Source organism: Rhinatrema bivittatum, chromosome 2, assembly GCF_901001135.1.
Source record: "Rhinatrema bivittatum chromosome 2, aRhiBiv1.1, whole genome shotgun sequence".
Lineage (NCBI taxonomy): Eukaryota > Metazoa > Chordata > Amphibia > Gymnophiona > Rhinatrematidae > Rhinatrema > Rhinatrema bivittatum.
This window is the reverse complement of record NC_042616.1, coordinates 43935371-44079549: the sequence shown is the minus strand read 5'-3', so window position 1 is coordinate 44079549 and position 144179 is coordinate 43935371. Positions and strand designations below refer to the sequence as shown.

Genomic DNA, 144179 nt, shown 5'->3' with positions numbered 1-144179 from the left:
TACATTTTTATTGGGAGCCCTGGGCCATCATATATACAATTCTAGATGTGAGGTTTTCCTACTGTGATTTGGTGAGAAAGTGAACAAGTGCTGTACTGATCATTTTGCACAGCAACACATATTACAGTGAAGGAAGACCAGTTCCATCCAGTCTGCCCAGTTATTCCTGTCTGCTGCTAAGGATATATCCCAAGTGCTAATCATAGAAGCTTGTCTGCTTGTAGCATAATGTCTCTTATTATAGTTAATACTTGTGGTCTGATTCATAGGTTCTCTTTCATCCAGGGTTGATAAGCATAGATTCCATGTTTAATTCAATACTCGGCAGCCCCTCCTTCCCTACCACCATATCTCACAGACATTGAGGCAGATTTGTATATCGTTGCAGTCACTGAGACTTGGTATAGTGGAGACCATGATTAAGATGTGACTTTCTCAGGCTATCATCAGGGAGATGAAAGAGAAGCAGATTCCTGCGATGACAAGCAGGGCTGAATTTAGCCATGACATGTGGAGCTGTCATCAGCACCGAATGGACCCTTCTCTTAACTCAGAGAGCTTTTGCTCTGCTGAGCATGTGCAGGAGCTCCCACGTGGTGCTGCCTTTCGAGCCCCTCAGTCTTTTTTTTTTTTATCCGCGTTACAACATGGACATGTACCTTCTCTGGTTTTTTTTAGGAATTTTCTTAATTTTAGAATTCACTTTGTCTTTCTTTACTGCCTCGGCAGCTGTCAAACTGCACTTTTCAGTGCTAGTTAGAAAACAAACAAAAAAAAAGAGGATAATGTCTGACTTCAGGAAGGCTGCCCTTAGCAGCTTTAAGGATTGCATATGTGGCAAAACAGTATCTATCACCGATGGCCATGACATCTGTTCTTGGTGTCTTGGGCCCACCCCAACCATTGTCCATCTATTATCACTATGGGCCTGAAAGGTGGAAGAATTGTGCAGGGAAGTAAAGAGCCATAGCCACTCCTCCTGGAATAGATCCTCTTTCAGCTCTCTGGGTGCTGAGTTGAGCAGGAACTCCTTCAGCAGGCCTTAGGCCCCTCCACCTCATTGGGGTCAAATAAACAGTGGAAATACCCCTCTCATGTGTCTGCAAGCCCCTCTTGGGCACCACAGGGCTCTATGCTGGCCAAAAAGAAGGCATGCCATTCATCGGAGCCAGCAGTGCAATCGGTGCCAACAAAGCAGCTCCATCGATGCACTACTCATGCATTGAGCCCTGGAGCTGCCTGCACATTGATCCCCAGAGCTATCAATGCATTGAGCCTCAGACATTCATTGGGCCCCCGACACCATGCATGGAGCCCCAGTGCCTTTGGTTCATCAAATCTTGGCACCAGTGATGCTGCCTCCCCTTGGCACCATTGACACATCCGGGCAGGGAGCTAGTCCTTGGTGATCCTGACGCAGCTATCTCTTTAAATCGGCAACTCTCGCCAATTCCATTGCATTCTGGCAGGGTGGGAGGAGCAGAAGGAACATGCTGCATTTATCACCACCGATCGACGCCTAGTCAGAGGGCCCAACAGCCTTTATACTAAGTTGTGGAATTGGTGAAGACTTTCTTTGCCACCCTGATGGCCAAGGACAAAGAGGGCATTCTTCAACATCTCCTCTCCAAAGTCTCAGGTTTGCTGTTGCAAGAGGTAGTCCATTTGTGCCCAGAGACCTCTCATCAGATCCCTCCACGAGCAGTTTGTAGCCCTCGTCACTCTCTCACTGCAGAGTCCAGCAAGTCGGAGGAAGTTCTCCAGAAATATTCCCCTCTGGGGATGACCGAGGACCCCACCTCAGTCACCTTCATCATCATTGGGAATCCTGGGTTAGTGTCCTTTCACACTCTGGTTGGAGGAAGGATCAAAAGGAATTCCTTTGGACCCCCTACCTGAACATCCGGCTCACTCGTCACTAGATGAGGATCTCCCATATTCCAGATTTCTGTTTTTGTAATTTAAACTTTATTTGAGAAAGAGTTACGGTAGCTGAATATACAATACAACAAATAACAGAATGTGACCATAATTGTACAAATGTTCGCAATCAATAAAATGAATAAACTTATATAGTAACTCGATCTCCTTTTACCTCATTAAATCCCTTTCCGCCCCCCCCCCCCCTTTTCCCCTTGGGATCCCACAAAAGTTAAGTTCAAGCCAGGGTCTGTGGAATGTTATCTGTTACAGAATATGAAAGAAAAAAGAACAATTCAGGAAACCCGACTGATTCTGTCTCCAGATTAAATAAGGGTTCCAGACATGGTGGAATATCCCCCATTTTTTCCCGTCTATGGGCCGTTATTTTACTAAGAGTATAAAGCTTAGAGACACTGGATTGGATCTTAACCAGCGTAGGCGCAAGGTCTTGTCTTTCCAGTGAAAAGCAATTTCACATCGAGCCGCAGTAGCCACAAGTTTAATAAATTGTTGGAAAAATCTATCCCCCCGAGGGTATGCATAGTTCAATAAGGCTACTGAGGGTGTGAGAACAATGATATTCCAGATTTCTGGCTAAGTTGGGTAAGGCCCTTGGAGTCCTTGCTTGTAAAGGACTCCCAGCATAGAAGTCTCTGGACTTCTCCATATGCTAAACAATCCAGTGGAACCATTAGCAATTCCAATACACTCTCTATCCTGCAGGAATTAGACAAGAATGTGGGAAAATCCAATTTCCTGTACCCCAGTACCCAGAAAATGAGATCTAAAATATAGAGTCCAAAAGACTCCCCAGGGTTTGGGGTGATGCAGCTGCTTCATCAATTAGTCGTTGTGGTTAGCGTTAAAGTGGGCTATGAAGACAAGAATATTCTCCAATACCCTGACAGACAAAGATCCTAGGTTAATAGACAACTTTGGGGGGAAAAAGGTTTTCCAGAGCTCAGTGCTTAATGCTCGCTTCACTGCGCATCAGTTCTATATGATGCATTCAGGAACTGAAACCGCTGTTAGGCCCAAGTGACACGGGCCATGCTGCATATCCACAGGTGCTCCTGGATACAGTAGATTGCGTACGCCACCTCATTTGGTCCATATACGAGAGTCATTTAATGCTACGGCCCGCTTATCATCGGTGTCCATTGGAGCTCATCAAATGGCTTGGCTGAGGGCCAGCAGTTTGTGTGATGTCCATGAAAAATTGGTAGATTTTCCCTGCACTGGATATTACCTCTTTGGAGACAAGCTCAGGGAAATGTATGCCCAGATCAAGGAACTTGATGGGCTCTGAATGACAGGCATCATCAAGGTGCCCTTTTGCTTTTAAGCAATCCTGTTTCCAGAGATGCCCTTTCCGGCAATTTCAGTGGTATCGTGCTCCACCTGTGCTGTCACGGGAACAGGTTCTGGCTCAGGGATGACAGTGTGAGAAACGTCAGCCAAAAATGATGCTACTATCCCAAACCAAAATTGTGGCCAGTTTTTGACCAGCCTTGAAGTCCAGAATTCAGCTCCTGCATTAAAGGGTTGTATTAGTGTATAATTTTCTGTCTTTTCTGAGAGAAAAATACTGTCATATGCTTTACAACCTCTTTTGGCCCCTAACTTTGCTCACAGAAAGTACAGCTTAGAAGGGAGTAAGATTACACAGACTCACAGGACTGCTTATAAGCTTGTGGGCTGCCTACAGCCCACTCTTCTCCCCCTTCACAGATTCCCCTACAGCCCCCCTTCACACAGTTTCTTCCTTCTTCTAACAATTCTGCAACGTTTCAAGGCCATGAACAATGCTAAGTGGTGAAACATCTGGTAACTGTCCAGGGCAGAATGTATTAGGTTAAAAGACAATATGGTAATCATTAGCAGTGAACAAGAAATGTCCAATTTCAGAGTTAATACGCAGAAAGTTTTTCTTATCAGTGGCTTGGCAAAACTTCAGAATTGTTCTGGGCATGCACAAGTGAAGGATACAGTGTACAGATGCAAGGTGGAAGAGGGGAGATTGCTGCAGATCAGAACTGAACAGAGACAGAGAGAGAGATTCAGCATCTCTGATATTGTATATCTGTTTGTTTGTTTTATTATTTGTCACAGGTGTTCTCATAGCTTGTCATTGTTTCACAAAAGACATAGCCAGTGTTGTTATTCTCTTACTCTGTCTGCCGTAAGTCACACCTCATTCCAAAAGAATGTACAACGGAGTAAAATTCACCTTTACCTGGAGGAGACGTGCAAAATCACCAAGAGCTGCTAGGTACTCAGTAATGTGGAATCTGGTTACTGCTTGCATTTCTTCCAGCTTCTGGTGCTTCCCCATTGTTCAGCCTTCAATCCAGATCAGGCTCCTACTTCTCAGCTCCTCCTGGAGTTGCTGCTTCAACAGTGGACGACAGAACCTGTCCTGCCCAACCAGCATGGCCAGCAGTTCTACTCCTCATTCCCAAGAAATCTGGGGGATTGAGACCCATCCTGGATTTATAAGTCTGGACAAGAACCTATATAGGGAGAAATTCAAATTGAACTCCCTCCGCACCATCCTACCTTTCATTCAGGTTGGAGAGTGGATGTGTACCCTGGATCCTAAGGGATATGTATGCTCACATACCCATTCATCCCTCCCATTGGCACTACCTATAGTGGAATCATCTCACTAGCAATCTAAGGTGCTTCCCTTCAGGCTGTCAGCTGCACCAAGGATCTTCGAGGAATCTTTGTTTTCCCTTACCTAGATTACAGATTAGTAATGAGAGCTTTCCAGCTGGGGTGTTAAACTTCCTGCAGAAGACAGGCCAACTCCTTCAGTCACTGGGTTTCACTGTAAATTTCAAGATTCCATCCTAAAAAAATTAAATTCATCAGGGCATGGATAGACTGCAGAGAAGAGAGGGAGAGTTTCTCCAATTAGATCGTGCACTGTGCCTCAGATTTCTGGCTCAACGATTGATACAGGCAAATCACACAACAACCAAGGAAGTATTTGTTTTTCTGAGCCAATGGCAGCAGCGATTCATTTGTTTTTTTTTTCCTAACCTGCTTCTTCTTGCGCATCCTCCAGTGGGGCCTCCATGCCCAATGGGACCAGTTAACGCAACCTTTGTTGACCCTGGTAAATGTCTCGCAGGAAATGAAGAGGGAACGACACTGGTGGCTGGAGCTGAACGTTTTAGAGAAGGGAGTTCTCCTTCATTTGCTTCTCCAACAAATCCTGTTAGCAACAGATGCATCCACCAAAGGATGAGGAGCACGTATTTGTCCTCATCCTTAACTAGGAGAACCTGATCATCAGTGGAATGGCTGTTTCTGCTCGTTCTGCTAGAGCAAGAAATCAGACATGCCTGAGAGCTTTCCTGCATCTTCTCCAGAGAAGCAGAATACTCATCCAAGTAGCCATATTTTACATCAACAAACAGAGGCGCACAGGCTAATGGAACTTCTGTCAGGAGGCCATAAGGGATTTGGGATTGGGCTTGAGACTACGAAGCCTTCTTTCAACCAGACCACTTTCTGGGGATTTCCAACACATTGGCAAACTACCTCAGCAGGGTATTGCCTTGACAAGTGGTCCCTGCATCAATCAGTAGCAGACAAACTCTTCAGTCTTTGGGGCAATCCATTGATTGATCTATTCACAGCAGAGGGAAGCAGAAACGAGGAAATGTTTTGCTGTATTCTTCCAAGCAAGCTCAGGTCCACTCTAGACCCTTTTCTGCTCAGCTGGAATGCAGGTCTCGGGTACACTTTCCCATTGCTTCCCCTAATAGCCAGGATAGTGCAAAAAGTGCTCAAAGACTGGACTTGCTTGATAATTATTGTTACTAGCATGGCCCAGACCAATGAGGTTCTCATACCTTGTGCAGTTGTCCAGCAGCTCCCCAATCCTTCTAAAGGCCGATCCAACCTTATTGATTCAAGAATAGAACCATCAATATCATTTGAACCTCTTCTCTCCCAAACTGATGACATGGATGTTGAGTTCTCTCTGATCACTTCTCTTATAACTACCCAGAAATGTTGGTTTAAATGTACCGTATTTGATGTTTTAAATTGTGTGTTTACTGTAAACCGCCTAGATGGCCAGACCCTGGCAAATTCACGGTATATAAAAACTTTTTAAATAAATAAATAAATAAATGTGTTGGTATCTGCCAGAAAGTCCTCAACCAGAAAGCCTTGCAACTTTAAATGGAAATGGATTTTTTTTTCTTGTTATCAGAGCTTCCTGGACCCATTCACTTGCGAACCAGGGAAGCTGCTTCAGTTCTTATCTCTCTCTCATCTTTGGGTCTCAGTAATTGTTCAGTCAAGGTGCATTTCAGTGCCATAGTGGCTTACCATATTCAGATTGAGAGAAAATCGATATCCACTCAACGTTTAGTGTCAAAGTTCATGAAAAGCTTATAGCCAAACCACCAGTGCCATAGGATCTTAATATGTTGCTGGCACAACTTGTAAAATCATTCTTTAAACTGTTGGAGTCAGCTTCTTTGAGGTTTCTCACATGGAGAGTGTTGTTCCTTGTTCCAGTCATGTCCGTTAACTTCCGGCTTTGGTGCATTAGTCTCCTTATATGCAAGTCTTCCACTGTAGGATGCTGCTTTGCACCCACCCTAAGTTTGTACCAAAATTGGTGTCAGCTTTTCATATAAATCAAGCTATTGTGTTGCATTCTTTCCAAGGCCAAACAAAAATGAAGGAGATTGTAAGAGACCCTTGGTTTACTCCCAAAAGAGAACTCGGCCTCATCGTCAGTCCTCATGACTATTCATCTCTTATGATCCTAATCATTTGGGCATAGCAATTGCCAAACATGCTCTGACAACCTGGCTACAGACTGTATTGCACATTATGCTCTCTCTGGCATCCAGAACATAGACTTCCTTAAGGCTCATCAAGTGAGGGCCATGGCCACATCAGTGGCTCATCTATGAGCTGTAACTAGCCAGTACATCAGTAAAACTGCAGCTTGGTCATCAGTTCACATCTTCACATCCCAATCTATCATGAAGTGACAGTAAATTTGGACAAGCAGTTTTGTGCAGCCTGTTCATCCAGTAGTCCACTCTTCATGGTGGGGTCTTGGTTGCTTTTTCAGTACGTGTCACGTGTGTCATGACTAATTCAACCCCTGCTTGTCAACAGAGAAGCAAGTTCGTTTACCATAAACAGTGTTCTCCATAGACAGCAGGATGAATTAGCCATGCTTAATACTTGCCTGCCTCACTGGCAAGTCGGCTACATGGCTAAAGCTTAGCTCTGAATTCAACTGAGGGGCTCATGAGGCAGCGTCCACTTGGGAACTCCCACATATGTTCAGTAGAGTAAACGCTCTGTGAGCTAAGAGAGAATGGTCTGATCAGTGCTGTCTCTTCAGCGAGAACCTCGGGGACATCCCTGGTTGATGATTTCCTCGGACCTGTGTATTTAAGCTCCACCTTTGTCCTCAGCTAGCCGACTTGGCAATAAGTTCCGTACATCTCTACAACTCCTGCCTTTGTGTTCCTGTGACTATGCTATCGGTCTCTTGGACTTGGACCCTGTCTGGTACCCGCTCCTTGGGGGCCAGCGTGCGCTCCTGCGGGGACTTGTTCTCCTGGCCTACCCCGCTCCTCGGGCTGGCTGTGTGCCTCCTGGGTCCTATCCTGCAAGGCTTCCCGCTCCTCAGGACTATCCCTGGAACACCTCTGCAACCTTAGGGCTTCCTTGCTTCTCGAGGTTGTGCCTGTGTTCTGTACTAGACTGTCTGCGCCTCCCCGCTCCTCGGGGCCGCGTCTACGTGCTACACTGAGACTGCCGGCACTCCACTGTTCTCCGGGACTGTGCATACATCATCAGTAGAGACCTGGCTCGGCCTTCCCTGCTCCTCGGGTTGGCCTGTGTCATTATATCAACACCCTCTACGCTGCACGGCTCCGCCCCTTGGGGCTGCCTCTCTGGAATACCTCCTGCATGGCCAGTCTCGCGCCTCCTGCTCTGCGGTCTGTCTGGTGCCTTCCTCTTCGGGGTCGCAGCCAAGGCATCGCCTCCAGCCTGCCTCCCTACTGTGGGGTACTCTCCTGGCTCATTGGGACCTCTCCATAGCTTCGCCCAGAGCTCCCCCCGCTGTGCCTAACCTCACCTCCCAATGGTGCGGACCTGTGGGGCTCCTCCCCATAGGTGGCAGCAACTCGCATTCGGGTCAAGGGTTCACGTACCCACAAACCTTAACACAAACTAAGGCTAAGGGTTTGACCTTCAAAAGATTAACTTCACAATAATGAATTATAGTGCTGAGAAGGCCCTATTGGAAATTCAAGATCTGGAAAATACAGAATAACTTTGATCAGCGGTAAAAGGGGAGTATTGAGACAGAGGCAAATTTCTGTATAAAGCTGGTTACCAAAGGGAAAATGAGAAAGTGGCTGATATAATTCTGTAAGAGAATAGCAGAAATGGTAAGAGCAAAGAGGTTAGCATTCAAAACACAGGAAAAAACACATACAGCCCAAATTTAAATGGCTGGGGCTTTGCTAGGGGGCGTGTTGGGGGAGGGGGGGCGGCACGACATTCGGGGCATTCCAGGGGGCGTGGCTGAGGCCTTCGGATCAGGTCAGGTGATTGCGGGCCAGCGGGCCACCGGCGCAACTTTTGCGATAAAGGTAGGGGGGGGGGTTAAAAGCCATAAATACTAATTTGCAGCTACAGTTTGGCAACATAAAAGCTAGTTAGCAGCGTATTTATTTATTGATTTTGCATTGCTGGAGACTTGTTTTGAAGCAATCATTTCTAAAAGATGCCTTGTGAGTTATCCAGCTAAATGCCTTTGAATATTGGTTTCCTTATCATTAAATTGCTATGTAGATTTGACTTGCTGGTGCACAAACTGGGCATAAAATATTACCTGTGTGCAGGGCCTCTGATCCAAGCTTCTTCTGGTCTGAACATTTTTATTTATTGAAGACAGCAAATATCTTTATGCTGGAAACTTTTAAATGCCCTAAACTTGGGCGAATCACAGCAGAGTGATTATGGGAAACCTAATGCTCTGTGTTCTTCCCCCAGGAGCAGGTTCTCCGGCCGTCACCCCTGATATTATCTCCCACATTGAACGAGGGGAGGAGCCGTACATCAGGGATGAGCCGGGATCAGAGGAAAGAGAAACTGGGAGAAGCAGCTGCTCAGGTGAGTGCAGGAATGAGAGGGACCGGGGTAAAACTGCTGAGATGAGGAGTGGAAGGAGCAGCTGGGAACTGCAGAGACCCCTCACCAGCTCCTCTGGAGAGCTCTTGAATCACTCACAGGGTTTCTGTCACAGGCACCAATCACACTGGATGTCCCTATCCTCATCCTGTTGCTTTAAGGCCATCTCAGGGCATTTGCGAGCGTGTTTGGGTGGGGGCTGGGGGTGATTTAATTGTTGTTTTTAGCTTTTGTGATTGGATTGAAGATGTTGCAGATCTCCAAAGGCAGGCTTGGAGTGGTCTAGCGGTTTATAACTAATAAATGAAAGGAAGCCAAGTTCAGTGAATTAAAGACTTTTTACCTTATAAATTGACTATTTGGAACTTGCCTGCACTCGTTGTGGGGAAAAGTCCAGGTGTGCATTGACAGGAGGTGTTCCTGAGGGGCTTGCACAGCTCAGGGGAGAAAAATAATGCATGGAAATTGCATTTACCTCTCCGCACACAATATTTTCCTTTAGACAGTTACCAGGTCTGGTGCCACCGGGTGTGCATACTGTGCATTTGCCTGGGGCGGCACACTCGGGCGGGCCAGCGGCAACCGGAGATGCTGCGGGGCCACCGGCAGAGCTTAACCCGCCAGTGGCTGAAGGAGAGAGGCCACAGCCGCCGGTGGAACTCAATCCGCCGGCGGCTGAAGAAAGTGAGGCCCGTGTTTTTATTTGCGTGTGCTCGCATTCCCACACACAGCTTTCCGCTCCCCCATCCCAAGCAGGAAGGTTGGTGGGCTGTGGTGGAGCTCATCCTACACGTATGTGTGTGTGAGTAAGAGCCTGTGTGTGTCTGTGAAAGCCTGTGTGTGTTCTTGTATGTTTGTGTGCCTGTGAGAGCCTATGTGTCTCTCACACTCTCACTCACACTCACACTCTCCACACACACTCTCACACACACACACACAATATGTATGTATCTGTAAGGAAGAAGAAGCCCAGACAGTGTGAGTGAATGAATGTGTTACTGTGCATGTGTGAGAGGGAAAATAACATTTGCAAGGCCCTACCTCCTCCAAACCACTATGATCTCAGGGTGACTGGAAATCAAAGGATCCCAGGTATGGAGAGCAGGAGATTTTTAAATCCTTATTAGTTTTAATTATTGGGTGTAATTTGATGTTTCTGCTCTTTTGAAATATTTAATTTTTTTTGGGGGGGAGGGGGGGAATAGAACATTTTTAAATTATTGGATTTTTTTTATTTTCTCATGTTTTGAAATATTTTATTGGTGTTTGGGAAATTGTGGATATTCTATTCATTAACTGGTTTAAAATATTTATTCTTTGTACAAATATGATTTTATTATTATGATTGATGTTTTATATTTTTTTATTTTATTATTTAATGTTTTATGAAGAATGGTAATGTTCCTGCTTTTCCATTGTTGCTGTGCATGTAGAGGTTTGTTGTGGGTTCCAGTTCAGTTCTTCTCAGCACGTTTATGTTGTTACTTTCTGATCTCTTCATTCTGTATTTGGTGAGGGTCTGTCTGTGTTCTGCATATGTGACAGCGGTGAGGGGGTGGGGGGCCTGTCAGTTTTAAAATATAGATTGGGGGAGGGAACTTGACTTTATTTGATGGGCTGGGACAGAGACTGAATGAATCATGAGGGGGGAGGGGCAGCACAGTATTTGTTTGTACAGGGTGGTGGGGAAAGTGCCTGGAAAGGAGAAAGAGCAAAGAAAAGAGAAAAAGAAATTTCTAATGTAAAATAAATAGCAAACTAAAACAATGTAAAGTAAGCAAAATGTTTCCTTTCTATCTAGAAAATGATGATCCCAGATACCATAATACAGAGGCACATCACTGGGCCCTCAGTGAGAATCTGGAAGGGAACAAGATGTTATCAGAAGGAGACACAGAGGAAACTTCTTCATGTTCTGATTGGGGGGGAACTTGCAGGAATCAAAGCCACTCAGAAAAGAAGCAAAGAAATATATCCGGCGACTCACCTAAGAACTCTACTGTGTGTGAGAAAAGTGCCAATAATTTTGTACACACAGGGGAAGAGCAGAGAAACCAGACAACGGAACAAAGATGTTCATATGATGTATGTAGGATATTCCTTATGGACCCTGTAACTCTGGAGTCACAGCAGAGTTTTCACACTGAAGAGAGGCCGTCTACTTGTACAGACTATGAGGAAACCTTAGGTCAGAAGGAAGAACTGGTGGAAGAACAAATATTACACACAGAAGATATATCTTATTCATGTTCTGAAAGTGGAAAAGGTTTAATTAAGAAAGGAGATCTAACACAATACCAGAAAATCAACAAAAGAGAGAGATTATTTACAGGTACTGCACATGTACATACTAATAAAGAAAGTCATCAGTATCAGAGATTTCAAACAGAGGAGAGATTATTTTCAAGTTCTGAATTTATTAAAAGTTCCAGACTGATGATGAACGTTACAAAAAAGAAAATCCATTTTAATGCAAGACCGTTTTCATGTACTGAATGTGGTAAGAGTTTTAATTTAAAAGCAAACCTCACAAGACACAAGAAAATACACACTGGTGAGAAACCATTTTCATGTACTGAGTGTGATAAAAGCTTTAATCAGAAATCAAACCTCACACAGCACCAGAGAATCCACACTGGTGAGAAACCATTTTCATGTTCTGTCTGTGACAAAAGATTTAGTCAGAAAGGAAAACTTATATTACACAGCAGTACTCACATTTTTGAGCGATCATTTTCATATACTGAGTGCCAACAAAGCTTCATTAGGAAAGCAAAATTTAAGAAACACCAGGAAATCCACACTGGGAAGACTCAACCCCAGGGACGATTATTTCAGTGTACTGAGTGTAGTAAAATATTCAGTCGAAAAACAACCCTGAAACGCCACCTACTTATCCACACTGGTGAGAGACCATTTTCATGTACTGTGTGCGGAAAAAGGTTTAATCAGAAAGCAAGCCTTACAAAACACCAGAAAATTCACTTGAGTGAGAAATATTCATGTCCTGAATATGTCAAAAGCTTTAATCAACAAACAGCTCTTACAAACCACCAAAAAATTCACACTAGTGAGAAACATTTTTCATGTACTTATTGTGATGAAAAAGTTTTCAAAAGATACCTGGGAATCCACAGTAGAGAGAGACTATTTTCATGTACTGAGTGTGATAAGTGCTTTACTCAAAAAGGACACCTCGCAAGACATCAGATAATCCACACTGGTGCAAGACCATTTTCATGCAATGAGTGTGGTAAAAGTTTCAAAACAAAATATCATGTGAAACAGCACAAGAAATTCCACACTGAGGAGAGACCTTTTAAATGCACTGAATGTGAGAAAAGTTTTAAGCATAAGAGAAACCTCACTATCCACCAGAAAGACCACAGTGGTGAAAGACCATTTTCTTGTACTGAATGTGATAAAAGCTTCAAAGTAAAATATTACCTCCAGGAGCACCAGAAAATTCACATTGGTCAGAAACCATTTTCATGTTCTGATTGTGGTAAATGTTTTACAGTTAAAAATAGTCTCACAGAACACCAGAGCATTCATACAGGTGAGAGACCATTTACAGATAAACAATGTGAAAAAAGTGTCAGGCTGAAGAGTAGCCTCATGGAGCACCAGATGTTCCTCATGGAAGAGAAACCCTTTTCATGTAAGTTGTGTGATAAACGTTTCCGGTCGAAAAATCTCCTACAAAAACACCAAAAATCCCATTCTGACGAGAGACCATTCTCATGTTCTCAATGTAATAAAAGCTTCAGGTACAAGGTTAGCCTATCACTTCACTGTCAAACTTACACTGGTGAAAGGCCATTTTCATGTATGCTGTGTCATAAAACTTTCCAGCTGAAAAGTCTCCTCCAAAAACATAAAAAAACCCATTCTGATGAGAGACCATTTTCATGTTCTGAGTGTAATAAAAGCTTTAAAGTGAAGAGAAACCTCAAAAACCACCAGAAATTGCACACTGATGAGAGACCATTTTCTTGTTCCAAGTGTGGTAAATGTTTTATTCATAAAATAATCCTTACGAACCACCTGAAAACTCACACCGATGAAAGACCATTTTCTTGTTCCGAGTGTGGTAAAGGTTTTAAGCATAAAATAAACCTCACAAGCCACCTGACAACCCACACTGATGAGAGACCATTTTCATGTACTGAATGTGATAAAAGATTCAAAATGAAGAAACACCTCACAGAACATCAGAAAATTCACACTAATGAGAGACCATTTTCATGTTCTGAGTGTCATAAAAGTTTTAGGCAAAAAATAATCCTCACTAACCACCAGAAAAGCCACACTGATGAGAGACCCTTTTCATGTTCTGAGTGTGATAAAAGTTTTAGGCAAAAAATAAGCCTCACCAATCACCAGAAAAGCCATACTGGTGAGAGATCTTTTTTATGTACTGAATGCAATAAAAGTTTCAAACTGAAGAAATCCCTCAGAGAACACCAGAAAATCCACACTGGTTGGAGATAATTTTCATGTTCTAAGTGGTAAAAGTTATAGATCTAAAATAACTTTCAGAAGACACCAGAGCAGGGAAGAGGGGTCTGCTGAGTATCTTTGTGATGATCTTGCTGTGTTACAACTATACTAAATATCAGCATGGTAATCCCCTATTATTAATGTATGAAAAGAAGTAACAAGCAAAATTCAAATTGTCCAGGATAAAAAAAAAGGTGCCACCTTATCCTCAGTACTATGGTTAATGATAGTGGTAGTTTTATGCAGAATCTGTAGGTGAAGACAACGCCTTTGGTAAAATTACAAGCCATGATACCCCTATAAATCAGGAGATAGACCACAGAACTAATGAAAAATTGAGAGGACTAAATACAGCTATATGTACCTCTGAAGATGAAATATAGATAATGTACTGTTATTTTTGTTATAAACTCTGTATTTAAATTACACAAAGTGAGCCCACCAATTATTAGAAGACAGAGCAATGCTATCAAAAGAAAAGCTATGGAAGCTAATTGGAAAAATTAAAAACATAGAAACATGGTGGCAGAGAAAATCATACAGCCTGTCTAAACTGACCATCCACACCTACTGCTCAGCTTTGCAATTCTTGCCACTCTTTCAGAGATTCCCTGTGCTTGTCCCATAATTTTTTGAATTCAGATTCTGTCCTTGTCTCTGACTTCTCCCTGGGAAGCTGCTCCAGGCTTTCACTAACCTTTCTGTAAAGAAATACTCCCAATTCTTCCCCCTGTCACCCTCATTCCAGAGCCTCCTTTCCATTGAAAGAGACCTGCCTCCTGTGCATTAATATATTGGAAGTATTTAAATGTCTCTATCATATCTTCCCTGTCCCACCTTTCCTCTGGGGTATATATATTTAGGTCTTAAATTTGTCCCCATATGCTTTTCCGTGAAGACCACCTGTCCTTTTAGTAGCAGTCCTCTGGACCAGGGACAACATCACCTCCTTTTTTCTGCTAACCATTCTTCTCCTTATGTGTCTAAGGAGAAATTACTACTTATCTGATAGTTTAATTTCCTCTAAAGAAGACAAGCCGATCCACATGAGTGGGTTATGTACCTCTACCAGCAGATGGAGTAAAGCTGACATCAGGCTGACATCAGCCTGCCAGTATTCTCTGGAAAAGCCAAACTGTGGACAAACTGATTATACCTGAACATGACTATTAACCATCAACCACTCATGCTTCCAATCAAATAGGAACACTGAGCTTAGACAAATGAATGAACATTCACTAAACTGAGGGATTGGTTATGATACTTACCAGTCCTCCAATGAATAACAGGAACAACACTGCGTTATCTACACCGAAAGGATGAACTAAAGGCAAGTTGGCAGCTGAGGACAGATTGTGGATTGCCCTGCCTTTCTTAGAGGAAAGGAAATTTCTCCGGGAAAGAGTAATTTCTCATTCCTCTGCACTCAGGCAGGCTAAGCCACACAAGTGGGATGTACCAAAACTACTCCCGAACAGGGCGGAAGGCTGCCCATGGTCCTGTCAACATCGCACATGTGAATGCAGTGTCCTCCTGAGCCTGAACATCTAAGTGGTAATGCTTGGAAAAGGTGTGTAAGGAGGACCACTTCATTGCTCGGCAAATCTCAGCGAGGCAATAATTGAAGCTTCGCCCACAATACTGCCTATGCGCTAGTGGAATGTGCTGTAACTTGTTTAGGCAAAGGAATCTCAGCATCCACACTGGCAGTTGTGATGGCTTCCTTAACCCAATGGGCTGTAGTTGCCTGCTTTGCTGGCTCACCCTGTGTACCTCCACTATGGAGTACAAACAGTTGATCAGACCTCCTGACAGATTTAGTAATCTTCAAGTACAACATCAGATGCCGCTTGACATCCAAGGCACACAAGACACGAAACTCACATATCTATCCCTGTCCAGCATGGGCAGGGAAATAGACTGATTGAAAACCATTCTCAGCAAAAAGGAAATTATAGTCTGAAGCTGTACTGGCCCTGGAGTCACATGCAGAAATGGCTCATGGCACAAAAGAGCCTGCAGTTTGGAAACCCAACATGCTGAACAGATTACCTATGAGAAAAACTGTCTTCAAGGTAAACAGCCACAAGGAGAGGCCGTGCAGCAGTCAAAAGATAGTGCCAAGAAATTCAAGACCAGATTAAGGTCCCACAGAGGCACCAGAAGCCATAAGGGAGGATGAAGACCTTGACCTGACTTCCGCTAAAGAAGTGGAATCTATTCTCAGAAAACTTAAACCAGCTTCCCACCCTTCAGACACCATTCCCACAAAATCCCTCCTCTCCATCCCGAACACTATATCCAAACCCATCGCAGACATCATAAACTCCTCCCTCTCTTCAGGCTCTGTCCCAGATGCTCTTAAACAAGCTATTGTCAAGCCCCTCCTAAAAAAACCAACACTAGACCCTAAAGACCCCGCTAACTTCCGCCCTATCTCTAACCTGCCCTTCCTATCCAAAATTATGGAAAAGATTGTAAACATCCAACTTACAGAATATCTAGAAAGCAACAACATTCTGCATCCAGCCCAATACGGCTTCCGTAAATACCTCAATACAGAAACCCTCCTGCTCTCCCTCACGGACCACTTACTCATAGGCATGGACCGAGGCAACTGTTACCTCCTCGCCCTACTCGACATCTCAGCTGCCTTTGATACCATCAACCATAACCTCCTCATCAACCGGCTATCCGAAATAGGCATCTCAGGCCTAGCCCTACTATGGTTTAAATCCTACTTATCTAACAGAAAGTTCTCCGTCAAGATAGGAAACGCCAACTCCACACTCTATCCCTTGTCTCAAGGTGTCCCACAAGGCTCCTCCCTCTCCTCCACCCTTTTCAACATTTATCTCACACCTCTATGTCAGCTCCTCACAGACCTCGGCCTCAAATTCTACCTCTATGCAGATGACGTTCAAATCGTCATTCCCATTCACAACTCTCTCTCAGATGCCCTTGCCTTCTGGAACACATGTCTTGCCAACATCAATGACTTCCTCACCAACATCCACCTCGCTCTAAACTCCTCCAAAACAGAGCTGCTCCTTATCTCTCCTCACCTCCCTCCCAAACCACCGATCTCCAACGATCCAGCTTTCAACGTCATAACACCCCAACCCACAGTAAGAGACCTTGGGGTTATCATAGATCAACAACTCAATCTCAAAAAACAGATCAACTCCATCCTCAAAGAAGGTTTCTTCAAGCTTCACATCCTGAAGAAACTCAGACCCCTCCTCCACTATCATGACTTCCGCACCGTCGTCCAAGCCACCCTTTCCTCAAAGCTGGACTACTGTAATGCCCTCTTCCTTGGCCTACCCTCCTCCCCCACCAAGCCCTTACAAATGCTCCAGAATGCCATCGCCAGGGTCATCACCAACTCAAGGAAAGCTGATCACATTACCCCAATACTCAAAGAACTCCACTGGCTCCCCATCGCATCCCGAATTCTCTTCAAAATTCTAACCATAGTGCACAAGTCCATCCACTCGCACAATTCCAATTGGCTGGATGAACCCTTTCGTCCTATACGCACTGAACGACCCACTCGCACTGTCAACAAAGGCACCCTCTCCATTCCCCCTTTGAAAAAAGCCCACCTCTCCTCTACTAGGGACCGTGCACTATCCATTGCAGGCCCTAAACAATGGAACACCCTCCCTACCACTCTCAGGCTAGAGCCATGTTACGCCAAGTTCAGAAAAAAACTTAAAACATGGCTCTTCCGACAAGCCTACCCTGATTAAGTACACCGACTTCCGCAAGTATCTTGCCTACGCCTTGTATATTCCTGTAAATAGTCCGTTGCAGTTTTTATTTATTGCTTTAATTCCTCCACCTCCTGCTCTTTGTATACTCCTCCTTGTTCGCCCTCCCTGTTCATTGTAATTTCTACCTTTAAAGTTACATTGTAAACCGGTATGATGTATGCATACTAATACCGGTATATAAAAGTTTTTAAATAAATAAATAAATAAATGAAGATGCTTAACTCCCTTCAAGAACCAAGACACATCTGAATGGGAAGACAAAGGCCAACCATTAATTCGCCCCCTATGATAAGCGAGAGCTGCCACTTGCACCTTCAAGGTGTTAAGAGCCAAATCTTTAAGCAACCCTTCCTGTAAAAATTCCAAAATTAATGGAATGTCCACTTTGAGAGGCTTAGAACTTTGGTCCTCACATCAGGCCTCGAAAACTCTCCAAACTCTAACATAAGCCAAAGACGAAGAAAATTTTCTGGCCTGGAGCAAAGTGGAAATCACTGGAGCAGAATAACCATGCTTCAATAACCGAGCCCTCTGAAGGGCCAAACCATAAGACAAAATCGACCTGGATTGTTGTGTACAATAGGTCCCTGATCCTACAGATCTTTCCTGAGCAGTAATCGGAGAGGGCTGTCCACCAGTAGCCTCTGCAGATCGGCATATCACGGCATCCAGGGCCAATCTGGAGCCACCAGAAGTACAGATTTGGTCTGGCCTGCAATCCTTTGAATGATCCTGCCTATAAGTGGCCATGGAGGGAAGGCATATAACCCCTCGTCCTGTGGCCTCACCTGAACGAGAACATCAATACCCAGTGCTTTTGGATCCCTTCTGCAACTGAAGAACCGCTGAACCTTTGCATTGCCAGAGGTCGTCAGCAAATCTATATATGGGTGAACCCAGCATGCCACTATGAATTGAAAGGCTCTGTCCATTGTCTCCCACTTTCCTGGGTCCAAGCTCTGCCTGCTGAAAAAGTTGACCCAGACATTGTCTTTTCTAGCAGTGTGGGAAGTGGATATGTCTTGAAGATGCTTCCCCCGGAACTAAGACTTGAAGATTGCTTCCCCCGGAACTAAGACTGATACATTGCCACAACACTTTCAAAAAAAAGACTCAAGACTTGGATGTTCGGTCAAGCGTTCCCATAACTCACTGAGTCTACCACAGCCACCACAGACTGTTATCAACATATCAACGACCATAGCCTAGGCTCAAGCCTTTTCCTTTAATTATCAAGAATAAATTTCCCCTCCCCAGCAGCTAAGCTCCCTACCCATAGGCTTGTTCGCTTTAGTTCTGTCCTGGTTCATAGTCATGTTATCCAAGTTATTTCACATCCCTTGTTCCTTGTAAGACATAAGTCTGTCATTGTTTATTATATGTTGCAATGTAAACCGGAGTGATAGGCAACACTGTTACCTGAACTTCGGTATAGAAAAGTTAATAAATAAATAAATAAAGATGTTGCTCTGCCCATACCATGAGAGCATCTATCTCCTCTGACACCTGTTGGCTTTTGGTTCCACCCTGATGATTGATATAAGCCACCGTCGTCACATTGTCGACATTATCCTGATTGCCCGAGTCTCTAGAAGCTTGGCGAACCTCAAGCAAGCCAGCCAAACTGCAAGTGCTTCCAATCAATTGATGCTCCATTGACATTTCTCGACACTCCAGCAACTTTGCACCAGCAACTTCTGACAGTGAGCCCCCCAGCCCAGAAGGCTCACTTCTGTTGTGAGCACAAACCAATCCGGTGACTCCAAGGATACTTCCTTCCTGAGATGAGCCACTTGAAACCACCATTGCAAGTGGATGCTCACCTCCAATAGCTAGTGAAACCTCACTTTGTAGTCCTATGACTGTGGATTCCACCGGGAAAGCAAGATGCTCTGAAGAGGCTGCATGTGTGCCCTCGCCCAGGGGATAATCTCTAAGATGGCTGCCATCAAACCCAGGATGTGTAGCTATGACCACATTATCAGGCGAATAGTCCTATTCAGGGTTTGAACTTGAGCGATCAACTTCTGAATGCGACTCTCCGGCAGAAACACTCTGCCCTGCTTTGTATTGAAACAAATGCTGAGATACCCCAGTGTCTAAGATGGCTGTAAGCTGCTCTTGGCCAAGTTCACCACCCAGCCTAATTCTTGCAGTAAGAACCCAGGTGACTCTCCTCCACACTCTTTGCCCGAATCAACCAGTCACCCAGATATGGATGAACCAGGATACTGTCCTTGCTCAAGAACGCTGCAACCACCACCTTGACCTTGGAGAAGGGCCTGGGCGCAGTGGCCAGCCTGAAGGGTAGCTGAAACTGATAATGACGTCCCAGAATGGCAAACCGCAGGAACCGTTGATGTTCCCAGCAAATGAGATGTGAGAAATTCTCCTGATTGCACTGCCATTATTACAGAGTGCAGAGTTTCCATTCAGAAATGACTTACCTGCAAATACCGATTGACTCCATTGAGATACAGGATGGACCGAAAGGGCCCCTCCATTTTGAGTATGACAGAATAATTAGAATAGCGGCCTCTATTTTCTTGTGATTCGGCAATAGTAATAACAGCCTTCAAGTCCAACAGCCTCTTTAAGGTTGTATCCCCTGCCACCCTCTTCTACAGGGAATTGCAAGAAGAAACCATAAAGGTGTCCGGAGGAATGTGAAGAAACTCTAGAGCATAGCTGCCCTGATCACTTCCAGGACCCCTCAGACCAACGTGATCTGGATCCACCTCTGATAAAAGTGAGATAGACGCCAGCCTATCTCCTGCACCCGCAGATGAGTCCGCACACCTTCATTGTGAAGATCAAGGTGCTCTGTCCCCGGAGCCCACATCCTTCCAAGGCTTTTTAGGCCAAAAGGACTGAGATCTACTGAAGAGATAAGGCCTCCGAGTAGCCGCTCTCCTATAAGGATGAAACACCTATAATTTCTAGCGCGGCCTCTTGCCCTATAAGGATGCGATGCTGGCTTCTTATCCTCTAGCAAACGAACCTGGGATACCACCCATCTATTTTCCATTTTCTCCAACTCACTATCAAACAAAAGAAAACCCTTAAAGTGTAACCTGGTGAGATTGGACATGTAAATTGTGTCCACCGACCAATTTCACAGCAACAGCTGATGCCTAGCTTCTATCATGGAAGCCACTCCGCTGGCAGCAATGCGAACAAGATCATAACCCGCAGCAGCTAAGTAAGTGGCTTCCAGTTCTATTACCGCACTGCTATCTGACCTCGCTCCCTCAGTCTCCTGAAAGAGAGACGCAGACTAGCCTGAGCCACCAGGGATCAACATGAAGCAATTTGTAAATTCATCGCCATGGCCTCAAAGGCCTACTTAAGGATAGCTTCAGTTCTCCTATCCTGAGCATCCTTTAGAGCTGCCCCTCCTTCCACCTGAATTGTGGTAGACTTGGTAACAAAACACATCGGCGCATCCACCTTCGGGGAAACGTAGCTGTTCCCTTGCCTTCAGATCCAAGGGGTACAGACCCACTGAAAGCATCTCCCTGTTTAAACTCACCTCTGGAGCACTCCATTCAAGGTCAATCAACTCTTGAATCGCAGCAAGGAGGGGAAAGAAGCATGATGCTTTGCGTAGGATGACCAATAATGGGTCCTTCCTTTGCATACCAAGACAGTCACCCCCAGCCACACCAAGCATCTTCAGAGTCTGAGATAACGGACTCGCCAACTCATCTCTATGAAAGAAACGGAGCAGAGTCTTATATGGCTTTAAATCCAAGGGAATTTCCCCCTCTTCCACAGGGGAGAAACTCAAATCCCCATCAGAGTCATCTGATGTATCCTTATCCACAGCCTCCGAACATCATCAGGGACTGCATTACCGTGGTGCTTACACACATTGGCAGACAAGCGGGAACCCTGAGCATGCAAACCTGATTTAGAAGGTATCACTGATTCCAACGGGTGACCCTGCAGAAAGATCTTTAGTCCCTGGAAAAATTCCATCCAGGAAAAGGACGTTTGGGCCCATAGGCCCCAATCATATACTCTTTGACAGAACATCCCCTGAAGATGTCTCTGTCATTGGGTAAACAGAAGAAGGGGACACCCCCGTTGTGTCGCCTTCAGATCCAATCCCCTCTGTCCAAGGGGATGGACCAGCATCGGCAAAATCAGTAGAGGAAAAATCACCTCAAGCATTCAGGCAGCGCTGACACAGACTCGCAGAAAGCCCTGGCTGTATTGCCCGTATATGGCAAGCAGCACAGATCGCTAAGCGCTTATACCTCTTCATCACTGGTGCCATACTGCCCTCCGCTGAGCTGTGTGTGGTTTCTTGTGTTCACAAAATAAAGTACATGCTCAAGTGTGTGCTCAAAGCCGCTCTCAGTATGCGCTCACTGGAAGGCCACTGAAGTACATGCACAGGAAAATGCAGCGTGTAACTACCTGCACAAATATAGGGCGCGACCTTGTGCGCAGAAGTAGGCACGCACATGCCCGCTGGCGTCAGTATATCACCGCGTGGTGAGAATGCGCACATGCAAATGCGCAAAAAACGGCACTGCGGTTTACCACATGGCTGAAGAGACCAAGCCTGGGAGCAGGGCTTAGTGAGAGGCTGCTCAACCTGCTGAGCCTGTGTCACCTCCATACCTCGCTAAAACTCCCCAGAGAAGTGAGAGGGAAGAAAGGAAAAGAGGCCGACCACCAACGCCAAGGGAAGAAGACCTGGTAAGGAAGGAGTAGAGGAAATAAAACTTCCCTAATCTCTCTCTTCTTTCTTTCTTTATTTTTTCACCTGAGCTCAGGCTTTCCTGGCTGAGAGCATGAACGGGTCTCCAGCTACAGGGGCAGAGAGCGAAAGCGTTCACCACCGAGCCTCCCTCATCCTCCAAACCACCTTTTTTTTTTTTTTTTTTAAGTCCATGCCTGGCAAGGCTTCCGGACTTAAGAAGCTCAAGTGAGGGAGGGATCCATCGGTGCCACCTCAGGAGCTTAAACAGTGCTTGCAACTTCTCCTTTTCTTCTTATTTTTCCTCTTTTTTTTTTTTTTTTTTTTACTTTAAACAATCCTCAGTAGGGAGATGCACATCCACCATCTGCTGGAGACGGAGAATACTGGCGGGCTGATGTTGGGGCGGGGCTGTATGCCAGTGATGTCAGCTTTTCTTCGTCTCCATCGGCTAGTAGAGGTGCATATACCCACACGTGTGGACTGGCCTGCCTGAGTGCAGAGGAAGCATCTTCATGGCTTTTGCTGTTACCTTATCACCTTGAGATTATCAAACGTGATCATCCCCAGATCCTGCTCTTGTTTGTGTATGGAAGAATTTCACCTAGACTGTACCTCTCCCTTCAGGTTTTGCAGCCTATATTCATGACTCCAGTTTTTAGCATTAAATCTTAGCTGCCAGACTCTAGGCCATTCCTCAGGCGTCTTTAGAACCCTTCTCTTGTTTTCCACACCACCCTGTTTGCCTGCCCAGTACACCTTTTGGTATCATTTGCAAAAAAAACAAACAAACAATCCTTTCTCGATAGTCACTTGCAAAAATAATGAAAAGAACCAGTCCAAGCACCGATCCCTTTGGCTAATCACTTATAACCCATTCTCCTTACAGAGGCTTTGTTGCCTCCCACTCAACCAGTTTCTATTCTGGTCAGTCACTTTAGTGCCTATTCCAAGGGCATTCGGTTTATAAGTCATCGATGTGGAACCATGTCAAAGGCCTTACTGAAATCCCAGTACACTCCAGCTAGCGCTCTCCCCTAATCCAGCTGTCTGGTCACCCAGTCAAAGAAGCCCATATGATATCGCCTTAAAACAGGTGGTTTTCCTTTGAACACTGACTGCAGTATACGCAGGCTAAAAGGGCCCACATGCATTGCAAACAAACGGGCCCATGCATTAATCTGTGCATTAAAAAAAACTGTGCACTAGATTTCAGCACCCAGTTTTGGGTTTTTTTTTTAATTTTTATTTTCAAAGTTTTCACATTTATTACATGAAATATTGCAAAAGAAATTCGGTACGAATACATCAAAAAACCCCACATTAACATCTCTAGGATGAAAAACAAGTCTAGTAAGTATGTACCTTGATATAGGTATTGTTGGAGGCAAGAGGAAAAATAAGAGCGAATAACACTTTCCATGTACTCAAATTAGATAGGAGAGTTACTCCACTTCTTAATTAAGTCCATCACCCTTCAGGAGTTACATTAGGGTGACCCAACAAGAAATCCTTCAATTGCTTAGGATCAAAAACCACATAATTATTTCCCTGATATCTAACACATCCTTTGCAGGGAAGCTTTAAGACAAATCGTGCTCCCATACTGATAACCCTTTCTTTCATATCAAGAAATTCCTTCCTGCGTAACTGTGTCATTTTAGCAACATCGGGATATATCCAAAGCACCCAGTTTTAACGCACAAATTAAACATTTGTTTAAACTCCCAATGCAGTAAGGCAATGATATGCTAATGCAGCGAGATTTAAAACGTGCATACGATGAGTTAAAATGTGCGCGTAGCACAGGCTGAATGCACGTTTTAACTAAAGGGAAGGAGTGGGGTGTAGAGGCAACCTTGCTGCCCCATGCGGGTTCAGTGTGCAAAGACTTGGCGGGGGGATGGGGAAAATAAAAACCCCAAGCAGAAAGGATGGATTGGGGGAGGGGATGCAAGGACTGCTTGACCGGGTTGAGCTGCACCAAATCCTCACTTCTGGCACTGGCAGCCTGGAGAGAGGTGCACGGGAGCCAGATCCACTCCCCCCAGCCTTCGAAGTAGGGAAAGAAAAATCTGACGACATTGTGGCAGTGGAAAGTTTACTCCATCTCTGACCAGGAGTTATTCCAGTGCACCTCTCTGCAGTGGGTAGTAATACTTAATGCCTTCATTTGTATGGGATTTCCATGCAGGGGGGGCGAAGCATTTACTCAAGAGTTTTAAAGGAACATTTTGTGAACATAAAACTCCTGCAGTGCCAGTAGGTGCTCAAAATGTACGTTCAAGTGATGGTCAAAGTGTGGGTTCGACTGAACGCACCTTTCTGTATCAGCCTGGATGCATTATTGATAGGAATTCAGTCATGTGCAATTAGTTAGCCAAACCCTTTTATTGGAAGGGTAGATGGATTATGTACTATTGAGATTGGTGTATAAAAAGATGAGAACTGTTTGCATAGTCTGTCTGTATCCTGTATTCACAAAGTACAAATATTTCCTGCTCAGATTACGTCTTGTAAACAGCATCGTAGTGTATATATTTACCTTTCTTCTGCCATGCTGTATTTCCTGTGTGATATATGGTATGAAAAGCCATGCCTGTTAAATCATCTCATTTAAAATGTGGTTTCTACTACTTAACTGCTATAGCGCTACTCAATGTAGGTTAAGTCAAGATGCAGAAAATTTACATTGTTATTGTCATCTACTTCCACAGTGGAGAGAATCCTGTAACAACAAAGTCTCTTTTTTTTTTTTTTTTCTTTCGTGCATATTCCAGCTTGTCCTTTATGAATTTAATAAAAGGTAACATTTGCTGTGTTAATCCATATCAGAACACTATAGAGTCATTAAGAACATCATGATCAATGGACGAGTGGACTCAGAGAAGGGAATTTTAAAACCAGGGTAACCGGACCCTGTAAAACCCGGTCAGGCAAGGCCAGGGGCAATCAGCGGTGGCAGCCTGGCAGCCCCCCCAATCACCTGCCTGTTTTCGGGGTTCGGTCTGACTCTCCTCCTCCTCTGCCTCTCCCACAGTTGTACCGGCACTTGTTGCTGCTTCGCGCCATCCTCCTGAGAGTTGCACAGGAAGAGGAGAGTCAAACCTGAACCCCAAAGACAGACGGACAGAATCAACGCTCGATTTGAAAGGGAAAAAGGGGGAGTGGGGTGGTGGCTGCAGCTGGCCAGCCCCTGCCCCCCCCCCTCCCAAGTGTCCGGTCCTGCTCCATGGAAAAGTTGGCAACCCTGTACTCGAGCCTTCAAGGCATCAAACTCCACAGTGGAAACAAATGACAAGTCCTTTTTGTAAGTCTTTGTCTTCAATAATGGTAAGTCCCTGTGAGAAAAGATTGGTGCCTTGAGATAAACCTAAGGGCTAGAAAATCGAGGTGGCTGGCAACATGCTGGACTTGGGCAGTCAAGGGCCAGCAGGGCAGATGATGGTTCTGGAAACATGGCCCAGTTGTAATCCTAGGCTAAGACTGCAGCGATTGCGTGTGGGTCCTTTGATTGTGATGATATCGAGCCAACAGTCACCAGAGATCTGAATCCTGCCGGGGTTGCTGCTGTCGTTGAGAGTGTGATCTGGATATTTTCTGCGGAGTGGTGCTTTGGAATTGCATATCCGACCCCGAGAACGCTGGTCTCACAAAGGACGAGAAGGGTGATGAGAATCTACAAATGACGACGAGGTACAAGAAGCACCAAAAGAAGGATGTACGTTCTCATCCTCCGATGAGGTGTCGAAAATGACTCTTCTCAAGAGTTGACAAACTGTGTTCATCCATGGGTAGATGAACCCGTGGGTAGATTGAGGATTGGGGGTACTAGGGGAGGTGTAAGTTTGGGGAGGGCTTTTATGGGTTCTTTAAAGTTTATTTTGATACAGCAACCAATGCAGTGTGTGCATGAGGATCAGATCGGACATGGTTTATTTCTGCCAATGACCGACCGACCTGATGACCTCGTGGAGCTGAGTAGCACTAATGCCATTGGCTGTGGTTGCACCTCTATCCCCATGCGATGGCACTCTTGGAGTAACTCTGGTGCCACTGCTTTTTGCAAGTGAGGTGCAGCTACTTAAACTGTGCCAGGAAGCAGCGCTCGCCAATGACTTCACCAGCAAGGACAGGCAGAGGGCCGAATGTGGAACTCTGACAGTGTGCATTGCTCACAGTCACATTACATCATCTAGGAATAAGATCTGCAGCCAGGGCTCTGCACGCGCTCCGGGAGATATGTTTTTTTTGGACTGGAGACTCAGTTTGGGGGGGGGGGGGGGCTGATGAGGGTATTGCTTCTGTGGGGAAATTGGTATTTTGGAGTAGTTTCTAGACTGCAGTGCCTCTCCCTTGAGGTTTCTCCTGCAGGGGTGATTCAGATGGCTTTCTTGGGAGGGGGCTGGAATGGTTGTGGGGAGGCAAAGCAGGGATTGAAGAATACTGAGATCCCCTGTATGATTCCTTCCAAACCATTTGTTTGGGGGAGGAAGAGGATGGTGGACTGGAGGGAGTGAGAGTGGGATTGAGGGAGTTAGGTTACTGTAGTTACAAGTTTCATATATAAAAAAAAGTCAGCAGATGTACTAGCTTCACTCAAGGCCAGATTTTAATACGCCTGTGCATGTATTTTAAAATGGGCCCGGCCACACGCATAAACCCCGTTATGTGCACGAGTGCCAGGGCTCTCCGAAGGGGCAGGCCGGGACAGCACCATTTTACGCTGTCCCGGGGAAACGCGGGCCGGCAGCCGACTGGCACGCAGATTATTTCTGCTCCACAGAAGTAGTAAGTAATAAAACAAAAAAAAATGTAGTAGATAGGAAAGGTTTAGGGGGAGGAGAGGAGAGGGGAAGAGGGCGGAAGTTTAGGTAGGGGGGTAGGGAACTGGGGGAGCCCTGGTTGCGTTGCTGTGCGTATAAATGGAAAATTCACCACCCTGCACGCGCCCATCTGATTTTATAACATGCGTGCACGTGCACCTTTTAAAATCTCTCTCTTAATGTAGCAATGTGCAGTCTAAAACTTCCATTGTCAAAAACTTGCTCGATGCAGTGAGCTCCCCAGCCCCGGAGGCTCGCATCTGTCGTGAGGACCAGCCAGTTCGGCAGGGACAGGGTTACACCTTTGCCCAGGTGAGTTTCCTGCAGCCACCACTGGAGCCAAGAACATACTTCCATCAGTAGGTGGAGGCAAATTGAACAGTCTTGAGACAGCGGCTTCCAACGTGACAGCAGGGAGCGTTGAAGTGGTCGCATGTGTGCCCTTCCCCCACGATACTACCTCCAGGGTTGACGCCATCAAACTGAGGACTTGAAGATAGCTCCACACCACCGAGTGTATTGTGTTCGTCAACTGATGTTCTTGGTACATCAACTTCCTTATCCGCATGGACGGGAGGAAGACCTTGCCCTGCTTGGTGTCAAACCGGACTCCCAGATATTCCAAGGACTGGAAGGGTTTGAGACTGGTTTTTGTCCATGTTTACAACCCAACTGAGTTCCTGAAGCAGGGAGGTCACCTTGCTGGTCACCTGGAGACTCTCTTCCATGGACTTTGCCTGGATCAACCAGTTGTCCAAGTATGGGTGCACCAGGATTCCCTCTTTTCTCAGTGCAGCTGCTATGACCACCATAATCAGCACCCGGAACTGATAATGGCAGCCCAGTACCGCAAAGCATAGGAAATGATGTTCTTGCCAGATTGGAACATTAAGGTAGGCCTAAGAAAGGTCCAGGGAGGTGAAGAACTCTCCCAGTTGTATGGCCATTATCACGAAGCGCAGAGATTCCATGCGGAAATGGATTACTTGTAGATGTCTGTTGACACTCTTGAGGTCCAGGATGGGGAAAAAGTAACCCTCTCTTTCTTGGGTACGATGAAATAGATGGAATAATGCCCTGTATTTTCCTGGAGCACAGGTACTGGAATTATAGCCCTCAACCTGAGGAGCCTTCCCAAGGTGGATTCCACTGCCTGCTTCTTGTGCTGGGAGTGGCAAGGAGACATCATGACCATGTCCTGAGGAGTGCTGCAAAATTCCAGCGCATATCTTTCTTGTATAACATCCAGTATCCATTTGTCTGAAGTGATCTCGACCTACTGATTGTAGAAGAGGGACAATTGACCCCCTATCTCCTCGTTCCAAGGGTGGGTTGGCAAAACTTCATTGGGGGGTTCGGAATGAACCTGAACCCGAATCTGCCCCTCTCTTGGGCTGTCGACTATAAAAGGACCGAGACCTCTGAAACATTGAATTTCTGTAGGAACGAAAGTGTTGGGAGCCCCTGGATCAAACCCTCATGGGCGAGGGGCGCGTTAACTGCTTTCTCTTATCTTCTGGTAACTGTGGCACTGGAGATTCACCAAATTTACTGGCCAGCTTTTCCAATTTGCTTCTGAAGAGGAGTGATCCCTTAAAGGGCATCTCTGTGAAGTTTGCCTTAGAGGTTGCGCCTGCTGACCAATTTCGCAGCCATAGCTGTCTTCTGGCCGCTACCACTGAGGCCACTCCTCTGGCCGAGGTACAGACTAGGTCAGAGCCTGTGTCAGCTAAAAAGGTAGCGGCGGGATCCATAACCTCTCTGGAATTCGCCCCCGAGTCATCCACCTCCCGAGAGAGGAGCAGGCACGAACGAGTTCCCAGGACACAAGAAGCAATCTGTAAGATCTTTGCTATTGTGTCAAAGGCTTGTTTAAGGATGGACTCCATCCGCCTATCATGCGCATTCTTCAGGGCCGCTCCTCCCTCCACTGGGATAGTTGTTCGCTTCGAGATAGCGCAGACCAATGCATCCACTTTAAGGAAACGTAGACGTTCTCTTGCCGCCGTAGTGAAACCAGAATGAGATTCTTCTTTGGTTCCATCATAGAGACCGTCCCAGGAACTCCCAGCATCTTCAGGGTCTCGGCAGCCAGGGCCAGCAAATCATTTCTATGGAAAAATCATAACATTGTCTGATATGGTTCTAAACCCAGAGGGATTTCCCCATCTTCCAAGGAATCTGGATCCCCTTCTTCGTCCATGCTGTTTGGATCTGGCCAGGGATACCCTTGATGAGGCGAGGCATGTCTCGAAGTCTGCCGATAGGGCTGGGAGAGGGAGGCATTACCGACTGGGGTTCTATCCGGACAGGGGCAAGTGAAGCAGACTGCGCCTGTATGAAGGCTTGAAGGCCTTGAAAAAAATCTACCCAAGAGAAAGCCGCCTAGCCCAGGAGGTACTGGGGTAGGAGCAGCTGGATTTCCCTCTCCCATGGAAGACCCAGTCCCAGGATTACTCAGATCCAGGATACTTCCAGTTAAGGTTGTGGCTGACCCATTCTCTGACTGGGAGGAGGCGGGCTTAGTAAAGTCTGGGGAGGCCAACTCTCCCTGGGCCTCCTCACAGTGCTGACATAAGAATCCAGGTCAGAATGTGTAGCCCTAATATGATAAGCAGCGCAGAAAGAATAGCGCTTATGTTTCTTTGCTGCCAGAGCCATTAGGAATGGTAACTGCGTGTTCAGCTGGCACACGCTTAAAAATTTTGTGTGCAGATTTTGTGCACCTACGTGGACTACGGTGAAGCGCACGCACAGCCTGTGCACCTGGCTTTACCTAAATTCTGCGCCTAGAGTTGTGCATGTACGCATGTGCGTGGTGTTATGCGCACAGCACGTGCGCAGAGCCAGCATGCACCATGCGTACCGACACTCTATGGTGAGCAATACAAGACCTACAAAAATGCGCACAAGATGGCACCACTGCGGCCTACCACATGGTGTGCCTACCGAACCTGAAGCTGGGCCTAGCCCACCAGGGAGTGCCACTCAGCCCACTCGGAAGCCCAATTCCTCTTACCCCAATGGGATCGGTAATGACGTCAGTATGGCATGCCAAGCAAGGAGACCGGAGGAAGTCTTACCGAAAACCCTCCAATGTTTCTGAATTGGGAGGAATCCTCTTCTCTTTCTCTTTTTTTTTTTTTTTAACTTACCCAGGCTCAGCGCTTACAGGCTGGATAAGACACGGTCTACGGCTGCAGGGAGAGGGCTTTGGCCGTCACTGCCATGCTCGGCTTCCTGCACCTGCTGCTTTTCAGCTGCTTAAGCAGCAAAGTCCATGCCGGAACCCAGCTACTGGACCAAGGCACACCTCTGAGGGATCTCGGAAATCACCTCAGGAATTTCTTCTTCCAAAAGGTACATCGATCCCCATAGGGAAAGCACATTCACATCTGCTATGAGACGGAGAAATACTGAAGGGCTGAGGTCACTGCACAGGTGTATCTAGGGTGACATCAGTTTTGAAACCTGACTCCGTCTCCATCCTGCTTTCAGGATTAGAAATGAATCAGGGGCACTTTCTCTGGCTAGGGAAGAGCTGATCATTTGCCTCTTGCAGTGCAGCCCCGGGACTGTTACAGGGTCAGGAAAGGCAGAGAGAGAGAAAAGGGCACACGCTTAGTTCTGAGGCATTATTGGTTGTAGCTCTTAATCTGCAAATGAACGGATGAAAAACTTTTTACGTCTTGCTGTCTCAGACGGGACAGCTTTTCTTCCTGCTGGGCGCAGACTGATTACATCACACGGGGGCGGAGCCTTACACTGAGCTCTGAAAATGCAAGGGGATTCTCTCTCTCTCTCAAGCCGTTGCAATACCGTGCGCTGGCTGCAGCGCACGCCTCAACCTGCAATTGTTTGCGCATCCATAACCCCCCCGATGCAAATCAGGGGTTAGCGCGTCCAATTGCGTGCGTAAGTAATATCGCTCATACTATGCAAAAAAAAAAAAAAATGTGCGCCCTAGATGCTCATTTTTACTTGCCAAAATTAACACCTGGCATTAATTTTGGAGGAGTCCAAAAAGTGTACAGAAAAACAGATTTTAAGTTAGAGGAACTACAAAATTAGAATGTCCCCCCAAAAATAAAAAGCGTGCAGGCGGTCAGGTTAGGAAAAGGGACAAGCAATTAACGGGCATCTATTTTCCTAACCTGTGACTGTGCACAGGTTAGGAAAATGGATGCTCTAAAATTGAGCATCCATTTTCCTAAGTGGCTGACAGCCACCTCTCCCATTTACATTTTGCATTGGGCGCCCCGGAGAGGTAGATCGGTTGGCATTAAGGGGGCAGGAGGAGCTCAGTCATGACCGCCTCCCTTTAACAGGTGCCAATCTTGCATCGGGCCTGTCTGTGCAGCTCCTATGCGGCGACAGGGTAGGGGCTCTTTTCTCTTTATTCTGTATTTTTTTCCCGTCATTTTCTCCTCAGTCTGTTTTATAGATCCATAAATTTCTGCCTTTGGGCACGTTATTCTGCAAACACGTGGTGAGGCTGCAGGCGGCATCAGATTTCTTCACCCCGTTTAACGTTAAGGTCTCTCTGCAGCTCCCGGTATGTCTTTCTCTATGTTAGGGAGGCATCCCTAGAATACAGGACAACCCCTTGGTTAAAAGCTGTAGCAAAGATTGCCACGCTGACCCTCCTCTTATCTCTGCCCTGGTAGTCACAGCAGGCCAGTGGGGTGGGGCCACCGTAAGCAAGTAGGGGGCCGATGCAATAAATATGTGCGGAAAATGGACGCTCAGTGTTGTGTCCACTTTCCTAACACGTGCCCAGCCAGTGATCATGAAGGGTCACGCTAAAAAGGAGGCACTAGGGACAAATGTGTGCCCCTAGCATCTCCTTGGCCGCGGGTGCCCAGGAAAGGTGGCTGTCAGTGGGTTAGGAAAATGGATGCTTGTTAATTGAGCATTCATTTTCCAAACCTGACCACCATACACTTTAAAAATAATTTTTTTTTAAACATTCTGGTCCTTTTGGTTCCTCCAACTTAATATCACCAGGATATTAAGTCGGAGAAAGTACAGAAAAGCAGTATTTTCTGCTTTTCTGTACACTTTTTGGGCTGCTCAGAAATTAACACCTGCTCTGGGCAGGCGTTCATTTCTGAGGGTAAAAATGCGCAGGTCGGGCGCACTTTTTTTTCAGTCAGGGGAGAATAGCTAATAGCCTCATCAGCATGCATTTGCATGTGATAAGCAGTATTAGCATCGCGGGGGGAGGGGGGGGTTTGGACGCGCAGTTTGGACGCACTAATCCCCTTATATAATAAGGGCTTGTGGACGCACATCCAAAACCAGCATCCAACCACGAGTTAAACAGGGCGCTGGGATGAGCAAACTGTATTGCATCGACCCCCAATATATCAGTCCCTGCAGCTGCTGCTCTTCACCCCACACCCCCACCAGTGTAGCCTGATCACAACGGAAATGCACAGCACAGGGGAAGAGAAGCCACAGGGACAGGGCCCACATGCTTAGCCTGTCCCTACTCCGCCAAAAGAATTGTGCCCCTACAAACCGAGAGGAACCTGAAGCATAGGAATGGGAAGAGGAAAAGGACCTGGGAGTGGTTTCTAATCCAATCCACCACCTTGGTAACCCCTTTGAGGTCACTCAGTTTATTAATTAGCCTCCTCTATCAAAAGATTTGCTGAAATCCAAGTAAACAATATCGAGTACATCTACTTGATCTAATTCTCCAGTCCCCCACTCAAAGATATCAGATTTGTTGGAGTGGGAGACTCTGCCACTGGTAAAAACCATGTTCCCTCAGCTCCTGCAGTCCACTGGATTGTAGTGAGCTACCCCCTCCTTTAGTTGAGATTCCATTAATTTTCGCATCCCGGTAAGGCTAACGGGCTGGAAATGTCCATCCTCCTCTTTCTCTCTGAAGAGGGACCACATCTGCCCTTCTCCTTTCTGTAGAACTACCCCCCGTCTCCAACAATTTACTAAAGAGCTCCCTTCAGTGAACCCAACAGAACTTCTTTGAGCTCCCTAGGATGCATCCCACCCAGCCCCATGCTCTGTCCACTTTCAGTTTTGCTAATTGCACAAAAAAATATAAATGAAGATACCAGTCACTAGTGTTTCACTTTGACCACAACCTCAGTTATCTCCTTTAGTTGCTCGAGCAGCACACTTCTGCGGCTTCTCTCCGAATCTCCTCTTTCCTTCTGCAGCATCAATCATTTTAAGAAGGTATCACCAACAAGCTTGTTTTCATTTGCCCAGATAAAGATCTTAAATTATCATTTTATCTTTTCCAGATTCCCTCATATAATATTGTCACATTCCAAATGGTGAGGTTTTTTTTGTGTATTTCCTAGATTTAAATATAGGATTTATTGCATTGTAATGGCAGTACCTCATCTCCTTTCACATGAGTGTTGCCAGCCCTTTTCACGTTTTCATTAGTGGCTGTGATACGTTCACTCTTGCCATGGGTCCATGGTCTAGAACTGTAGCAGAGATGTTATCTTCACCCTAGGATTTTGCAGCATTGCCATCACCCTCACTAGCACTAGTGCTGAGGCTAAGGGTGGGCACATTTTTATCTTCAATGATGTTGGTTTGTCATTTCGCTTCTTTTTATGCTTAAATAGTAGTAGTTGCCTTGAGCAGATTTGGTTGAGGTGTTGTTGAAGGAGATCACCATGAGAATGTACTCAACAAAAGACTTGCCTAGAGCATCGTATTTTGCAATTATTCTCCCCCCAAAGGCCTCTTTTATGGATTAGTGCCTCCAACTGGGTTTGTTTTGTAGATATCAAGACAAGAAAGAATCTCACTCATAAATCAGAGGCATGCAGGATACAATCTCAATCTCTCAAATGTAGTGTTAGTGCTTTTCTTAATCTGCGAATTGTGTCAAAAAGAGCTTCCAGCTGGCGGTCACAGGGCAGGGGTGGCCAACTCCAGTCCTCAAGAGCCACAAATGAGCCCGGTTCTCAGGATATCCACAATGAATATGCATACGATGACTTTGAATATGATGATGAAAGTGTATGCAAATTAATCTCATGCATATTCATGGGGAGGAGGAATAGCCTAGTGGTTAGAGCAGTGGACTATGAACCAGGAGACCAGGGTTTGAATCCGGCTGTCACTCCTTGTGACCTTGGGCAAGTCACTTTACCCTCCATTGCCTCAGGTACAAACTTAGATTGTAAGCCCTCTGGGGATAGAGAAATACCTACAGTACCTGAATGTAAACCGGTGTGATATCTTATTTGAGATTGAATGTCGGTATATAATAATAAATAAATGTTGGATATCATGAGAACCTGGTCTGTTTGTGGCTGTCAAGGACCAGAGTTGGCCACCCCTGACATAGGGTGTAGTATATAGGCAACATACTGTGGGGCGTTTGGAAGTTCTTTTTAATCAAACCTTTGAAACCCGAGACAACAGGACCTATTTTTATATCTTTCTGCCATATTTTCCTATTCAGTTCCTTTCTAAGGTTTATATATCACTTTATTCCGCCAAAGTGGTTTATCTCATATGTGATAAATGCATCAATAAAGCATAGTATAACAGTATAATTAAATGTCTTGATATTTAATGATGATCCATTTCTCCAGACATATTACTGAAGCATCTCTTCATGCAGACACTTCCATTAGCATCACAGTTTTTGTGCATTTCTCATTTACTGCTAAATCTGGTTTTCTTGCGAAGAGCCATTTATTGGTTGGAATGAGGTATATCCCAGGTAATCGTAATGTCTTCCTGATCAGCAATTCTGTAATTGCCGGGTCATGATCTTAGAGCTTTTCAGGTACAGCAAAGTTACAGTATCTACACAGATCCCAGAGGATGAGCCGGGCCACCTTACTGTGCCCTTCTGTAGATAGGCCTTCGAACATCAGCACATCACACCCAGCAGTGAGATGTGAACCATTTCCAGATCTGTGCTACAGAGCCTGCGTTTGTCTGTTTTGCTGATTTTTTTTAAATGCTTGCTGTAAACCACCTAAGTCCATTGTCTCCTGTGCTTGCAATTATCCATCGCTCATCTTCAGGCCCAGGTTTAAGCACAGACAACCTAGGCAACTGCCTCTGGAGCCCAATTTTCACTGGCTCCGCTGCCTTATTGCCGATTCGGGCTGGAGGCCGGCACTGTTACAGAGGACAGTGGCGGTGACAACTGCATAGTGAGGGAGGGATTTGGACAAGAGTGATCGGAGGATGTGATGATCCCCCCCCAACACCACCAAATTGTCTATGGACACCTACATAGTAAAGCTGACCCTGCTCACCCTTAAGTTTAAGTTCTCTTCTCTTATCCATTCCTGGTTAGTGCAGTAGCTCTCTTCTTCTATACCCTTTTAGTATTAAAACAGAGTGAAGCTCTTATCACGCAAAGTATATACATATAATTTATTTCATGGTAAAGCACCTCCAAATAGCATTGTTTTGTGCAAACCTTCATGAGAATGAATCTCACTCATCAGCCAGGGTATGTTGGGTACGATCTTATTCTCTCAAATTTACTGCTAGTGCTCTTCTGAATATTTGAATTGTGTGAAAGAGAGCTTCCTTCTTGAGCTCACAGGATGTAATATGTACAGGCAACATATCAAGATAAGCTTGGAAGATTTTTTTTTTTTAATCAGGATACTGGTACCTAATATAATTCGGGATAATTTCTGTATCTTTCTGCCATATTTTCTTGGTCTTTGATTGCAATTTTAATTATTTAAGGATCTTCTCTTTCTCCACAAGTTGCACAGAATAGTTGCTGGATACTGACACTTCTATCAGCAATTTCATTCTTGCTTTTTATTTCCCTTTAATACAATGTTAAATTTTCTTGCATCATGCTTTTCATCAGTTGGAATGGAAATGTCCCAAGTGATTATACCACCTTAATTGTTTGCAACTCCATCACAGTTGTGATCCCAATGTTTTCCTGGCACAGTAAGGTTCACCATTGAAAAGCTGGCATGAATTAGATATGCTACGTGGGTGATTGCATCTGACGGCGACAAGGACCCAGCTCTCAGAGCTCATTGAGGACTTTACTGAGCATGCACAGGTATTGCCGCACGAGCATGCTGCCTTATAGGCTTTTCAGTCTTTCCTTGTCTGAACTACTATACAGACATATCATCTCCCTCAATATTTTCTACTTTTTTGGTATCAAGTGTCCCTATCTGCCTCATTGCTTTAAAAAGTTTTCTGCTACTTCATTAGCAGCCCTGAAACAGAACTTTCTAAAATTATACCAAGACACATAATCAAAGAAGATGTCAAAGAGCACACAGAAGTCTAAGACCAAGAAGCCTGTGGTAAGCAGCCTGCATCTGTGGTTACCAGAGGTCCATCACAGATACAAACGCCATCTGCTAACAAGACTTGGGCCCGGACCACAACTCCTCCAGCTGCTATAGCTGAAATTGTATAAGAACCTAAGAAATTGCCATACTGGGTCAGACCAAAGGACCATCAAGCCCAGCATCCTGTTTCCAACAGTGGCCAATCCAGGCTACAAGTACCTGGCAAGTACCCAAACCCGTAAATAAATCCCATGCTATTAATGCCAATAATAAGCAGTAGCTATTCCCCAATTCAACTTGATTAATAGCAATTTATGGACTTCTCCTCTAGGAACTTGTCCACACCTTTTTTTAAACCCAGCTACACTAGCTGCCTTAACCAAATCCTCTGACAATGAATTCCAGAGCTTAAATATGCTTTGAGTGAAAAATAATTTTCTCCAATTTGTTTTAAATGAGCTATTTGCCAACTTCATGGAGTGCCCTCTAGCCCTTTCCTTATCTCAAAGAGCAAATAACCGATTCAAATTTACTTGTTCTAGTTCTCTCATGAGTTTATAGACATCAATCATATCACCCCTCCTAGCCATCTTTTCTCCAAGCTGAACAACCCTAACCTCTTCAGCCTTTCCTCATAGGGGAGCTGTTCCATCCCTTTTATCATTTTGGTTGCCCTTCTCTCAACCTTTTCCAGTGCAACTATATTTTTTTTTAGATGCGGTGACCAGAATTGTAGTATCACACCTGGAAGATGGAAGCCTTAGGAAGGCACTGGCAGATAAGAGTCCCAGGCTTTAGCATGAGGCTGAGTGATAGACACTCTTCCTCAAGGAGTGAAGCATTCTTGAGGTCCTGGCACAAGAAGTCGAAGGAGGAAGCTTCTTCTTCTCAATCTCTCAGGCTCAGAAAGGCTCCCATTCCATGGTGCTGACCTCCAATCTGCCTCATCAGGGATTAAGTGTGGCACAGAAGCCTGTGACACCAGAGAAGGCACCAAGAACAGCAACTAAGCAGCATGGGAACCCCTTTTGGGGATCATCCCCTTTGGAGCTGAATAGAAGATCGGTGTCATTGGCACACAGATCTGCAAGAGTTGGGCCCCCTCCTCGATGTTGACACAGGATATAGTCTTATCAGTGCAGGTGCTGTCTTCATGGCGCCAAGCCATCTGTTTTATCTGAACCTGAGGCTAACCAGGACGTTGTCTGTCATCAGCACAGAGTTCGCATTCCAAGGTACAATCAACACCCTCAGCATGGTAGATCACAGTGCCATCAATGATGTTGGCGTGGAATACTTTGATGCATATCTCCAAGATTCCCGTGGTGGATGTCATGGTGGGGAAGGAGCTACCGGTGCCACCTTTGGAGCAGGGTACTAATTGATGGGCATTCCTGATGCAGCTAGTATGGAGCACCTCAAAGCCAGCCACTGATCTAGCAGGAGTGGCTGTAGCACTGAATTGCATTCAGCTTTAACATCTATCCTGAATGAGGATGAGCCAATCTGGAGAGGATGTCTTTCCTTCACCTCCGGCTCAGAGGGACCTCCAACCAGTGGAAGACCAGTTATGAGAGCTAGTGAAGAATTTATTTGCATTCTTAAGCCCAGAAGACTAAAGAGGGAGATTAGAACTTCTCCTGCCCAAGATGGAGAAAAACTTCCTGCATAGCAGGGCAGATCCAAGTTCCCCACAGGTCCTTATTCCACTGCAAGACTTCCAGCATTAGGAGTAAGTACTTGCCATGAGATGGTGGATTCTTCTCCTATAGGAGAGTCCCTTTATGAATTGAAGGTGAAGACGTAGTGCAGTATTTGCACAAATGTGTCCAGAAGCTAAAACCCTTGATGGAGTTGTCAGATCCAGGGCAAGTGGACTTCTGTCCGACAGTGGAAGAAGTGGAGGAATGTGAAAAGCACCTTATCTGTTGCATAGACAAAGTTTTTGATACTGCAGCCATGACTTTGGCCCACATGGTTGTGGACATACACGATCATCTCATGGATGTGCCCTATGCAGGATTCAACCTGTTCGGTGACAGAGTTCAAGAGATGACAGATGTAATTAAAGAGTATCAAGCAAGCTTACATTATCATTATCAGCTGCAGCAGGGAACCAACTGGCCCCTATCCAGCACTCTCTTTAAAAATGTCCAATCTTTCAAAGACATTCCTTCTGCTCTTTTCAGCATCAAGTGCTTCCCACCCTTCAACAGCAGCAGCAGCTGCCTGTTCGAGGTCAGCAGAAGGTAAAGCGTCAAACCAAGGTTCAGCAGCAAACACAGGCACCAGGTTTTGATGACACTGCGATCCGCCTCCTCATCTCCTCCACTGGGGGAATGGTTCAGACCTTCCTCTTAGAATGGCTCCAGATCACTAAGGAGCGGCGAGTCTCAAAGATTGTGGAATATGGGGATCATGTGATACACTAGCTGAGACAGCAGCACGGTGTAAATTAAAGTACTTCTTTTAAATATTTGCTGGTGCTTGTGAACAAAAAGATATCGAAAGATACATTAAAACGCTGTAGCCCTAAGATGTGGGCTGATTGAGCTGCTGAAGTAAAACATGTTGAAAATGTGCCTGCTTCTGGAAATGAAGATGTTTGTCCAACAGACAAGCCATCCTCGGATGGGGAAGAATGGAACGAGCCTGAGATGCTGCCAGGAGCCACTGAAACAACCAGGCAGGTTTTCAGCTATTTTGCTGAAAACATCTCTAATAATATTGACACAAAACTAAGAATTGTAGTGGAGAAAGCTGATCAGTAGGTATCTTTTCTTTTTGAGAGCAGGAGGAGCAGTTTTTGTATTTCTGCTGTTTTTTTCAATTTGCTATTGGAGTAGATCTTCTTCTCTAAGTGCAGCAAGCTTCAGCTTGAGCTTTTGAATTATTTTATTTTTAATTTTTATATACCGGAATTCCTGTATGCAATACAAATCAATCCGGTTTACAAGTAACGAAAAGGTTGCCCTGGTCTTGGGGTTAGACCGGGGTTTTTTTACATGGAACACAGAACAATAACTAATCAGATGTTATTCTCATTACTGTTGGTGTCCTGGATTATTTTCTCGATGGTTCTGTATGCAATGATTTTATTTTTTAAACTCTATACATTGGTTCCATGGAGGAGTTACTATTCCTCTTTTCTTTTAGCCTTGAGTCCTTGCTGGTAAGACTCTCAGTCATGATTTTTGCTGCACAATGTTGCATCCACCTGATTTCTGTGTTAGCCTGTGTGGATTATTTGGTGCAGTTTTGGCTGTGAAAGGAACCATCGAAAAGGATGGGTAAAAAAGGCAGGTATGTGCATATACATGCTGCCTGATTATTCCTTCCTCCCTCCACCCCATAGAATCCTGCATGACATCGGGCTCACCTTTCAACATGTACGTATTTGTCATAGCAAGTGAAAGTACGCAATTTGTTGCACAGTGCACGTACTTTAAACTACAGTGAAGCTGGACTATGTTGTGAAGCTCAGTGTGCCCATGGACTGATATTTGCACCCCAGAACACACATAAAAGGCCAAACTCATTTTAATTGTATTTTCCCTTTAATTATGATTCCTAAGGAGCAATTTAGCAAGGGGCAGGAGGAGGGGAGTCTAAGGAAGTGCAATCAAACATCAAATGGCCCAAAAAGGCATTGGGGCTATTCATCAAATCTTGTAAGATCTTAGAATTCTCATCTTGCTGGCATTTTAAGCTCTCTGTTAGGACGATAGTTTATGAAGATCCCATCTGAGGCCATTAAATTCAACAAATTACCAAAACTGGCAAACCTTATTCGTTTTAACCACTGCTGACTGCTTGTACTGCTACATCAACTGTATTCTTCTCCACAATTTTTTCACACTCCTTCCTTTCCTGCTCTCTCATTCTGTCGTCTTGCATTCATGTTTCTGGTTTTCTGTAATCCTTTATTTTCTGCCCATTCTCTACCCTTCTGCAGCCGCATTTCTCTCTTTTTTCCATATCTCTCTCTCTGTTTCTGTAGTCGTTCTCCTCTCTGCTTTGAAGTTTCTTGTAATCTCTTCTTTGCATTTCTCGCTTTCTGTTTCTCTAGTCGTATTGCTCTCTGCTCAGTGGTTTCCTGTGATCTTTTCTGTGCAATTCTCTCTTTGTTTTTCTGTAGTCGCATGTCTCTTTGCTGTACAGTTTCCTGTGATCTTTTCTTTCTCGCTTGTTCTCTAACCTTCTGCAGCCGTGTCTCCTTTTGCTCTATAGTTTCATGTAATCTTTTCTCTGCTACTTTTTCTCTCTGCATCTTCATCCGTGTTTTTCTTTGCTCTATAGTTTCTTCTGATTTTCTCTTTGTCTCTTCTTCTGTCACTCTCTGTACACATTCACTGTTCATATTACTCGCATCTGTGGAAACCATTGGCAACAGAGCATCATAATTGCTATTGTCTAGTTCAACATTGAACAACAGAGATACATCTGTTTCACTCATTACTTGCCCACCTATAAAATTGGGTGGTCTGGTACCATGGAATTCACTGTTAAAATAAGTACTAATAGAGTCTGTCTGGTGTTTTGTTAAACTTTGTTTCTGAGAGACATTCTTATCACAATCAGCACATGTAAATGGTTTCTCTCCAGTGTGATTCATTTTGTGCTTTTTCAGGTAAAAGAGAGAAATTAAATTCTTATCACTTTGACTATATTTAAATCCTTTCTTTCCTTTGTTTATTTTTTGGTGCGATACTGGATCTTTCTTTTGAAGAAAGCTTTTCCCATACTCAGAACATGATAATGTTCTCTTTTCTATGTGCGTTATTAAGGTTTTCTCACCAAAGAAATGTTTGTTACATTCGATAGGTTTCACTTGAATTTGCCTGAAGCTTTTATCACAATCAGAACATGAAAATGCTGTCCTACTAGTGTGGCATGTCTGGTATCTTATGAGGCTTTTTTTCTGAAAGATTTTGTGACATATAGTGCAAGAAAACAGTCTCTCTCGGGTGTGAATTCTCTCATGCTGTACTAAAGCTCCCTTCCTAGTGAAAACATCCCCACATTCAGAACATTTAAAAGGCATCTCACTTTGGCTTTTTTCTTGTTCCTGTGATTCTCTCTTCTGCCTGAAAGCTTTTCCATTCTCTGTCCATGTAGATGGTTTCTGCTCAGTGTGAAATCTCTGATGAGATCTTAGAGTTGCAGAATCCCTGAGGAATACCCCACATACATCACAGAAACATCTTTGTTTTATCTGGTTTCTTTGCTCTTCCCCTCTTTGTGAGATATTACTGGCACTTTGCTCACACATAGTTAAGTTCTCAGCTGCATCTCCTGATGAATTTCTTTGCGTTTTTTCTATTATGCTTTGAGTCCTGTAATTTCCCCCCCAGTCACAACATGAAGAGGTTTCATCGCTGTCTCCTTCTGATAACATCTTGTTCCATGCTGGATTCTCACTGAGCTCCCAGATATATGATTTGCTATTTTTGGTTTGGGGCACATCAGCTGCTGGATCAGATAAAAAAAAAAATATGGACATATATTAGACACACAGAGATCCATAGTGAAAGGGTTTGTCTGGGTAACTTTTGATTTACCTGGGCAAACCCCAAGGTTTAAAATTTCTGGCCCCTCTTAACTGGATACATGTTATCTAGGTAAGTCGTTACGCAGATAAAGTTTATCCGGATAAATCAGAGGGCCTTCTAGGATGGAGTTAAGTTAGCCAGATAACTTACTCAGCTAATTCCAATATTCAGAGTTAACCATAGAAACATAGAAATGACGGCAGAAGACGACCAAACGGCCCATCCAGTCTGCCCAGCAAGCTTTCACAGTTATTTTTCTCATATTTATCTGTTATTCTGACCACTGAAGTCAGGGCCCTTATTGGTAACTTTTTGGTTCTAATTTTCCTTCCACCCCTGCCACTGATGTAGAGAGCAGTGCTGGAGCTGCATCAAAATGAAGTATCAAGCCTAATTGGTTAGGGGTAGTAACCGCCGCCATATAACCAGATAAGTTATTCAGCTAAGTTCGGACAGGCCTGAGAGCAGATCCAAAATGTACCCAGATAACTTTAACCAACTATGTTCGAAAGATAGCCAGTTAAACAGCAAAAAAAGAACACAAATTTTAGATAAGCCTCCTGGGTCTTCAGGCCTGACTGCTTGCCCTCCATCCACCCAAAATACTTTAAGGAATGTATGGGCTAGCACCCAATTCCCCTCCCAAACTCCTAACCCCAAAAATATATTAAAAAAAAAAGAAAAAAAAAAGAAAAATGATGTGGGCCTTAGCAGCTCAATACCACCCCCCACCTCTTCACGATATTTAACACAAAGTCATCAAAGCCCCCTCTGAGCCCCAACCTTCCCAACCTACCTGCAACCTCTTCCCACCCTCCTGGACCTCCTCTAAATTCCAGCTGGACGCATAGTACAGTCTTACCCACTCCCGGCCACTTGCAGTGCTCTCTGATAGCAGGGTTTAGCGTACGCATCCAGCGCTGCTGTCAGTTGGAGGGCAGGAGGCGGCTCTGTGACTTTGCATTAAATATTGGGGAGGGGGAAAGGCTGGCCTGCAGTCACTATGGCCCACATCTTTTATTTAATTTGTGGGGGTGGGGATTAGGGGTAGCGATCAATTTTATCCTTTGCCTCACCCATAGGCACAGTGAGTGCAAAATGCTGTGCTGCCACCCTCCTGGACCTCCAGGTTTCTGACGTGCTCCCACTCCACTCCAGGCCGATCTGGTTCTTTTCTCCCAGTTTTCTCTCTCCTGCTGTACCCGTACACACACACACTGACCATAGAACGGATGCTGGCACTGGTGCTGCTGTTCTGGCAAAGCAGCGCGCGTGAGGGGACAGAGTCAGCCCAGGGTCCTACCCACTCTCTGGGCTTCCTTGGGGGAAGCAAGCAGGGGCTGCAGGCTGAAAGTGCCTGTGCGTGCACGCTGCTTCGGCCGAACATCAGCGTCTGAACGTTCCAGGGGGGGGGGGGGGGGGGGGGGGGGGGAGAGAAACACTGACAGCAGCAGGAAATAATCAGAGACCTCACCAGGGAGAGCGATCAATGGACAAAAAAATAAAAAAAAGAGGTGGAGATTTGTTTGGGATGAATGGGGACGTGGATGTATGTAGTGGTGGGTAGAGCTGTGTGGGGAGGGATGAGTGGGTGTGAAAGTGCAGAAGTGTAAATGGTAACATTTAATCATGTATATATTATGTAAACCACCTAGATATTAAGTAGAAATATAAACAGTTTAAATATTGCTTAAAAAACAATATAAAGGTTTTCAAAAAACTGATTTTTTTGCATAGTAAATGATATGAAACTTTATGCAAACTTATGCAAATTTGCCACATAATTGCTCAGAATTTTTAAAAAACATGCCACAGAATTTGCTAATTCTTGACATCGAATTTTGAAAAATCTGCCCCAGGAAACTGGGGGGCTAGCATTATGATCCTCAGATGGTCTTAGGGCTTTATGTGAGCGATTAAAGAGATCTGCAGAGGAGCTTGTGCAGGGGTCTCTGCAGTTCCAGCTGCTCCTTCCACTCCTCAGCTCAGCAGTTTTACCCCGGTCCCTCTTACTCCTGCACTCACCTGAGCAGCTGATTTTCTCAGTTTCTCTTTCCTCTGATCCCGGCTCCTCCCTGATGCACGGCTCCTCCCCTCGTTCAATGTGGGAGATAATATCAGGGGTGATGGTCCGAGACCCTGTCCCCAGGGTAAGAACACTGCATTAGGTTTCCCATAATCACTCTGGCTTTGAGTCATCCAAATTCAGGGTATTAAAAATGCTCTAAGATAAAGATATTCACCGACTTCACTGAACAAAATCATTCAAATCCTAGTTAAAGAATCACAGGTCAGTGGGCATCACTAAAGTCATGTGAGCTCTCTCTATGCCTCATGTTTAGTCCATCCCCTTCTCTGAAAACTGCAATAAATTACCAGCCTCATTTCCATATGGGCAAACCTCATTATCCCTCACACAGACTACACGAGTCTCCATCATTATCTATTCAGAAATCTCAGTGGGTTCAGACAGTGGGTCATGTGATAGTTTTGTGCTGAGTTGAGGTCACGTGACTCTGGTGCTGCATGGTTAACAGCTTCCCAAGTTGTCAGTATGCAATTTTTTTTTCCCGGCAGTTTCTTCCTTCTCCTTGGGGCTTCCAGTTCAATTGGAATAGGCCTCTATTGGGTGGTCATGGAATGAACTTACATTCATGACATCCCAGGGGTGTGTTTTTATCATATTTGCTATCCGCCTCCTAATTAACTTAGTTCAATTACTGTAACAACAGTCCTTAGCCGGAGACCAATCAAGGGGTCCTAATAACATATCCCTTTCTTTGTAATATCCGCCTGTCAACACTGTTGTAAAAAATTGTTCTTGTAATAACTTATCCTCTTAGGTTCTGCCCATTGCGCTCTTATCAATTTTTGAAAATATTTAATGATATGGTCTGCACACTGCATTTATTTTAGTTATTGAAATTCTCTTATGCCTTAATTCCTAGTTACAAATGCCCTTGTTCAATGTAAATTACTTTTCTCGTTTCCCTTGTTCCATGTAAACCAGCATGATGTATCTACGAATGTCGGTAGATAAAAAAAACTTTAAATAAATAAGTAAATAAGTTCAACCACTAGGTGTTGCCATTGCTTGATAAATAAGACTCCCTCCCTCCCCCCTGGGGGCTGTCATTTTGACTTCCGCAGCATCTCTAGCACTAGTCCGGCCCAGGGAAACTGGTCTGGGAATCGAGCCTAGGTCCTTCAGATTTCCGTGCACAGCACTAACACTGAGCAGGCCTGTTTGGGATCTTGATACTTTTAAATTAGTCAAGAAGCAACAAGGCAGCCACACTACCAGCAGCCACTCAAATGCTCCTCCGCCCCCATGCCATTTAAAGCACAAATATTAAAGACTTCATAGCAGGCATGTCATTTAGGTTCATATTTCAGTGCAGGATCAGAGATGTGTCATCATGACTGGCCTTCAGAGGCCATCTCATAGGGGCAGTGACATTCACATCCTTTCATCCTTGGTGTAAAGAAAGATAATGGACCTGTCAGAAATCACATTCCCATAGGACCCCATCCCTGCTAGTTCCTTAAAACTAATTCATAGCTCAATCACGCCAACAATCACATCCTTAATCAATCAATCTCTCTCTCATGGAAGATCTAGTCCCAGACAGGGAGAAACAAGCAGCAATAAAACCTATCCTAAAAAATAAAACCAGCTGCATTGACAACTGGGAAAATTATCGACCGATATCTAACCTGCCTTTTCTATCCAAAATTCTTGAAAAAGCCATATTATCACAACTAGAAGACCATCTAGAAGTCTATCTATCACATTTTACATACAAACCAATTTGGATTCAGAAAAAAATTGCTCTATCGAGACTCTACTCGTATCCCTAATGGACCCATATTACAGTGTTTTAACAATGACGAAACTTAAATCCTGGTGCTAATTGACCTCTCGGCTGCCTTCGACAGTCAACCATACCCTTCTATGCCATTAGCTGAGAAATATTGGTATTGACGGCGATAAATACCAATAATACCAATATTGGTATTGATGGCAATCAATACCAAGAAGTGGATCACCCCCTTCTTATCAAAAAGGACATTCCAAGTCAAACTGGGCAAGCATATTTCAGACACCTTCCCGATCGACACTGGTGTCCCCCAGGGTTCAGCACTATCCACAACTCTATTCAACATCTACATGCTACTACTATGTAAATTACTATCTGATCTAGGAATCACTTTCTACCTATATGCCAATGACATCTGTTGTCCTTCTCTGTACCTTTTCTAATTCTGCTATATCTTTCTTGAGATGTGGTGACTAGAACTGCACACAATATTCAAGATGAAGTCACACCACAGAGCTATATAGAGGCATTATGATATTCTCTGTTTTATTCTCCAGCCTTTTTCTAATAATTCCTAGCAATCTATTTACTTTCTTGGCTGCTGCTGCACACTGAGCAGAAGATTTCAACGTATTTTCAACGATGACGCCTAGATCTTTTTCCTGAGTGGTGACTCCTAATATGGAACCTCGCATTCTATAGCCATCACTTTGTACATGTCCACATTAAATTTAATTTGCCATTTGCATGCCCAGTCTCCCAGTTGTGCAATGTCCTCTTGCAATTTCTCACAATCCTCTTGTAATTTAACAACTTTGAATAATTTTGCACCATTTGAGAATTTGTTTACCTCACTCATTCCTATTTCTAGGTCATCTATAAATATACAGTATAAAAAGCAATGGTCCCAGAACAGATTCCCTAGGGCACTCCACTAATTTACCTTTCTCTATTGAGAAAATTTACCATTTAGACCTACTCTCTCTTTTCTGTCTTTTAATCACTTTGCAATTCACAATAGGACACTGCCCCATTCCATGACTTTTTAATTTCCTAAGAAGTCTCTCATGAGGGACTTTGTCAAATGCTTTCTGGAAATCCAGATACACTATATCAACTGGCTCATATTTATCCACATGTTTATTTACACCTTCAAAAAAATGTAGCAAATTTGTGAGGCAAGACTTCCCTTGGCTTAATCCTTGTTGGCTTTGTCCCATTAAACTATGCTTATCTATATATTCAGCAATTTTGTTCCTTATGATACAAACTATCATTTTGCCTGGCACAGACATCAGACTTACTGGTCCGTAGTTTCCTGGATTACCCCTTGAAACCTTGATCCCTTTTTAAGAATTGGTATCGCATTGGTCTTCAGATACCACTGACAATTTTAATGATAGTTTACAAATTTTAAATAGCAGGTCTGCAATTTCATTTTTCAGTTCTTTCAGCAATCTGGGATGTATACCATCTGGACCAGGTGATTTGCTACTCTTTAGTTTGACAGTTTTGCCCTAGGATATCTTCCAGGTACAATGAGATTTGTTTCAGTTCCTCTGTCTGAATCATCATCTTTGATTATCAGTTCTGACATGAGTACCCCTCTTACATCTTCCTCATATTTCGATTGAATGTCGGTATATAAAAGCAAGCAAATAAATGAAGACTGAAGCAAAGAATTCACTTAGTCTCTTTTCTATGGCTTTGAAATTACTAAGTGCCCTTTTATCCCTTGATCACCTATGGCTTTTAATTTATGGAGGCCTTGGTGAGAAATAATATATCCCAGGAAGGGAAATTCCTCTTGTTCAAAAGTACACTTCTCTAATTTGGCATAGAAGTGGTGCTCATGGAGCCTCTGGAGGACCTGTTTCACATGACGTCGATGCTCTGACAAAGACTTTGAGAAGATCAGGATATCATCCAGGTAAAATACCACATGAGAGTACAGAACATAAGAACATAAGAAATGCCATACTGGGTCAGACCAAGGGTCCATCAAGCCCAGTATCCTGTTTCCAACAGTGGCCAATCCAAGTCACATGTACCTGGCAAGTTCCCAAACATTAGACAGATTGCTTATTAATTACCGTAATAGCAGTTTATGGATTTAACGTCTAAGTACTTATCCAAACCTTTTTTAAACTCAGTAACACTAACTGCTGTAACCACATCCCCTGGCAATGAATTCCAGAGTTTAACTATACACTGAGTGAAAAAGAATTTTCTTTGATTAGTTTTAAATGAGCTATTTGCTAACTTCATGGAGTGTCCCCTGGTCCTTCTATTGTCAGCGAGTAAATAACCGAAAGTCCCTGAAGATCTTGTTTACCATGAATTGGAAGACTGTGAAGAGTGCACAACCCAAAGGACATCACCAGGCATTCTTAGTGTCCGTCATGGGTGTTAAAGGCAGTCTTGCATTCATTGCCCTCTCAAACTCTGATCAGGTTGTATATCTCCCAAAGATCCAGCTTGACAAATATGTGTGCCCAAAGGTGATTAAATAGCTTGTTAACTGCCTTAGGAAGCCATATAAGCTAATGTACTCTTAGTGCATGAGGCCAATCTGTGTGGTGAGCAGAACTGTAGCCATCATGACTCGCCCTGGTAATGATTCTCCATGAACAGAGGAGTTGGTGAACGTGGTGTCCAATGGAATGGTTGAAATATCATATTGTTATACCAATGATTTGTGGATGAAGCTGCCTCCAAGCACTGGTATCTAGGAAGGCTTGCATCATATTGACATAGGTTTCCGCAAATAATAGTCGTACTGATACTAAAATTTGTGGAGAGGTACAAGGTCAACTTAGGGTGGCTTCTCCCACCAGACCTAGGTCCTGGAATTTCCTGGCTTAACCAGGCAACGATTTGCAAAGTGCTGCAATGCTGCACAATATAAGCACAGATTGAGGTGCTGGTGCCTCAGCTTCTCTTCTGGAGTTCGTTTGAAGCGATCCACTTGCATGGGCTCCTCAGGGAGAGTACTGGATTCAGGAACAGACATGGTAACTACAGGACAATGGAAGCTGAGATTAACTGGATTGAACATTGAGTTGAGCCTCTCTCATGCACTCGCTCATGGAAATGGAGATAAAAGTGTATGGCCAAGCTGATCAAGCCCTCCAGGGTGTTGGGTAGATTAAGTTCTGCTGACTTGTCTTTGATCCTCTCTGACAGCTTTTGATGAAAGATGGTGATTAGGCTGTCATTGCCCTATTGGTGTTTAGCTGCGAGCATCTGAAAGTGAACTGCATATTCACCTAAAGTACTAGAACATTGTCAGATGTCAAGTAGTTCAGCAGCCATAGAGGGTGTCCATCTAGGTGTATGAAATATCAACCAGAACTCCTTTAGAAAATTGCCTAAGTTTCCCAATAGTGTGTCGTCATGCTCCCAGAGGGGGGAAGCCCAGGCTAGGGCAGACCCTTCCATTAGGGAGAGAATGTAAGTGAGAGAAAGAGCAGCACCTGTAGTTCAAATTGCATCCTGCACTGATTCAGGAAACCTATGTGCTGCGGCATAATTGTCACAGCCTCGTAGGTGAGCCTATGAGGCCTACGCTAACAGCTGGAAAATGCATCCAGTAGTGGGACAAACTTGAGCTTCACCTCCCCCGCAGGATGAGCCTTTGGATTGTGGCAGCAGCAAACACAAATGGAGGCAGGCTAAGGTCAGGACCAGGCAGCAGGCAAAATGTGTTCAGGTCCAGGCAGCAGGCAAAATGTGTTCAGGTCCAGGCGAGGTCAGAATCTGGAAGTCAGGCCAAGAGTGGACGGAGATAAATTGAAGACACTGGACAAGACAGACAAAGAAGGTTGGACATGGCTGGAGAAGACAAACAAAAGCAAGGCAGGAGAAATGAAGCTGAAGAGAAAGGAACTCGGGAACACTGGCGACATGCACTGCAAGGCAGGAGACCATTTGCTGAGGTGATGCTGAGTTGTCTGCAGAGCCCTTAAGTAAGGAAGGCTGGTCAACGTCATCAGAGGGTGTTGTGGAATTTCCCCCCCGCAGGCCCTTTAAGAGCAGGCACTGCACATGCCCTAGGAGAAGCATGGCTTGGCAGTGTTCCTGCCATGCAGTGGTTGGGGTCTTCTGGTGGTGTCAGGATGAATACGGTAGCACACGGGGCATTCCCGTGAGTCGGGAATGCTAACACTTTGCATCTAACTTGCCAGTGCTTATACTGTTTCCTGTTTTCTTCGTTCGGATCCCTTTTCCATTTCTTTAAAGATGTTCTTTTAGCTATTATAGCCTCTCTCTCTTTTTTTTTTTTTTATATACCGACATTCGATCTCAATCGAGATATCACACCGGTTTACATTCAGGTATTGTAGGTATTTTTCTATCCCCAGAGGGCTTACAATCTAAGTTTGTACCTGAGGCAATGGAGGGTAAAGTGACTTGCCCAAGGTCACAAGGAGCAACAGCAGGACTCGAACCCTGGTCTCCTGGTTCATAGTCTACTGTGAACTCTCTTACCTCATCTTTTAACCATGCCGGTAGTCTTTTTTTTTGTAATAAACTGTTTATTCACAGGGTATCCATCAGTAAGAAAGAGACACAGCCAGTACATAGTAAGAAAAATTATGCAAAGAAAAAGAACAGCAATAATACAGGCAGTACATCCAGCCCACCAGAACAACCCCGTCTTTTTAAACATTAACAAAACCACTCCCAACCCCCCTCCCCCCCCCAATGAAGAGAAGCAAGTAGCTAAAAAAAAAAACGTTGTACAGAAATAAAGAAAATATAAAACGAAATCAGAGAACATGGGCAGCAAAAATAACCATTATCCCTATGTCCAAATACAAGGCCTCACCCAAAACTACCTTATCATAAGAACAAAAAGGGACAGTCCCAACCACTTAACGCCAGTGGAAAGGTATGTTCAAAGAGGAACCTGACAATGTGTCAATTGCCACTGCCGATACCATTTCCAAGGCTCAGCAAAATGTGCTAAATGGTCATATTTAATTGCAGTTAATTTCTCCATATAGTACACCCAGTGAAGGCGCCTCAAAACACTATCAAACGGGGGGAACATGGGCACTCCGCCAATCACGAGCTAGGACCCCCCGCAAGGCCATTAGAACAGCCTTCACAAAAGAACATTGAGATTTAGACAAAGTATCCACAGGGAAATTCAAAAGCGCAATTTGAGGAGATAATGTTACTGGGGTGAGCAACACCTCACTGAGCCAGCTCTCCAGCTGACGCCACAGGGGCCTGAGAGCGGGGCAAAACCACCACATATGAAAGTAGTCGCCAATCTGTCCACAATTTCTCCAGCATTGAGTACTTCTGCCAGAAAACATTTTAGCCAGTTGAACCGGCGTATAGTATCATCGTACTAAAACTTTATAACTATTTTCCACTATGGAGGCCAAAATAGTACTCCAGCTAGTCCGCATAAAGCACTGGTCCCAATCATCTGCCGGGGCCTTAATTTCCAAATCTTTTTCCCAAGCCAGGAGAAATTTTGCGGAGTAGTCGCTCACCGTTATTAATACACCATAAAGCTTAGAAATAACTCCCCGCACTTTATGCGCCTTATCACACATACCTTCAAATAGGGATTTCCCTTTAAGCATATCCGGTAACACCTCTTTAGAGTACAAGAAGTGTCGTAATTGGCCATAGGCAAAATAATCCGTAGATTTCAGGAGGAACTGTGCTTTAAGATCATCAAAAGACATGATGTTATCCCCCCTCCAAACCTGTCCTAGGGTAGTAAGGCCTTTCGTCGCCCAGTGTAAAAATACCCTCCCATCCCTCCCCGCAGGGAAGGCCGCACAACGACGGATAGCAGTAGAAAAAACATAACACCTTGGGCCCACTATCCGAGAACACCAGGCCCTCCAGATTGCCATTGTTTGTGCAGTGCAGGGGGAAATTACAGCTATAGAAGGCAAGCGAATATCAAAAGACCAAAAGCATTCGCGTAACAGAGGGTCATTCATCATGCCTTCTTCTATCGCAACCCATTGTTTACCAGTTGTTGTATTGTGAAATTCAACAATCGCCTTAAGATGGGCTGCTACATAATATTTAAGAAAGTTAGGAACCCCCAGTCCCCCATGAACTTTAGGTTGATAGAGAACTGTCCGGGACACCCGTGGGGGCTTCCTTTTCCAAATAAAATGAAATACTTTCCTTTGTATAGTACGAATATAACTCGAGGGCACTGGACATGGCAATGTCTGGAAAAGATAACCAATTTTGGGCAACAGGGACATTTTATGGCTGCAATACGCCCCAGCCAGGACATAGTGAGCCTGTCCCAACGACCGAGGTCATTGACCAATTGTTTGAGCATGGGGGGATAGTTTAAGGAGAAGAGCGTCTCAAAAGTAGGGCCCAAAAAAACTCCTAAATATTTAATTGCTTTAGAGGCCCACTGGAATGGAAAAAGGCCCTTAAGGCGCTGCTCAGCCTCCAAGCTAAGATAAACAGGCAACAGTTCCGATTTAGTAGTATTAATTTTAAAACCCGATACTTTCCCATATTCCTCCAATTCCTGGATCACAGTGGGAAGAGACTGATCAGGATTCGTGAGGGTGAATAATATATCGTCAGCATATAAAGTAAGCTTATGCTGTTCTCCCCCAATAAATATACCTCGAATCAGTCTATTCTGCCGGATTCGTTCAGCCAATGGTTCAATGCAAAGGGCAAATAAAAGGGGCGACAGAGGGCATCCTTGGCGTGTGCCTCTCCAAACCTCAAAATCAGCTGAGTAGCCTCCATTAATTTTTAGGCAGGCGGCGGGCAAGGCATACAGAGCCCGAATCCAGCAAAGAAAATACGTATCCACCCCCATCTTAGACAAAACCTTATGCCAGTAGTCTTTTAGCCTTCCTTCCACCTTTTCTAATGCGTGGAATACATTTGCTCTGGGCTTCCGAGATGGTATTTTTAAATAAAGTCCAAGCCTGATCTAAACTCTTAAACCTTTGCATTTGCTCCTTTCAGTTTTTTCCTAACCATTTTCCTCATTTTATCATAGTCACCTTTTGGAAAGTTATATGTGGTCACAGTAGATTTTAGTGTCCCCCTCCAGTTATTAAATCAAATTTGATCATGTTGCGATCACTATTGCAGACCTATGATTTACTGCTGACATCAACTGGGAGATCCATCCTATCCTCACTATGACCCCACTGACAAGCCACAGATAACATATATTCTACTCTCACTATTACCCCCTGCTCAGCCATGTGTGACATCCATTCAATTCTTTACTCCCTTGTCATGTTACTTCTGCTGAATGTTTACAAGTGACAGGACATAAAATGATCACTGCAGCACTCGCTCACTTTTTTTTTTTTTTTTTTTACCAGATAACATTGGGAAGCCCTCACACTCAGAACTATTTTTCTCCTGATGGCCAAGGTCTTTTAATAAAAATGTAAAATTTCCACTTACCCAGCGAGATCAGTATCTCATAATTCTCATTCATCACATCCTTATAAAGCTCCTTCTGCCATTCTTCTAAATCCTCCCACTCCTCCTGGGAGAAATAGACAGCGATGTCCTCAAAGGTTACTGGGACCTGAAACACAAAACCCTTCCACACTCAGCACCTTCTGCATCCCCTCCATCAGGAGACCTCTCAGTTGCTGGGGCTCAGTAGGGCAGGGGGAGAGTTTTGCATGTGTTTGCCAGTCAGAGAGAGAGAACAGAGTCACTATACTGCTCTCACACTCTCCACAGCAGCGGCACTAGTAAACACCGAGCAGCAACCTAAGACCTATCTTCCAGCGAGAATTTTTTTTAGAAGGGGGGACATACTCAAAAGAGGTACACAAGTATTTCATCAAATGGGAGTTTTTAATACATAATGGGGTAAATAATCCAATTATCAGAATTATTACAAACCCCAAATGTAGTTTTTATCAATAATCAAAGCAAAAATATATGGTGTGTTTTTTCGGCTTTATCGTCCCTGGCAAAATTACCCACAGAAATCTGCACCTGCTTTCTCTGTGGGTGATTCTGTCACTGAAAATAACACGCATAGTTTTCATTCAACAAAGCGATGCAAGTTGTTTCTCCTGCCAAACAGATTCTGCTCTCAGGAATGTCTCAGTACGATGCAAGCAGATGATCAGGGATGGATAACGTTTAGGTCTTTAAAATCTGACTTCGAGGACAGATTTGGAGGATTTGTAAATGAATAGTAGAGGGACCTTATCTTAGACTGAATGGGATTAGGTGGAATAGGAGGGTGCCCACTAGAGTCAAAGCAGTATGATGATTGCTGATGAGGGAGGCAAAACTATTTCTTCAGTATTATAAGGCAATTATTCAAACTTTGGAAGACAGGGCTCCCATGACAACTCTGTCTGACCAGTGGGAATGTAGATCTAGGCCTGAATTTAAAGGAGAGCCACTAGAAACAGATCTGGAAGGTGGGCCCATGCTGTATCATCATGTCAGCCGGGGGTCTAAGCTAACGTACAGATTGTTGCAGAGTCTGTAGAGGTAGTCGATCTTTCATGTCAAATGTTCTCCCTCCTCAAGACCCCGTGGGAGAGGTTGTTGTGAGGAAGGGACCTATATTCATACATGGTGGTCCGGTCATTCTGGATGCAGGTAGAGACCAAGACTGGGATAATCCTAGGGTCCCCAGTACACTTGTTTTATGTCTGTTGGGGTCGGGGTGGGGAGATCTTGGGACTTTGGATAAGTTCTCATGTTATGTGGGCAGATGTTGGTTGCCCGGTTTAGGAGAGCCACATTCTGGACCTTCAATTTGTACACTGGAAGAAGCAGGTGCACGAGGTGGCCCTAACTGAGAAGCCGACGTATGAGTTGCAGGATAACAGTGCTATGAACGGCAAAATATGGGGAAGGCACTGGGAATATGTTTCAAGAAGACAATGCTCCATTTTGATGTCTGCTCGATAACTATTGGGCTAATTTTGTAAGACTGTGGGCTCCTCTGTAATAATCTTTCACCTAAGTGATGCTACTGCGCGCCATGGTGGTAGTTTCCCATTGTTGTTTTATATTTTATCTGCTGATTTCAATAAAGAGTTAAAAAAAAAAAAAGACTGCAGATCAAATGACACACGATACCGATGAATTCCTGTACTTTTCCCTGCATTGAGGACGGGCAATACTCAAAGAGCCCAGTACTGCCAGTAAAACACTGCTGAACCTGTGGAAACGCCTTTCCTGATTGCTCTCTATAGATATTGTGACAACAGAGAAAGGAAACCTGGGAGGAAGACTAAGAAATGAGCAGAGCATAAAACTAGACAAGGCTAAACTGATCTTTCGACAACTCGAGTTAAAACCCGTTGTAAACATCTGTGTAATGAATACATCAGGGCAAATTTATTACAGGATTTTGCCTTCGCTGCAGATAAGTCAGAACAAACCACAGACACTCTCTCTCTCTCGCTCTCTCTGTGAATGCCTCTTGCTTCTTTCTTGGATCTCCAGTTTTTCATGACTTAATTGAGGGCCAGCTGGGCAGCACCATAGGGAAATTTTTAGTTTTCCCTTTTCTGTCTCAAGATATTCTTCACTGTAAGAAGAACCAGAGAAGTTTTCAAGAGAGCAGTTTTCTGTTTAAAGCATCTCTCAGCTCAGAACAGACCCTCCCCATAAGTCACCACCATCGCTTACCATCTCTTTGCAAACCAGTAAAGGAAAGCAGGAAGTGCACAGCAGACATTTTAAAAGGATTTTATTTTTTTTTACATTTTTGGCCCGGCAGCTTCCTTTGCTCTTTTTCTTGGCTTCCGCCTCAATCAGACCTGGCTTCTACTTGACCTACAAGGGCCATGAACCTTCCCCTTTCCCAATGCACCTAAGCCCAGTCATTGCAGTACCAGTCCTCGGCTGGGGACTACCCCGTGGGCTCCTGCCAAACCACTGTAACCGGGGACCCTAAATCCAGCCACTAAGGTGACTGCAACAGACAGAGTGGGCAACCCCTGAGGGAGTAGACAGAATGAGAAGTGATCTAAGAAAGCTTGAAGAGTGGTCGAAGGCTTGGCAGTCAAGAATCAACGCAGAGAGTCTTGCATTTGAGGTGCAAAAAAGGGAAGGGAGCAGGGGCCTGAAAAGCTGATGTGCACGGACCAGGAAAGAGATCTCAGGGTGATAAAGTCTGATGATCTTAGTTAGATGAAACAGTGATAGTAAGAGCCAGAGGGATAGTAAAGTGCTTAAGAAGAAGTATGACCAGCAAAAAAAAAAAAAAAAGGTGACAATGCCTCTGTACAGGCAACTGGTGACTGAAGACCTCAACTACAATATTGGGTCCAGTTCTAGAGGCCCTAACTCTGAAAGGTTAGAAGGCCTGGAGGCAAGCCAGAGAAAGGTAACCAAAATGGAGTGGGGTCAGCACCAAAAGCCTTACGAGATGAGAATGAAAGACATAAATACGTATACCCTAGAGGCGAGGAGAGCCAAAGCGATATGATAGAGCCATTAAAAATACCAAAAAGGTGCTAATAATGCTCAAACAGCAAACTTTTTCAATGGAAAGGAAACTGTGGAACTAGGGTTCATGATATGAAGCTCGAAGCAGGTGAACTCAAACCACAATTTGAAGTATTTTTTTTCACCAAAACGGTGGTGAATGCCTGGACTGCCCACATGAAGAAGGTGATAAAGTAAAAAACATTATAGGAATTCAGGAAAGTACAGGATAAACTCAAAGCATCCCTCGAGACATGAGGATGTTAATAACTTGCACAGAGCAGCGGTTTGGCAGAGAACATCAGCGATAAGATTGCATTGTGCTTCCAAGAAAGCAGTGATGCAGCCTGTACGGAGCAGTGGTTACAAGCCTAAACAGCAATAGTATGATTGCATCGGGCCTCCATGAAAGCACTGGGGTAATCTACATGGAACAGCAATTGCAACCTAAAAAGATTAACCTGCACGGCAAGACCATGGTCAAAACTCCAATGGAGCATCTGGATTTTTCACAACAGCCTCACAAAGTGGGGATTAATACAAAACTTGGCAATAAGACATAGGAGGAGGCCTGGGTATTGGTTTAAGCACTGGCCTGATCAGAATCAAAGCTGAAGATGGGAAAGCCTGAAAAAGCCTATTAGTAGAGGTTTGAAAGGCCATCACTTTTAACAGATTTTGGGAATGCTTGGGACAGCTGTGGAGGGCAGTGGTAGGAAAAACATATAAAGGTCGATGGTGTTTGGTTGCATACTAAAACGTACACAAGAACATAAGCAATGCTGTACTGGGTCAGACCAAAGGTCCATCAAGCCCAGCATCTTGTCTCCAAAAGAGGCCAATCCGGGTCACAAGCACCTGGCAAGATCCCAAAGAACAGATCCAGTCGTTGCTCATAACCACGAATTGGCAATGGCTTTCCCAAGTCTACACGGATAATAATGGTTTATGGACTTTTCCTCCTGGAACTTGTCCAAATCCCTTTTAAACCCAACTATGCTAACTGCTTTCATCACATCCTCTGGCAACAAATTCCACAGTTTAATTGTGCAATGAGTGAAAGTGTTTTTCCTCCAATTGATTTAAAAGTGCTACCTATTAGAAAAGTGCTACCTATTTAAAAGTGCTATTTAAAAGTACCTATTAAAAAAAAAAAAAAAAAAAGTGTTAAATAAATATTAGCTTCCTGGAGTGTCCCCTGGTCCTAATACTATTGGAATTCTTCCCTATTTACCCGTTCCACCCCTCTAGATTGTATAGACCTCTATCATATCTCCTCTCAGCCGTCTTCTCCAGGGTGAAGGGCCCTAACTTATTAAGCATTTCCTCCTAGGGGAATCGTTCCATCCCCTTTATCACTGTAGTCGTCCTTCTCTGTACCTTTTCTAGTTCCATTATTTAACTTTGAGACAGGGCAACAAGAACTGCAGACAGTACTCAAGGTGCAGTTATGCCATGGATCGGTACAGAGATATCCTGTTTTATTTTCCATTCCTTTCCTAATACTACTTAACATTGTTTGCTTTTTTTGACTGCCGCTCTTCACTGGGCTGAGGATTTCAAAGTATTGTCTACAATGATTGCAAGATCCTTTTTCCTGGGTGGGGATGTCTAATATGGAACCCAGCATTGTGTACCTATAGTTTGGATCATTCTTCCCGATGTGCATCACTTTTCATTTGTCCACATTAAATTTCATCTGCCATTTAGATACCCAATACCCCAGTTTTGCAAGGTCCCCTTGCAATTCCTCACAAATGGCTCAAGATCTGACAACTTTGAACAATTTTGAGTCATCTGCAAATCTGATACCTCTCTCCTTGTTCCCTTCTCCAGATCATTTATAAACGTATTAGAAAGCACTGGCCCCAGATCCCTGGGGCACTTCACTATTTACCTTTCTCTATTGAGAAAAATGACCATTCAGTCCTACTCTGTTTCCCATCCGTTAGCCAGTTACCGATCTACAACAAGACGTGTGTCTACCCATAGGTGGAGGAATCTCAACTGGGCAGACTGGATGGCTCATTTTGTCCCGTGTCTGCCATCATTTGCCATGTTGCTATGACAACAGCTCCCCCAAGGTCTGTGAAAACATGACCAGGGAATCAAACCCAGGTCCCTCAACACAACAATGCACAGTATTTGCTGCTGAGTCAACAGCTAGACTTTATTTTTCTAACTCCTTGTATGAATTCTTCACATCTGGTTGCCCGAGAAAGACAGGGGAGCCAAAGATAGACCATTGGGATTTGGGGAAATTTCTCCATAGGTTAAGTGACCCTTGAATTATGTCATAGACCATGTTCTAGTCTCTGAATCTCATCTGCCAGTGAAAGGCTTAAAATATTTGTATTAAGTTTCCATTCCTGGCACTTCCTACCCTCTCTTCTTTATATACATTGGGAAGGGTGGCGTAGGGGTAATAAACAAACATTCTTTTTTTTTTTTAAGAAGAGACAGTTTAACCTGCCCATACAGAGCCATGCTAAGGTCTTCCAGGTCATGCGCAGGGGCAAATATAAGAGAAAAAGCCGGAGGCGGGAAAATGAGTTTGAAAACTCAGGCACCAGTCAAAAAATTAAAAAGCCGGCGCAAGACATTGTTTCTCTTTGGAACCGTTTTTTCAATTACTTTTACTATTTTTAATTATTTTGTTTGTTTTCTCTTTCTTTGTTTTTGTTCAAAATGTTTTCTGGTTTTGTTTATGCTTGACATTTTTTTTTTTTTTTTGCCTTTTCTTCCCTCTTCCATTCTTGCTTTTTGGACCCCCCTCCCTCTCTCCCCAGTGGTGGGTAGGGGCTTCTTTAGGACATGGGCCTCCTGCAGAAGTAGCAGCGTCACCGCTCCTCCAAAGCCTCCCCTTTAGAAGTGCTAGGGAGGCCATAGCAATATTGGTGGCGTTCATCAACTTCCGGGCCTTACCCAGCTGAAGTGCAGGCTTTTTTCAGGCCCAGGCCCAGGCCAGCAGCAGCACTCAATTTTTAGATGTCAGGGCGAGCTGGCACCTGACTTTTCTCCTCCCCTGGAAAAAGCATTTATGCTCTGACAGAAAATCCATTCAACAGAAATATATGAGCTCCTGTAAATAACTTTCTCTATACCTGGGGAATGACAAACTGTATATAGGGGGAGAAAAACTTTAATCCCAACTATCTAATTACTTAATTCACTAAGGGTTTTCCCCCCATAGACACAAAATGGGAGAAAAGCCTTAATGAATCTGGCCCTAACTTCCTCAATAGATTAAAGCAGTGTTTCCCAACAGATGGGCCTTCAGACCTGATCGGGTGTGCCACAGAAAAGCCACGACTACCTGATGCGCAGATCTAGACCATCACCTCGGCTCGGTTCTCATCACCTCAAGCAACAAGAGTCACCAACAGTGGCTCTTAAACACAGAGGAGCTCTTGTCTGAGAACATGTGTTATCACGCATGCCTCCTCTTCCTAGATACAGCACGAGCCTTGGAGAATGGTAATTCATGGGCAGCATGCGGGGTACGAAGAGCTAAGCCCTGCTTTGTGCAGTGCACACACTAGGCACAGCACCGCCTCATCTTCCCCGCCCTGAGCCTCCTCAGATTCCTTCCAGCCCCTCTCCTGTCTCCAGGCTGAGTGAAACGGGGGGAGCATACACCGAGCACTAGAGGCGACTTGCTCTGAAAGTTGGGAACAGCAGCAGTGAAGGAGCTCTGGCAGCCACAGGCGGCAGCCGAGGTAACTAACATAGTCGGTTGCCTGCCCCAAAATAATTTCTCCCTTATCTTGCACTTGTATGCGGCGGGAGCTGGTCTATCCTGACATGTTCATATATATCTCTTCCCCCCCCCCCCCTCCCTTAATTTTAAAGTTTAAAAGAGAGACTGGTGGGACTCTCAGTGCTTCCCTAGCTTTTCTTCTCGCCATATGAGATCTCTCCGTGTCCACACTGCCTGCCCCGTGGAGGCTGGTGTGCCAGCACAACGTTTTTATTAATGTAGGTGAACCTTGGGCTTGATACAATTGGGAAACTCTGGATTAAAATGTGAAAGCCTGATTTTTTGTTCTTTTCAGCAATAAAAACGCACTTTCTGGGACTTCTCTCTCTCTCTCCTTACACTCAGTAACACAGTAACTTAGTAATAATAGTAAATAAGGGCAGATAAAGACCACAGTGGTCAGTGCAGTCTGCCCAGTTTATTTATTTATTTAGATTTTTATATTCCGCTTTTCGGCACTTCAAAGCCGATTACATTCAGGTTACTTTGAGCAGATGCACGCTGACATTCCCATATGCAACTCCTCTCCAGCTCCTCCCTCCCCCATGTCTTTAACCTGACCGCTCCACGCTTTTCCCAACATTACCCTCCACATCTGCCTCAAGTTATGTCCAAAATCTGTCACAATGATGACCTCCACTGGCAGGCCATTTAAGGTCTTAATATCTTCAATTTTGTTTCTTATAAAACCAATGCTTAAGCTGAATGCCAAGGCCCCCATTTATGTCTTGTTACCAAGTTTTTGGGGTTTTTTTTATATAAACACTAAGGTTAGTGATGTTGTGGTAAAATAAAGGGAGAGATCCAGCTGCCCTATGCTCATTGAAGTTTTGGGTTTAACCATGTTCCCTCCATTAAGGTCACCCTGAACTTCTTAGCAGCCTAAATCCATTATGGTAGGCACTTCTTGACTGGCTACAAATCATAGTCACTTTCAGTTTTCAACTTGCTAGCCCACTTTTCTACCAAACATCCTCAGTGTGGGTTAAAGCATAAAAATACTTAACACTTAGGAGTTAAATAAGTAATGCAATTAAATCCTAACAACATACAATTTCTCATCCAGGGAAGGTTGACATATTGTTGAGGTCCATGACCAGGATGCCTCAGCGTGTGGCCACACAAAGCCAGGACTATGCCAGCCAGCACCTCCTGACATACAGCAATGCCTAACCCCTGTCAGTTTTAGTCCTGTGGCTGTCCTCAGCCCATCTGGGACCTTCCCTGCAGAGGCCACACTCATAAACGCCCAAGGATGGACCCATCTGGGCCCTGTTGCTTCTTGCTGAGTGACTCAGACCTCTGCCAGACCTAGGGAAGGAAAGAGAGGCATCTCCCCCCTCCCATATGTGAAGGCAGCACTGTTGTACCACTGCTGTTTTTATGGTTGTAACTGCCGCAGCATGCATGTTACCCCAGCGCCTTCCGGGAAACTCCAAGCAATCATACCACTGCTGTTTTAGCCTGAACCACTGCTCTGAGCCAGTTACCCCAGTGCTTCATTACCATCCTGTCTCCAGTGATCATCTGTGCATATCACATGATTTTTTGAACTCCAATACCATTCTTGTCATCAACATCTCCTCCACTGGCCATTTTGTTAAAAACAAATATTTCCTGCTTTTGTTCCGAGTCTGCTCCCTTGGAGCTTTATATCATGAACCCTAGTTGAAAAAGGTTTGGATTTTGAATATTATTAATACCTTTCTGGTATTTAAATGTCTCTATCACATCCCCAGTCTCTCCTCAAGGGCAGTGTTCTTCCAGGCAAGGCTCGAGGGCCAGTGGTGACCTCCCATAGGCTTGTCCAATTGATCCACTGCCATTGGGAGGACGAGTGGGAGCCCTGCACATGCTCCGTCTATGACTGAAGGCTTCCACACCCTGCACAGCTGGAGTGGAGGCTTAGAAGGGCAGAGGGACTGTGACAGCAGGAAGAGCCCTGCCCCTGCTTCAGCCCCAGCAGTGAATCAGGGAAGAGCAGGAAAGGCAGACTGCTGAGCCCTGTCCCCGCAGTGCATTGACAGGCAGATGCAGAAAGGTGCAGTCTGACCAACGCACAGCTTTGCCTGCATTTGAATGCTCATTTTGTGAGTGTAAACTTTACGGCCAATGCAGCAAGGAGCTTTACACTTATAAAATGAGCATTCTAATATGGGAGGACCATTTAGAGCCCTCACATGGAAATTCCATGCAAACGAGGGCATTAAGTATTGCTGCCCAATGCACAGTAGTGTGTTGGCCCAGCTGGCATTTTCTTAGCACTTGAAATTTAACTCCAGAGTCAGAGATGGAGTTAAGTATACAGTGCTACTGCACTAGCACTTAAAACCAGTAAGAAAAAAAAAAAAAAAAGAAGAGTAAAAACTAAAAAAAAAAGTCAACACTTTGCAGATAAGTACTGACTTATCTAGTTATCTGACAAGGTTCACCGCTAATTAGCTAAATTGCAGTTCACAGTTTTAACGCTCAGAATTCTGCATCAGCCAGAAGAACAGGAGCAGCCAGGTCCTGATGGCCATGGAAATTAGAAGGCATCCCTTCTTCTGATGCCAGAACAGCTGGAAACGTGGCATAGGTTGACTCCAGCCTAGCCAGCAGCAAGAAAAGCACCACAAAGGGAAGGGTTTAGGCACAAGCTGTAGACTGTAGGCACACTTTTTCAGTGTTTTAGCTGTTGGTAAGGAGAATCAGGATCAGGGGACAAGAGAAGAGGGGTAGTAATTAACAAGGGGGAGGGGGACTGGAAGTGGAGGAGTAATGGTAGAGGTACAGCCCAGCAGCAGCATTGGAAGCCACATACATATACACCTGTGCTGGCTGGAAGCAGCAGGGTGGGAGGGACAGAGGAAGTGGCAATGGCCAGTGGGAGGTTATGAAAGGACCTCCCTGGTGTCAGCTGTGACATTGGAGGGGGTTGCCCTTCCCCCCCCAGGTCAACAACATTAGAGAGAGGCCCGCCTCTGCTCTAACCCCCATTGGATCCGAAATGGTAGTGAAGACCACTACTCTCGGATATACAGATTTAAGTCTCTCAGTCTTATCTGGCTTTTGGTGCAGACCCACACCATTTTGCCTGCTTTTCTCTGGAATGTCTATAGGCTATCTCTGTCCTTTCTGAGATGGAGCCTGTAAAATTGAACAAAATGTTCTAGGCGAGGCGTCACCTATGCAGAGGTGTTATCTCCTTTATGCTGCTGGCTATGCCTCTCTCTATGCACCATAGAATCCCTCCGTATGCCACCTTATCCTACTGTTTTGCTACCTTGACATAATCAGATATTATCACCCCAAGGTTTTATTCTTCCCTGGTGTACATCAGCTCCACACATCCCATCATGTACCAATTGTCCCAAAGTGTCCGTGGCTCAGATCTGCTCGGGGTCCTATTAAAGTCAGGGCTGATTCTGCAGTGTCCCAGGTTAGAAAGCTGCCGCATCGTTTGTATAGAGAGGGCAAGAAGTTGGGGGGCAATCTCCTACCTGAGCAGAAGCTCCTGCAGGCATTTTCATCTCTGCCTTTTGCTGCTTTCAAGATTAGAAATGAATCGGGGCGCCTTCTTTGGCTGGGGAAGAGCTGCGTTTTTGTCTCTTGCAGTGTTGGGGGGAGAATATATAGAGCCAGAAGCTGAGATTTGGAGCTAAAGGGTATTCTGGTTTTGACTTGCAGCTTTTAATCTGAAAAGTAAAGGATAAATGAAGACTGCCTGTTTCTGATAGAGAAACAGCTCTTCCTGTGGGGCGCAGACTGATGACATCACACGTGGGGGCGGAGCTTTAGGCTGACCCCCCTAACCTAACACCCATGTGTCACTAATACCACGCACTCGCCTTTGGCAGAAAACTTAATTGTGGAGCAAGGAGTCTGCTACTGTGCCTTTAAAGTGTGTCATCTGCTGCGCATTCCGTCTAAAGGAAAAGAAAACGCTAGTGAGTCTCAGTGAGGTCTGAGACATTGCTGGGAGCCATTGCTCAGCTGAGTCTATTTAGATTTAGCTCACACCTTGGTAGCACAACCCACGTTATATTCAGGTACAGTAAGAATTCCCCTGCCCCAGAGAGCTTACAGTCTAAGTTTCTACCTGAGACAATGGAGGGTGAAGCGGCTTGCCCAAGGTAACAAGGAGCAGCAACAGGATTTGAACCCTGCTGCTCTAACCCCCAAACTCCTCCTCCTGGTGCCAAACAGCTCAGGAGGTCTCCAAGTGGACTGTTATCTATGTTCTGATGTTACTAATCTTCTGTACTGAATCCTGCTCTATAGAAGTATTGGATTGGAAACTACTTCACTTTTATATTGTATGCCTTCTCTTCTGCAAATAAAGCAAAAGTCTTTTGAAACACCAATTAGCATGGGATTCCGTTTTTGAGAAAGGGTTGCTCCCCAGATTTCAAGAACTGAAGATCAATTTAATTTGTGCATCTGTGAAAATTGCATATCATCTCCAAGCTATCTGAGACCCAGTGCTGCAGTAGCACTACAGAGAGAATTCATAGTCAGTGATTCTAGATATACAATAAAGATCATACTTATGTAATAATTGGGCCCATCACAGGATGGGCAAAAATGTAGAATAAAGGAAAGTTTCTTACCTATAACAGGTGTTCTCCTTGGACAGCAACGCAAACAGCCACACAAGTGGGATGTCATCCGACAGTGCAGAGTATGGGCAGGCTCTCCATATATGCACAGAAGCTTCTAGATTCTTGTTCTGAGCATGCACAGGTCTTCCCGCTCAACAGTCACTATACATGAAATGACCGGTTTTAGTCCAACAGATGAATATCCTAGCTTTCCGGGCAAGTGGGAGGGATTGTGTGGCTGTTTGCATAGCTGTCCATGGAGAACACCTGTTCCAGGTAAGAAACTTCACTTTCTCCTTGGACAAGCATGGAAAACAGTCACATGAGTGGGACTCCCAAGCTTGGGTTGCTTTTTTTTTTCTTTTGCAATCCCATAGTATTCACGGGAAGCATCTCTTTTGTGTTCATATTACGTTCAAAACAGTAGTCTTATAAAAGTGTCCTTAGTAGACCATGTTGCAACTTGCAGAATTTCTGTTATAGGCACAATGCTTTGATATGCTGTTGAAGTTGCTATTGTTTGTATGTGGTGAGACTTTATCAGTTGAGGTGGTGTGAGTTTCTTCAAAGAGTACCAGTAATTGATGCACTGGGTCAACTTGCACAATACGGTCTGCTTGTTAATACTTTTTTATGTTCCGCATAGGACATGAAGAGCTGTTTGGGTTTATAATAAGACTGAGTTCTATTAAAGTAATATAATAAAGCTCTTCTAAAATCCAGGGTGTGATAAAGCTGTTCTAGCTTTGCTTTGTGTGGTTTTGGGTAGAAGAGTGGCAATTGTATAATCTGGTTTAGGTGAAAATCTGAGATAACCTTGGGCATAAATTTAGGATGAGTTCTAAGAATCCCTCTGTTGTCATAGAATGTTGTAAATTTATTTATTTATTTATTTATATATACATACCGAAAGTTCCTGTATAAAATACATATCACTCCGGTTCACAGGTAACTGAAATAACTACCGCCAAGTGGTTTGTACTTTACTAAGGCTTGTAATTCACTGATGCATCTTGTTGATGTGTCAGAAGGCTCTGTTGATAAAGCTGGTATTTAGCAATCTGTAGTTTATTTAGAATAGTTGGATCAGCGGCAGATGACCACGCCCTCGGGGGAAATCCCAAGAGGGACCAGTGGTCAGGTTTAGTGTAGGAGACAGACACACACTAGTTCTTTTATTAGACAATATAGTAAACCACCAGAGGTGGCAGTAGTGAGCTGGAAGCACCTGGCTGGGCTGTAGTCCCTCAGGTTCTGGAACAGCGATCCCAAGGTGGCTGAGCTGTAGAGAAACTAAGAAAGCAAGGAGGCAAAGCATGCGGGGTTCAGGAACAAGTCCTTGATGGTAACACTCCCACAATAGTCTCTTAAGGCAGCCCAGAAGTTGGTATACATTAGGCCCTCAAGGCGCAAGTACCTGGTTCCAGGGAACGCTCTGAGAGATAGATACAGACTCACTGATGTTAAGCAACAGAGACTTCTTAGAAGCAATATATTAAACCACCAACGGTGGCAGCAGTGAGCTGGAAGCGCCCGGCTGACCTGTAGCCCCTCAGGTATTGGAACAGCGATCCCAGGGTGGCTGAGCTGTAGAGAAACTAAGAAAGTGAGTAGGCAGGGTATGCAGAGTTCTGGAACAAGTCCTTGATGGTAACACTCACACAATAGGCTCTTGAAGCAGCCCAGGAGTTGGAATGCAGTAGGCCCTTGAGTGAGTAAGTACCTGGACCCAGGGAAAGCTCTGAGAGATAGATGGAAACTCACTAATGTTGTAAGCAGCGATGACTTCTTAGCGAACCCTTGCTAACTTGTTTTGTTAGCAAAAACTGAGACCTTAAATATCCCGGTAATTCTCCTTCTTCAGACTCGGACTCTGTTAGTATCTAAATATGCTTGGTCATTGATCTTGATTTCCACTAGTAGTGGCAATGTCTTTGTTTCTTAGATCTCCTTGTATCCTTCTTTACAGGTAATATTTTCTTTGTGCTGTTCTTCTTATGCAGTTTCATGTCCATGCCAACACTCGGCTCTGTGGTTTCCACACCAAGAGTTAATGGCGCTGTAGTTTCCACACCAAATGTTTTCGGCGCCATGTCTTCACGCTCTTTTTTTTTGTTATCTTTGATTGAGATTTCTTATAAGAGTCTCCCAGTAAATTGGACTGCTCTTTCACTTTTCAGTGCTTGTGATTTTTATATCGGGGTTCCAAAGACACCTCATATTTTAATTTCATTTAAATATTAAATATTCAGTAGGCCCTCACTTATGGGGCCATGTTTCTGAAGAACTTTCAATTTGACAAATCATGAGGCCCCAGACATCACAAGCATAAGTAGTGTAAATCTCTGCTGCACATCTTTGATAACATTTGAAGGGTACCATTCCTTTCTTTAACATGTTGATAAAGAGAGCGCTTTCACCATCTAGATGTGTCAGCGGACAACTAAAAACTGATCATCTTGTGAACAATGACTGTTGAGCGGGAAGACCTGTGCATTCTCAGAACAAGAATCTAGAAGCTTCTGAGCATATACAGAGACCCTGCCTGAACTCAGCGCCGCCAGATGACGTCCCACTTACTTGTGTGGCTGTATTGCATGCTTGTCCATGGAGAAACTATTTTTCTTACTGATTCATGCTAACATTCTTTCTGCCGCAGTTGAACGAAAACTTGTGATAGGAGACAGAACTTATTTGTTAACCTCTTCCATCGAGCCTGCTGTGCCTGGCTGATTTCGTGCTCTTCCTCCTGGTTACCTGCAGCCAATCAGCTGATTCTGATTAAGCCCTTGCACCTACCTCCTGCAGCCAATCAACGGAACCTGAAACTTCCTTTGCCAATCCTGCTAGTACTAGGAGAGAGCAGAGGTTTCCTTCTACTCTCTACTGTAAATTGAGTCCTTCTCCCTGTAGGTAGTGGAGAGGGAAGGGTACAGCAGAGTTGCCTTCCTTTCCCAAGATTATCTTCCATATTCCTTCCCACCCTTACCTGCAGTGCAGCCAGTCAGAAGAGACCTCTCTCCTGCAGCCACCTGCCTGCCCCGGGAGCCCAATACAATAAGGGGCAATTAGCAGAGCTCAGAGTTTTACCTGCACATTTTGTTTGTGTACAAACTTTCCACACGATGCAGCAAGGAGCTTTGCACTAAAAATCTGTGCATGGAACTGCACACAGTTCTTGGGCCCTTGCAAGGAAATCCCATGCTAATGAAGGTATTCGCTATTACCCTCCAATGCAAAGAGGTTTGGCTAGCTTAACTCAAATTTTATTAGCACTGGAAATTTTTCAGCTCTGTTAGTCTACGGGCAGAAGCAGGAACTCTCGTAATCAGGACTGTGTTAAGAAACTGCGCTAAATTTCAGCGCACAAGTTTTAACTCTCTGCTGATTACATTGGCCCCTGAGTTAGGGCTGAGGTGGAAAGAACTTGCTGCTTGCTTGATCAGCCAAAGTAATTTTTGTCCATGCACATTTACTCCTGATTTAGTAAGGGCTACCAGTGCAGAAATGGAAGTTAAACTGTGCACACACACGGGTATGCTTCCATGTAAATTCCTTGTTAATGAAGGCATTAGCAGAGAGATGCAGTGACTTACCTCGTTTTTTTTGTAGCACTGGATATTTAACTCCTACTCATAGTTAACATTAACTCACAGTTCTGGGGCTAGTCTATAGTGCTGTGCCGCAGCATGGTCCTGGTCCTGGAGTTCAGAGTTCCTAAATGTTGTGTGCATTACGTTTGCAAGCACCTCTTTGTGCTCCTGACTGCATGTTTTGTGCTCCAAACCAATGTTTGCTAGAAGCCGGGCACTTATAGCCCGGTCATGAAACAAGTGCACGCAGGAAAAGGAAAAAGGGACGGTATTTCAAAGAACACAGGGGCGGATTTTCAGAGCCCTGCTCGCGTAAATCCGCCCAAAACCGGGCGGATTTACGCGAGCAGGGCCCTGCACGCCGGGAAGCCTATTTTACATAGGCCTCCCGGCGCGCGCAGAGCCCCGGGACTCGCGTAAGTCCCAGGGTTCTCCGAGGGGGGGCGTGTCGGGGGCGGGCCCGGTCGTCGCGGCGTTTCGGGGGGCGTGTCGGCAGCGTTTTGGGGGCGGGTACAGGGGCGTGGCTACGGCACGGGGCGGTCCGGGGGCATGGCCGCACCCTCCGTACCCGCCCCCAGGTCGCGGCCCGGTGCGCAGGAGGCCCGCTGGCGCGCGGGGATTTACGCCTCCCTCTGGGAGGCGTAAATCCCCCGACAAAGGTAAGGGGGGGGTTTAGACAGGGCCGCACAGCCTACCCCCGTTCCCTCCGAGGCCGCTCCGAAATTGGAGCGGCCTTGGAGGGAACGGGGGTAGGCTGTGCGGCTCGGCGCTCGCCGGCTATACAGAATCCATAGCCTTGCGCGCGCCGATCCAGGTTTTTAGCAGATACGCGCGGCTCCGCACGTATCTACTAAAATCCAGCGTACTTTTGTTTGCGCCTGGAGCGCAAACAAAAGTAGGCTATTCGCGCGCCTTTTAAAATCCGCCCCACAGTGCGCACCATTTGTAGACTACGTTGCACACCAGAACTCTTTGCTCCTAACTCACATTTATCGCACCTGGTTTTTAGGAGCACAACTTTTATGCACACAAATCAGGTTTTCCAAATACAGGGATGGTCACTTTAAAACGAGCGCACGGGTGCCCATACAAGCATACATGGTCATGCAAGCAAATATACACAGGAAGTTTAAATTGTGCGTGCAACTGCGTACATATGATTTAAAATACACCTTACGCGCATTATGTGTGCTTCTCATTTTAAGTGGTTACTCAAGCAAACGTAATTCACGTAGCTTCCTTAGGACTTTGCCAGCTTTAAAGGGCACAGCTAAGCGGATTTTAAAATATTCTCATGCAAAAGGCATTCCCAATTGTCCATCAGCTTGCCCAGTCTCTTCGAGGTCATCCAGACCCCTCTGGTTCTTCAGCCTGCACTCCCTCTGTTATTTTAGGCCCGGAAAGATATTTCTGCAGACTTACACGTCACCAAGAGCAGCACTAAATATACACAGTTAACCGCCTGCCGTGCGCTGCAGCTGCCAGACTTAAGTATTTTACGCACGTAACTGTTGGGCCTGCCCCGGCATGGCCCCGTCACACCCTAGCTCCGCCCCTTTTTCTTTTACTCATGCATGCGCGTACACGCAAATAATTTGCGGTTTTTAAAATACGTGTTACTCGCACGCGGCCCAGATACTCGTGCATACGGGCCTTTTAACGCGAGCAACACTCTTAAAATTCACCCCAATGTGCTTTAAACCATGTTTTGTCCCTAAATCTTGGTTTGCGGACATTAACCATGATGTATTAGTGCTATTCTTTTTTTTTTGTGTGTGTGTGTGTGCAGTTTTTTAGATTTGTGTACTTTTGTCAACTCCTGATGCATTTGTATGCTATTAATTTACTGCATTGTGAGTTCACTTTTTTTTTTTTTTTGCACACACATTATGAAAACGTACTGAAATGCCTTGCATGTTTTTTAGTCTTGAATTTGATCTCACTGCCTCTCCCAGTGATCAGTGCTTCTTGCCTGGGGGAAGGAGGGGGGGGGGCGGTAGAACTGCAAGGAGATGTCTCGTCCTCGACTCTGCATTTGCCCATATGCATAAAATCAAGAGATGACAGAAAGAGGAAGACAGGTGACAATATTAGAAAAGTTAAGAGAATCTTGGAAAGCAGTCAGGAGAACAAAAAAGCAAAATGTAAGAAAAAATAGCAAATGCGATAAAATGGGAGAGCAAGATGTGCAAAATTGGCATCGTGAGACTCGGAGAGGGAGAGGCATACGTATAGGCCGACAAGGAAAAAAGCAGAGTTACTTAACACATTTTTCTGTTCGGGGGTCATTGAGGAAGGGCCAACAATAGGACCACAAAAAACAGACACAAATAAGACTGGAAGTAAGGTAAAGTTTCGGGAAAAGTGTGTTTGTGAGGAACTAGGTAAACTTAAAATAGATAAAAGTGACGGGAGCGGATGGGATGAGCCCGAGGGTTTTAAGGGAGCCTAGAAAGGTTCTGGCAGCTTCACGATCTTTTCCGTGCTTCTTTAGCGTAGGGAGCGGTAAGGAGGAGGCAGATTAGTCTGATTTCTATGACGAGCACATTAATGGAATCACCGCTGAAAGCAGAAGATAGTGGGGGGTTTCTGGAATCCAATGGACTGCAAGATCCGAGGCAGCAGGGTTTTACCAGAGGGTAAATCTTGGCAGACGAATCTGCTCAATTTCTTTGATTGCACAACCAGAGAGTTGGATCAAGGGAGAGCGCTAGACGTAGTGTACTTGGATTTCAGCAAGGCCTTTGGCGAGGTTCTGCATAGGGAGACTTATACTGGGGTTTGCTGCGTGCATACCAATTATTTATTTACGAACATCTGATATTCTGCTGCTCGTCCAAGAATGCACACAAGGCAGATTACAATTCAATTAAAAATCAAACTTACAAGGACAGTACAGTCTAACAATAATAATCAGGGCAACTTACAATTAGAACTGAATCGTATTCAGGGTAGACTGTATTTACAGTAGCGATAAGAAGAAGAGGGCTGGCACCTGTTGGAGACGAAGCAAGAATACTGTCAGAAAACTGGAATGCTCTGCTGGGGAATTTAGGAGAAGGTCCGGTAGAATAGCCGTGACTCTCTTTCTCTGGAAGGTGAGGTAACACGGCTCGAGGTGTGGTGGTCATGGGTGCTTTGTTCCAAATTCTCAGTGCATAACAGTCAGGCCGAAGCTAGGATTGGGGAGGGGAGAAGGGTCGTTTCGGGAATGAGCTTCACTGATAAGCCAGGGTTTGTTCAGGATCTCATCCTCTCAGATTTACAGCTAGTGTTACTGCTAGTGCCCTTCTTAACATTTGTAGTGTGCCAAAGACGGTGTCCTTCTGGAGTTCATATGCTCAAGCAACATGTCCGTGTGTGCTTGGAAGTTCTTTTTCATCAGGCCTATAGCACCCAATACAACTGGGTCTATTTCTGTATCTCCCTGCCGCATTTGCTTGTTCTCCGATTGCATCCCTTGGTATTTGATGATCTTTTTTCTCTCTTCATACGCAATGCAGAATGGTTGCTTGGTACTCGCACTGCTATTGGCAGTGCTGTCCTTGTATTTTTCTCCTTTACCACTATGTCCGGTTTTCTAGTATTCAAGCTTTCTTTATCGGCTGGAATTGGGATGTCCTGAGTGAACGCTCCCATTCCAACTGACAGTAAGCTCTCTCTCGCATGTGAATTGTCTGGTGTTGTACTAACGATCCCTTCCTAGTGAAACCATCTCCACATTCAGAACATGTAAAAGGCATCTCTCTGTGGGGTCTCTCTTGTTTCTGTGATTCTTCCTTCTGGCTGAAGGTTTTCCCATAATCCGTACATTTAATTGGTCTTTCTTCAGTGCGAGATCTCTGTTGCGGATTCAGAGTAAAAGGATGCTTGATGAATATCTCACGGGTGTGAATTATCTGGTGTTGTACTAACGACCCCTTCCTAGAGAAACCATCCCCGCATTCAGGACATGTAAAAGGCAGGTCTCTGTGGGGTCTCTCTTGTTCCTGTGATTCTTCCTTCTGGCTGAAGGTTTTCCCATAATCTGTACCTTTAATTGGTCTTTCTTCGGTGCGAGATCTCTGTTGTGGATTTAGAGTAAAGGGACGCTTTACAAATAACTTGCGGGTGTGAATTATCTGGTGTTGTACTAAAGCTCTCTTCCGAGTGAAACCGTCCCTGCATTCAGGACATGAAAAAGGCATCTCTGTGTGGGTTCTCACTTGCTCCTCTTTATCTCCTTTCTGGCTGAAAGTTTTCCCATAATCTATACATTTATAGGGTCTTTCTTGAGTGCGAGATCTCTGCTGTGGATTCAGAGTAACAGAATGCCTGTCGAGCACCTCTCTCGGGGTGGTCTCTCGGGTGTGAATTGTTTGGTGTAGTACTAAAGATCCTTTCCTAGTGAAACCATCCCCACATTCAGAACATTTAAAAGGCATTTCAGCATGGGTTCTCACTTGTTCCTGTAATTCGCCTTTCCGGCTGATATCTTTTGCATATTCTCTGCCCGGAAATGGTCTCTCTTCAGCGTCAGATCTCTGCTGCAATTTCAGAGTGATGGGATCCCTGAGGACTCTCTCACATCTGTCACGTAAACATTTTTGGTCTTCCCCTGGACGTGTGGCACTTTGCTCACACACAGTTCCATTCTTGGATGAGTTGCCTGTTGAATGTCCTTGCTTCTTTTCTGTGATGTATTGATACTTCATGTTCTGATTGTGGAAGGAATTGCAGAAATCTTCTCCATCTGTTTCTGATTTTATCGTGTTCCCTTCCGGATTCTCACCGTGTTCCCATTGATGTCTCTCTGTATTCCTGTTCTTGGATGCATCAGTTTCTGGAGAAGGTATGAAACGACACACAGTGATTAGAGGGGTGTATGGGAAAAATGTTACTCATTTTGCTTTTCTTGGGTTGGTATTTTTTTATTGCATTTTTAAATTTTGTTTTGTTACTTATGTACTAAAATTGATCATATGCATGCAAATACAATTGTATATGCCTACAAATAATGAAACAAAACAAATGCACATCCCTAACAATGGCATGAAGTACAAATTCACTGACTTTATCGGTTGATGTTTTAAGTGTTTCTATCAGAGGAGTTACAAGAATTGTTGAGCTCTAGTCCCAGGTTTTGCACTGAAAATGAAAAGATTTGTGAATAAAGTTGGTCTGATACTTTTGCACGTAACAAAATACATAATTAGTACAGAGTTTAGATTCTGGAAATTTATGCAAATATTGCAGGGCATAAAGCATTCCCAGCAGTCTCGGGATACTTACGATATGCTGATGATCCTCTGGGAAAAAAAATGGCATGCAGTGCTCAACAAATGTTCATTGGATTTAATGATGTTAATTACAGAGAGAGAAAACGCAACTACTGTAGCTATTAAAGCCCAATTAGATGCTAAACTTATAGACTTGAAAAAGGATTTGTCCACAGAGGTACACGATGCAGAAATACAGGATCTGAGTAAATCCATGAAAACTTTGTAAGCCGAGGAGACATTTTTTAAATTTGACAAAGTCAATACTCTGTCTTGTTTTGGTTGTTTATTGTGATACTGATTTCACCAATAAAAATGATTACTTTTAAATTTGACAAATTAAAAAAAAAAAAAAAAAGAAAATCATTATTAAAAAATTGTTTACTTTGCTTTTAGACTGCAGACCCTAGTTTTGGGTAAAAAAAAAACAAAAAGGGTTAATTCTGATCTTTCTACTAAAGAATCTTCATATGAAAATAATGTTTTTTCTAGGTCACATGCGTTGGTCTCTATTTATTTTTTAGACAAGGAAAAGGTTTGCAGAAGACAAGTCAGGGGCACTCAGCCTTTCAGATCCTTAAGAAGATTCAATCAAGTGACGACACAGCCCGAGCCCAAAATATCCAGTGGTGATCAATATTTCAGCACAAGAGCTCTCTCACACTCAAATTTCCTTACTAACAGGCCGATACAGTACAGTGCGCTCTGACGCACTGTTAACCTGTCCTTGGACGCGCGTTTTCCCTTACCCCTTATTCAGTAAGGGGCGGAAAACGCGCGTCCAACCCACCGAACCTAATAGCGCCCTCAACATGCAAAGGCATGTTGAGAGCGCTATTAGGTATTCGCGCGTGATTCAGAAAGTAAAATGTGCAGCCAAGCCGTGCATTTTACTTCAGAAATTAGCAAGTATTTGAGATGTCGAGTATATCCCCTGGTTTGCAAAAATTCAAACTTTATAACAAATTCTATTCTTCCTTTTAGATTTCTCTGCTTTGATTGTAAGGGGTTTTTTCCCCCTTGGTCTATCCTCTTCTTTCATCTTGTCTCTCTTCTAAACTTGGTTTCCTGGTTCTCCTTTGCATTTTCTCTTTCCTTCTATGCTTGTCTCCTTCCTTCATCCATCTCAAACATCTAAAGAAAGATCAGAGAATCTCATTTCTTTCTATCTTTCTTCTCCAACTATTTTTTACCTCTCTTTCTCCCATTTCTCATCCTCCACTTCTGACCTCTCCACTTTTCTGTCTCATCCCTTATTGACCCCTCTAAGCCATCCATCTTTGCTGGATTTCAGGCCTCCTTTTCCCCATCTCAGGCTCTCCTTCTCCTCACACTTCACAGCTCTCGGTTCCCTATTGCTGGCTTTCCCCCTCAAGACCTCCCAGCCCTCAAATCTTCTTCTTTGATTCTTTTCCCTACACTTCCAAGTCATCCATTTCCCTTTCTTCCTACTTCTCCCCTCCTCCCTAGCTATTAGTCTTTCACCTCTCTTGATTAATCTCCCCCACAAACCAGCCCTCCACATCCTTCTCTTGACCTCTCTTCCCACTTCTTTTCCCCATCGGTTCTCTCCACCCCCCGGCTCCCATCTCTACACTTTGTCGTCTCCATCTCCCTAGTCTTCACCTCTCCCCCATGGCAACAAGAAAGCAGCAACAGAGCCGTCGGCAAAAATCTCAGGAACTGCTGGACCCAGGAGATGCCGTTGGCCACAGAACTAAAACAGAGACATCGCTCTTCAAAGAGGACAGCGGAGGTGCTGTGTTTCCTGACTCTGCAGCTGCTTCCTTCTCCTGCCCCTATGTAAGCCTAATTTCCCATCAGAAAGCCCATGCGATAAGAAAGCAGCAGAAAGCACAACATTTTCCCTGTCCTCCTCTGTGTTTGCTTTCTTTTCTCTGCCTTAGGTTCCCAGGCAGCTGCCTTTCTTGCTCCTCTGGTGCTAGTGATGGAAGACTCAGACTCTCCTCTCCTACGCAGCTGCAGTGATGCTTCACGTCTCCACTTTTCCAGGGCAGAACATGGCAGCCGACGGGAAGCCCAGGCTCTCCATTTTTATGCTAGCGCTTTGCACTGATGCGCGCAGAAAAAAAACTTTGGTTCAGTTTGTTAATTTGGTCTGCTTGCCTGTAGGGGTAAGCCAGTCACTCTGAAAAGGAGCCTGCAACTGAAGCAAACTTTGCAGGCCTGAGCAACACAAGATGGAAGTCCAGCCACATGATGGCCCTTGCAGTTGAGCTTTCTGTCGTTACCTTACAATTTAACTGGTGCTGCTGGACACAAACTTTGTATGTAATTACAAGACTCAGTATTTTTCACGGATGTCTTCCAACTCACGCCAGCATCTTCCATGAGAATATGAAAATACATACCAGCTAAGATGAAGTCATATCGGAAGCCCACTAAATCCCATGCCAGTGGGTTGTGGTAATTCCAATCAATATTAAATTTTGGACCCTCTGCATTTGTATGAAGTCCTGAGAAAAGAAAAGACTTTGGCCTTACAGTTTTAGGATCGAACAGAACTACTACTGCCACCGCTCTGCTCGCTGCCGTTCATACAGATTTCACACCTGTGAACTCTGCTCCCTACGCTTTTACGAAGCTTAAGACTGAGCTTCGAAACCGGACTCTCTGCTCAGCCCAGCCTTGCTCCATTAACTTTGGAGTGCCTGCCTAATCATGCTTACCAATTTCAACCATGCCTAAGCCCTAGCAAGTCAAGCCAATCTGTGCTCCTGTCCCCTGCCTGCATAGCTTACAGAGGCATCTGCAAGTTCTAGATGAAACTGTGGTGGCGACCTGTCGTTTGCCTGCTGGAGGCCCAGCTGGCTACCCTCCGTACTAAGACAGGATCCTGATTCTCCAGAAGGATGACTCGACTGCAGTGGATACACAGAGTGTTGTGACCGCCTTCGTGACTTCATCATGCTCTCTGGACAGCACAAGATAACTGGCTAAATTACTACTTTAAACTGGGTAAGTCAATTTGCAGTGCATTTGAGATGTACAAGTTAACTTTGAGTTAGATGCAGGAGTTTCATTACCTTTATAACTCTATTTACTCTGTAAAACCTGCAACTTAAAACAATATCTACCGTATATAAAAACCACTGTATATTTTATGCTGCAACAGAAATCTCATTATCTGTCTCTAAAAGATGTAAATATTCTGCTCCCTTTTACGGTAACCTCTGATGCACGATATCTGATTTTAGTGTTAGATAATCTGCAGCTGTAGGAAATCCCTTACATGCCTCAATAATTAATTTTGATCATTTTAAACAAAAAATTGTTTGCATCATTTATTCATTCATTTATCATAAATATCAACGGAGGAATCAATGCGTCCTATTTTGGGCTCAAACAGTGGCGTTTCCTATTCGTGTTTAGTGAAACTTGCAGGCAGACAGGAGTGGAAGATGGAAGAACACCACAAGACAGCAGGATCAGGGCAGAGTGGCAGGGCCAGTGCCGCCTGTTTTGCTGGTCCGTGCAGTGATTACTGTGTTGCTCCCTCCATACACACGCACATAATACGAACTCACCAGGAATTCTGACAGAGCCCATCGCAGGCTCTTTTTTATTTGTTTGTTTTCAGCAATAGCTTTGAGTGCCTGAACACAGCTTACAGGTGGCCAGTGCAGCGGAGTCAGAGTAAGGTTACTAGATTTGTGGTGGGCGAATCTGGGACGCTTGTTCCCTGTGTGACAAGGGCAAGGGGTGTCCATTGGGCTGTCTCCGTGGAACGTAGTAGTAACCTCTCAAAATATACCTCAAAGCACAACCCTAAACTTTTATTATCACAAAACAAAGCCTGGCTGGTGGGTATGTCCTGCATAAACCGGAAAGAAAATTAAATCAGCCAGCGAAACCTAGCGGTTAGCAACACGTAAATTCTGTGTGGGAGACACAGCCAGGTCATAAGACGTTGAGCAGGGTCCCAGGGTATATCACACCGATGAGTTAATAATATTCGCCGTCACACAATAAATCCAACCTTTGGTGTCTCTTGCTTGATTTTCTGGCTCAGCAGATCTCTTTTTTTCTCATTCTCTGGTCTTGTCTGTGTTCCTTTCTTTTCTCTCTCTCTCGCTCTCTGGTATTATTTTTTCTTTTCTGTTTCAATGTTGTCTCCCTTCTATCTCTGTCCATCAGAGTGGATATTTTAATGTTTTCCCTTCTCACATCTCTTCTATCTGCCCTGATCTTAAGAACATAAGAAAATGCCATACTGGGTCAGACCAAGGGTCCATCAAGCCCAGCATCCCGTTTCCAACAGAGGTCAATCCAGGTCACAAGCACCTGGCAAGTACCCAAAAACTAAGTCTTTCCATGTTACCATTGCTAATGGTGATCTTCTTCTTTCTCCATTTCCTCCTCCTTTCTCTCCTCCTTCTCCTATGTTCTCTCCTTCATGATTCATTCCTTCTTCATTTATCTTCTTGAATGTATACCCTGCCTCCCCAATCCAGGGTTCTCTCTCCCCCCCTCCCCGGTCTTCTCTCTCTTCCCTATCGTAGATCTTTTCTCCCTCTCCCTTCACCACGTAACCAGTCCTCTTACCTCCCCGTAGCTCAGTCTCTAATCTGCTCTCTCGCTCAGTCTCTGGCCCTCTGTCTCCTTCTCCCTGCACCTTCCTTCTTTTTTTTCCTTCCCCATCCTGAGGACTCTGGCCTTCTGCCTCCCCTGTCCTCTCTATCACTTTGTCCCCCATCCTAGGTCTGGCCTTCCCCTCCCCATAACCCCTCTCCTCAAATTCTCCACCCCTGGAAAGCTCTAACCCCATCCCCCTCCTTTCCTTGGAAAGCTTATCCCCGACAAAGGGATCTCTGGTATGGTCTGGCCACGCCTCCCCTCCCATGATCCTCCCTGCCCTGTGGCCACTCCCATTATTTTCAGGGTCAACTGTCTCTCTCCTTTGCCTCACCCCCCCTTATCTCTGTTCCCCTCTCCCCTCGTCCTTGGTCTGTTTTCTGTGCACCCCTTCCCAGATCCTCTCTCCTCCCATCCCAAGTTTAGTCTTCCTTCTGCCCGATTCCCAGAAGGTTCTTACCCTACCCCATCATCACAGCCTCGAAACACTCTCACCTTGATCCCTCTTCACCCCCTCCTCCGAAACACACTCATTCTGTTCCCTCACCCCCTCCACAAAACAAAGCTTTCACTGTGCTGCCTTCCCTCCTGATCCTTTTACCTCCTCCTCCCATCCTCTGTAGAGCACATCTAACTCTTTCAGACCTCCTCACCAGCCAGCAGGAGAAGCAGCACTTAATACAATGCATCTGCTTCCCCCCTGCGTGGAGCAAATACTCGCAGCTCATACCCCGAGACTGAGCCTGTTCCTCTTAGGAAGCAGATACTGTATTAAGCACTGACTTTCCTCCTGGGGAGGTGTTGTGGGGGAGAGTGAGAGAGGCAGCAGGCCAGCGGTGGTAGTGGGCTGCAGGGCCCAGAAGCTCGGCGAGGGTAAGACTGCCAGAAACAGAGCAAGCAGCAGCAGCAGTGGCTGGGAGCCGCAGAATCCGGGAGCAGCATCAGGCCAGGGGAGAAGAGGAAGCTCGGTGGCCACAGCGAGCTCTGGGGTGAGAGGGAGCACAGCAGCAGCAGGGCCTTGGGGAGGGAAACATAGAAATGACGGCAGAAAAAGACCAATCGGCCCATCCAGTCTGTCCAGCAAGCTCCCACCCTTATTTTCCCATACTTACCTGTTTCAAAATTTCCTGCCCTCCCCTGTCATTGATGCAGAGAGTAATGTTGGAGTTGCATCACAGGTGAGCATAAGGCTTATGTTTAAGGGTTATAACCGCCGCATCACGCAAGCTACCCAGATGTTTGTTCAACCAGACTGCACAGATCAATGCCTTGTTGGATGTTGTCTGAATGTAAATCCTCTTTTCCTGCCATTGAAGCAGAGAGCAATGCCGTATATGCATTCAAAGTGATGTATCAGGCTTAATTGGTTTAGGATAGTAACCGCCACAATAAGTAAGCTACCCCCACGCTTATTTGTTTGCCCAGACTTTGTAGCTCAGTCCTTGTTGGTTGCTGTCTGAATGCAAGAAGCATCGGGTTGTAGAGGAAGAGGAAGCTTGGTAGGGGCAGCCATAAAGAACCGGGCCACACCTCTCAGGCTCAGCTGTGGGATGCCAAAAAGACAGAGTGATGGGTAAGGCACCAAGCACAGTGGCATCAAAACTTCATGACATGATCACGTGATGTGGTGAGAGCGGTCGGTCGCAACTGACTTCTCTCCGGAAGGCTCACCCGGCTCTCGGCCTCTAAAACCTGCAAAACCCTAGGAGCAGACCTCTACTCGACGGATTTGGACCCCCACATGTCCATCACTTCTTTTATGTCCAAATCGCCGTCGAATATGGCACCTAAGCTAGCTAAAAGGGACAAGGAACTCCCTAAGGGCCCGGACCCCAAAATGGCGCCCGGCTCCCCAGGCTTGGGGACGGGAGAGCCTTCACAGGTGAACGCCCTGTCTCCCTCTGTGGTGCAGGCTATCAAGGATGCGGTGCTCGCGGCTCTGGAGGGCAAATTAACCGGGATTTCAGATCATCTAGCGGAACTCCGGGACTCCTTCCAAGAATATGCTCCCCGTCTCACCCAAGTCGAAGACCGTACATCATCTCTGGAAGACGCGGTTACGGAGTTACAAGGGAAAGTACTTACCCTTAAAAACAAACTTCAGGAGCAGATGGATAAGGCTGAAGACCTTGAAAACCGTGCTAGAAGATCCAACATCCGATTCCTGGGCATTCCGGAAGCCTTAGAGGATAATTCTCTGCGTTCTACCTTTCTAAAATGGCTGCCGGAGGCTTTAGGCCTTCCAGAATTGCAGGGGTCCCTGGAGATCGAGCGCGTGCATAGAATCGGAGTCCGGGGTCCGGCACAAACTAGGCCCCGAGTTGTTATAGCAAAAATTCTGAACTACCGACATAAGGAGCTTCTCATGCAAGCCGCACGGAAGAGTGAAAACCTGCAATTCCAAGGCACTCCGGTGCGCTTAGCCCCTGATTATTTGGCGAAAGTGGCGGCTCAACGGCGGGCGTACGCGCCTGTGTGCAGTGCATTGATTGCTAAAAATATCCGTTTCGGTATGCAGTTCCCAGCAAAATTACGTATTAATTATGATGGTAAATGGCAACTGTACAACAGTGTGGACGAAGCCACTAAGTTTATGGACTCTTTGAACAAGTGACTTTGAGTGTGCTGCAGGTCTGTTACGGGGGATGCTTTCTTCTTTTTCTGCTGTAATTTGGAGGCAGGGAGTCGGCTCTGAGCCGACTGAACACTCACATTGATCTTTGTTCAGACTTAGGATCTGAACGGGTTATCAGGGTATGTTTCAGGGGCGAGGGAAGAAGGGGGGGGAAGGGAGACGGAGTTCTGGTAGCATTCAAAATGTGGGATTTTCTATATGTACCTCTCTTTTCTGCACTACCTCTTTGTGTTTAGTGTGGGGGGGGTAATGGGGACTTAGAGGACTTGGTCAGCTGGGAGCCGGTCCTCTATCTCAAATATGTGACGTTATCTTTTCTATGTCTCTACTTTGATGACCATGGGGAGTAAGTGTAGGATCATATCATGGAATGTGGATGGCTTAGGAACCCCTGTTAAAAGGAAAAAAATCTTTCAACATTTACAACGCTTGCGCGTTAATATAGCTTGTTTACAAGAAACACACCTTTCAGAAATTGAGAGTAAAAAATTGTGTAGGGAATGGGTTTCTGCTTGTTACTTTTCGGCGGCTAAGGGGAAAAAGGGGGGAGTGGCCATCTTAGTGAATAAAAATACCCCATTTACCTTTCAACGGGAGGTTACAGACCCGGAGGGCAGATTTATCTTGGTGACAGGCACTTTAGCAGGGAAACAGGTGACCATATGCTCCCTATACGCCCCAAATATATATGACTCTGTTTTTCTCAACCATTTAGCCACGACACTCATGACAGCCACACAAGGGGAACTGCTCTTAGTCGGGGACTTTAACAGCTTCGTTAATAGCGCTCTGGATAAATCATTCCTGCCTACCAGCTACAGACCTACCTCGGACTCATATGTCCGGCACTTGTGTCAGCGCCTAGAACTTATTGATGTCTGGCGTACTCTAAATCCCGAGGTAAGGGAATACACGCATGTCTCTAGAGCGCATGCCACTATGTCCCGCATCGATTATATCCTTATTCCTACCACCCTTTTTTCCAGCATTGCGGGGGCGGACATAGGATCTATCATTATCGCTGACCATGCCCCTATTTGGGTGGATTTATGGCTATCTTCAACGCGTCCCGGTCACAAATTCTGGAGGTTCCCGGGTCAGCTAATGGTTGATCAGGAATTTCACCGCTATTTGAATGACAAATGGGGGGAATACGTCATGCATAATGATCAGCATAGTGGAGATCCCGTTTTATTCTGGGAGGCCAGTAAAGCTGTCCTTCGAGGAGAGGTGATAGCCTATTCGGCCTTGAAGCGGAAAAAGTTAAATGCCGCTATCCTGCAGTTAGACACTGAGTTGCAGGCAGCAAAGCACGCACTGGCTATAGCTCCCACGGTTTCCAACAAGGAAACTTATAGGGCATGTCTTAACGCTTTAAATGCACATTTGCATGTCCGAGCTCAACGCTCTATGAAGGCCTCAGAGCATTTCTTTTTTCGCTATGGCAATAAGTCCAGTAAGCTGTTGGCCCGGCTGGTGGCTACCAAACGGAAAAAGACTTTCATTGGTAGTCTCACCTCCTCGGTAGGCATAACCTCCCACACAAGTGAAGATATTTGCGAAATCTTTCGCTTGTTTTATGAACACTTATATAGCGAAGATAGATTAGGTGGGCAGGCGGATGAAAATCTGTTTTTTCAAGATTTACAACTGCCACAGATTACCCCTTTGCAGGTAGATCTTTTGACCAGACCTATTTCCGTGGGAGAGGTACAAGGTGTAATTAGAACAAGTAAGAACCACAAAGCCCCAGGTCCTGATGGCCTTACCTCAGAGTATTACAAAATTTTAAGCCCCTCTCTTGCTACCTCTATGGCAGCTTTCTTCAATCATGCCTGGGACGTCCAACGCTTCCCTGCCCAATTTAACAGGGCATACACATCACAGTATTACCTAAGCCGGGTAAGGACCCTCTTCAGGCATCATCCTATCGTCCGATTTCCCTTTTAAATACGGACCTTAAGATATATGCCCGAATTTTAGCAATTCGCATGAACTCGGTCCTGCCGAGCATAATATCCTCGCATCAGGCAGGTTTTGTGAATGGCAGAAACGCTGGGGCCCATGTCATACGGCTTATCTCTGCTATCGAATCCTCCCACCACTGTCAAATTGAATCAATGGCTGTGGGATTTGATTCGGAGAAAGCTTTCGACCGGGTTTCTTGGGAATATATGTTTTCGGTTCTTCACAGGTTTGGGTTCCCGGAACATTTTATCCAGGCTATCTCCATTCTCTATACAAACCCGGTGTCTCAGATAGTGGTAAATGATTCACTCTCTAATGGGTTTCAGATTACACGAGGGGTCCGCCAGGGGTGCCCTTTATCACCCATATTGTATATCTTGTCTTTAGATCCTCTGCTCCGTAAACTGGCGGAAACACCGCTGGTCCGCGGCCTGCTGCATCATAACAATTCCTTTAAGGTGGCTGCTTTTGCGGACGACATGCTGGTTTTCCTTAGTGATCCTGTTGTGTCTCTGCCGCATGTGTTACAAATTCAATCTGCTTTTGGGAGGTTTGCGGGTTTGAAAGTAAATGTGGATAAGTCAGAGACGTTGGATGTCTTGGGTACGTTGCAGGGAAAGTGGGTTGGGGTATTCCCGCTGCGATGGGTCACACATTCACTCAAATATTTAGGGGTACATATACCGGCGGATCTTAACCGCCTCTATGTGCTAAACGTTCTCCCGCTAAAAACGAAATTACTCAAGAATCTTTCTGCCTGGCAAGGTTTGCCGTTATCTTTATCTGGGAAAATATTGCTTCTAAAGATGATGGAAATCTCGAAATGGTTGTATTTGTTTCATATGCTGCCTATCTGGTTGAAAAAAGGGGATGTATGTGACATTCAAAGAGGTATTACCTCCTACTTGTGGAATGGTAGACGGGCTCGTGTCCCGTTGCGGGTGCTCATGGCCCCTAAACAAGAAGGTGGGCTTAACTGTCCCGATTTAGAAAGCTACAATCAAGCTAGCCTCCTTCGGCATGTTAAAGACTGGGTCTGTGACACCTCTTCTTATTCTCCTTTGGACCTTTACAAAAACTGGTTCTCTCCTCATGCTCCGGGAGCAGTTTTGCAGCTTCAAGCTGCCCAACTTCCAACTTATATTGCAAAAAGCGTGGTGGTGCGCCCTATTAAACTGGCATGGAATAAACTATGTCGAAGGATGCAGATTTCCTCAGGGCCGCATGCTAATTTGCCTATTCGAGGCTGTATACTGTTTCCGCCGGGTATGACATACTTGCTCTTTCAACGGTGGCATCATTTGGGACTAAAGTTCATGAATCAACTATTCGACGAGGTTATCCAACCTCCACAGCTACACAGTTTTTTGGCATTGCAAGCCCATTTCTCCTTACCGAATGCTGATTTCTTTGGATACCTACAAATCAGACATTTTTTGCTACAACAACAAGGTCTTCACCCGGGTTTTCTCCAACATCATAATGCTATTCGGATTTTCTTAAAGGGTGAAGACGGCAAAAGAAGTTCATGCTCTCAATTTTATGCTGCCCTACAATGTTTAAATCCGTGGCCCGTCTTAGACTTAGTGGCTGCTAAATGGAATCACATGTTTTCACTGAATGTGGCTCGTCCTCTTGTCAAGAACTGCTTTCTGAGAATACCAAATTCTGTTGAAAATGTTCTGCTGCGGGACAAGGCCTACAAATTTTTTCATCACGCCTTCTACTCCCAGAAACAAGCTTTCTACATGGGCGTTGCACAGAATAGCAATTGTGATAGATGCGGCCTGCATAATCCAGACTTTCGCCATTGCTTTTGGGCGTGCCCTAGCCTACAGATATTCTGGGGATACTTACAACATCTGATCCATAAACTATGGGGATGTGTCTTACCATTGGACCCGACAATCTGGTTATTGGGTGAAATCCCAGAACAAGTTATAACTCTTACAACCAATCAGTTGTTGCTTTTTGACAAAATATGCCTAATTGCCAGAGACTCTATCTTGGCCCAATGGACAAATCCTACACCGTCGTTCTCTCTAGTCTGGCGGGGGAAGTTTCATAAATTACTACACTGGGAACTGCTGTCTGCAAAACACCACTCAACTCAACGACACGATAAGGTCTGGAACATCTGGGAGCCATATGTTAAACTGCTCCCCGATACCGAGAAGACTTTGCTTACTACGCGATGATGTTTCCCTTTATTGCTCTGTGTTTTTGAACTGTCTTTACCTCTCGGGACCATAAAATTCATGGTACACTGACTGGACTGGGCGGGTTCATGGGGATGTCCTGTGGGGCTGGATAGGACATATACTGATCTGATATGCTATGATGCTTCCTGTGTCCGGTCATTACCCCTTTTTCACACGACCATGAGATCTAGATCTTTTAGATTGCCTCCTACCTGATCGCAGATTGTATACGGACAACTTATGTTGGTAAATGTTTGTATTTCCTAAGGTGATTCTATACTATGTATGTCTGTTTATCTTGGATGCTACTGCTGCTCTTGGGAGGGGGGGGAAGGGAGGGGGGGGGGTTCGTCCAAGAATAATATTAAAACCCAGTTACTAGTTGCCCATTACACAAGGTCAGAATTTTGTACCGGCTATATACTTATACATTGTCGCTTTTTAGCCGGGACTTGTGGTAGATGAGTTTGTTTTTTCTTGTTCCTTGATCCATGTCTTGCTTCATTTCCCCTTGTATTCTTTCTATGTTACGCTTTGGATCAAAATTTTCGATGTGTTTTTGTACATTGTATTTCTGGTTATGATATCGTGTATTGTTACTATGGGCCTGTGACTGAATAAAAATCATTATACAAAAAAAAAACTTCATGAAATAAAGTAAGAGGCAAGGCAAACAGCGCAGTGGCCACAAAACCCCCAAGACATGAAGTGAGGACTATAGCAATCAACACCGTGGCATCAAGACTCTAAGACACAGAGTGATGGATAAGATGAGACAGAGCAGTGGTAGCAAAACTCCAAAGCAAAGGATGATGGGTGAGGCAGGAAAAAGCTGTGGGTTAGTTTGTGAGCCTGACTTCCACTTTTCTGTGGCACTCCTGCTGCCTCCTGTCCCTCCTCATTAGAGGACAGCATGCTAGTAACGAGACTCCCCAAACCCTTCTGAGCCACTGGAAGTTCTTTATCCGCCGAGTCTAGAGAAGCCCTCGCATGATTCACCTGAATCAGTACTTTCTCACAGCATCTGCTCCAAACGTTGCTCAGAGGGAATCAGGAAGGCTTGCTGTGCTGCTTTTGGCCGCTCTGCTCCTGGTGCCCCCTACCTCTCTACGGCTGATGCCACCCTCCACAGACTCTTGCTTTCTTCTGCCTCAGCGTCACAGGAACAGAGCTGACAGTGGCAGCAAACGCGTTTCCAGCTTCAGCTTCCTCTTGCCCTACCCTGCCTGTAGTTTCCCCCTGCTAAAAACACCACCTCTCTTTAGCCTGGGCTGGGGAGTCCTGGTTTTCTCTGTACTATCTGTAGCACTGCTAGTGATACATGTGCTTGCCCTAGGTCCTTTTCCAGGATAAGCTTTTCCTCTCTCTTTACCAGTGTCGTTGCTACTAGTTTGTCTACTTCTTGTTCTCAGTGGCATGATGAAATCTGATGCAAGGGAAGGAGGGTTTATTTTTTACTATATATATATATAGCATATTCCTCGTACTCAGTACTTACACACACCATCGTGAAGAGTGAAAACAAAGACAAACACACAGTCAGAGAGCACAACAGACAATAGCTCACACAGTGTGCATCTGCTTGCTGACTGCTGCCTATGCAGACTGACTTTCGCAGATGATACAACTTATGGAAAAAGTAACACGCACGGTGTAGTAAGTGTGTGCTGACTCCTTTTTCCAATCAAAGAAAGTCAGACAGAACAAAAAAAACCCCCCACAAAGCCAGGCTGCGGTTTAATCTAGTCAGTGCAGTGGTCACTGCTCAGAAACACTGCGGCTGTGAAAATAAACCTCTTTCTGCAGGGCAGTGCACACATGTACTCACTGCACACAGACGGGCCGATACAGTAAAATCGCGCGATACAGTAAATAAATTTATTTAAATTAGGCTCGGCGGTAAAAACAGGCGCTAGGGACACCAGCGCGTCCCTAGCGCCTCTTTTAGGACAGGAGCGGTGGCTGTCAGCGGGTTTGACAGTCGACGCTCAATTTTGCCGGCATCGGTTCTCGAGCCCGCTGACAGCCACGGGTTCAGAAACCGGCAAAATTGAGTGTCCGGTTTTCAACCCGCAAGCCATGGGCCTATTTCCAATTTTTGTTTTACTTTTTTAAACTTTTGGGATCTCCGACTTAATATCGCCATGATACTAAGTCGGAGGGTGCACAGAAAAGCAGTTTCTGTGCACTTTCCCGGTGCCCGGAGAAATTAGCGCCCATCTTTGGGTTGGCACTAATTTTTGAAAGTAAAATGTGTGGCTTGGCTGCACATTTTACTTACTGAATCGCGCGGGGATACCTAATAGCACCCGCAACATGCATTTGCATGTTGCGGGTGCTATTAGGTTCGGGGGGGTTGGAAGCGCGTTTTGGACGAATAAGGGGTAAAGCTAGCGCGTCGAAAACGTGTATCCAAAGTGATACTGCGTGGCCAGAAAATACTGCACAGTTCAACCTTACTTTTAAGTTCTCCTTCCTTTCCTATCTCTTTTATTATTTTTTCCTTTGGCACAGAGAGCTTCAGAAACACAACTAACCTGTCTGAGGTCCAGCAGAGAAGTGAGCTAAGATGGTGACTGCTCAAAGCTGGTTTCAGATTCAGGATGAAAAAAAAAAGAGCTCAGAGTCAATCCAGGCAGATGCCAGTTAGGATAGGCTGGTAAAAAAAAAAAAAGCTTGACCTCAATTGGTTCTGCTCCTTCTTTGTCCCTTTCCACCCCAGCTCTGGTCAATCTAGCTTCAGTTGCATCACTAACTTGCCTTGAATAGAAAAAAAGTCCCTGCAGTTTTTCTTGCCCTATAGACATGATTAGGATCCAAAAACAAATGAAAGCAACAATTTTCAGGGCACTGTTCGTTCATTTTGGTTTTCAATGAACAAAAAATAAATAAATAAATGCCCTTGTTTGGTTCAGATTACCCCGTTCATTTCAAATGAATGCGCATCCCTACAACTTTGTGCGACAGGGGTTGCTTTCTGCAAAACTTGTTAAAAGGGTACTGCTTTCTGCAAAAACTTGTTACTTTAGGTGATGACTTTTTTTAATGAGGTCTCAAAAAAAGTTTCCTTTTGAGAAATTGTCCCATGCAGATCACTGTTCTGAAGCAGCGCTGTATTGTGTGTATCTGTCTATATAAATAGATATACTTATCTATACCTACACACACTCATGCACAAAGCATAAATACAGAGTTAAACCTACTTAGCCACCAAGGGGTATTCTTGATTAGAACCTGAGGTGAAGCTGAAGAAAGAGAGAACAGGAGAAGACAGCCCAGTAAGAGGATGCCACTTGGACTCTTCATTAAATACAGGACACATGTTGCATGCTTTGAGACAGATCTCATTATGGTGATAAGATAGTCTGAAGGCTTTGGGTGACTGGGTAAGGAAAAGGACATCCTACGTGACTGGTGCCTATAATAGAAACCATGTAAGTGAGTTTGTGCAGGGGTCTCTGCACTTCCCAGCTGCTCCTTCCACTCCTCAGCTCAGCAGTTTTACCCCGGTCCCTCTTATTCCTGCACTCACCTGAGCAGCTGCTTCTCCCAGTTCCTCTTTCCTCTGATCCCGGCTCATCCCTGATGAACGGCTCTTCCCCTCGTTCAATGTGGGAGATAATGTCAGGGGTGATGGTCGGAGACCCTGTTCCTGAGGGAAAAACACTGCTTGTGTAAGCCACCCGTATTCAGGATTAAAAAAAATGTAACATTTCCAGCATAAAGATATTCACCAACCCCATTAAACAAAATATTTGAAATCCGGAGTTAAAGAAGCACAGTTCTCACCCTCTCCTGCTTGAGCCTTATTTTATCCAGTCCCCTATCTACCTCCCTTAGTCATCAGGGGTAGAGATGTGCCTGCCTGTGTCCAGCCTCCTCTACCATGCATACCCAATTGTGCAGTTCGATCTGCACACTGCTGGTAGATCCCTCCAGAAAAGTGAAATCTAGGAGGTACCACATAGTTCACACACCATGGCTTAGATCCCATGCTCTTGGATAATAAATTGCTTTGAAATGTACAGAGGGAATCCTGGATTGAGGAACAAGTGGCAGACTACTCTCCACTTGAATAATGAAAACGAACAAAATGTCATTTCCAATGTCAAGATCCAGTGAGGAATTTTTCAGGGAGATTCCCTGTCACCACATTCTGGTTTTGTCTAACACTGAATCCTCTGAGTATTCTTATTATCTCTTTGGGCTATGAATTTTCCCTTACTTCCACAGATATCACATCTAGTGTTTATAGATGATTTGAAGCTTATAACTCCTGTTATTGTCATTAAGTGGAACAGCTTAGAGTAGTGAAAGGTTTCTCAGATGGTATCAGGTTGACATTCAGCATTTCTGACTCCATTTTATCTCCCAATAAATGATTCCTTTTCGCACAGCATAAGAAATAAAGAGGCCAATATACAGCAATGTGGTTTGGCTAAGTTCCAGACTTAGCTAGACAAACCCAACATGTTGAATTTCCTGCCCCTTGCAGCATATAAATTTTAGCTGTGTGTAAATTATTACCCAGCTAAAACTTACCTGGATAATAAAGAGGAGATGTTGATATTCCGAGCTATCCAGGTAAAGTTGTCAAAATAAGTTTGGTCATACTTCATATTCAGATAACCTTATCTGGGTAGCTTTGGCTTTAGCAGGGTATATTCAATGGAATGTGTAACCAGGTATGTTCTGCTGGGTAATTTTATCACTCCCAGGCTTACTCGATATGGATCGCTAAATAAGCATGTTTGCTTACCATAAACTGGGTTTTCTGTAGATAGCAGGATGAATTAGCCACTACATGTGGGTGACATCATCATTAAGCTCTGATCAGGCTGTTTATAACTTTGTTATGTTAAACTTTGTTATGTTATTCCTATTCTTTTGCTCTCAGCTCTCCCACTCTATAAATCCCTGTTCATTGTAACTTTATCTTTCCAGTTAATTGGTTACGCCCTGTTTCGCTGTAAACCGGTACGATAAGACCCTAGTCTTGAGTATCGGTATATCAAAAGAATTTAAATAAATCATCAGGCGACACTTAACGGACTCGTCGCTCCAAGCTGTAGAGCTTTGACCTCTACTGAGCATGTGCAGGATTTCCTGCATGGACGTTGCCTCATGAGCCTCCTCAGTCAGTAACAGAGTAGTCAACTCTCCAGGGAGATGGACAGGTATTCCATGGCTAATTCATCCTGCTATCTATGGAAAACACCACTTACAGTAAGCAATTATACTTTTTCCATCGTTAAACAGGCTGAGTTAGCCATTACATGTGGGGAGTCCCAAGTTGAGTGTTGCAGCAGAGTGATTACTGAATAAGCAACCCACCATGGAGAATGGACCACAGTGAAAACAGATTTCACAAAACAGCTTGCCCAAAACTACTGTCAGTCTTTGAAATGGTATCAAATTGTGAACTGAATGACATGTCGCAGTTTTGCAGATATGTACAATGGGTACTTATCAGAGATGAGCAACAGAGGAAGCTGTAGCTCATATCTGATGAGCCTTGACTAAGTCTGTAAGTTGAAATCCTGCAAGGTAATAGAAGTGATGGATACAGAGCCTGCATCCATTTCCTGCCAGCTCCAGTAAGGGTTCCATATTTGATTCTTCTTTCTCTTCACTGGGGAAGGAAGATTGGGCTGAAGTCATGTGCATGGCTCAAGGGCAATTACCTCCCTCAGGGTGCTTCTTGTGACAGTTGGCTTCTTGAGTCCGGTCGCGTATCCTGCAATCAACTCTCCCAGCCAAATCAATGAGAGATTCCAGAGTGTCTGGCAAGTCACGAGCCGCTAGTTTGTCTTTTATACGAGAGTTGTGGCTCTCTAAAAATATAGCACATAGACATCCCAAGTCCCAATGAAGCTCAGATGCTAGTGTCTTGAATTCAATAACATAGTCTGGTAAAGTCTTGCTTCCTTGTTGAAAGTGAAGAAGAGTATTCCCCGCGATGGTCTGACGTGCTGGATCATCAAATACGGATTTGAACAGGTTCAAGAAGTCAGGCAGATCATTCAAAACAGGGTCACTGAGTTCCCAGAGCCGTGAATCCCAGGCCAGGGCTCTTCCATTGAGCAGTGATAGGATATACATAGTCTTGGAAACAACATTGGGAAAGTAGTTTGGTTGCAACGAGAAGTACATATAGCACAGGTTAATAAAACCCCTGCACATCTGGGCATCACCAGAGAAGCGTGTAGGAGCTGGTAGTGGTACAGTGGTGCGAACTGCAACCACCTGAGGAGAAGAATCTTTCTCTGGAACCGTCGGCGTATTCAGTCGAGCGTTTAACTGTTGAAAGCGGCGGATAGTGTCTCCAGAGATTTCTATTGCTCTGTAATCCGCTGGGCCAGGCCAGGAATGGCCTGTAAGGCTGTGAGCTAAGCCGGGTCCCATGGAGTTAGCAATCTGTTGTACTTTGGACACTGAAGCGTGGGCCCTTGGTCGCTGTAAGAGATGACACCTCCCACAGGGTGGAGCCCTGAGGGGACTTGCAGCGATAGGCTAGCTCAAGGCAGAGATGGACACAGAGATATAGCTTTATTGTACTGCAACAGAGATGGTAACCCGAGGATCGGGTTATGACTCCAGCTAGGAGAAGAAGAACCAGATGGTAATGTTCTGGCTGTAGACTGCAGGGTGGAAAAGGCAGTTCCAAAGTCTCACCAGGCCCGTGGTGCAGGGTTTGCCGAGGATCTAGAAAGAGAGATGAGACAAGGCAAGACAGAACTAGAGCGGCAGTACTCACACTGATGCTGGTAGTTGTAGTAAGGGAGAGCCCCGAGGAGCAGAGGTCTCGGACGAACAAGGCCCCCGAGGAGCGGGTAACCGTAGGCGTCCTGGTGGTAGGTAGGCAACCCCAAAGGGTAGATAGGAGCAAAGCAAGGACCCCGAGGAGCGGGTACCTTAGGCGTCCTTGTTGGTAGCAGATAACCCCAGAGGGTAGTGAGGAGTCAGGCAAGGCCCCGAGGAGCGAGTACCTTAGGTGTCCTTGTCGGTAGCAGATGACCCCGGAGGGTAGAGAGGAGTGAGGCAAGGCCCCCGAGGAGCAGGTACCTAAGTCGTCCTTGTTGGTAGCAGATGATCCCGGAGGGTAGAGAGAAGTAAGGCAAGGCCCCCGAGGAGCAGGTACCTAAGTCGTCCTGGAGCGAGAATACACAGAGCGGGAGCATCTGGTAACGAGGATTCCTTGCTAACTCGTACGGTGAAGCGTGAATGGAGATTAAATACCAGCGCTAGTGATGTTATGCGGTGGGGACGTCCCCGAGATTCCCGCCATGACGCACATAAAGGACGAGGCTATGCGCGTGCCCTAGGTGACTCCTGGAGAAAGATGGCGAATGAAATCGCCCATGCCAGACCACAAATACCAGAGGGTTCGGTGTGGAGAAGCAGAGGCAGCCATCTTACCAAAATGAACAGAGTTAGGCAGAAAAAAAATTAGGAACAGAGGGCACAGCCATCTGTGACCGACAGGCGCAACACTCAGATTGGCAAGCTGTGTTTGAATGAGTGAGATCATGGTCAATCTCTGATCACTGGGCAGGAAACTCCTTCTGAAGCAAAGAGTCTATATGGGCTCCAATGAACTGAGGGTTCTACATGAGTTCTAGGTTTGATTTTTGGAAGTTAATGAAAAATCCTAAACTCTGAGGAAGACATATGGTCGCATCCAGAGAATGGAGAACCAATTCTCGGGAATTTGCTGTGATCAGCCAGTCATCTACATATGGGAAAACCTGAATGTCCTGGCGACGATGTTGTGTCCGTCAGTGCCCGACGCCTGTGAAAGCATGGATGTTTCTACAGATAGTATGGACATTGCAACGGACCAAATTGTTCTATCACCAGGAAGAGAGATTGGACCGCCACATTTTGGTCTTTTATCTACAAGACAGTTTCTTGGAGTTTCTCTCCGAATAGGTTGTCTCCAAAACACAGGTCATAAGCTATATTTTTGTGGACATCCTCTTTGATGGAACCAGCTCATAGCCATGCCACATGATGCACTCCAGTAGAGACTGCAGATGAACACAAAGCAGAATCAAAGGACTACCAGATAGAATGGAGAAGATGTCACATCGCTTCCTAGGCATCCCAAAATAGCTGAGAGTGGGAATTCTGTTCAGAAGCAGATAGGTACGATTTTGGCTTCTGGAGACAATCTTGGATATATTGTACCATGTAGAACTGATAAATGGCAGTGCAAACAGAAAGCATTGTGCTCTGGAATGTTCTTTTGCCAAAATTGTCCAGGAGCTTGCGATCTTTCCCTGGGAGGGAATTGGAATAAATATGTCTTCTTAGCTTTTTTCAAAGGCAATTCCACAACAACCAACTGGTGTGAAAGATGCACTATGCCGAATCCCAGACTCTGAACTTGAGATCCAGTTTTTGAGATGTGGGGAGGCAGATATAGGGGTTTCCCAAAGTTTTAAAAGCAAAGCCTTAAGAATGTCATCAACTGATAATGCAGAAGGCTCTGCAAGTGTATCCAAAATCTTCCAACAGTCCAAAGAGTTTGGTTCGTGGGTCTTCGTCCTTACAGACATGAATATCTAATACTGCTGCTAACTTTTCAATAAATTTTAAATAAGTGAGCTCTTCCAGGGGAGACAAATGCTCTGAAAGATCTGATGAATGGTCCAGCGGTATTCCAGTGGACTTGTTATCGAATTCTAGGGTTAGTGGATGGCTTAGCCAGGACTCCAGTGATGAAGAGGGGTAAGAAGGACGTTCTTCCATTTGGGGTTCTAGAGGAGCAGCCTCCGAATGAGTAAACTCCGCTGCAATCGAGGGTGCTGATCAAGATTCTCTAACCTGAGGTTCCGAAGATGATAACACACCCAAAGGTGAGCCTGGGACTCCAATCCGAGGAACCACAGAAGCAAGAGTTGAAAAGAGAGGCTGGAGGGTTCCACCTCTCTCTTTTGTGAGGGAGTTGAAAGAAATTTCTCACTAACCCCACAACTTGGTCATAGGACTGCTGTGTCCTTTGTCCTGGGATTAATGAAGGATCATCATCTTCTGAAACTAAAACTGGTTCCTGCATTGTAATAGGTAGTGGCTTTGAAGCCAGCAGTACTACTGAACAGATAGGGTCCAGTATTTGTAGTCAAAAACCATCAGCTACCAACCTTGGGGATGTGAGCAATCTAACCAATGGAGGAGGTAAGGATACTTTTACTCCTCCTTCTGCAGATTTTGGATGACTGGTACATTTTTGCGTGGATAATCCCCTTACGTTCCAAGGTGGCAATGCAGGATCTACGGGTGATGTAGAGGATCGTGAATTTTTTTGGGCTGTTTGCCTGTAGAAGGCCCAGGGACATCATAAGGGTTGAATGCATTGTGGCCTGCATCAGATATACAGGCATGCCACTGAGAAGACATACCTGTATCAAAAGAGTCCAGATATACGGAGCGCATTGGCAGACTTGCATTGGTACATCTTCAAAAGGTGAATTGATGTACTTGGCATCTGTATAGCATGCATAGGGAGCATTGATACATCACACTTCGTGCGTGCTAAGGTTCCATGCGTCGGGTAAATCAATGCATCACGCGTCAATGCAGCATAGGCATGTATGGATGCAGCAATCTTCCCATGCTTCAGTGCACCATGTAGAGATGAAGCTTGTGCCAAAGAGGGACTGCCTGATACAGCCAACACAGACAAATCTCGTTTGTGTTTCTTCAACGTAGATGGGGCTGGCTCAAGGGAGTGATGTCTCTTGTGTGTCAATGGCATCAGGGCAGCTGAACTTGACCACATGGCCACAGACCTCATGGATGGGGGATTTTGAACGGCTCCGACTCAAAGGTTTTCCTGAGGAGGTGGATGGTTCTGCACTGTGGGAGGAAGATCTACTGCCACTCCACAGAGATTTACAGAGCTCTTCAATGCACATGGCCCTGGAGCGCTGTGACATCTGTCCACAGTCCTCATGTGTTTACTTTGATTGTGGTCCCAGACAAAGCTAGCACAACTCATAGAAATGACGGCAGAAAATGACCAAGCAGCCCATCCAGTCTGCCCAACAAGCTTATGGTAGTATCTGCCACACCATACAGGTCACCCCTATACTTTCCAGTTTCCCAGACTGTAAAAATTAGGACCCTTGTTGGTTGTTATCTGACTCCAATTCCTCTTTTCTTCTTTTCCCCCTGCCGTTGAAGCAGAGAGCAATAATGGAGTTGCATCAACACTATGAAGGCTTATTGGTTAAGGGTAGTCACCGCCTCACCAGCAAGTTACCCCCATGCACTCTTTTCTTCATTTCCATCCTCTAACCTTTAGGGATCCACAGTGTTTATCCCATGCTTCTTTGAAATCTTTCACTGTTTTTGTCTTCACCACCTCCTCTGGAAGGGCATTCCAGGCATCCACCACCGGGAAGAAATATTTCCTGACGTTGGTTCTGAGTTGCCCTCCCTGGAGTTTCATTTTGTGATCCCTAGTTCTACTGATTTCTTTCCAACAGAAAAGGTTTATCAATTGTGTATCACTAAAACCTTTCAGGTATCTGAAGGTCTGAATCATATCCCCCCTGCACCTCTTCTCCTCCAGGGTCTACATATTTAGGATCTTCAGCCTCTCCTCATTAGTCATTTGATGGAGATCCCCCACCATTTTGGTCCCCCTTCTTTGGAACGTCTCCATCCTGTCTCTGTCCCTTTTGAGATATGGTTTTCAGAACCAGACACAGTACTCCAGGGGAAGCCTCACTAAGGACCTGTACAAGGGGATTATCACCTCCTTTTTCATTCTGATTATTCCTCTCTCTATGCAGCCCAGCATTCTTCTGGTTTTAGCTATCGCCTTATCACATTGCTTCATCATCTTCAGATTGCTAGACACTATCAACCCAAGGTACCTCTCTTGCTCCATGCACAACAGCCTTTCACCCCCCCATCACAACTCGTGGCCGTTGGTGAGAGACATGACTTTTCCACACGGGCAGTTCTTGAAACTACTCACTGTTGTAGACTTTTTCTTGTGATCTGACATCCTGTGACGAAAAATGTTCTTTCCATGTGTTTTTTTTTTAAAGTAGCACTTAAAAGTGTTGATGGTGTGGCTGCAGAAGCAGCGAGGTAAGGCAGAAGAAGTATTTTGAAGTAAAAATGTAAGACTAAATCAAAAAATAGAGGAAAGACAAAGAACACGTCTGTGCTTTAGCTTGGACAAAAAATGACTTGAGGAGGCTCACAAGGCAACACCTGCATGGGAACTCCCGCACATGCTCAATAGAGCTAAAGCTCTACAGCTGGAGAGACAAGTCCCTTCAGTGCCGCTGGATGTCACCCGCATGAATTGGCTAATTCAGCCTGCTTGATGGAAAAATCAGATGATTCAACTGAGCAGTTATTCACCTTTGCTTCCTTCTGGCATCTAAGTGAGTGAATCGAATTATGTTCTTCTCTCTATTTCATTAACTCTTACCTGCTCCTTCAGGGTTATGGGCACCATGCTGAGATTCATCACTGTCCTCATCACCCCTTCTTGCTTCTTTTTGATCCTCCCTTCCTCCCTCCCTCCAATGCTGTCTCTTATTCGTTCCATTTGTTTCACTTTCATCTAGTTCTTCCTCCACTTCTTCTCTTCCTTTCCGTGGTTTCTGGCCCATTTTTGCTGCCTCTACTACTTTCTTCTTTTCTCTTCCCACTACTCTAATACTAATATTAGACATCAGTCCTTTGATACTGAAAAATCTGACATCATTCAAGACATCCATTCCATCCTCCCTTTAACCACTGACACAATCACGTATTAGGAGTAAAAAGTATCTGCTGCATTCAACAGAAAGCAAAATGATCCTTGCAGCACCTTTTTTTTTTTTTTTTACCTGGAAACTCTCACACTTGGAATTGCAGCTTTCTTAATGACTGAGGGCTCCTAATAAAAATGTAAGAATATCCCTTACCCAGTGAGATCAGGGTCTGATAATTCTCCATCATCACATCCTTGTAAAGCTCCTTCTGCCGTTCTTCTAAACTCTCCCATTCCTCCTGGGAGAAATAGATCGCGATGTCCTCAAAGGTTACTGGGACCTGAAACACAAACCCTTCCACACTCAGCTCCTTCTGCATCCCCCTCCATCAGGAGAACTCCCAGCGCTGGAGCTCAGCAGGGCAGGGGGAGAGTTTTCCAAACATATTCTGTTCTCATATTCTCCACAGCAATAGCCCTAGCAAGCACTGAGCACCAACCAAACAGTGATTTCTCAGAAATATTTTTAAGAGAGCTTATACATATGAGGGGCACATACATAGCTTTAAAGTTACCAAGTCATGCAATAAGTAGGGACCCTGATTTCCTCACTAAAAATTGTCATTAGCACAAGGATTGTAATGGTAATTTCAGACAGAAAGATCCCCCCTCCCCAGATATGTGAGCCTGCAAGGGACTGGTCTATATAAGGATCTCTAGTGGCCCTTACTGAGAAAGGGAGAGAGATTCATATGTGAGAAGGTGACAGCAGGAGCACGTTTCTCTGACAGAGAGCGATTCTTTGTTCCAACGTAGGAACAAATGGAGAACACTCATTTATTTATTCATTGGTATTTATATGCCGCCAATACTAACAATACTATGTACCTAATCATAAGAACATAAGAAAATGCCATACTGGGTCAGACCAAGGGTCCATCAAGCCCAGCATCAGCTAACAAATTAACTAACATAACAGATCAAATAAAACAGACTGATCTACACAGAGTTCACTTCAAACCAGGGAGAGAAATCCGGTTACAAAAAAAGCCAGCCTAAAAAGATGTGCTTTCAATAGAACCGTAGAGTTTTAAGCACAAGATAATAGACGCAATTCCTGTGGAAGTGACTTCCATAAGACAGGTGCTCCCTGGTTTGAAGTGAACTCTGTGTAGATCAGTCTGTTTTATTTGATCTGTTATGTTAGTTAATTTGTTAGCTGATTTTATGATTAGGTACATAGTATTGTTAGTATTGGCGGCATATAAATACCAATGAATAAATAAACCCAGCACGGGTATAAACTTGCACCATAGGGCTAGCCCAGGGAAAAGAGTCACGGGCGAGAAGCTGACGCACAAGCGCTGCGACCTCATACATCACCCACTGTTCCACTGCAGCCAGAGGAGATGGGGGCAGACAGTCGCTCAGAAGCGCATGGTTCGGAAGGATGCAACACTGAAGGATTCTAATAGAACAGGGAAGTTAGGGCATCCCAGAGGAGAGGCTGCAATAAATGCTAAAGTGAACCAGGCGCCTTTAAGAAAAGAGCAGACAGAGGAGAAAGAATCCAAATTATCCCTGTGAACTCAGTAGTTTGTTGATACAAACAAAAAACATATTTTGAAATGTCTATATACAAATGCCAGAAGTAAAAAATAAAAGATGGGAGCATTAGAGTATAAAGCATTGAATGCAGAGGTAGATGTAATTGGCATCTCAGAGAACTGGTAAGAGGAGGATAACCAATGAGGCACTGTGATACCAGGGTACGAATTATATCAAAATGATAGGATGGATCAAACTGGTGGAAAGGTGGCACTATATATTAAAGAGGGCACTGAGTCAAACAAGATAAAAGCTCTGCAGGAAACAAAATGCAAAGTTGAGCCTTTATGGATAGAAATTCCAGGCGAAAAGGGGAATAAAGTATCAGTGGAGGAGTATTACCATCCACCTGGCCAGCATGAACAGCAAACAGACAAAGTTTAATGGGACAAAGCCAACATGGATTTAGCCAAGGGAAGCCTTGACTCACCAATCTGCTCCTTTTTCTTTTTTTTAAACTGTAAATGTAACGGAGTGCGAGCCCTTGCACTGAGGTGGGATTGACACTGCCCAACCAGTGACCCAGCTGGGTCCCTACCGTCAGTAGGCGGACTCGCAGAGACTGGGACCAGTTCAGCTTCACCTATAATCAGCCTCCTCCTCCTCCGCAGGGTGAGCTCTTGGAGTCAGAGGCCAGCAGGACTTAGGCAAGGGTCCCGTGGATACCGGACAGATGTAGGCGAGAAACAGGCCAAGGTCAGGGCAGGTGGTGGACAGTGGCGTCAGGTGCCAAGCAGTGGTCGAGGCAGGCTGATAGCAAGCAGGGTCAGGTCCGGGCTGAGGTCGGAGGAAGGCAGAGATCAGACGGTGTCAGGTTCCAAGGGGTGGTCCGGCCAGGCAGATAGCGAGAGGTGTCAGGTCTGGGCAGCATCAGGTTCCAAAGTGAGGGTCAGAGCATGCGAGATCAGTCTAAGGGAAACAGGAGGACTGGACAGGGCAAGATAAGAGGAGAGAGAAAAGGCAGACAGGAACAAGGTACAGCAGAAACAGAGAAAGGCAGGAAAGACGAGACTGGACAAGGCTGGGCAGGAATCAGGCAAGTCAGATAGAGACGCACAACTCAGACTGCAGCAAGGCAGGAGGACACACTGTGAAGGCATCGGCTCGCTGGAAGGCTGGGGTTTAAATACTCAGCTGTTGATGATGTCATAACCAGGAGCCACAGACGAGTTCTCGCTGTGGAGCCTCAAAAATCTAAGATGCGCGCACGCACCTAGAAAGAGCAGAATGGTGGCTTCCTTTCACAAAGAGGCCAGCCGTGTTCTAAGCGTGAGTGAGGCTGGTCGCAGGCCAAACAGTACAGTAAATAAACATGTGGACAAAGGTGAGCCAGTTAATATAGTGTTTCTGGATTTCCTGAAAGCATTTGACAAAATCCCTCCTGAGTTTCTTCTTAGGACATTAAAAAGTCATGGAATAGGGGGCAGCATCCTATTGTGGACTGCCAACTGGTTAAAAAGACAGAAAACAGAGAGTAGGGCTGATGGGTAAATTTTCTTAATGGAGAAGGGTGAATAGTGGAGAGCCTTAGGGATCGGTTCTGGGACCCACTACTTTTTAGCATATTTATAAATGACCTGTTATGAAAAATTGCAAGAGGTCCTTGCAAAACTGGGAGGTTGGGCATGCGAATAGCAAATTAAATTTAATGTGGACAAGTGCAAAGTGATGCACTTAGGGAAGAGTGACCCAAATGGTAGCTACACAATGCAAGGAGCCACCAGTCAGGAAAAGGATAATACGTGAACTCTTCTGCTCAGTGTGCAGCAGCAGCCAAGTAAGCAAATAGAATGCTAGGGATTATTAGGAAAGGAATGGAGAATAAAACAGAGAATATCATAGTGCCGCTGTATCGCTCCATGGTGCGACCCCACCTTGAGTATTGTGTGCAGTTCTGGTCACCACACCTCAAGGAAAGATATAGCAGTTAGGAAAGGTATAGAGAAGGGTGACCAAAATGTTAAAGGAGATGAAACGATTCCCCTATGAGGAAAGGCTTGGAGAAGAGACGGCTGAGGGGAGATATGATAGAGGTCTATAAAATAATGAGTGGCGTGGAATGAATAAACGTGAATCGGTTGTTTACTCTTTCAAAAAGAACAAAGACTACGGAACACACACTAACGTTACTAAGTTGTACATTTAAAACTATCAAGAGAACATATTTTTTTTTTTACTCAATGTATAATTAAGCTCTGGAATTTGTTACCAGAGGATGTGGTGAAAGCTGGTAGTGTAGTTGAGTTTAAAAATGGTTTGGACAACTTCCTGGAGGAAAAGTCCATAAAACATTATTAAGGTGGAGTTGCAAATATCCCTGGGATAAGCAGCATGGAATCTATTTACCCTTTGGGATCCTTGGCCAGTATTAGAAACGAGATATTGGGCTTGATGGACTTTTGGTCTAAACCAGTACAGCAAATCTTACGTTCCTACCTTCTTATTGTGGATATCCTGAAACCTTGACTGGCTAGGGCTCCCCCAGGACAGAAGTGAGAACCACTGGATAAGATGCCTTTGAAAAAATGAACCCAATACAGATTTGAGATAACAGTAAAAAAGACCTGGGTAGAAGACTAAAAGAGAATACAAGATGAAATAAAAAAAAATGAGTAAACTGATCATTTAAGGGCCTTAATCGGAACGCCTTGTTAAGCAAATGTGGGGGGTGGGACAGATTTTTCACAGGTTTTTCCCCATAATTTCATTTTAAGAATGTTTTTTTAAATTTCTATGTGGATTCTCCAAGCACAGTTGCCAGGAGACATGCGGATTTAGGGAAAATTTACCCAGAGTAAAATTACCATGAGAAGTTGAAGCAAGTTGCAATAGGCTTTTTACTCTCTGCTTTCTGGACTCTCTTTAAGAAATGAATTGGGGGCTTTTTTTTTCTGGCTTTGAAAGAGAACAGATTTATACAGCCAGATGATTAATTTGTTTAATAGATCAAAGTTGAAATTCGATGTTTGTTCTTTACTGTAATTACAAATACTTTTTATGAACCCTGACCTTTCTCCCTATGTTCAGGAAGGTCCCAAAATGCATTTTTGTTTTGTGCCCCACATCTGCTCAGGGTGACTCTACAGCATCCCCGGCTAGAAAGCTGCGCCTGCCACCTGACTGGCTGCCGCTGCCTCATCTACGAAGAGTCATCACTATGCAACCGCTGGCTGGGCTGCTTGCTGCGAAAAAAATAAGCACCAGCAACTGTCAGGCCCATACAGTAAAGCACGCTCAGCTGAGCACACTGTTTAACCTGTGGATGGCCTCCCATCCACTATCCCTTATACAACAAGGGGTTTAGCGCGTCCAAACCCTCCTGAAACTAATATGCATGTTGATGAGGCTATTAGTCATTCACCCCAGATAGAGAAAAAAAAAACATGTGCACCCGATCAGCACATTTTACACTCAGAAATTAACGATATTAAGTCGGGGAACCAAAAGGTTAATAAATAAATAAATAAACGTGTGCAGGCAGGTCAGGAAAACAGATGCTCAATTTTACGAGCGTCCGTTTTCCAAACTTGCTGACAGCCACCTCTCCTGGGCTTCAGCTGCTAAGGAAGCGCAAGGGGCGCGCCATTGTCCCCAGCATCTCCTTTTTAGCACGACCCCTCATTTAAATATAGTATCGCTCGCCCAGGAGAAGTGGCTGGGCGCGCGTTAGGAAAGCGGGCGCTCAACAAGTTTTCCGCGCAAGTTTACTGTATTGGCCCGAAAGAGGGTTACTAGCACTCGGCTTCCCAGCTGATGTACGAAAAAAATATTTCCCACATTATAACAGGGGAAAGAGAAGCTCAGTTGGGCATGAAAACAGCCCAGTCTGTCAAAACTGTGAGAGAACAAGCTGCAACTGGAAAGCTGCAGGAGAACAAGTCTCCTTTTTTTCCCTTTCTTGCCTGGCTTTTTCTTTAGAAGCAGTGCAGCTCACGCTCCTGGCCCTGGCACAGTCAGGAATTAAAAGGAGGAGGGAAGCTGTAAATAGACTCAGCAGTAGTGCTGGCAAGAGACTGAAGGACTCTCACAGACTGAAGAGTTTTCGGATCTAAACTGCATGATTATTATTTTTATCCTAGTGACAGGGTCCTTTTCGAGAAGCAAAAATGACAGGCACACGCATACACCAACTACCCCAACATCACCGCACCCCACCCTAGAGAAGCCAATGTGTGTCGGACTCACCTTCAGTGTGCACATAGCATGCTGCATTTCTCTGTGCTCAGTAATGCTTTGCAACCTTTTTTTTGCATTTCTCTGTCTCTCTTTCTGTAATCGTATTTGTCTATCCTCGGTAGTTTCTTGTAACCTCTTCTTTGCATTTCTCTTTTTCTGCTTCTCTAGTCGTATTGCTCTATGCTCAGTAGTTTCCTGTGATCTTCTCCGCGCGATCCTCTCTTTGTTTTTCTGTAGCCGAATGTATCTTTGCTGTACAGTTTCCTGTGATCTTTTTTTCCTTGCTCGTTCTCTGTCTTTCTGCAGCCGTGCTTCTTTTTGCCCTACAGATTCAGGTAATATTTTCTTTGCTTCTTTTTCTGTCTGCATCTGCGATTTTCTTTGCTCTATTATTTCTTCTGATTTTCCACTTGTTCTCTTCTTCTTGTAACCTCTGTACACATTCAGGGCTCATGTTCCTCTCATTTGTAGAATTCTGGAGGGAACTTCAGCTGGAAGGCTGTGGGGGAGAGAGTCTCTTTTCTCCCCCCTCCCCCTTCCTTGCCTCTCTCTTTACCTAAAGGCAGAGCAGCTCCTTCTGTTCAGCGCACATTGATGATGTCAGGAGGTAAAAGGAGGGAGGGAGGGAGCTGTGAACCGAGAAGGAGGCTGTAGGGACTCACGCCCTAAAAGGAGTTTTTTCTTCTAATAATGTGAAAACCATATAAAGAAAAGGAGTGGACGGTATTGATTTTTAAACAATTATTCATTTATATTTATAAACCCAAGACTGAAAACACTGACCAAACTGTATACACTCTCCAGGAATATCTGAAACTAATGAGAAATTATCTATTTCATTGTAAATATATATTTGGGATTCTTGTTCTTTTGGGGGGTTTTTTTTTTTTGCTTATTTTGTTGAAGATTCTCCAGTTTTCTCTCGGGTTGCTTGCAACAGTATCCCTAAAGGTTAACCTTTTCTTCCAGAACACTCTGGAACAAACATGAAGAGCTTGCAGCTCTAAATATTATATCCTAGTTTTGGGATACTTTTTCCTATGGGCAAAAGGGGAGTGTGTGAGAGAGAGAGAGAGACTAGCTGTAATGCCCTGACCCTAGATAGGTATTTATATCTCTATGGGAGGCCCACCTAGTAACTGGAGGTGAGGTTTAGGTATTAGTGTAGGGGGTCAGGGGCCACTTTGACATTCAATGTGAGACGTACAAACACAACAGTGTTCTCTTGTGAACATTTGATGACCCTCAGTGTGAGGAAACTCACCCAAAGATGAGATTTGTGCAGTGTTCTCTCCACCTAGCTTGATGTTACCCAGGTAGAGAGTCCATCTCTCTCTCGGTCCCCCCAGTGGTTGTATGTAGGAAATACAACATTCTGGCACTTATATCACAGTGTGAAAATGTTATTGCAATTTGCAGTAACTTAGCTCTTCGCATAGGTATTAGCGCAAATTGTGATAAACTCCCTATTACCATAAAACACGCCTCTTTTCCCATAGTATGCGATATTTACCGCATTTTGATAAATCCAGGCCTAAGTTTGACAGGGCAGGTCTAAGGATTCCTGAAAAAAAAAAAACCTTCCACTTCTGACCCAGCAGTTACATTTCACGCATTAAAAAATTGTGGGATAAGCAGTCAGACCTTTAGCATGGCTCCCTCAATTACTGGATAAAGGTCACTACCTTCATTAACGTGGGATTTGCATTTATCCATGCTAATCGTAGCAAAGATTTTAAATCACCTTGTAGCTCAGGTTTTTTCCAGGTTAAAAACCCTATTAAATACTTGGGCTAAGTCAGCCTAGAAGAATCCATGCTAGAAAATAAGCAATTACCTATGTTTACTTCCCTTTATTGATTCATAATATCATATCATTTAAAATGTGCAAACATACACTTACACCAATACAATAATAAAAACATTCCTATATTCCCTAGTTTCACAGAAAAATTGGCTTCTTCAAGGGACATAAATACACAACAATAAAATGTTTTCAATCAACTTGAGTTGCACATTTCAGATTTGTATTAAACATAGCTGGAAATGTATGCTGTTATATTTGACTTATTGTTGCCAAGCATTTGTCAGATGTCCCTCTAAAAATAACAAAGAGAGCACACCACTGAATGTGCCTGTAGGATATTACTAAAATTGATTACAACTAACAGCAGTACTACTCACATTATCATGACAGGTGTGTTTATGCATAAGTAATTCACTCTCCCCACCATTACACATGGCATATACACACACCCTACAAACATAAATAAAGCTGTCTAAATACCAACTATAAAAAGTAATCTTCAAACATAATCCTCACATAATGCCTTACTCAGATAAATTCAGCGCAGATTAAACTATCATACTTATGTTCATGTTTTTCTCTTGTATGCATAGTTTACTGTTCTATGTAATGGCACTGCCAAAAAGTTCTATGTAATGACACTGCCAAAAAGTTTTAAGTTATCTGTAAACCGACACGATGTGCAAACGGTTGTCGGTATATAAAAACCTATAAATAAATAAATAAATACTACCAGACACAGAAAACATGGCAGCTGGCTACCTCAAACACCGAGCATGAGCACTGTATTCCATACGAATTTATAAATAAGATGAAAAGCCTGCCTCCTATGATGACACTAATCACGCTGACCACTAAATACATAAATGACACATTTACCACAAACTGAAAAAATGGAACACCATATCTCAAATGCACATAAATCACAGAACCATACTGTGCCCCCCAAACAGGTCACAAACACTATCCTATACTATCCTTGAAAATACCAAAGAAGAGCCTATGCTGCTCGGCTGTATGAGAGAGGGCCCTGGATAGCAAAGTGAATCCTGCCAGATAAAACAGTTTCATCGGGGGGGGGGGGGGGGGGGGGGGCGCTCTTTCGCCGGCAAGGAACATGGCCGCATAAGGAAAACGTTACGTTCCATGCCGGAAAAGAGTGACTCCCGAGCGAGGAGTTTCATCATTCACATGTGTTGGAGGGGTGATTTGAGTTCCTGGGGTATTTGGGGGTTATCCTGTCCAAAGATAGAAGGTTATTTCTATTGTATTCTTTGCTATAGTAGATGTTACCTCGATATGAAAATCACAATATGTCTAACCTAACTGCCTTTACACAGAGCCCGTCTTCAGGGGAGTGTATCCTGTCTATCCTGTCCCTTAATGTAAAAGGCCTTAACCATTACCGTAAACAGTTTCTTCTTCACCAAGAGCTTCAAACGCATCATGTTTCTATTGCACTGATATAGGAGACACATGTACAAAAGCACCATAAAAGGATTCTTTCCTTTAAACAATATCCCCATATTTATCTTGCTGCCAGTACAAAGAACTCTAAAGATGCCGGAGTGGATATCTTGATCCATAAGGACTTCATACATGAGATTCTGGAGATTATACGAGATCCATTAGGGTGATATATCTTATTGAAACTTAGGCTGGGAAAGCAGGTAGTCACTGTAGTCAGTATTTATGCCCCCAATGCTGGTCAAGATGACTTCTTTGCTAAACTTGATGAGCTATTACTCGGACATGCTGAAGGTGCAATAATTCTGGGCAGGGATTTTAATGTGACCCATAGTCCCTCTATGGATAACTCAACTCACAGTTCTACCATCCCCAGGGCAGTTCGGAAGCGCTTAGTGTCTTTAGTCTCAAATTGGCAGCTAGAGGACGTGTGGCGATAGAGAAACATGCACTCTCGTAGTTATACTTACTTCTCCCATGCCCACCAATCCTATTCTCGACTGGATTATTTTTTGGTTGATAAGCAAACACAAAATTGGGTAACTGATGCTGGAATTGAACCCATTGTATAGTTGGACCGTTCGCCGCTCTGGATCAAAGTAAATTTCCACAATCAAGACGGTGGGCAAACGTTTTGGAGATTAAATGAAGGGCTTCTCAAAGATACCTCATTTGTTCAGTCATTGAGTACTAAATTATCAGAGTATTTCCATAATCACATTAGTGATCTACTCCTCGGCCTACTATCTGGGAATGTTCCAAGGCAGTCGCCTGGGGTATCCTTATGTGCCAATGCGGTGACCTCAAGATAAAGCCTCTCTTGGTTTATCACTCTGAGACCCCAAGAGTGTTCAGAAAACAGAATGTCATGAAGAATAGGTTAGGGGTCATGTGGAGATCTAACAGAAAAGCCTGGGTAACAAGAGTCCTTTTTCTTGAGTGGATCAGGGAGGTTTTCTGTCCTACTGTACAGAAATATCTTGAGGACAAAGGATTACCACTCAAGGCTCTCCTCATCATGGACAATGCTCCTGCTCTCCCACGAGACATCGAAGACGAGTTGGCTGAAGAATTCCCATGGCTCACAGTAGAATTCCTCCCACCCAATACAACTCCTCTACTGCAGCCTATGGACCAGCAGGTCATAGCTAACTTTAAGAAGCTATACACCAAGGAACTGTTCCAGAAGTGCTTCCAGATGGTTTCAGATACCGATTTAACCCTTAAAGAATTCTGGAAAGCATCCTTTCATGTGTGGGGTTAATAGAGAAATCCTGGGCCAATGTCTCTCAAAGGACATTGAGATCGGCCTGGAAGAAAGTGTGGCCTAAAATTATAGAAAAAGAGGAGCCGGACCCCCCAACTGACCTGTGGTCAGTTGGGGGGTCCGGCTCCTCTTTTTCTATAACTCGGCTATGGACTCGGCTATAGTGACAATGTCCTTGACCTGTGGTCAAGGACATTGTCACTATAGCCGAGTCCATAGGCTTGCAGATAGACAGTGCTGATGTTGAGGAACTGGTGGAAGAACACTCAGAGGAATTGTCTATAGAGGAACTTCAGCAACTTCTGGCTGAGTAACAGAGAATGGCAGCTGAGGAGCTTACTGAAGAGGAGGATCAACAATCACTGCAACAAATTTCCTCTACTGGAATTAAGGAAATCCTGAAAAAATGGTCAGAGCTACAAACATTTGTAGAGAAGACCCACCCAGACAGAGGAAAAGCCAATCATTGCATTCACTTGCTTAATGATAATGTCATGTCATACTACAGAACAGTGTTGAAGAAAAGACAGAAACAGACAACCTTAGACCATTTTTTAGTTGTGAAAAGGTTGAGACCAAGTGAGCCAGAAGCAGGTCCTAGTGAGCTACAGACTCCCCCAAGGCGAGAAAGGACACCAGAAAGCCAGATTCCAGATGTTCTTATGGAATGGGACTCTCCTTCTGAACAATAACCACTTTCCATTTCATCCCCTGCTGCTGTTTGCAAACCAAAGATGTCAACTTTTAAATAAATAAATAAATAAATAAATAAATAAATAAATGAAAAATAAACTTGAATTGTTTTTTTCTGGTAGGCTAAGCACATTTTATAACTTTTTGGTGAGTTCACTAGGGAAGTATAGGTGTTTCTGGTAATTACAGACCTCATACAACCATTTTTTATTGTACAAAATGGTTAGGTAAGGGGTGCTTTTCAGAGGTCTGGAACGCATTATGGGTTTTTCCATTATTTCTTATGGAAAACAAAGTCTTGACTTACAACCAACTTGAGTTACAACCAGCCCTCTGGAACCAATTGAGTTCATAAGTCAAGGGCCCACTGTACTTCCTCGGGAACTCCTGAGTTCCCTGGTACTTTCCTTCCTGCAACCCTGAAGTTTTCCTATCTTCTCCCCACAGACCTTCCTGCGTTGGGATAATGACCCCCAAGGGTCTCCTGACGCTAGGGACCCTATTTTTATTTTTTTTTGCAAAACCATAGCTAGAGACCATGAACACCTTATCCCACTCTCTGCCAGGTTGGCCCAAGGGTCCACTAAAACTGAGACTCCACAACAGGTTTTTAAGTATAAATATATTTGAATATTACTTTGGAACTATCAGTTACCCTAAAAAAAAAGTTTTATGCGATATTATATGTTGAATGTAGTGGTACAGTATGCCGAATGAAACTGCTTCAGAGACCAAAATGACGAAGCCGAGTTACAGCAAAAAAGTGATAGCAACAGAAGCCAGCGACTAGAGTGTTAAAGCATAAAAACATTTAACTTTTATCCAGATCGAAAAATTGTTTGTTTGTCCTACGAATCGATTGCACAGTAATCTATACTAAAAACCATGGCTGTATTGTGTAAAGATAAACTAGTTCTCAAAATAAAGTGTGCTTCATACTATCCGATACATAATAAATTTAATCTGATGCTGGTTTTTGCACATGCAGTCATGTGGAGTGGCCAACATACCTTAGATATCCTTTCAGAAGCAAACCATCAGGATGGTGCTGGGCTGAAATGTGCGGAGAGAAGGAAAAACAGTGCAAGAGCCAGGAGGTGTTATGTTGTGGCAGCTAAGCAATTTTCCCTCTAAGGCTTAGGTTGCTGTGAGCAAGCATTTTTTTGTTACATTATCCTGTGAGCAGCGTTCTCCTTCAAGCTGCAGGCACGCACAACTTTTCATGCTTCAGCGCATGACTTTTCCCCCTTAGCTCACAAACTGGCAGGTGTCCAATCAGAGGAGACCCTGAAGCAGGGCCACCCTGTTACAACACAACATGCAAAAAAAAAACAAACAACAAATATTCAGATTCTGGTGTCACCTCAGTAACAGCAAAACAAAACACTTTATGAAGTCACCTAAACCTCTACAAACCATCCCCCCCCCCCCCCAAAAAAAAACAAACCAAAAGACACCTAGAACCTTGCCATCCCATACAATCACAGCCCTGACTCTCAGGACTCAAATGGCAGCAACCTTATCTATGAAAAGGCAGCAAAACAAATATTACACCAGGCCCTAGAACACTAATACACCGCTACAAATCCCTAAAGAGAAGCTACACACCAGCAGACATACTGCACCTCAGTTACACATGCTGATCACAGACAGACCCTTACCTAATACAGAAAAAGGGACTACAAATTAGAAACAGAAACATATGGACAAAATAGAAATTGAAAGAAACCAGATTCTGTGAACAGTGGAATACTGAAGAAAGAGCAAAATACAAATATATAAGAAATGCATATTCCCAAAGATGGCACATTCCAATTGCTAAAAATGCAAAACAGATTTTGTACCTTTGTTGTCTGATCTTATTTTTCTCATTGATTGGTCCCAGTCTCTTTTTTCCCAGAGTTCCCCTTGTCTCTCTTTTTCTAATTCTTTTTTCAGAGTCTCTTTTTTTCTTTGTTTCTTCTCTCTCCTCTTCCTTACTCAGACACCACATGCAGAGTCTCACTCCTACACACACACACACACACACACGCATGCTCTCTTCTTGCTGCAGGGCGTTCTCGGGGCCCCCGTGAAATGAGGTTCCGCTGCAAGGCCTCTCATCTTGGGCCACCGCAGGATGGAGTCCATGGCTGCCCTGCTTCAAGATCTCCTCTGGCTACACCTGCCAGTTTGGGTGCTAAGGGGAAAAGTCGTACCCATATGCAGCTTGGAGGGAACGCTGCTGCTGAGCCTCACTATTATCATTTTGGGGGGGGGGGAAGAGTTATGGTGGTAAATTCATTCAGAAATAAATCATGCTTGATTTTATTTTATTTTTTTTGCTGGGTGGGGGATACCGCTGAGCGTTCAGAATTTTCTCATTTGAAAGTAGGCAGCCCTAGATATGAGAGGTAAGTTGAGAGACTGTGAGACCAGAGGTGATCATAGAGGAGACAGGAGAGATGAGGAGGGGAAGAAAGTGGAGACAGGCTGAGAATAGAGACAGACAGACACATGGAGGAAAGGTAACAAAAACACCAAAGAAAGAACAGTAAGAAGGAACATATGTTTTTAAAAGAGAAAAATGAGAAGACAGAGAGGAGCAAGCAGCGAGAGAAGGGAGAAATCAAAACATAGACATGTTTGGAAAGTTGTTTGTGGTGAGGCTTTTGGCGCTTGCTCGCTGGGGTGGGAATAAGGGAAGTAGCTGATATTCTGTCCTTCTCCAGCCCAATAGTCACCAGAGCTGCCAGTTACTCAGTTCCAGGAGTGAGATGTAGGACCAGTCCTGGGTTTTGGCTTACATTCCAAGCAGTGTGGGATTTGTAGTCCGTGGGTCCTATTTCAGCCCGAAAAGGAACAAATCCGGGAAGAAGGCGAACCAGTCGCCGCCCCCCCCGGACAAAGCAATATCTGATGCGACCCTGCATCCCGCAGGGTGCGCAAAGGAGGATTAAAGCAAAGTTGTAGTCCCTGGGTCCTACCCACTGAAATCAGCACTGCTGGTCCCATAATGCACCAGAATGGGGCTGTCAGCAATCTAGGACTGGCCCTCAATCTCCCTCCTGGAACTGGATCACTCGGGTAAATAAAGTATTCTTCTGGATGGGGGGGGGGGAAATGTAATGCCCTGCACTGATAGTCTCCCTCTTAAAATGTGATCCCTGTCACTACAATGATTAAGTTCTCTAACAGTCATTCTGTTGATCACGCATATCTTTTCATTTTGTTCTAAACTTTTTTTTTTTTTAACACTGTGTTTTATTGTTCCTCACCTCGGACATGTTTTTCTAGGGGCGGGAAATAGATATTCTTAAATCAATCAATTACCGGTAAGCAATCAATCCACGGAGGCTCTATGCACAGGAGTGACACGCACAGACATCAGCTGCGGCAGAGGACCTCACCCCTTGCACAGGGAGCCGCAACCTGACTGCAGTCCTGCCGCAAAACCCATTTCCAGAATAACACACTTAAAGGCAGAGATCTATGGCTCAGCAAGACTGAGAGAAGAACATGATGGGGAGGAGAGGGTGAAAAGAAGAAAAGTTACAAACTACCCACTAATGCCCCTGGCAGGCAGAACAGGGACTGCAAGAAATGAATAAGCTCCCTTCGCTGCCATTGGTCTGAGTAAAGCTCCCACCCCCGTGTGCAGGGCCGGCGGAAGCACTAGGCGAACTAGGCGATCACCTAGGGCGCTGAGCATTAGGGGGCGCCGAGCCGCTGATGGCCAATGGCCGCCGGTGGACGTCATCCCAATAGCGGCTGAGCGGTGAACTACTGCTATGCTGTGTGCCGAATACACACAGCAAGAAGATCGGCGGGGCCGTGGTGGAGCTCAAGTCACCACGGCCGGAAGAAAACAATCGCGTCTAAACATGCTGGTGCTCCAGCTCCTTCCTGCCCGCGCGGCCCCGGAAGAAAAATGTTGCCGGAGCCGCGCGGGCAGGAAGGAGGAGGATCATCAGCCAATGCAGGAGCTTCTCCTCCTTCCTGCCCGCGCGGCCCCGGAAGAAAAATGTTGCCGGAGCCGCGCGGGCAGGAAGGAGGAGGTGCATCAGCCAATGCAGGAGCTTCTCCTCCTTCCTGCCCGCGCGGCCCCGGAAGAAAAATGTTGCCGGAGCCGCGCGGGCAGGAAGGAGGAGGATCATCAGCCAATGCAGGAGCTTCTCCTCCTTCCTGCCCGCGCGGCCCCGGAAGAAAAATGTTGCCGGAGCCGCGCGGGCAGGAAAGAGGAGGAGCATCAGCCGCGTACAGAAGAGGAGCAGCGCGGCTCGAGAAGTCCGGGGGCCGCTGCAGAGCCCATCCTGCAGCGGCCGTGAAGAGGAGGCCCAGAGGTGAGAGAGAGACTGAGGGTTTGTACAGTGTGTATGTGTGCGTGTATGAGATGAGTTGAGAGACTGTGTGTGGGAGTGAGGACCTGAATGTTTGCAGAGACAGCATGTGAGAGCCTCTGTGTGTGTGTGAGAGAGACAGCATGTGACAGTGAGAGCCTGTGCTTGAGCAAGACAGCATGTGGGAGTGAGAGAGAGCCTGTGTGCCAGAGTCAGACAGCATGTGCCAGTGAGAGACTGTGTGTATGAATGATTGTATGAGAGAGAGCATGTGACAATGAGAGCCTGTGCTTGAGCAAGACAGCATGTGGGAGTGAGAGAGAGCCTGTGTGCCAGAGTCAGACAGCATGTGCAAGAGAGAGACGGTGTATACATGATTGTATGAGAGAGAGCATGTGAGAGTGAGTGCCTGTGTATGTGTGTGTGTGAGAGAGAGAGAAAGCATGTGAGAATGAGAACCTGACTGTGTGTTTGAGGGAAGAAGACAGATGGAGAGAAAAGAAATATGTTATAAAAGGAATTGGCAAAAAAATAAGAAAGGGAAGGTGGAAAAAAAAAAAAGCCTGTGACCAACTGATTAGAAAACTAAGATCAGACAGCAAATGTAAAAAAAAATAAATTATTTTTTACTGATTGGAACATGTAATTTTTGGGAATGTGCAAGAGTAGCACTTTCTCTATGCGGATCTCACAATGTACCATGAGGCCTGCACAGAGGAGGCAGCAGAATGGGCTTCAGTGCCAATAGTAGCAATCAGCACCTCCGCAATAGCCATACAGCAACAGTGACAGTGGCAGCAGAGGAATGAGAGAGGCTCTGAGGTTGCTGGCAAAAGAAAGAGAGGGGGGTCTCTGCCTTTAGTGTGTGCATGTGTATGAATGGGAGTTTGCCTGGCGGTGTATGTGTGTGAATGCATGGGTGCCTGCCTGAGGGTGTGTCTGTGTATGAGAATGAATGGGTGTCTTCCTGGGGTTTGTATGTGTGAGAATAGATGCCTGCCTGTTTGTGCTGTATGTGTGTGTGTGTGTGAGAATAAATTGGTGCCTGCCTGGGGGTCTGGGTGTGAGAATGAATGTGTGCATGCCTGGGGGATGGTGAGGGAGTGGTGTGAAAATGAATGGGAGCCCGCCTGGGGGTCAGTGTGAGAATGACTGGGAGCTTGCCTGTGTGTGTGTGTGTGTGTGTTTGTGTGAGAACGATTGGAAGCTTGCCTGGGAGTGTGTGTTTGTGTGTATGTGAGGGAGCCAGTGAGAGCATGAGTGTGTATGAGAAAATCCAGGGGAGTAAGAGTTTGTGGGGGGGGGGGGTGTGGGGGGGGGGAGAGAGTGCCTTAGAGCCTGAGTGTGTCAGTGTCTGTGAGAGCGAGAGGTTATGGTTGGGTATAAGAGCATGAATGTGTATGTATGTGACAGTGTATGTGTGAGAGAGAATGGACATGTGAGTATGTGTGAGAGAGAGAGGATAACCTCAATCAAGAGCTCCCATGTATGGACAGCAGGGGCTTTTTAAAATCCTTATTAGTTTTAATTATTGTGTGTTATTTGATATATGTGCTGTTTTGAAATATTTTATTGGTTTTAGGAAATTGTAAAAAATGTATATGATTTTAATTAATAGAAATTCTATTTATCAGTAGTTTTAAAATATTATTTTATTAGTATGGTTTTACTATTATAACTGATGCTTTATGTTTCTTGATTTTATTTGTTTTATGAAGAATGGTGGTTCTGTTTTTCCATTGTTAATACACAGAGTCTGGCTTCTTGGAGTTTCCATTTCAGTTTTTGTCTAATTTGTGCTCCATTATTTTGTATTCTGTATTTGGTGAGACTCTGTCTCTGCTCTGTGTGTGTGACCATGATGAGAGATTCTGCTAGCATAGGGATCTATAGCAATCGGGTTTGTTTTGTTTCCTCAGTAGGTGGAGTATTGGTATTCTAGGACCCAGTGTAATATTTACCCTTGCTTATTCACAGGTAGGGTTATTGTTGTTTGAGTCCTTGGTGTTATTACTGTTATGTTATGATGGGATTGCAGTATAGATGTTGAGTGTCTTTTTTGTGGTGTTTTGTGTTAGTTCACAATGTGCCTGGCAGTGGAAGCTGTTTGTGCTGCTGTTACTGTGAAGTGACACCAGAATTTGAAAATATCTTTCAGTATGATGAGCTGTAAGGGAAACATCCAAGCTCCATTGTTTGGGGGAATTTCAGTGGATGCACAGAGTTACAGAACTGGAGGTACAGGATTTATATTGACATTCTGTTCCTTCCTATATATTCCTGACTTCACTCTCATAGCCACATAGAATCAGTTGACTGAGGCTATCAACATAATTTTATAGTGTGAAACTGGCCAGCTTTTTAAAATAACGCAGAGGACCCTTTGGACTTTTTTATTAACACTTTTTTTTAATAACCAATTTTAAAGCAGGATCCATGCTATAGAGGTGGGTGAGATGAAGAAATGTCATTTTGGCGCCCTCCCCCCCCCCCCCCCAATTCTTCTGTCTGGAGACACCACTGATTTTCTGTGACCTTAAGCATTAGTACAAGAAGGATTAAGGGGGGATGCTGGAGAGGCACACATGCATTGGCCCCCGGGCACCGGAGACCCTTGGTGCGCCACTGGGTGCGAGCCATATGGAGCCGCAAGTGGTGGCAAAGAGGAGTGGAGTTTGGCAGGCCACAAGCAGTGCCCAACCTGCTTGCGACCCAGAAAACCCCAGTCAGCGGGCGTGATCGAGAATGAGGTAAGGGTCGGGGCCGAGACCGGGGGGGCGCAAGGGAGAAGGCTCGCCTAGGGCGCCAAATCCCCTTGCACCGGCCCTGCCCGTGTGATGTCGTCATCTGTGCTCCGCGTGGAACCCCGCCCCCTCTGTGATGTCATCCAACCCCAAATTCCAGCTTCCGCTCCTTTCTTCCCCTGCAACATCCCCCGAGCTGCAGTGCAAAAGGCGAACCGCCAGCCAGCGCAAGAGTCCCCAATTCACTTCTAATCCTGAAAGCAGAGGGGGAAAATGCCCGCGGGAACTTCTGCTCAGGTAGGAGACTGCCCCCCAACTTCCTGCCCTCTCTGTACAAACCCTGCTGCAGCTTTCTAACCTGGGACTCTGCAGAGTCAGCCCTGACTTTAACAGGACCCTGAGCAGACCTCCTGAGTGTAAGGGAAGGAGAGAGATCAGGATTCGTATAAAGTACATTTGCTGAAAAAAAAAAAACAAAATCAGATTTTCAAACTAATCTTAACACAAGAATTTGGGATAAAAGTCCTCTCTCCTTCCCAATAAATGTCATCCCTCTGCACTGGCAGAGAAACTTGCTTACAAAAACTCTGACCTTCCTGTAATAGGAAGCCCTTCCAGCAGGCACCGCTCACAGGTCCTGCGCTGCTATTTTCTCCGTGGCACGCCAGTCCTTCTCCGCTCAGCGGCTGTCGGGCCCCTGCTGTGCTTGACTTGGGACAGGCAAAGTGAGTGGCCATCTAGAGAAGGATGGGGTGAGAGGAGGCCTCAGTGAAGGAGGGAAGTACTTGGAAAAGGACATTTTTTTGGGGGGGAGGGGGATGTTGCAAGACAGGAAAAATCCTGGAAGAGGCTTGAGGGTGTAAAAAGCAAGGGGGAAGGGGAAAAGATGCATGAAGAGTGAGCTGGAGGGGTAGAAGGGGGGAGGGCATGGGAAGGATAGAAAGCACCTTTTCTTGAATTCTTGGATCCTTAGAGGGTATCCCCCACCCCTTGGTCTCAGATCTTCCACTCTGCAGGGGGTGGGGGAAGGGTCCCTCTGAGAAACCTTTGCACGGGGGGGGGGGGGGGGGGGGGGGGGGGGTTCTTGGATTTGAATTTAAGCCACTGCTCTGCATGGGAAGGTACAACTATTTCTGCTTGAAAAAAGATGTTCATTACTCCCTCCACTCCTCCCAGTATATGCAAAGCACAGATAGGAAGGGACAGAAAATACTTAAATTATCTTAATAAAAATATTTAAGATCCTGTGTGTCCTGTTGCCAGTAGAAGAGATGGCATGGGGAAATCTCTGCAAAATACCAGGTCCCCTCCGGTCTCTTTCTGGTGACTTGGCCTGGAGAATCCACATGAAGTTCCAAAAATATAGGAAACATGGAGAGCCTGCCCGATGGCTGAATACTAACTCTGGAGGGCTGGGGCAGGCCCACGGTTAAGGTCTCCCACTGAGGGCCATCAGTGCAGTGACCGGTGGGAGGGGGGGATATGAAAGCAAGGAAAAATTCCCCCAGTAGTTATGAAAGAAATCTCCGGGCATGGGCAGTCCCAAGAGTTAAGTCATGATCAAGAGGAAACTGCGTGGCCAAAAACTTTTTTTTTTTCCAGAAAATCTGTTAAAATGTCTGTTCTGGGCGCTGCTGACCTCCTTTTAAAGAGGTAGGTGGTGATGTGTGTTTTCTTTTGGGGGGGGGGGGGGGAGGGAAGAGGTCACTTTTTGAGCTGAGATGCTTTGAACAGAAAACTGCTCTGAGAAAACCCCGTGGTTCTGTTTTAACTGTTTGGGGGTGGGTGGGGCATCTGTGATAGAGGCGTGACATAGATTTATCACACACAATTGTTTAACAGGTGTTGAAGAAAGTCTTTAAAGGCGCAGTTGATTCCTTCTTTATAAGGAAGAAAGAGGGAGGGGGTCTCAGTGTGGTACCCGTGCTCATAGCATTGAGGGAGCTGGAAAGGATTCATGTTTTAATCTTCCTCCTAGGTCTCCTTTCTGTGTTGTCCCAACCCGTATTATATATTCAGAACTTCCATTTTATGGATTAAGTATGTATTGCTTCTCTTTATATCACCTTCTTAAAAGCCTTTCTGGGGGATCCCTGTGTTTGCTGGTGCCACTGCTTGTGCCACCCTTTGGGAGTGGGTGGCTCTTGTTCTTTCTGTGTCACTTACAAACACAGGGAGAACTCTTCCCTCCGTCCTGATGAGCCCCCCAGCGCTGGGAGGTCTCCCGATGGATGTGATGTAGAAGATGCTCAGTGTGGGGGTGTGGTTTTTTTTTTGGTTTTTTTTTTCTGGCTTACGTTTCAGGATCCAGTGACCTTCGAGGACATCGCCGTCAGTTTCTCCCAGGAGGAGTGGGAGGACTTAGGAGACCGGCAGAAGGAGCTTTACCAGGATGTGATGAAGGAGAATTATCAGACCCTGATCTCGCTGGGTAAGGGAGGAGTTAGCATTTTTAATAGCAGCCTTGGGCCATCATGAAGAAGGCACTTCTGAACGCGAGGATTTTCTGGTGTGCGCTGGTTTAAAAAAAAAAAGTGAATGATGCAGTGATGGCTTTAGAAGGAAACAGAGGACAAATGAGCAGTTAGCAGTTGCCCAATTATTGCTATCCACACTTACAAAGATCTGGAAAAGTCCAAATTTCCCCCCCCCCCCCCCCCCCCGCCAAAGAAATAATGTATTATGACTCCAGAAATAGAGATGTTAGAGTCCTTATCTTGACTGACTGAAAAGTCACTGACAATGTGGCTCTGTTGGTTTTCTCTTCTCCAGATATTTCAAGTCTAACCACTGGGACTGGGGCAAACTTTTATGGCTAGGAACCCTCCTCCCTCTTTGTTTTTTTTTTTTTCAACTTGCACATTCAGAGAGTTGAGTGCTAACCCCTTGTCCAGACCCTGTGGCAAGAAGTCTAGAATTAATGAGGTTTTATGCTCCCAGCAGGAGGTTCCAGATAAGCCTCCAGACTACTCGACTATAGACCAACGACATTGCGTTCTGGCACGCTCAGCAAGGTTGTCACAACTGCCGGGAAATAGCCTCTCCTTCGAAGGCCTGCCTTTTCCGGGGCCTGGCCATAAGCCAAAATGGAGGTGGGTCTTCCATTGATCGTTGTGCCCTGCTACAGCAGACTGGGTTCTCTGGGGAGTTGCAGGGAGCCTTTGTTAAGTCTGCATACCATGGTCTCCTTGGCCAGGATCACCTCTGAGGGTTTATCCTCTATCCTCTTTATCCCCGTAGCTGTCGGGCCAGGGTGGGAAAACATAGGAGCATGCCGATTGGTGGAGGAAAGGGAAACTGGGGACTTACATTTAAACAGTAGCAATGTACTAGTGGATCCTGTTTGGTTATTCTTTGACTATGTTCTTAATTACCGTATTTTTCGTTCCATAAGACGCACCTAGGATTCAGAAGGGGAAAATTAAAAATAAATAAAATAAATTTGTGCAAAACCGGTTCTGTCCCCGGGTGTCTGTGCGTCTTATGGAGCAAATTAGGGGAGGGCATAACTTTTTTTTTTTTTTCTCCCCATTTTGTTTTCAGGTCTGGGGAGGGCCATTTCGGTCCACTTCCCAGATCAGAAAACTTTTATCTTTCTCTGGAAAACCCATCCCAACCCTTTAAATTAATTAACAACCCCCCACCCTCCTGACCCCCCCAAGACCTGCCAAAAGTCCCTGGTGGTCCAGCGGGGGTCCGGGAGCGATCCGCTGGGCCATCGGCGCCATTTTGTTTACTGGCAGCCGACGGCCCAAGCCCAGGAGACCGCTCCTGGACCCCCGCTGGACCACCAGGGACTTTTGGCAGGTCTTGGGGGGGGGGGGGGGTGTCAAGAGGGTGGGGGGGTTGTTAGATTTTTAGTTTTTTATATTCGCTCCGTAAGACGCACATACATTTCCCCCCCACATTTGGGGGAAAAAACTGCATCTTATGGAGCGAAAAATACGGTAAATTGAAAACAAAACAAAAAGGTTGGATTGGGGCATCTATCTCTACTTCTTTCTGAAGGCTGAAGATCTCGTTGGCGCTAGCATTTGCCTGGGTTGCCCTTAGGTCCTTGACTGGGGGACCCCTTCACTCTGTCATCTGGAAGGCTCCTACTTGCCTGGGTCCAACCTGTTTCTGCTGAGGAAATCTTCATGGATATTCCCTTTACCCACAATCAGGCCGATACAGTACAGTGCGCTTCGGTGGGGCGCACTGCTAGCCCGGGTTTGGCAGCGCATTTTCGACGAGCTAGCTTTACCCCTTATTCAGTAAGGGGTAAAAACGCGTGGCCAACCCCCCCCCCCCCCCCCCGAAACTAATAGGGCCATCAACATGCAAATGCATGTTGATGGTCCTATTAGTCATTCCCGCGTGATCCAGAAAGCTAAATGTGCAGCCAAGCCGCACATTTTACTTTCAAAAATTAACGCCTGCCGGCGTCGGGGAAGTGTGCAGAAAAAACTGCTTTTCTGTACACCCTCCGACTTAATATCATAGCGATATTAAGTCAGATCCCCCAAAAATTTAAAAAAAAAAAAAAATCGGCCCGCGGGTCAGAAGACAGATGCTCAATTTTGCCGGCGTCCGTTTTCCGAACCCGTGGCCGTCGGCGGGTTTGAGAACCGATGCCGGCAAAATTGAGTTTCTGCTGTCAAACCCGCTGACAGCCGCCGCTCCTGTCAAAAAGGAGGAGCTAGGGACGCGCTAGTGTCCCTAGCGCCTCTTTACCGCGGGCCCTAATTTGCATAGGCCACCCTCCTGAATCGCGCGCCCAGGAGAGTGGCCTGTGCATGCCCCGGGAGAGCGGGCGCTCGCCGGCTCTCCCGTGCGTTTTTCTGTATCGGCCTGAATGTGAGGAGACTGTCAGAAGGGGCAGGTTTTTCTGCCCAGCTGAGTGCTCTGCTTGCTTCCTCCACGAGACTTGGGATGCAAGTGCCCCCTTGCTAGTTCCCATATGCCACCAGCATGGCACTGTCTGAGAGAACTCTGCCTGCCTTCCCTTTTATCCTTGGTAAAAAGTACTGGGGTGCTAAGCTGATGGCCCTTATTTCTAATCTGTTTATTGCTCTTGCTTTTCTTTTTTTTTTTCATTTTTGCTTTATTCCTCCCACGCAACTTCAGGAGGATTAGGAGATGGGGGGGGGGGGGAGAATGAGGGTCTTCAGAGAACCCTTTTGGAGACAAACATGCTAGGGGATGGGTCCTCTTGACTAGGAGAGAGAAACAGTTCCCTAAGGTTGCAGTGAGCATCTCTTAGGTCACATTCTACAAGGACCTTAAATAGCCCCGAGGGATTGTGCTCCCAGGAGTTAACAAGCTCAGCCAGGCCGGGGCTGCACCCTGGCTTTCAGATACTAAGCACAGTGCATCTATCCTTGTCCAGAGTTGCATGAAACAGGCTGCTGGCAAGGGCCTGTGCCTACTCTTCCCTTATAGCCAATGATGAGGTTGAGGGGAGGGTGTACTCTCTGTCCACAGTAGTTGAGAAGCAGGGAAATCCCCAGTGTTAGGATTGGTCTAGCAGTTTTTTGTTTTTTTTAAGCATCTGAGTAAAGAGAATGGGTGAACATTTTTTATGCATGTCTTATTACATACTTGGGTAGACTTTATAAATTTACGTTTCGCACACCAGGCGCGAACAAAAGTACGCTAGATTTTCTAAGATACGCGCGTATCTTATAAAATCCGGGGTCGGCACGCGCAAGGGGGTGCACATTTGTGCAACTTACGCGAGCCTGGCACGCGCAGCCTGTTCCCTCCCTCAGAGGGAACTTTCTTTCCCCTCCCCGGCCCTATCTAAACCCCCCCCCCCTACCTTTGTTGGCAGATTTACGCCTGCCGAAAGCAGGTGTAAATCTGCGCGCGCCAGCGGGCTGCTGGCTCGCCATCACCCGACCCGGGTCTGGAGGCCTCGACCAGCCAATTAAAAACATGTAGAAAATATTTAAAATATTACCAAACACTAAAAATATTTCAAAACAGCAGATACATCACATCCAATAATTAAAACAAGGATAAAATAAAAATCTCCCACTCTCTCCATACCTGGGAACTTTAGATTTCCAGTCCTCCTGAGACTGTCGTAGATTGGAGGAGGGTGCACTAACTTTAACCTCTCACACACACACGCAGGTATTCTCCCTCATAGGCACACACACACACAACCCTCTTGTATATATGCACACAAATACCCTTCTCATATGTATACATACACACACACACCCTTCACATGTGTGCAGCAGGAGTCGTGGGGTGTTTTTTTGTTTGGTTTTTGTTTTATTTTCTCTTTATTAGTTTAATCAAAATTTACAAAGGGTTATTCACTTTGCACAGAAACCAAGAAAAGGATTTTTCATTACATCTTCACAGTATCTACTGTATCTAAAGAAAGTAACATTTTCATAATTTGACCCCAAATATAACATGTGAGGGACTAGAGCTTGAAATAAGAGGAGCTATTACATCAGAAAAGAAACAGATAAAAGAAGAATAAACTTAGCGTTTCTGCTATTCCTCTTTCCTTATGACTCCCTAGTAGGACTTTCCTGGACTAAGGGAATAGGTGATAATTTCTTTCTATTCTCTAGCAATACCTTTAATTGCTCAGGCACGAAGAAGATACATGTAAGATTATCCAGTTTCAATATGCATCGACAAGGGTACCTGAGCATAAATGTGGCACCTATAGAGCCTCATTGCTAGTAACCCCCTCCTCCTCCTCTCCTGGGTTACTTTGGCTAAGTCAGGGAAGACTTGCACTACTTTACTCATGAACTCAACTCTCATATTCTGAAAATAATTTCACATTATTAAACTCAGGTCCTGTTCATATATAAAGGACACTAAGAGTTGCCCTCTATCATCTCAGACAAGCTGTTAAGCCTGTTAAAACGGGTGAGATTCCGTCGGTCAGACTGGTACGTCGGTCAGAGCCTCTCTGTTCTCCACAACTTCTTAGCCTTCCCACTTACTCACTCACATCCTCTTCCTTTCATCCCCTTTCCCTCTCCCTCAGCCCTCCTCCACTCCCTCTTTTTCTCTTCTCCACAACTTCTTACCCTTCCCACTTATATCTTCTTACCTTTTCCTTCCATCCCCTCTCACTTCCCTTTCCTTCCTCTCTCCCTCAGCCCTCCTCCCCTCCCTCTTTTTCTCTTCTGCAGAACGCGTGCCTCACCACCGGGCTCATTGCTGGACCCCCAACGCTTGGATACCACTGCTGCTGCTCCTCCCTGCTGTTTCCAAGGCAGCCCTCACACGGCTCCATTTCCTCCCAGCGCCATGTTGCTCCACTCTGACCAATGTGCTCTCTCACCCGTGCATTCGCGGTAGAGCTGCTTTCTACTGCACGTTTGCGGGCCGTCGGTCAGAGCCCATTTATATTGTAGATGTTGAAGTCTCTAAGAAAGCTGTTACGTTCTCCATATCAATCACAGGTGGTGCATCTTCCTCTCTGGATCGTACATGTGGTAGAAAATACACCTTGTTTTAAAGCTGGAATATTTTCTAGTGCAATCTTTAATACTTCCATCATGTATTTCCTAAGGGTAATCCTGGGTTGTTCTCCTAGAACCTTAGGAAAATTTATAAACCTAAGGATCAAGTGTCTTATCTTGTTCTCTATTTGCTCCATTTTTCTATTAAGGATTAAACGCTCCTGCACCAAAGCCACTTGAGTATCTTGAAACTTCTTTCCTGGATCCTCTGCTGCTGTTCCAATTGTTTTGAGTTAGTCCCGGGTAAAGGCTTCCACCTTTTGAAGAAATATTTACTTGTTGCTGAGAATACTTTTGTAAGGTCGTCCCCAATTTAGCCACCAGCTCCCATAAAGAGTCCAGTGTCACTACTGCAGGTTTAGGGAATATGGCATTCATAGCTTCCAGCTCAAAAAGGTTTTCGCCATTTTGGGCGTTTGAAGAAGAAATAGGTCCCAACAAGACATTTGCTGTTTGCATTCCTTCCCCTTCCAGGCCCTGTTCAATACTCCCAGTTCCCACGGTGATTCCCACGCATGCTCGATTAGGCCCCATCGACACCGCTTCTGCTCTCACCGGACTCTAGAATTCTTGGGGAATCGGCACTGGAGGCGTTCGTGGGTCTGGCGGGCTCAAGGTGGTTTTCCCTGGGTCCACCGCTGCTCCTCCCGCAACCACCTCTGTGGGGCTTAGCACCTCCGTTCTGGAATAGCCAGCTCCGTGATAGTTCACTGTCCTGGGCCTAGGGAGGGTACTACGGGATATACTCTAACCCTTCCCTTTCGTTTCGGGGCCATAATTCCACGAAGAAACAGAGAAAAATCGGATGAAAGCGGACAGTGAGCTGAGCTGTGCTGCTACACCGCTGCCATCTTGGCTCCACCCCTTCCAGGAGTCGCGTTTATTGCAATGTCATCTCCTGCTGCCGCGGGGCCCATCTCGTAACTTTCACCTAGAATTCACCATTCCCGACTACAAGTCTCCTCTGTGCGACTCTGGAGGACTCTGCCCCTCTCCAGGTCCGGTTACAAAGTACAATGAACAAAGACCCCGGAGCAGCAGCAGGGAGTGGAGGACTGGGGGCTCCTGCAGCTGCTGGAGTAGGTGGAAGGGGGGGTGTTCTGTCCTTCCTACCTTGATAGTGTCCAGGGGTGGCCAGCGTAGCCCAGGCAGACACCACTGAAGCCTCCCATGAAGAAATTCTTCACAAGACTGATAGGCTGTGGCTGCTTCGACATTTTTCCGACTTTGGGGAGAATGGAAGATTCTGGCAAATGGGGAATAAAAAATAATGAAATAAAATAAACCTAAAGCAAAAAGGGGGGAAAGATGGCTGCGCCCGCCTCACACAGAAATAAAACTTCCATGCCCTGGCTCACCAACTCTCCGACCACCCCTCAGCCTTTTCCTGCCCCTCCGCAGCTGACTACCTTTTTTTATTTCACAAACTTTATTTACAAAAGCCAATAGACAAAAGCGACAGAGCGAAGGTTCAGACTGTACAGAAGCTAGGGATGAGTAAAAATGTGTAACCTATCATTAAAATCATCCATTATACCTGAAGACTGGAGGATAGCTAATGTAACCCCAATATTTAAAAAGGGCTCCAGGGGCGATCTGGGAAACTACAGACAAGTTAGCCTGACTTCAGTGCCAGGAAAAATAGTGGAAAGAGTTCTAAACATCAAAATCACAGAACATATAGAAAGACATGGTTTAATGGAACAAAGTCAGCATGGCTTTACCCAAGGCAAGTCTTGCCTCACAAATCTGCTTCACGTTTTTGAAGGAGTTAATAAAAATGTAGATAAAGGTGAACCGGTAGATGTAGTATACGTGGATTTTCAGAAGGCATTTGACAAAGCTCCTCATGAGAGGCTTCTAGGAAAAGTAAAAAGTCATGGGATAGGTGGCGATGTCCTTTCGTGGATTACAAACTGGCTAAAAGACAGGAAACAGAGAGTAGGATTAAATGGACAATTTTCTCAGTGGAAGGGAGTGGACAGTGGAGTGCCTCAGGGATCTGTATTGGGACCCTTACTTTTCAATATATTTATAAATGATCTGGGAAGGAATATGACAAGTGAGAGAATCAAATTTGCAGATACAAAATTCTTCAGAGTAGTTAAATCACAAGCGGATTGTGATAAGTTGCAGGAAGACCTTCTGAGACTGGAAAATTGGGCATCCAGATGGCAGATGAAATTTAATGTGGATAAGTGTAAGGTGATGCATATAAGGAAAAATAACCCGTACTATAGTTACACAATGTTAGGTTCCATATTAGGAGCTACCACCCAAGAAAGAGATCTAGGCGTCATAGTGGATAACACATTGAAATCGTCGGTTCAGTGTGCTGCGGCAGTCAAAAAAGCAAACAGAATGTTGGGAATTATTAGAAAGGGAATGGTGAATAAAACGGAAAATGTCATAATGCCTCGTATCGCTCCATGGTGAGACCGCACCTTGAATACTGTGTACAATTCTGGTCGCCGCATCTCAAAAAAGATATAGTTGCGATGGAGAAGGTACAGAGAAGGGCTACCAAAATAAGGGGAATGGAACAGCTCCCCTATGAGGAAAGGCTGAAGAGGTTAGGACTGTTCAGCTTGGAGAAGAGACGGCTGAGGGGGGATATGATAGAGGTGTTTAAAATCATGAGACGTCTAGAGTGGGTTAATGTGAAACAGTTATTTACTCTTTCGGATAGTAGAAAGACTAGGGGGCACTCCATGAAGTTAGCAATGGGCACATTTAAAACTAATCAGAGAAAGTTCTTTTTTACTCAACGCACAATTAAACTCTGGAATTTGTTGCCAGAGGATGTGGTTAGTGCAGTTAGTATAGCTGTGTTTTAAAAAAGGATTGGATAAGTTCTTGGAGGAGAAGTCCATTACCTGCTATTAAGTTCACTTAGAGAATAGCCACTGCCATTAGCAATGGTAAAATGGAATAGACTTAGTTTTTGGGTACTTGTCAGGTTCTTATGGCCTGGATTGGCCACTGTTGGAAACAGGCTGCTGGGTTTGATAGACCCTTGGTCTGACCCAGTATGGCATTTTCTTATATTCAAATGAGGCTGATAATGTATTGCACTGTTCAAAACAGGGGCTGGACTTAAAATGATGCTTTTACCAAGGACTGGACTATTTCTTTATCCTTAAATTTTCTAAGCCCAGAAAATTAACCCCCTGAGTGATTATGGGAAATCTAATTCAGTGTTTTTACCCCAGGAACAAGCTCTCTGCCCATCACCCCTGATATCATATCCCACATGGAACGAAGGGAGGAGCTGTACATCAGGGATGAGCCAGGATCAGAGGAAAGAGAAACTGGGAGAAGCAGCTGCTCAGGTGAGTGCAGGAATAAGAGAGACCGGGGTAAAACTGCTGAGATGAGGAGTGGCAGGAGCAGCTGGGAACTGCAGAGACCCCTGCACAAGCTCCTCTGGAGAGCTCTCTAATCACGCACAAGGCGCCTGTCACATGGGATGTCCCTTTCCAAACCTGGACACCCTAAGGTCATTTGAGGGCCATAATGTGATCTGTCCCAAAATATGTATCCTTGGCCTTACATAGACTGAACAGTTTGACCCAGTTTGGTCTTCTAAATGCAGAACTCCATCTGTTGGTGGTTTTACTCAGTAAAGGAATAGTAAGTGCTTTAGCAGCATCTTGTGATTACTATTCCATGGTCAGAGGTTCAGTGCCAGAGCCTGGAGATCCCCACCCATCCCATTGGGGGAATTCCCTCCATCCTTGGGTGTACAGCCTGCTGACTCTCTTCCAGTTACACTCCATTGTGGTCTTTCTTTGTGTCTAACAGTGTTTCCCACCTCTATCCTGGAGCAACACCAAACCAATTGTTTTTTGGGTTGTTTTTTTTTTCAGAACATCTACAATAATTACACATGAAGTGTGTGTATATGTGTGGAAAGCCAGCCTCTGTAAATCTATTTCATTCTTATTCATTGTTCATATCCTGAACACGCAGCTGGTCAGGTGTACCTCTAGGACAGAGTTGGGAAATGCTGGTCTAACATGTTTGTCCTGTTTTAACTTAAGCAGAAACCAATGTGCCCCAGAACACAAATACTGAAAAACATCGCTGGGAGTTCACTGCGAATCCAGAAGGGAACAAGATGCCTTCAGCAAACGACAGAGAGGGTTCTTCATATTCTAACTGGGTGGAAAAGTGTGAAAATCAATGTACCCCAGAAAAGAAGCAAAAACATTCACTAGGAGCCTCAGTCAAGCCAAGAAGACAAAGTAGCTTATGTGATATATGTGGGATGATCCTCTGTGATCCTGCCATTCTGAAACTACACCACGGTTCTTATATTGAAGAGCGACCATCTTCGTGTTCAAACTATGGGGAAAGTTTTATTAAGAAGAGAGAACCGCATGAACAAGCGGCCACCCACAGCATAAAGATGCTATTTACATGTTCGGAGTGTGGGGATAGTTTCGATAGCCAGGGAGCTCTCGTACAACACGAGAAAATTCACAGCCGAGACAGACAGTTCTCGTACATTGATTGCGGTAGAAGCCTCATAATGTACCAGGCAAAAAGCCCTTCTAGAAGGAGACCATTTTCATGTTTTGAGTGTGATAGACGCTTCTGGCAGGAAGAGGATCTGATAACTCACTATATAAACCATACTAATAAGAAACTATTTCCATGTAAGCAGTGTGGTAAAAGCTTCAGTTGGAAGAGGCACCTTACTGAGCACGAGAGAATCCATTTTGTTAATTTGAGAGACTGAGATTGTACCCACTATCCTTTGGTTCAAAAGTTAGGTTTATTCATGTCATGGTACACACAAAAGAAAGATGAAGACACGATTCCCTTTGGGAATCTACGTTCATGTTTTGAATGTGAGAGATGGTTCAGTCCAAAATGAAATGTCACAACACCAGAAAATCCACACATTCTCATTCCAGTGTCGGTACCAAGTGTCAATTCTGTACCATGGATGGAGAGGTACAAGAGAGTGAAGGACCAAGAAAAAGTGGCATAAAGATGTACAAACATTCCCAACTGCCTAGTATACTACGAGCATGAGTAAAGAACTGCCAGGTGTACCTTGCTGGGTTACCTGCATCTATTATACCATATGAACTCCTGCAAGAAGCTCTGTGGCATAGGGCAAGTGTAACCAAAGTTTCTAGAAACTTTGCACTCCATACTGATGTACACATGTTCTCTGCAGGCAGTAAATAGCTGGTAAGAGAAGAGCAAAAAGAGCACAGGGAGAGAAATTCAGGGACAGAGGGAAGAGACTAAAAAAATGCGTAGATAGGCGAAAAGAGCAGAGAGAAAAAAAATACAGGGATGGGTTCTGTCGTACTTTACCTCAGGCACTTTTTTTGTGGGGTGAGGAGTGAGTATATTTAAAGTATAGGAAGGGTAAACATTCACAAAAGCTACAACTTAAAACAAATATACCTTTTTCATTTGTTAAAATTGCTAGAAGAGAAATGGGGGGGAAAAAGTTGAGTTCCTGGTCATCCTTCCTATGCAAGGCAAGAAATAGGGGAGGTAATAGGATGGGAGCAGGCAGGCAGGCATCATTGGATGAGATGCTCCTGCAAGAAAAAGCCCCTGCGCAGGCAGCAGCTGAAAGAGGAGTATTACAGTAGGGACCTATGAAGGTCAACAGTGGAGCAAGGCCTTGGGGATGGGTAGGAAGAGGGGAAGCTGTGGATCAAGACCCGATGGTGAAGTTTGGAGAGAGTTGCAGTTTGAGCCCTGCTGAGATGCAGAATCAAATTCTGACCTCAGGTTGGGAGAATATTTCATTCTGAGCTACAACTGTGGTCTTGCAGTGATGCTAATCCTTTCTCCTGTGACAGCCACATTATTAATAAATAGTCTTCACCATTTAGCTTAAAAAAAATCTAATTTAAAAGGAACTGATGAATAATGTAATTGTCAACCTGCTGTTTAAACTGGTTTGAATGTAACCAAAGATTTATAATCTGGTGCTAAAACTCAGTATAATAAAGGTACTACCCCACGTGCAATACATGAGTTCTTTATTTTTTCTGTAATTGAAATGTTTGTTGTATTTGCAGTACAAGTCAATACAGCTCAACCGACATCTTTGCCCTCCCCCTCCTACTCCTTATTACTTTATATCCCCTAACTCTCCACTTAAACCATCCTAATAACACAAAACCTAAAGAAAAATAAGGAAACTATCATAATAAATCAAGAACCCAGAGCACACCACTTCTCTCATGGCTTCCAGGTCTCACCAAGCGTAGATACTTTATCATTCCTTATAGCAGTTAAATGGTTCAAAAAATGCACTTGCCATATCTGAAATTCTAATTTGGGGTCTCCAGCTATGTTAGAACTTTATCCATTGAGTTATTTCACCTCTAGCTGCAGTTTATAACTTGACTAATCAGTTTCCAAAGCCTCTTATGAACATCAAAATCCAGCGTACCCGATAACACTTTAGGATCTTTCAGTATCCCACATCCTGTGCTTTCAAAACTTGGGGAAATTGCCATGGCTCCAGTAGGTTTGAATCTTAGGGTAATCCCACCCATTGTGTGAAGCAAAGATCCTACACCTACACAGTCTACAGGCCTCCAACTCAAAAAGAAGAACTAGATAGAAATCTGGTTAAAGACATCCAAAAGATGGGCAAGAAGGGACAGGTGTGGCTTGTTAAGATTTTAACCTGCTGGATATAGAATGGAGAATCCCTTCTGCGGAATCTACCTGCAGGGGCCTCTGTTCAAACAAATGGTAATGGAACCTACGAGGGAGGGAGTTTATACTTGATCTAGTGCTCATTAATGGGGATAATATCTCTAATATCCAGGCTGGTGCCCACCTGAGCACCAGTGATCATCAAATGGTATAATTTTGATATTGCAAATAGGATACAGAGAGGTCGCATGAAGTCCTGAGTTTTGAATTTCAGAAATATATACTTTGTCGAAATGGGTTGTTCCTGGACATAGAACTAGAAGACTGAGAGAAAATGGGAGAGGTGGAACAACAGTGGGCCAAACTAAAAGGAGCAAGTACAAAGGCAACAAATCAATGTTAGAAAAGTAAACAAAAGTAAGAGGAATAAAAGAAACTGATCTGGTTCTCAAAGGAGGTGGCTGAAAAAATAAAGGCAAAAAGAACAGTGTTCAAGAAGTATAAAGGAACACAGGGAAGAATATCTGGTGAAACTGAGGGAGGCTAAGAGAACTCAAGAAAACAAAAGGTCAGGTGGAAGAAAGGATTGCCAAAGAAGTAAAGTGAGGAGGCATAACATTTTTCAGATATATCTGAGAAAAGTCCAAAGTGGCAAAGTGAAATTGAAAGGTGACAAAGATCAATCTGTGGAGAGTGATTGGAAGAAATGGCAGAAATATTAACCAAATTTCAGTTTGGTTTTCACTAAAGAAGACCCTGGAAGAAGGACAGTCACTGGTTCACAAGACCGTAGATGGGGGGGGGGGGGGGTGGAGTAGATGAAACTGTTTACAGAGGAGAATATATGGGAAGAGCTAGGAAAACTTAAAAGTGGACAAGGCCATAGGGCTGGATGAGTTACATCCCAGGATACTGAGGGAGCTCAGAGATGTGCTGGGGGTCCACTGAAAGACCTGTTCAGTAGATCCATGGAAACGGGAGAGGTGCTGTGAGATTAAAGAAGAGCGGTGGTGGTCCCGCTTTACAACAGTGGGAGCAGAGAGGAGGCTGGAAATTACAGGCCAGTTAGCCTCACCTCGGTGGTGGGAAAATTAATGGAGATGCTGCTGAAGGAAAGGACAGTGAACTATCTACAATCCGGTGGGCTGCTCAACCCAAGGCTGCATGAATTCACCAGGGAAGGGTCCTGTCTGACCAATATGACTTTTTTTTTTTTAATTGGATGAATAGAGAATTGGATCAGGGACGAGCGGTTGATGTGATTTACTTGGATTTTAGTAAAGCTTTGATATGGTCCCGCATAGGAGACTCTCTTGAACAAAATGAGAAGCTTGGGAGTGGGTGTGGACTGCAAACTGGTTGACTGACAGGAGATGACGTGTAATGGTAAATGGAACCTACTCTGAAGAGAGAATTTTAAGTGGAGTGCCATAGGGATCTGTTTTGGGATCAGTCCTGTTCAATATTTTTGTGAGTGACATTGTGGAAGGGATAGAAGGTAAAGTTTGTCTTACTTGCGGATGATACTAAGACCTGCAACAGTGTGGGCACATCTGAAGGCAGAGAGAAAATGAAAAGTGATTTAAGAAAGCTTGAGGACTGGTTGAGGAGTTGGCAGCTGGGATTCAATGCCAAGCAGGGCAGTGTCATGGCTGTGGGGTGCAGTAATCCAAAAGAGCTGTATGTGATGTTCAGTGAAAGACTAATGTGTATGGACTGGGAGAGGGACATTGGGGTGATAAATGTCTGGTGATCTAAAGGTGGCAAAGCAATGTGACAAGATGATAGCTAAAGCTAGATGAATTCTGGGCTGTATAGGGAGAGGAATAACCAGTAAGAAAAAGGTGGTGGTGATTCCCTTGTACAGGTGCTTGGTGAGGCCTCAGCTTAAGGACAGTGGTCAGTACTGGAGCCCCTATCTCAAAATGGATAGAAACAGGATAGAGGTGGGCCAAAGAAGAGTGACTGACTGAAATGATGTGGGGTCAGCATCAGAAGACTTATGAAGAGAGGCTGAAGGATCTGAATAGGTATATTCTGGAAGAGAAAAGGTGCAGGGGAGATATGATACAGACCTTCAGATACCTGAAAGGTTTAAGGACGCACAATCGACAAACCTTTTCCGTTAGAAAGAAATCAGTAGACCTAGGGGGTCACAAAATGAAACTCCAGGGAACACAACTCACAACAACATCAGGACATATTTCTTCATGGAAAGGGTGGTGGATGCCTGGAATGCCCTTTCAGTGGAGGTGGTGAAGATGAAAGTGAGAATTCAGAGAGGCATGGGATAAACACTGTGTATCCCTAATGGCTAGAGCATGGAAATGAAGAAAAGAGTGCATGCGCCTAACTTGCTGATGTGGTTGTTACTAACCTTGACCAATAACCCGGATACTTTTGTTGCAAGTTCAGCATTGCTCTCTGTTTCAGTTCCAAGGGGTAAAAGATAATTAGATTGAGATGGCAGCCACTGAGGGCCCTGACGTTTATAGTCTGGGGAAACTGATAAGCATGGGGATAACCTGCATGGAGTGGCAGAGACTACCCTGAGCATGCTGGACAGACTGGATCGCACCTTTGGTTCTTTTGTGCCGTTATTTCTATCTAATCTCCAATGGAAACTCTAAATTCTGGAATAGATATGGCGCAAACTCTCGGGTGTTAAATACCATTGAGAAAGTGAGTCTCTCTTTTCAACAATCAATGAACATCTTTTAATGCCCATAAAGCACATCATCCAAATTGCCTCATCAAGCTCAACTGGACGATCTCTCTCCCAGGCCAAAATGTTTAGGTGTCCTCTCCAATTTCTTACTCAACATCAAATACATTTTTAAATCAGGCCTTTTAGTACTTTGAGATTTAGAACACAAAACTTCAACCAGATTTTTGCTTTCCAAGATCCACAAAACCTTTCCCCTTCAAAAGACAATATATTTGAATATAATCTGTCCCTATAAGTAAGGGAAAATGTTGCTGCTAAATGTAAAAAGAGGACAAATTGACCCTGAATCCATAACTGGTCCACTGGCCAAAAACCCCTTTGTTTTCACAGCCCAAAAATCTGAGAATGCACACTTGGTGTGTATAAGTTGTTATATTTAATAAAGGATAATGAAAAAGCAGCCTTCTCATCAAACAATGATTTCCATTGATCCCATACCCATTAAAGAAAAAATCGTAAAGAGGGCTGCCCAACAATATAGAGAAGTGAGCAAACTTGGGTAACCACAAAGTTTACCTAGGAGTGTTTCTAGTCAGCAGTTGCTCTATAGCTACCCATTGGCATAATTAGGCAAATTATAAGCAATCCAAAAGAGCATGTATTTGAGTAGCTCTAAAATATTTTAGATTGGGCATTCCATACTGATGTGGCTATGTGGGATGGTCTACATTTCCAAATGAATCCAAAGCTGTACCAGTGGAAAACCCTAATAATTTTATCTAGGATCTCAATAGACAAGAACCAAAAGTAATGATATATTTTGGGCAGACAGGTTTGTTTTTTTTTTTAACACTGCCATTCTCCCCAGCCAAGACAAATGGCTACCTGACCCTGTCTCCAAAAGCTGAAATACATTTTAAAAGGGTGGAGTATAGTTTAAAGAATATAATTGAGTCCCATCAGCTGGAAGAAGTTCTTCCAAATATTTAGTATGTCTTTTTAGCTGATCGAAAATAAAAACGTTTTTAGCCTCTCACCCAAATGTGAAGAGTGATAATCAGAATCTCAGATTTGTACATATTATGTACCAAAGAAGAGAGTGCCAGAGATGAAAGTAAATACAAGATCACTAATATAAATGTATCTTACATTTTTTTGGGCCCAGAGTTATTCCACCTAACCTTTTCTCCAAAACATTCCATGCATAACGTAAGCAATAGTGGGGACAACAGTCACCTCTATGTAGTACCCTACCTAACATGAAGGGGCCAAGAATAGCTCTCACTGATCTTTACAGTAGCATTAGGGGATTCATACAGTTTATTAACCCAACTAACAAAATGACTGCCATGTTCCAATTTATCTATAACCTTGAACATAAAAATGTAATGGTCCCAACTGAAAGGCTTCTCAGCAGCTACAGTTAAGACTAATGAAGAAAGACCCTCCTTCTTAGCATACCATATCACATTTAAAATCTTCTGATTATTATCTGTCTTTTATACAATAAAGCCCGATTGAGCCTTGTGAGCTAAATCAGGTATTATGCCCTCCAAGACTTTAGCCAATATTTTAGTAATCTCTCCCTTCCTTTGGTATAACAGATATTCCTGCCATCTGTAGCGAAGGGGGCAAGATCCTACCATCTAGTAACACGTTAAACATGCATTAATAGGCCTGTGTGTAAATCCTTAAAGTTCTTAGAGAGCCCATCTAAACCAGGCAGTTTCCTGGATTTAAAACTCAAGATAACTTGTGAGACCAATGAAACCTGTTCCAAATAAGATTGGACTCAACACATCCCTAGCAAATCCCTAGGGAAGATAACAGGATAAGCAGGGAAGTTTTGTTGTTTTTTTAAACAGAACCCACACATGTAAGCAATTTGCCGAATTCTTTAGAGATCTCTATACAGCTGCTCCTGCTAATGTTGAGAAATGCAGGCAAATAACGGGAGCGGGGTAGCTTCTCAGGGAGAAGCAAGAGGAAATCGGGATGCCTTATAAGTGACTTAATGGTGGTAGTGCTGCCTGTTGGAATTCACCTACCTGATGCTGCAGAGGTTAGTGGAACAGCAGCCATTCCTTACAATCTGTCTCAAGAAATAGGGGTAGATGGGAAAAAGCCCCCTCCCCCCCCCCAGGGTACCTTGAGTGGGCCGTCACGAAGTAGCTGGTAAAAATCCAGAATTCCTTCAAGGATGCCACAGGGAACCTGAGTTCCAGAAGCAGCACGTCGGGCAGTGTCACCCCTATAGTAAATTTTCTGGAGGAAAAGTTGGAGGGCTTCCCTCATCATGAGAAAATGGAAACAGAGGCGTTGCAGTTTGTGGAATCCTTGCAGCAGCACGTGCAAGAGAGACTGAAACTTCCTGCTTGAAAACAATGTCTACGAGTTGCTGCATCACTTGGTGCCCGGCTGAAAGGGACTCTCGCCCTCCAGTCCCAGTGTCTCATGCATGAAGGAAATGCTGGAACATAAGGTCTGGCGGGGGAGCACCAGAGCCAGGGGCAGAGTAGAGATGTAGCAGCACAAGAGAAAACAGTGACCACCTAAGAGAGTAGTGCAAGCAGGAGCTGCACCCTGCCAGCTTGCACTTCCTCAGTATGCCAAAGCCATACTGCCTGCAAAGAACCATCTTTCCTGGTACAGGCCAAAGCAAAGGCAGCTGGCAATAAGAAAGACACTTGGCCCACCCAACCCAAAAGCCTGTGACGTGCTATCTGACTGAGCCCATTGAAGACATGGAAACAGATATGCTGGTATATTGGGCACATATGTCTACCATCCGGCCCGTTCTAGCCAAAATTGCATAGCGCTATCTTTCCTGCCCACCAACTCCTGTGCCCAATGAGGGTGTATTTTCAATAGCAGGGGGATATCATGATCCCTTGTCACTCTTCTCACAGCTGGTGTCACACTTGATGGAAAAGGAGATATTTCTGAAAAGCAGCCTACCTTTTCTTGGGCTTCCGGTTTTGACATGTGAGTGGCAATAGAAATGAAAGCGTCTTGAAGGCCTTGCTACCACTCTGCCTGTCTGCTGTGCACCACAGAGGTCTTGCTGCTAATGCTCCACCTCCCTGCAATGTATGAGCATGGGATTTTTGGTGCCTCTGGGTTTGTTTCTTGGTTGTACTGGGCGCTTTGTTTTTCCCCAGAAAATAAAAGTGAAAAATTAAAAAAAAAAAAAAAAATTCTCCTCCCCTTCCACCTATTTTATGGTTCTTTGTTTTGTCCTAACCCCTCTACAATGATCCTAGCCTGGTTCTTCCAGTTTGTTTGTTGCCTGGGGTGTTTTGTCCCCCCTGGAACAAAAATAAGAAAAAAGACAAAAGAAACAAGTTTCTCCTACCATGGGCTTGCTGCCTTCTGTCCAGCTGCCCTACCTCTAATACCACCAAAGGGGACGTGCTGCCTCATGCCTAGCTGCCATATCAGGAAACTGTTGTTGATGCCCTCTTTTGGAGTCTTGGTGTGTTCTCCCCAGACTAGCTTTCTTCTTGGTTTGTTATAGTGGGATGTTTAATCCTCAGAATTAAAATGTGAAAAAAGACAAAAGATACAGGTTTCTACTATCATGGCACCTGGTCTATAGTTTTTCTTTTTCTTCTACCCCTTCACAGTCCCAGCCTGGTTCTCACCCTGTTTGTTTGTTGATTATACTGAGGTAGTTTGTCTACAAAAGCCCTTCTTCTGAAGGAAGACATAGAAGCAGAAGAAAAAAAAACATACAGGGGAAAAATCATTTGCATGTCCTGAGTGTGGTAAAAGTATCAGGCACTGAGAACTCATGCAAAACCAGTAAATCACAAAATGGAACAGCCAGAGTTCAGCTAAAGAATATGGAAAAAGCTTTATAAATAAAGCAACCCTCATAACTTATCTGAAAACCAAACCACACACATTAGAGAACCCTTTTATATGTTCTGAACGTGACAGTTTCATTTGGAAAGCCTATTTCACAAGAAAATCAAAATTCCACCCAGCAGTTAGATCAAGTTTAAGCAGGGAATATAATAAAAGCTTATTTCAAGAAAATACTTGTCGCAGTTCATTTTCTTGTATTGAATCTAACAATTGTCAAGTATGCTTCAACAGAATGACTCATACAATTGGAATCTCACTCTTATGACAGAACAAATACACATTGGTTCAAAACCCACTTCAACAGATTGATTGGCATCTCTCATGCCATGCTGCCATAACTCTCATGATATACTTTGGGGGGCTTTGTACCACTCAGTCTTGCTGGCATGCCCAGACTTTACACCTTGGAGTTTTTTCTGCCATTGTGCCTTGCTACCAAACCTAGATAAGAACATAAGAAATTGCCATGCTGGGTCAGACCAAGGGTCCATCAAGCCCAGCATCCTGTTTCCAACAGAGGCCAAAACCAGGCCACAAGAACCTGGCAATTACCCAAACACTAAGAAGATCCTATGCTACTGATGCAATTAATAGCAGTGGCTATTCCCTAAGTAAAATTGATTAATAGCCATTAATGGACTTCTCCTCCAAGAATTTATCCAAACCTTTTTTGAACCCAGCTACACTAACTGCTCTAACCACATCCTCTGGCAACAAATTCCAGAGCTTTATTGTGCGTTGAGTGAAAAAGAATTTTCTCCGATTAGTCTTAAATGTGCTACTTGCTAACTTCATTGAATGCCCCTTAGTCCTTCTATTACTCGAAAGTGAAAATAACCGAGTCACATCTACTCGTTCAAGACCTCTCATGATCTTAAAGACCTCTATCATATCCCCCCTCAGCAATCTCTTCTCCAAGCTGAACAGCCCTAACCTCTTCAGCTTTTCCTCATAGGGAAGCTGTTCCATCCCCATTATCATTTTGGTTGCCTTTCTCTGTACCTTCTCCATCGCACCTTTATATTTTTTGAGATGCAGCGATCAGAATTGTACACAGTATTCAAGGTGTGGTCTCACCATGGAGCGATATAGAGGCATTATGACATTTTCCGTTCTATTAACCATTCCCTTCCTAATAATTCCTAACATTCTATTTGCTTTTTTGACTGCTGCAGCACACTGAGCTGACGGTTTTAAAGTATTATCCACTATGATGCCTAGATCTTTTTCCTGGGTGGTAGCTCCTAATATGGAACCTAACATCGTGTAACTACAGCAACGGTTATTTTTCCCTATATGCAACACCTTGCACTTGTCCACATTAAATTTCATCTGCCATTTAGATGCCCAATCTTCAATTCTTGCAAGGTCCTCCTGCAATGTATCACAGTCTGCTTGTGATTTAACTACTCTGAATAATTTTGTTTCATCTGCAAATTTGATAACCAGATCATTTATATATATATTGAAAAGCACCGGTCCAAGTACAGATCCCTGAGGCACTCCACTGTTTACCCTTTTCCACTGAGAAAATTGACCATTTAATCCTACTCTCTGTTTCCTGTCTTTTAACCAGCTTGTAATCCACGAAAGGACATCGCCTCCTATCCCATGACTTTTTAGTTTTCATAGAAGCCTCTCATGAGGGACTTTGTCAAACGCCTTCTGAAAATCCAAATACACTACATCTACTGGTTCACCTTTATCCACATGTTTATTAACCCCTTCAAAAAAAAGAAGCAGATTTGTTAGGCAAGACTTCCCTTGGGTAAATCCATGTTGACTATGTTCCATTAAATCATGTCTTTCTATATGCTTTACAATTTTGTTCTTGAGAATAGTTTCCACTATTTTTCCCGGCACTGAAGTCAGGCTCACTGGTCTATAGTTACCCGGATCGCCCCTGGAGCCTTTTTTAAATATTGGGGTTACATTGGCCACCCTCCAGTCTTCAGGTACAATGGATGATTTTAATGATAGGTTACAAATTTTAACTAATAGATCAGAAATTTCATTTTTTAGTTCCTTGAGAACCCTAGGATGCATACCATCCGGTCCAGGTGATTTGCTACTCTTTAGTTTGTCAATCTGGCCTACTACATCTTCCAGGTTCACAGTGATTTCGTTCAGTTCGTCTGACTCATCACCTTTGAAAGCCATCTCCAGAACTGGTATCTCCCCAACATCCTCATTAGTAAACACGGAGGCAAAGAATTCATTTAGTCTTTCTGCAATGGCCTTATCTTCCCTAAGAGTCCCTTTAACCCCTCTGTCATCTAATGGTCCAACCGACTCCCTCCCAGGTTTCTTGCTTTGGATATATTTTAAAAAGTTTTTATTATGAGCTTTTGCCTCTATGGCCAATTTCATTTCAAATTCTCTCTTTGCCTGTCTTATCAATGTTTTACACTTAGCTTGACAATGCTTATGTTTTATCCTATTTTCTTCAGATGGATCCTTCTTCCAATTTTTGAAGGATATTTTTTGCCTAAAATAGCCTCTTTCACCTCACCTTTTAACCATGTCGGTAATCGTTTTGCCTTCCTTCCACCTTTCTTAATGCGCGGAATACATATCTTGACTGCTCTCCCCACGACTCACCTCAGAACACAACTGCTCCACAACACAAATTACAGGCTGTAAGAGACTTGGGCGTCTTTATCGACCATCAACTAAACTTTAAACCTTACATCAAATCCTTACAGTACAAGTCTAGAGTCTTTATTAAAGAGTTAGGGCAGCACTACCTGCGGAGCGGGAGGTGCCAGAGTAAAGTCACACAGATGCAGTGATGCCACGGGGTCTGTGGAATGGGGGATACCCAAAGAGGATACCTCAGTATAGTTGGTAATGGTCCGTGGAGCAGGGTACACCGAAGAGGGTCCTCTGTAGAGATGGTAATGGTCCGCAGAGCGGGGTACACCGGAGAGGATCCTCAGTAGAGATGGCAGTGGTCCGCGAAGCGGGGTACACCGGAGAGGGTCCTCAGTAGAGATGGTAATGGTCCGCAGAGTGGGGTACACTGATGAGGTCCTCAGTAGAGCTGGTAAAAGTCCGCAGAGCGGGGTACACTGAAGAGGGTCCTCAGTAGAGAAGGTAGTGGTCAGCAGAGTGGGGTACTCACGACAGGAGTAGCAATGGTTCCAGGGAAGCCCTGGGGAACGGGGCAGGCAGAAGTCCAGAGTGTCAGGCCCTCCGAGGAGCGGATAGCCAGAGACGAAGGGAGGGTCCCCGAGGAGCGGGTACCCGGGACATCTCACGCCAGGAAACAGAAGCGAAGAGTCCTCTGTGAGTGAGGCGGATTCAGCAATGAGGGAACTCGTTGCCAAGTCGTCAGTAGGCAGGGCCAGCCGGCTTAAATGTCCTGGAGGAATGATGTCATCCGGAGGGGATGCCCCCGAGGTTCCCGCCATGACGTGCTTAAGACTGGCCCATGCGCATGCCTAAGGGATTCCGACGGCAAGATGGCGGTCGGCAGCATCCATGCCGTCCCAGGAGGTCTGGGAGCGGAAGGCAGGCCGTCGATAGCTGGCTGAGGCCACAAGTCTTCCCCATGGAGTCAAGGCTATGAAGAAAGAGATGAGCAACAGCGTTCGCCATCTGCGACCGACGGGCGTAACAGGATTGCCTGCGTCAGAAGTGGTGCGAAGATACCATCTCAGCTCTAGGGCAATTGGGACCCTGTTTGAGGACCTGCGCAATGATATTGACCCAATTGTCTCTTGCAACCATGCAGTCCCTGAGCTGGTGAAACTTCTGTGTGTTTTGCATTTTTTCACCACAGGAGGTTTTCCGAATACAGTAGGACTGGTTTGTGGGATGAATCAGTCCTCACTCTCACAACACTTTGAACAAGTCTTGAGGGCTATAATGAAACTTATGCACCAGTATATCTATTTACCAGTGAACCCAGGGCAACTGCAGGAGATCCAGCATGGATTCTTTGAAATAGCTGGAATGCCCAATGTATTAGGTGCAATAGACTGCACCCATATTGAACTTACCCCCAGCTTGGAACAGGAGAGTGCATTCCGCAATTGGGTCATTCCATTCAATGTGCAGGTGGTATGTGATGCACAACAAAGGATCCTGAATGTAGTATTTAGGTTTCCGGGGAGCTACCATGATTCCTACATCTTGCTCATTTGTTGTTTGGAACCGATTTTTCCAAAGGTAAATACGGTGATGGCTGAAATGTGTGACTCAGATGATGGTTGATGCCCTTGTATGGGCTGAAACGATCCTTCCTTCTTGGGAATGACAAAATAAATGGAATATCGGCCCATATTTCACTGTGATTCATGAATGGGAAGCACCGCTTTCAGATTCAACAGCTGTTGTAATGTTGCTTCCGCGTCTACCCTCTTCTGAGGGGAATTGCATGGGGAGACCATGAAGGCATCCAGAAGAATCTAGAGCATACCCATTCCAAATCACTTTGAGAACCCACTGATCTGAAGTAATCTGGACCCACCCTGTGATAAAACAGGGATAAGCGACCACCTATCTCCTGCACCACCAGGCGAGCCTGCAAACCTTCATTGGGAAGACTGAGGAGCTCCACCTTTGGAGTCTGCATCCTTGAGGACTTCGGGGCAAAAGGACTGAGACCTAAGGAAGGGATGGGATTCTCTGGGAAGAACCTCCCCTATAAGACCGACAATGCTGGTAGTCTCAAGAGAGGCCAGTCATCCGAAAAGACTGGGCAATGGGTTTCGTGTCCTCTGCAAATGAGGGACCTGGGTCTCTTCCCATTCACTGCAAACAAAAGGGAGCCTTCGAAGGGCAGCTTAGTAAGGTTGGACTTTGAAATAGTATCTGTGGACCAGTTGCACAGCCACAGCTGCCACCTGGCCGCAATAACTGAAGCAGCTCCTCTGGCAACTGTGCATACCAAGTCACAGCTCGCATTAGCCAAGAAGGTGGCTACCGGTTCTATCATAGGTCCAAGATCAGACCCAGTGCCAAAGACTCAAGGTAGCCTGAGCTACCAAGGCGCAACAAGAAGCAATTTGCAAGTTCATTGTCTCTGCCTCAAAGACTTGCTTCAGGATAGCCTCAATCCTCCTATTCTGAGCATCCTTCGGTGCCGTATCTCCCTCTACTGGGATGGTGGTATGTTTCATGACAGAACACACTAAAGCATCCACCCTAGGGAAACACAATTGCTTTCTGGCTAGCAGATCCAAGGGTATAAACCCTCCAAGACGCATCCCCCTTTAAAAGACACCTCTGGCGCACTCTGTTCCAGATCAATCAACTCCTGGATTGCATCCAAGAGGGGAAAGAAACAAGAAGCCTTGCGCAGGGTGACCAAAATAAGATCCTTCTTCTGCATCCCCAAGGAGTCAGACCAAGCCACTCTGAGGGTTTTCAGGGTCTGAGATAACAAACCCAGCAACTCATCTCTTTGATAGAAACGTAGATAAGTTCTATATAGCTCCAAAACTGGGAGAATGTTCCCTTCCTCACCAAAAGAGCCACCCCCATCATCATCAGTATCATCCTGATCCACCTGCATTTGAGTTCTGTCAGACCACACTGCACCATGGTGCTTGATCATGGAGACAGGCGGAGGTGCACGCGGAGCTACCTTAGTAGGTACTACAGATTCAGAAGACTGGCTCTGTAGAAATGTCTGCAATCCCTGAAAGAGTTCTACTTATAAAAAGGAGGATGGGTCCATGCCAAGCTCCATAGGCCTGAATCTGATGTCCTGCGAGCCAGTGTCCCCTAAGGACTCAAGCTGTAGATCAATCAAGTGAGGGGACACCCCTGCCATGTCTCCCTCGGTCCCACTTCCCTCAGACCACAGAGATGGACCATCGCCGGCAAAATCAGAAGGAGGCAAATCTCCCCGAACATCCAAGCAATGCTGACACAGGCTTAAAGAAAGCTCCAGCTGAATGGCCCTGATGTGGCATGTACCCCAGATAGATAGGCACTTAGGTTTCTTCGCCCCGGGCGCCATGCTGTAAGCGTACAGACCGAAGGCTCACTCCTAGCTTCACCATGTGTATAAGTGCATCCAAAATGGATGCACAAAAATATGTGCATCCAAGCCCACATGCCTAGGTTGCTCATCCAACTGACGCCCAAATTGGACGCCCAGTACAGTCGCCTAATCTGGACACACAAGATATGAGTTCAGAAGGAAGAACACCCAAACTGGACACACAGACAAAATTGGACACCCATACATGTGCCAACGGCCTGCAGCAAAAAATATGCTAAACCAACCCGTGGCCTACCGCATGCCAAAATAGGAAAAGCCTGGGAGCAGGGCCTAGCCAAACTGCTGCTCAACCTGCCAGGCCTGCACTCTCTCCTCACCTCAAAAAACTCCCCAGAGACATGAGCGGGACAGCCACATGCCAAGGAAACAGACTCTTCTGCTGTCTTTTTTTTTTTTTTTTTTAAGTAAAAAAACTATTACCTGAGCTCAGCCCTCCATGGCTGACAGCAGGGATGGGTCCCAGCTATGGGGGGAGAGGGCTAAAGCCTTCACCGCTAAGCCTCTTTCGGCCTGCAACCGCTAATTGGAATTTAAGCCTACGCTTTTTTTTTTGGTTTTTTTTACTCACAGGCAATACCCCAAGGGAAATGCCTGTCCACCATCTGCTGGAGACAAAGAATAGTGGTGGGCTGATGTCGGGGAGGGACTATATTGCCGTGATGTCAGCTTTTGTTCCATTTCCATCTGCTGGTAGAGATGCATAACCCATTCGTTAGGATTGATCTGCCCAAACGCTAAGGAAGTGGTTTTTGTCTGGAAAATGTATTCCAGAGATTTTTTCACTTATGATTATCCCCTTATGTATATTGAGTAAGTAAGGGTGCTTGTTTGGTTTCAGTACAAGTTATGTTATATCATGTAAAACCTGTGCCCAGATGAAAGTTCCCCAAGCAAAGCCAGTGGGCCTACTTCAGCAGGGTAAAATCCTTGATCACTTAAGGGTCTCAAACAAGCACTGCACAGGTACCACCTACACCTGTGCTGGTACCCTCCTACCCACCAGTTGGGCTCCCATTTGCTTTTGGGCAAGTACCTTGACCACAAGCTGTCCCAATTATTTCTGGGACAGCAAAACCACAAACATCCAGGAATCACACAGTTCCCTCCCCCCCCCCACCCCCCAAAAAAAACAAACCAAAACAATCACCTACATACCACACACCAAAAATACTGAGATCACTCAATGACTCACTTCTGCAGACCTCAGACACAAAGCTAATACATGAAAAAGTTTCATTATTAAAAAGGGATAACACTGAATATACGGAAAGTAATTTTCAAAGGCATTTCCTTAGGTAAAATGTATTTATTTATTTGTTGAGTTTTATATACCGTCATTCGGTAGAGCCATCATAACGGTTTACAAAGTATGCATGTTCTTAACATTTGTGCCAAAGTAGAACAGTGTGAATATTAAACAGTAAATAAACATTTTAAGTCTAGAAAGTATTATTAAGTTGGATGAGGGGAGTATGTAGGTTCTGGTTGGAGAGAGGTTATTATGATATTTAAAGATGAAAGTTTGATTGTGAGTTGGGAAGATCAGAATTATGAAGGTCAGTGTAGAATTTGCGAAACAACAGTGTTTTTAGGTCTTTTTTGAACGTTTTTAGGTTGTGTTGGGTTCTTAGATCTTTAGCTAGGGTGTTCCATAGTTTAGGTGAGGCAATGGAAAAGGCTCTCTCTCTTGTTGTTGCCAGATGCGCATCTCTGATGGGGGGATGTTTAAGTAACCTCAGTTGTTTGATCGTAGGTTTCTTGGAGGATTTGGGGGAATTATGATTAAGGGATTTAGTCCTTGATGATCATTGTTTAGAATTTTGTGAATGATGGTCATTGATTTGTATGCAATACGTGCTTTAATTGGGAGCCAGTGAAGTGATGTCAATATGGGCATTATGTGTTCATTTCTTTTTGTTCCTGTTAGGACTCTGGCAGCTGAGTTCTGCAGTATTTGGAGTGGTTTGAGGGATGAGAAAGGTATTCCTGTTAGTAAGGAGTTGCAATAGTCAAAGGCTGAGAAGATAAGTAGTTGTAGGACAGTTCTAAAATCATAAGGGTTGAGAAACGGTTTTAGATATCTTAGGGTTAGGAGTCTGTGATATCCTTCTTTAGTTTTATTTGATATGTGGGTTTTGAACGAAAGTTCTTTATCGATGGTAATTCCGAGGTTCCGAGGTGGTGGGGAGTATAGATTTCATTTGTTTGTCTAGTATTAGCAGGGGTGGTGGAGTTGGCTTGGGTTTTTTGTCCATGAGTATTATTTCAGTTGATTATGAGTTTGAGAGAGTTTAGGAGATGTTTGATTAAGATAAGTAGATCTGAGGTTTTCTTGTAGGTGTCTTCAATCGAATTTTGGATGGGGATTAGGAGCTGAATGTCATCAGCGTAGAGGAACTGTGTGATTCCATATTCCTTTAGTAGTTGGCAGATGGGGAGAAGGTATATGTTGAAAAGGGTGGCAGATAAAGCTGATCCTTGGGGGACTCCAGTGTTGAGGCTGATCATTTTTGATGGATTGTTATTGATTAAAACTTGGTAGGTTCTGTCAGATAAATAGGACGAGAACCATTGTAAGGTGGTGCGCCAGTTAAGCCAATTTGAGTTAGTCGTTCCAACAGTATCTTGTGGTTAACTGTGTCGAAGGCGGCTGAGAGGTCAAGGAGGATGAGCAGGTATTTTTCATTTTTGTCAAAGCCTCTTATAATGGTGTTTTATCCATTGAAATGGCCTGTTATAAAATTGTTTGGCTGATATGTGGGTCAATGTATGCACATATGGCCTAAATGCATGAAAGTTTACCCACAGTGAGTAGAGGCAGTCCTGTGGATGGTGCTGAGGAGAGTCTTATACTTGTGCATACTTTTTCATAGGCATGAGTGTAAAGTTTCATGATAAATTTTGCACACAAATTTGCAGATGTAACTAATTACAGGTAGTTTAGTTGGAAGATCTTCTTAGTGTTGGGTACTTGCCAGGTTCTTGTGGCCTGGTTTGGCCTCTGTTGGAAACAGGATGCTGGGCTTGATGGACCCTTGGTCTGACACAGCA

At 44.8% G+C, this 144179-nt stretch overlaps 4 protein-coding genes across 7 annotated transcripts in view; 2 read left to right on the top strand and 2 right to left on the bottom strand.

Annotated features, from left to right (window-relative positions):
- Positions 1-15792, top strand: part of LOC115085946 (zinc finger protein 850-like) — a 53664-nt gene extending 37872 nt beyond the window's left edge. For both annotated transcript variants that reach the window (XM_029592498.1, XM_029592497.1), the window contains 2 exons: positions 8980-9099; positions 10919-15792. In XM_029592498.1, coding sequence (XP_029448358.1) covers positions 8980-9099; positions 10919-13611 — 2813 coding nt within the window. In that variant the 3' untranslated portion in view covers positions 13612-15792. The remainder of the gene's footprint in view (positions 1-8979; positions 9100-10918) is intronic.
- A 20864-nt stretch (positions 15793-36656) lies between these two features.
- LOC115085963 (zinc finger protein 485-like) lies at positions 36657-64441 on the bottom strand. Of its 3 annotated transcripts, none has more exons than XM_029592541.1 (4): positions 64401-64441; positions 53037-53163; positions 43804-43917; positions 36657-41698 (listed from the first exon to the last, which is right to left on the bottom strand). In XM_029592541.1, exons 2-4 carry the CDS (start codon positions 53068-53070, stop codon positions 40080-40082), a joined length of 1767 nt encoding a protein of 588 aa, XP_029448401.1. In that variant the 5' UTR covers positions 53071-53163; positions 64401-64441; the 3' UTR covers positions 36657-40079. The 3 variants fall into 3 exon arrangements, with proteins under 3 accessions (XP_029448401.1, XP_029448399.1, XP_029448400.1); XM_029592539.1 differs by lacking the exon at positions 64401-64441 and adding an exon at positions 63291-63564; XM_029592540.1 differs by lacking the exon at positions 64401-64441 and adding an exon at positions 63291-63564 and having other exon boundaries at positions 36657-41695.
- Positions 64442-70929: 6488 nt separating this feature from the next.
- Positions 70930-102780, bottom strand: LOC115085966 (zinc finger protein 157-like). The gene is made up of 4 exons (XM_029592543.1): positions 102158-102780; positions 96579-96705; positions 88175-88294; positions 70930-72806 (listed from the first exon to the last, which is right to left on the bottom strand). The coding sequence occupies exons 1-4, from the start codon at positions 102515-102517 to the stop codon at positions 71572-71574; spliced, it is 1842 nt and encodes a 613-aa protein (XP_029448403.1). The 5' UTR covers positions 102518-102780; the 3' UTR covers positions 70930-71571.
- Positions 102781-111652: 8872 nt separating this feature from the next.
- Positions 111653-127936, top strand: LOC115085973 (zinc finger protein 2-like). Its single transcript, XM_029592557.1, has 5 exons — positions 111653-111704; positions 116048-116098; positions 116737-116876; positions 125142-125261; positions 125973-127936. Exons 2-5 carry the CDS (start codon positions 116061-116063, stop codon positions 126671-126673), a joined length of 999 nt encoding a protein of 332 aa, XP_029448417.1. The 5' UTR covers positions 111653-111704; positions 116048-116060; the 3' UTR covers positions 126674-127936.
- Positions 127937-144179: the final 16243 nt, after the last annotated feature.

What these genes read in the sequence shown, in the direction of transcription:
- LOC115085963 (XM_029592539.1), bottom strand. Translation starts at nt 63,320, where the DNA reads ATGAAAATGCCTGCAGGAGCTTCTGCTCAG. An exon ending in CTGCAGGAGCTTCTGCTCAG is followed by an intron (nt 53,164 to 63,290) that starts GTAGGAGATTGC and finishes TTTGTGTTTCAG; the next exon opens with GTCCCAGTAACCTTTGAGGA. An exon ending in TGAGATACTGATCTCGCTGG is followed by an intron (nt 43,918 to 53,036) that starts GTAAGTGGAAAT and finishes CCCTGGGGACAG; the next exon opens with GGTCTCGGACCATCACCCCT.
- LOC115085966 (XM_029592543.1), bottom strand. Translation starts at nt 102,517, where the DNA reads ATGCAGACAGAAAAAGAAGCAAAGAAAATATTACCTGAATCTGTAGGG. An exon ending in ATGCTATGTGCACACTGAAG is followed by an intron (nt 96,706 to 102,157) that starts GTGAGTCCGACA and finishes TTTGTGTTTCAG; the next exon opens with GTCCCAGTAACCTTTGAGGA. An exon ending in TCAGACCCTGATCTCACTGG is followed by an intron (nt 88,295 to 96,578) that starts GTAAGGGATATT and finishes TTTTTCCCTCAG; the next exon opens with GAACAGGGTCTCCGACCATC.
- LOC115085973 (XM_029592557.1), top strand. Translation starts at nt 116,061, where the DNA reads ATGTCTGTTCTGGGCGCTGCTGACCTCCTTTTAAAGAG. An exon ending in GCTGACCTCCTTTTAAAGAG is followed by an intron (nt 116,099 to 116,736) that starts GTAGGTGGTGAT and finishes TTTTTTTTTCTG; the next exon opens with GCTTACGTTTCAGGATCCAG. An exon ending in TCAGACCCTGATCTCGCTGG is followed by an intron (nt 116,877 to 125,141) that starts GTAAGGGAGGAG and finishes TTTTTACCCCAG; the next exon opens with GAACAAGCTCTCTGCCCATC.